Source organism: Phyllobates terribilis, unplaced genomic scaffold, assembly GCF_046119375.1.
Source record: "Phyllobates terribilis strain yellow unplaced genomic scaffold, ASM4611937v1 Scaffold_12__6_contigs__length_324123572, whole genome shotgun sequence".
NCBI lineage: Eukaryota > Metazoa > Chordata > Amphibia > Anura > Dendrobatidae > Phyllobates > Phyllobates terribilis.
The window spans coordinates 34,769,824-34,872,828 of NW_027362772.1; the positions used below are offsets into that span (position 1 = coordinate 34,769,824).

The window sequence follows — 103,005 nt, forward strand, 5'->3', positions numbered from 1 at the left end:
ACATACATTACATTACTGATCCTGAGTTACCTCCTGCATTATACTCCAGAGCTGCACTCACTATTCTGCTGGTGGAGTCACTTTGTACATACATTACATTACTGATCCTGAGTTACATCCTGTATTATACTCCAGATCTGCACTCACTATTCTGCTGGTGCAGTCACTGTGTACATACATTACATTACTGATCCTGAGTTACATCCTGTATTATACTCCAGAGCTGCACTCACTATTCTGCATGTGCAGTCACTGTGTACATACATTACATTACTGATCCTGTACTGATCCTGACTAATATTCTGTATTATACTCCAGAGCTGCACTCACTGTTCTGCTGGTGCAGTCACTGTGTACATACATTACATTACTGATCCTGTACTGATCCTGAGTTACATCCTGTATTATACTCCAGAGCTGCACTCACTATTCTGCTGGTGCAGTCACTGTGTACATACATTACATTACTGATCCTAAGTTACCTCCTGTATTATACTCCAGAGCTGCACTCACTATTCTGCTTGTGCAGTCACTGTTTACATACATTACATTACTTATCATGCACTGATCCTGAGTTACATCCTGTATTATACTCCAGAGCTGCACTCACTATTCTGCTGGTGCAGTCACTGTGTACATACATTACATTACTGATCCTGAGTTACATCCTGTATTATACTCCAGAGCTGCACACACTGCTCTGCTGGTGCAGACACTGTGTACATACATTACATTACTGATCCTGAGCTACATCCTGTATTATACTCCAGAGCTGCGCTCACTATTCTGCCGCTGCAGTCACTGTGTACATACATTACATTACTGATCCTGAGTTACCTCCTGTATTACTCTCCAGAGCTGCACTCACTAATTTGCCGGTGCAGTCACTGTGTACATACATTACATTACTGATCCTGAGTTACATCCTGCATTATACTCCACAGCTGCACTCACTATTCTGCTGGTGCAGTCACTGTGTATATACATTACATTACTGATCCTGAGTTACATCCTGCATTATACTCCAGAGCTGCACTCACTATTCTGCTGGTGCAGTCACTGTGTACATACATTACAATACTGATCCTGCGTTACATCCTGTATTATACTACAGAGCCGCACTCACTATTCTGCTAGTGCAGTCACTGTGTACATACATTACATTACTGATCCTGAGTTACATCCTGCATTATACTCCAGAGCTGCACTCACTATTCTGCTGGTGCAGTCACTGTGTATATACTTTACATTACTGATCCTGAGTTGCATCCTGTATTATACTCCAGAGCTGCACTCACTATTCTGCTGGTGGAGTCACTGTGTACATACATTACATTACTGATCCTGAGTTACATCCTGTCTTATACTCCAGAGCTGCATTCACTGTTCTGCAGGTGCAGTCACTGTGTACATGCATTACATTACTGATCCTGAGTTACATCCAGTATTATACTCCAGAGCTGCACTCACTATTCTGCTGGTGCAGTCACTGTGTACATACATTACATTACTGATCCTGTACTGATCCTGAGTTATATCCTGTATTATACTCCAGAGCTGCACTCACTATTCTGCTGGTGCAGTCACTGTGTACATACATTACATTACTGATCCTGTACTGATCCTGAGTTATATCCTGTATTATACTCCAGAGCTGCACTCACTATTCTGCTGGTGCAGTCACTGTGTACATACATTACATTACTGATCCTGTACTGATCTTGAGTTACATCCTGTATTGTACTCCAGAGCTGCACTCACTATTCTGCTGGTGCAGTCACTGTGTACATACATTGCATTACTGATCCGGTACTGATTCTGAGTTACATCCTGTATTATACTCCAGAGCCGCACTCACTATTCTGCTAGTGCAGTCACCGTGTATATATATTACATTACTGATCCTGAGTTACATCCTGTGTTATATTCCAGAGCAGCACTCACTATTCTGCTGGTGCAGTCACTGTGTACATACATTACATTACTGATCCTGTACTAATCCTGAGTTACATGCTGTATTATACTACACAGCTGCACTCACTATTCTGCTGGTGCAGTCACTGTGTACATACATTACATTACTGATCCTGTACTGATCCTGAGTTAAATCCTGTATTATACTCCAGAGCTGCACTCACTGTTCTGCTGGTGCAGTCACTGTGTACATACATTAGATTACTGATCCTGAGTTACATCCTGTATTATACTCCAGAGCTGCACTCACTATTCTGCTTGTGCAGTCACTGTGTACATACATTACATTACTTATCCTGTACTGATCCTGAGTTACATCCTGTATTATACTCCAGAGCTGCACTCACTATTCTGCTGGTGCAGTCACTGTGTACATACATTAGATTACTGATCCTGAGTTACATCCTGTATTATACTCCAGAGCTGCACACACTGCTCTGCTGGTGCAGACACTGTGTACATATATTACATTACTGATCCTGAGCTACATCCTGTATTATACTCCAGAGCTGCGCTCACTATTCTGCCGGTGCAGTCACTGTGTACATACATTACATTACTGATCCTGAGTTACCTCCTGTATTACTCTCCAGAGCTGCACTCACTATTCTGCCGGTGCAGTCACTGTGCACATACATTACATTACTGATCCTGAGTTACATCCTGCATTATACTCCAGAGCTGCACTCACTATTCTGCTAGTGCAGTCACTGTGTACACACATTACATTACTGATCCTGTACTGATCCTGAGTTACATCCTGTATTATACTCCAGAGCTACACTCACTATTCTGCTGGTGCAGTCACTGTGTATATACTTTACATTACTGATCCTGAGTTGCATCCTGTATTATACTCCAGAGCTGCACTCACTATTCTGCTGGTGGAGTCACTGTGTACATACATTACAATACTGATCCTGAGTTACATCCTGTCTTATACTCCAGAGCTGCATTCATTGTTCTGCAGGTGCAGTCACTGTGTACATGCATTACATCACTGATCCTGAGTTACATCCAGTATTATACTTCAGAGCTGCACTCACTATTCTGCTGGTGCAGTCACTGTGTACATACATTACATTACTGATCCTGTACTGATCCTGAGTTATATCCTGTATTATACTCCAGAGCTGCACTCACTATTCTGCTGGTGCAGTCACTGTGTACATACATTACATTACTGATCCTGTACTGATCCTGAGTTATATCCTGTATTATACTCCAGAGTTGCACTCACTATTCTGCTGGTGCAGTCACTGTGTACATACATTACATTACTGATCCTGTACTGATCTTGAGTTACATCCTGTATTGTACTCCAGAGCTGCACTCACTATTCTGCTGGTGCAGTCACTGTGTACATACATTGCATTACTGATCCAGTACTGATCCTGAGTTACATCCTGTATTATACTCCAGAGCCGCACTCACTATTCTGCTAGTGCAGATGTGACACCCCAGGGGTCTGGTTGCCACAGTGATAGAGATATTACGTCTGAGAGCAGGTGGGAGGTCCTTTGGTCAGGGATCCTGTGCATGCCACACCTCCTGCCCAGTCTTGGGAGGGGAAGGACTTCCCCTATATAAACCCGGGGCTGAGGCAGAGTGAGTGAGAAAGAAGACAGAACAAGAGTAGAGAAGAGAAGCAGCATAGCAAGAAACATCAGGAGCTCTGTGGGGAGCAGTGTTACAACGAGTCAGGGGCTGGCAGCTGCAGAGCTCGCCCTGACTGAGAAGATTTCTAACCGGACCCGGAGTCCGAGGCTGTGGGGACTAACTCCTACCCAGCAGCAGAAACCGTCCGGCAGAGGATTTCAGGTCCTCTGGCCCAGAAGCCCGAAGGCACGGTCACACGCGTGGGACCAGCACCGCCATCGTGGAGCGGAAGCCATTAGAAGGCCCCGAGTCACCGGCCATACGGGTGAGCACCACACGGTACACTCAGGGACGTGGGCTACTTATTCCCGCCTCTAGCAAGGTAGCCAGAAGAGTACAGTTAGTTGGGAAGGCCTACAACTCCGCCTGGCCAGGGGAAATCCCATCTGCTCAAGGACTGACCAGGCCCCTATCACTAGCAAGTACTCCGGGAGGGTCTTTCTTTGTCACCAGTAAAGACCCTGAACTACACCGCACCGTCTCTGAGTGGTTCCTGCTACCCCCATCATCCACGTCGGCTGCCCTGAGGCCATACCCCTCCCGTTGGGGGTTATACCATCCACGCTGCACTGTCCTTCCACCGGCCTCAGCGGTCTGCCCTGCAGCGGCAGCTCCATAGCTGCATTCAACGGGTGGCGTAGTCACCAACCATCTACTGCTAGTACATCGCCGCTCAGTTTGACTCCCTGGGCACGGACCGGGTCGCCGCCACGAGACTACAACCCTCAAGAGATCCGGCTCCGGGTAAGCTCCCGCGTGCGCATCGCAGCGCGACACAGGCCCAGGGGCGCGTCAACTTTGGCGTAGTCGGCAGGATCTCGTGCCCGCAACCACCGGGTACTGCGTGCCTGAAAAGCAAAGACTGTTCAAACTTATGAGGACCACCTGAAACACCTGGCGGAGGTGTTCGAAGCTCTGGCAAGTTACGGCCTAAAGGTGAAACCCTCCAAGTGTCACCTCCTGAAACCAAAGGTGCAGTACCTGGGACACGTGGTGAGCGCTGATGGAGTGGCTCCCGACCCCGATAAGATCACCGCAATTAAGGGATGGCCAAGCCCCTCCAGCGTAAAAGAAGTGCGGCAGTTCCTCGGGTTGGTAGGCTACTACCGAAGGTTTATTCCCGGTTTCACCAAAAAGGCAGCGCCTATGCAGGACCTCCTGATAGGCCAGTCCCGGAAGGCCAAGAACCAGAAGCCGCCCTTCAAATGGGAAGAGCTAGAAGAAGAGTCCTTCCGCCAGCTGAAGATGGCCCTCACGGGGGATGAAATCTTGGCGTACCCGGATTATAGCCAGCCCTTCATCCTCTACACCGACGCCAGTAACATCGGGCTAGGAGCCGTACTGTCCCAGATCCAGCAGGGGAAAGAACGAGTAATCGCCTACGCCAGCCGAAAACTGCGACCCACCGAAAGGAACCCCGAGAATTATAGCTCATTTAAGCTAGAGTTCCTGGCCGTGGTATGGGCAGTCACTGAGCGCTTTAAGCATTACCTTGCTTCTTCCCGGTTCACCGTGTACACGGATAATAACCCGTTGACACACCTGGACACGGCAAGACTCGGTGCCCTGGAGCAGAGGTGGATGGCCCGTCTGTGCAACTACGAGTTCATAATCAAATACCGGGCAGGGCGCTCCAATACTAACGCGGACGCCCTGTCCAGGATGCCCAACCTGCCGGACGAAGGAGAAGATCCGGAGGGACTGGAGGAAATTGAACTCCCTGCGTTCCACCGTCATGGGACTATCCAGTATTCCCACCGGGTAAGGAGTAAGCAGGCTGCTACGTTGAACCCCTTACCTCACTACAACTGGGCGGAAACGCAAGACAGCGACCCTGCCGTCCGACTGGTGAAGGAGATGCTGACTCGGCCGGAGGCTCGCCTTGAACCAGACGCTCCGGAGGAAGCCAAACAACTATGGGCAGAGAAGAGTCGACTGTTCCTTTACAAAGGGAAGTTGTGCCGCAGAATGGTTAACTCCCGGACGCATGAATTACTCTGGCAAGTAGTGGTGCCATGAAGAGACGCAGCCATGGTGATGGAGGCATACCACGACGGAGCTGGGCACTTCGGGTGGAAGAAGCTGGAGTTCCTGCTGCGCGAGCGATTCCACTGGGTAGGCATGAGGGGAACCATTGAGAAGTGGTGCAGAGACTGTGGCCCGTGCAACCTGAGAAGGAAGGACCGCGCCAGCCAGAAGACTCCCCTGCAGTCCATCGTCACCCGGCAACCGTTGGAACTGGTAGCCTTGGATCATGTAAAACTGACCCCAAGCAGAAGTGGCTACGTCTACGCGTTAACCATCGTGGATCATTACTCCCGGTTTCTGGTTGTCGTCCCCGTCAAGGACTTAACGGCTCAAACAGCAGCTAGAGCCTTCCAGCAGCACTTTTGCCGTCCACACGGGTACCCGGACCAAGTGCTGACGGACCAGGGACCTGCCTTTGAAGCGGAGGTCTTCCAGGAATTCTGCAATCTGTATGGCTGCCGGAAGATAAGGACGACACCCTACCATCCGCAGACTAATGGACTTTGTGAAAAAATGAACCAGGTGGTAATGGATCTTCTAAAAACGTTGCCCCTGGAAGAACGCAGTCTGTGGCCTGAAAAGTTGCCCGATCTGGTGGACCTATACAACCACATCCCGGTAGGGTCCACCAACTGTACCCCGGCTTACCTAATGAGGGCAAGACCTGGTAAGTTACCTGTTGACCTGGAAATGGGAGTCCTGACACCCGAGGACACTTCACCAGAAACAGACTGGGACACAGAGAGGCAGCAGCAGTACCGGAGAGTACAGGAGAGCGTGGAGCGAAGTCTCTGTCAGGCTAGGGAAAGACAAGAGAAAACTTACAACCAGTATGCTCCCGCTGTTCCCCTGGTACCCGGAGAGCAGGTCTTGAAGAGGAAGAGACGGCTCCACAAGTTGGACGACCAGTGGGAGAAGGACCCGTACACCGTACTGCCCTCAAGCCACGAAAACCCGAAGGTCTGTACCATCAGTAAAGACGGAGGGGAAACCACAGCCATTGTATCCCGGGACCACCTGAAGAAGTGTCCCGAACAACTGAGGAACCCTGAAGAGGAACAAGAAGACCATCGACCCATAGAGGAAAGGGAAGATATGGTTAGTACCGTGCTCGGGGACTTCCCTCGGTCTTGGACTCAAGTCAATGGTGCAGTTGTGGTACCCGTACTCACCTTCCTCCAACCATCATCCCAAGAACCTACGGAGCAACCGGTAGAGCTGGAAGAACAGCCAGTCCAGGAGGCAGAAGACTCTACACAAGCAGACCCGGAAAATCAACCCTCTGCTTATAGTGAGCCTGCCATACCCCTAGTGAGCCAGAGGGCCCATAGACAGCTGCCCAGTTTACCCTTGACAGCTCCTACACCCTGTAGTTCAGGGCCAGACAGTCAGCTCCGTAGGTCCACTAGGGCCACTAGAGGCCAGCTACCCGCACGTTGGAGGATCTAAATGTTTAAGCTATCTTATAATGTTTACTTGTTTATAGTTGCTTGTGTATAATTTTGTGTTTCTAGTTCTTTTTAGGAGTCCTTGGTGGATTTACCGGGAATCCTTGTACATAGTTGGAGCGTAACCCAGGATGGACTAAAGACTGTTAAGGACTCGGGGCAGGACAGGCCCCTACCTGGTTACGTCTCCCTGTTTTGGTGAAATGGACACCTTGCTTTTCAAAACTGCACCCGGTTGCGGACACGCCGTAACCATCTTATGTGTTTTTCTTATTGTATTGTTATTGTTATACCTTGTTATGTTTTTCTAAAAAAAAAAAATATATGTTTAGTCCCGGAGTACTAAATTTCACTAGGGGGGAATGTGACACCCCAGGGGTCTGGTTGCCACAGTGATAGAGATATTACGTCTGAGAGCAGGTGGGAGGTCCTTTGGTCAGGGATCCTGTGCATGCCACACCTCCTGCCCAGTCTTGGGAGGGGAAGGACTTCCCCTATATAAACCCGGGGCTGAGGCAGAGTGAGTGAGAAAGAAGACAGAACAAGAGTAGAGAAGAGAAGCAGCATAGCAAGAAACATCAGGAGCTCTGTGGGGAGCAGTGTTACAACGAGTCAGGGGCTGGCAGCTGCAGAGCTCGCCCTGACTGAGAAGATTTCTAACCGGACCCGGAGTCCGAGGCTGTGGGGACTAACTCCTACCCAGCAGCAGAAACCGTCCGGCAGAGGATTTCAGGTCCTCTGGCCCAGAAGCCCGAAGGCACGGTCACACGCGTGGGACCAGCACCGCCATCGTGGAGCGGAAGCCATTAGAAGGCCCCGAGTCACCGGCCATACGGGTGAGCACCACACGGTACACTCAGGGACGTGGGCTACTTATTCCCGCCTCTAGCAAGGTAGCCAGAAGAGTACAGTTAGTTGGGAAGGCCTACAACTCCGCCTGGCCAGGGGAAATCCCATCTGCTCAAGGACTGACCAGGCCCCTATCACTAGCAAGTACTCCGGGAGGGTCTTTCTTTGTCACCAGTAAAGACCCTGAACTACACCGCACCGTCTCTGAGTGGTTCCTGCTACCCCCATCATCCACGTCGGCTGCCCTGAGGCCATACCCCTCCCGTTGGGGGTTATACCATCCACGCTGCACTGTCCTTCCACCGGCCTCAGCGGTCTGCCCTGCAGCGGCAGCTCCATAGCTGCATTCAACGGGTTGCGTAGTCACCAACCATCTACTGCTAGTACATCGCCGCTCAGTTTGACTCCCTGGGCACGGACCGGGTCGCCGCCACGAGACTACAACCCTCAAGAGATCCGGCTCCGGGTAAGCTCCCGCGTGCGCATCGCAGCGCGACACAGGCCCAGGGGCGCGTCACAGACACCGTATATATATATTACATTACTGATCCTGAGTTACATCCTGTGTTATATTCCAGAGCAGCACTCACTATTCTGCTGGTGCAGTCACTGTGTACATACATTACATTACTGATCCTGTACTAATCCTGAGTTACATGCTGTATTATACTACACAGCTGCACTCACTATTCTGCTGGTGCAGTCACTGTGTACGTACATTAGATTACTGATCCTGAGTTACATCCTGTATTATACTCCAGAGCTGCACTCACTGTTCTGCTGGTGCAGTCACTGTGTACATACATTACATTACTGATCCTGAGTTACATCCTGTATTATACTCCAGAGCTGCACTCAATATTCTGCTGGTGCAGTCACTGTGTACATACATTACATTACTTATCCTGTACTGATCCTGAGTTACATCCTGTATTATACTCCAGAGCTGCACACACTGTTCTGCTGGTGCAGTCACTGTGTACATACATTATATTACTGATCCTGAGTTACATCCTGTATTATACTCCAGAGCTGCACTCACTATTCTGCTGGTGCAGTCACTGTGTACATACATTAGATTACTGATCCTGAGTTACATCCTGTATTATACTGCAGAGCTGCACACACTGTTCTGCTGGTGCAGTCACTGTGTACATACATTACATTACTGATCCTGAGTTACATCCTGTATTATACTCCAGAGCTGCACTCACTATTCTGCTAGTGCAGTCACTGTGTACATACATTACATTTCTTATCCTGTACTGATCCTGAGTTACATTTTGTATTATACTCCAGAGCTGCACTCACTATTCTGCTGCTGCAGTCACTGTGTACATACATTACATTACTGATCCTGAGTTACATCCTGTATTATACTCCAGAGCTGCACTCACTGTTCTGCTGGTGCAGTCACTGTGTACATACATTACATTACTGATCCTGAGTTACATCCTGTGTTATACTCCTGAGCTGCACTCACTATTCTGCGGGTGCAGTCACTCTGTACATACATTACATTACTTATCCTCTACTTATCCTGAGTTACATCCTGTATTATACTCCAGATCTGCACTCACTATTCTGCTGGTGCAGTCACTGTGTACATACATTACATTACTGATCCTGAGTTACATCCTGTATTATACTCCAGAGCTGCACTCACTATTCTGCTGGTGCAGTCACTGCGCACATACATTACATTACTGATCCTGAGTTACATCCTGTATTATACTCCAGATCTGCACTCACTATTCTGCTGGCGCAGTCACTGTGTACATACATTACATTACTGATCCTGAGTTACATCCTGTATTATACTCCAGAGCTGCACTCACTATTCTGCATGTGCAGTCACTGTGTACATACATTACATTACTGATCCTGAGTTACATCCTGTATTATACTCCAGAGCTGCACTCACTATTCTGCATGTGCAGTCACTGTGTACATACATTACATTACTGATCCTGTACTGATCCTGAGTAACATCCTGTATTATACTCCAGAGCTGCACTCACTATTCTGCTGGTGCAGTCACTGTGTACATACATTACATTACTGATCCTAAGTTACCTCCTGTATTATACTCCAGAGCTGCACTCACTATTCTGCTGGTGCAGTCACTGTGTACATACATTAGATTACTGATCCTGAGTTACATCCTGTATTATACTCCAGAGCTGCACACACTGCTCTGCTGGTGCAGACACTGTGTACATACATTACATTACTGATCCTGAGCTACATCCTGTATTATACTCCAGAGCTGCGCTCACTATTCTGCCGCTGCAGTCACTGTGTACATACATTACATTACTGATCCTGAGTTACCTCCTGTATTACTCTCCAGAGCTGCACTCACTATTCTGCCGGTGCAGTCACTGTGTACATACATTACATTACTGATCCTGAGTTACATCCTGCATTATACTCCAGAGCTGCACTCACTATTCTGCTGGTGCAGTCACTGTGTACATACATTACATTACTGATCCTGAGTTACATCCTGCATTATACTCCAGAGCTGCACTCACTATTCTGCTGGTGGAGTCACTGTGTACATACATTACAATACTGATCCTGAGTTACATCCTGTCTTATACTCCAGAGCTGCATTCATTGTTCTGCAGGTGCAGTCACTGTGTACATGCATTACATTACTGATCCTGAGTTACATCCAGTATTATACTCCAGAGCTGCACTCACTCTTCTGCTGGTGCAGTCACTGTGTACATACATTACATTACTGATCCTGTACTGATCCTGAGTTATATCCTGTATTATACTCCAGAGCTGCACTCACTATTCTGCTGGTGCAGTCACTGTGTACATACATTACATTACTGATCCTGTACTGATCCTGAGTTATATCCTGTATTATACTCCAGAGTTGCACTCACTGATCCTGTACTGTTCCTGAGTTGCATCCTGTATTATACTCCAGAGCAGCACTCACTATTCTGCTGGTGCAGTCACTGTGTACATACATTACATTACTGATCCTGTACTGATCTTGAGTTACATCCTGTATTGTACTCCAGAGCTGCACTCACTATTCTGCTGGTGCAGTCACTGTGTACATACATTGCATTACTGATCCAGTACTGATCCTGAGTTACATCCTGTATTATACTCCAGAGCCGCACTCACTATTCTGCTAGTGCAGTCACCGTGTATATATATTACATTACTGATCCTGAGTTACATCCTGTGTTATATTCCAGAGCAGCACTCACTATTCTGCTGGTGCAGTCACTGTGTACATACATTACATTACTGATCCTGTACTAATCCTGAGTTACATGCTGTATTATACTACACAGCTGCACTCACTATTCTGCTGGTGCAGTCACTGTGTACGTACATTAGATTACTGATCCTGAGTTACATCCTGTATTATACTCCAGAGCTGCACTCACTGTTCTGCTGGTGCAGTCACTGTGTACATACATTACATTACTGATCCTGAGTTACATCCTGTATTATACTCCAGAGCTGCACTCACTATTCTGCTGGTGCAGTCACTGTGTACATACATTACATTACTTATCCTGTACTGATCCTGAGTTACATCCTGTATTATACTCCAGAGCTGCACTCACTATTCTGGTGGTGCAGTCACTGTGTACATACATTACATTACTTATCCTGTACTGATCCTGAGTTACATCCTGTATTATACTCCAGAGCTGCACACACTGTTCTGCTGGTGCAGTCACTGTGTACATACATTATATTACTGATCCTGAGTTACATCCTGTATTATACTCCAGAGCTGCATTCACTATTCTGCTGGTGCAGTCACTGTGTACATACATTATATTACTGATCCTGAGTTACATCCTGTATTATACTCCAGAGCTGCACTCACTATTCTGCTGGTGCAGTCACTGTGTACATACATTAGATTACTGATCCTGAGTTACATCCTGTATTATACTGCAGAGCTGCACTCACTGTTCTGCTGGTGCAGTCACTGTGTACATACATTATATTACTGATCCTGAGTTACATCCTGTATTATACTCCAGAGCTGCACACACTGTTCTGCTGGTGCAGTCACTGTGTACATACATTATATTACTGATCCTGAGTTACATCCTGTATTATACTCCAGAGCTGCACTCACTATTCTGCTGGTGCAGTCACTGTGTACATACATTAGATTACTGATCCTGAGTTACATCCTGTATTATACTCCAGAGCTGCACTCACTATTCTGCTGGTACAGTCACTGTGTACATACATTACATTACTGATCCTGAGTTACATCCTGTGTTATATTCCTGAGCTGCACTCACTATTCTGCGGGTGCAGTCACTCTGTACATACATTACATTACTTATCCTCTACTGATCCTGAGTTACATCCTGTATTATACCCAAGAGCTGCACTCACTATTCTGCTGGTGCAGTCACTGTGTACATACATTAGATTACTGATCCTGAGTTACATCCTGTATTATACTCCAGAGTTGCACTCACTATTTTGCTGGTGCAGTCACTGTGTACATACATTACATTACTGATCCTGTACTGATCCTGAGTTACCTCCTGTGTTATACTCCAGAGCTGTACTCACTATTCTACTGGTGCAATCACTGTGTACATACATTGCATTACTTATCCTGTACTGATCCTGAGTTACACCCTGTATTATACTCCAGAGCTGCACTCACTATTCTGCTGGTGCAGTCACTGTGTAAATACATTACATTACTGATCCTGTACTGAACCTGAGTTACATCCTCTATTATACTCCAGAGCTGCACTCACTGTTCTGCTGGTGCAGTCACTGTGTACATACATTACATTACTGATCCTGAGTTACATCCTGTATTATACTCCAGAGCTGCACTCACTATTCTGCTGGTGCAGTCACTGCGCACATACATTACATTACTGATCCTGAGTTACCTCCTGTATTACATTCCAGAGCTGCACTCACTACTCTGCTGGTGCAGTCACTGTGTACATACATTATACACTCTGGATGACACTATTTATGATGGGCACTCTGGGTGACACTATTTATGGTGGGCACTCTGGGTGGCACTATTTATGGTGGCACTCTGGCTGATACTATTTATGGTGGGCACTCTGAATGACACAATTTATAGAGGGCACTCTGGATGACGCTCTTTATGGTGGGCACTCTGGATGACACTATATATGGTGGGCACTCTGGATGGCACTATTTATGGTGAGCACTCTGGATGACACTGTGGTGGGCACTCTGTATGACACTATAAATGGTGGGCACTCTGGATGACACTATTTATGGTGGGCACTCTGGATGACACTATTTATGGTGGGCACTCTGGATGACACTATTTATGGTAGGCACTCTGGATGACACTATTTATGGTAGGCACTCTGGATGACACTATTTATGGTGGGCACTCTGGATGATACTATATATGGTGGGCACTCTGGATGACACTATTTATAGTGGGCACTCTGGATGACACTATTTATGGTGGGCACTCTGGATGACACTATATATGGTAGGCACTCTGGATGACCCTATTTATGGTGAGCACTCTGGATGACCCTATTTATGGTGAGCACTCTGGATGACACTATTTATGGAAGGCACTCTGGATGACACTATGGTGAGCTCTCTGGTTGACACTATTTATGGTGGGCACTCTGGATGACACTATTTATGGTGGGCACTCTGGATGACCCTATTTATGGTGAGCACTCTGGATGACACTATTTATGGAAGACACTCTGGATGACACTATTTATGGTGAGCACTCTGAATGACACTATGGTGGCTCTCTGGATGACGCTGTTTATGGTGGGCACTCTGGATGACACTATGGTGAGCTCTCTGGATGACACTATTTATGGTGGGCACTCTGGATGACACTATTTATAGTGGGCACTCTGGATGACACTATTTATGATGGGCACTCTGGATGACACTATTTATGATGGGCACTCTGGATGACAGTATTTATGGTGGGCACTTATGATAACACTATTTATGGTGGGCACTCTGGATGATGCTATTTATGGTAGGCACTCTGGATGACACTTTATGGTGGACACTCTGGATGACACTATAGTGGGCACTCTGGATGACACAATTTATGGTGGGCACTCTGGATGATACTATTTATGGTGGACACTTTGGATAACACTATTTATGGTGGGCACTTTGGATAACACTATTTATGGTGAGCACTCTGTATGACACTATTTATGGTGGGCACTCTGGATGACACTATTTATGATGGGCACTCTGGATGACACTATTTATGATGGGCACTCTGGATGACGCTATTTATGATGGGCACTCTGGATGACACTATTTATGGTGAGCACTCTGGATGACACTATTTATTGTGGACACTTTGGATGACACTATTTAAGGTGGGTACTCTGGATGATACTATTTAAGGTGGGCACTCTGGATGACACTATTTATGGTGGGCACTCTGGATGACACTATTTATGGTGGGCACTCTGGATGACACTATTTATGGTGGGCACTCTGGATGATACTATTTAAGGTGGGCATTCTGGATGACACTGTTTATGGTGGGCACTATGGATGACACTATTTATGGTGAGCACTCTGGATGATACTATTTATGGTGGGCACTCTGGATGATACTATTTAAGGTGGGCACTCTGAATGACGCTATTTATGGTGGGCACTATGGATGACACTATTTATGGTGGGCACTATGGATGACACTATTTATGGTGGGCACTATGGATGACACTATTTATGGTGAGCACTCTGGATGATACTATTTATGGTGGGCACTCTGGATGACACTATTTATGGTGGGCACTATGGATGACACTATTTATGGTGAGCACTCTGGATGATACTATTTCTGGTGGGCACTCTGGATGACACTATTTATGGTGGGCACTATGGATGACACTATTTATGGTGAGCACTCTGGATGATACTATTTATGGTGGGCACTCTGGATGACACTATTTATGGTGGGCACTATGGATGACACTATTTATGGTGAGCACTCTGGATGATACTATTTATGGTGGGCACTCTGGATGATACTATTTAAGGTGGGCACTCTGAATGACGCTATTTATGGTGGGCACTCTGGATGACACTATTTATGGTGGGCACTCTGGATGATACTATTTATGGTGGGCACTCTGGATGACACTATTTATGGTGGGCACTCTGGATGACACTATTTATGGTGGGCACTCTGGATGACATTATTTATGATGGGCACTCTGGATGACACTATTTATGGTGGGCACTCTGGATGACACTATTTATGGTGGGCACTCTGGATGATACTATTTAAGGTGGGCACTCTGGATGACACTGTTTATGGTGGGCACTCTGGATGACACTATTTATGGTGAGCACTCTGGATGACACTATGGTGGGCACTCTGGATGATACTATTTAAGGTGGGCACTCTGGATGATGCTATTTATGGTAGGTACTCTGGATGACACTTTATGGTGGACACTCTGGATGACACTCTTTATGGTGGGCACTCTGGATGACACTATTTATGGTGGGCACTCTGAATGACACTATTTATGGTGGGCACTCTGGATGATACTATTTAAGGTGGGCACTCTGGATGACACTGTTTACGGTGGGCACTCTGGATGACACTATTTATGGTGAGCACTCTGGATGACACTATGGTGGGCACTCTGGATGATACTATTTAAGATGGGCTCTCTGGATGACGGTATTTATGATGGGCACTCTGAATGACAGTTTATGGTGGGCACTCTGAATGACACTATTTATGGTGGGCACTCTGGATGACACTATTTATGGTGGGCACTCTGGATGACACTATTTATGGTGGGCACTCTGGATGACATTATTTATGATGGGCACTCTGGATGACACTATTTATGGTGGGCACCCTGGATGACACTATTTATGGTGGGCACTCTGGATGATACTATTTAAGGTGGGCACTCTGGATGACACTGTTTATGGTGGGCACTCTGGATGACACTATTTATGGTGAGCACTCTGGATGACACTATGGTGGGCACTCTGGATTATACTATTTAAGGTGGGCACTCTGGATGATTCTATTTATGGTAGGTACTCTGGATGACACTTTATGGTGGACACTCTGGATGACACTCTTTATGGTGGGCACTCTGGATGACACTATTTATGGTGGGCACTCTGAATGACACTATTTACGGTGGGCACTCTGGATGATACTATTTAAGGTGGGCACTCTGGATGACACTGTTTACGGTGGGCACTCTGGATGACACTATTTATGGTGAGCACTCTGGATGACACTATGGTGGGCACTCTGGATGATACTATTTAAGATGGGCTCTCTGGATGACGGTATTTATGATGGGCACTCTGAATGACACTTTATGGTGGGCACTCTGAATGACACTATTTATGGTGGGCACTCTGGATGACGCTATTTATGATGGGCACTCTGGATGACACTATTTATGGTGGGCACTCTGGATGACACTATTTATGGTGGGCACTCTGGATGACGCTATTTATGATGGGCACTCTGGATGACACTATTTATGGTGGGCACTCTGGATGACACTATTTATGGTGGGCACTCTGGATGATACTATTTAAGGTGGGCACTCTGGATGACACTGTTTATGGTGTGCACTCTGGATGACACTATTTATGGTGAGCACTCTGGATGACACTATGGTGGACACTGTGGATGATACTATTTAAGGTGGGCACTCTGGATGACGCTATTTATGATGGGCACTCTGAATGACACTTTATAGTATGCACTCTGGATGACACTATTTATGGTGAGCACTCTGAATGACACTATTTATGGTGGCTCTCTGGATGACGCTGTTTATGGTTGGCACTCTGGATGACACTATGGTGGGCACTCTGGATGACACTATTTATGGTGGGCACTCTGGATGACACTGTTTATGGTGGGCACTCTGGATGACACTATTTATGGTGGGCACTCTGGATGACACTATTTATGGTGGGCACTCTGGATGACACTGTTTATGGTGGGCACTCTGGATGACACTAATTATGGTGGTCACTCTGAATGACACTATTTATGGTGGGCACTCTGGATTACACTATTTATGATGGGCACTCTGGATGACACTATTTATGGTGGGCACTCTGGATGACACTATTTATGGAGGGCACTCTGGATGACACTATTTATGGTGGGCACTCTGGATGACACTATTTATGGTGGGCACTCTGTATGACACTATTGATGGTGGGCACTCTGAATGACACTATTTATGGTGGGCACTCTGTATGGCACTATTTATGGTGGGCACTCTGGATGACTGTTTATGGTGGGCACTCTGGATGACACTATTTATGGTGAGCACTCTCTCTGACACGATTAATGGTGGGCACTCTGGATGACACTATGGTGGGCACTCTGGATGATCCTATTTAAGGTGGGCACTCTGGATGACACTGTTTATGGTGGGCACTCTGGATGACGCTATTTATGATAGGCACTCTGGATGACACTATTTATGGTGGGCACTTTGGATGACACTATTTATGGTGAGCAGTCTGGATGACACTATTTATGGTGGGCACTCTGGATGACGCTATTTATGGTAGGCACTCTGGATGACACTATTTATGGTGGGCACTTTGGATGACACTATTTATGGTGGGCACTCTGTATGACACTATTTATGGTGAGCACTCTGGATGACACTTTATGGTGAGCACTCTGGATGACACTATTTATGGTGGGCACTTTGGATGACACTATTTATGGTGGGCACTCTGGATGACACTATTTATGGTGGGCACTCTGGATGACACTGTTTATGGTGGGCACTCTGGATGACACTATTTATGGTGGGCACTCTGGATGACACTATTTATGGTGGGCACTCTGGATGACACTGTTTATGGTGTGCACTTTGGATGACACTATTTATGGTGGGCACTTTGGATGACACTATTTATGGTGGGCACTCTGGATGACACTGTTTATGGTGGGCACTCTGGATGACACTATTTATGGTGGGCACTCTGGATGACACTATTTATCGTGGGCACTCTGGATGACACTGTTTATGGTGGGCACTCTGGATGACACTATTTATGGTGGGCACTCTGGATGACACTATTTATGGTGGGCTCTCTGGATGACACTATTTATGGTGAGCACTCTGGATGACACTATTTATGGTGGGCACTCTGGATGACACTATTTATGGTGGGCACTCTGGATGACTCTGTTTATGGTGGGCACTCTGGATGACACTATTTATGGTGGGCACTCTGGATGACACTGTTTTTGGTGGGCACTCTGTATGACACTATTGATGGTGGGCACTCTGGATGACACTGTTTTTGGTGGGCACTCTGTATGACACTATTGATGGTGGGCACTCTGGATGACACTGTTTATGGTGGGCACTCTGGATGACACTATTTAAGGTGGGCACTCTGGATGACACTATTTATGGTGGGCTCTCTGGATGACACTATTTATGGTGGGCACTCTGGATGACACTGTTTATGGTGGGCACTCTGGATGACACTATTTATGGTGGGCACTCTGGATGACACTGTTTATGGTGGGCACTCTGGATGACACTATTTATGTTGGGCACTCTGGATGACACTATTTATGGTGGGCACTCTGGATGACACTATTTATGGTGGGCTCTCTGGATGACACTATTTATGGTGGGCACTCTGGATGACACTATTTATGAGGTGACCAGTGGGGCCCCGTGGCTACATATAATCCCCCTGGTGGGTCATATCTCATTAGATGTAACAAGCCTATCATTTTCACGATTGGCTGCGTTGCGGGCTGTAAATATGACGGTGATGAACATCATTAATTACGGCAGAGATTATGTCAGATTCATTCCCAAAACGATTTTGGACTTTTTTTGTTTGATGGATGATATTACAAAGAGGAAATTGGCCGCCATCCACTCGTTCGCGGTATCAGTGCGAGATAAGCTGAAAGTGAGATGTGACCTGATTTCAGGTCTGCATCTCACAGCGAGCCTGTCGCCTTCGATGTATTTCCCCTTTAATCATTTGAAGAGAACTTCACCTTTAAATGCAAAAACTGAACAGAAAAGAATATTTGTGTCAGTGTACACTGTCATTCTAGTATACTATTCGTGAACAGTGCTCTGACTGCTGCCCGTATTTGTTCTCCGTGATTGTTTCCCAAAAAGTTCTAAATGGGAAATCTGAACTGGTATAAAACAGGAGGGAGTAGTAGAGGATGATGAGAGTTGTAGTTCGGTAGCATTGGACCAGTGAGTAGTTTTGGGTTTACAATCCATTTTGCAAAAGGTTAATGATAAGGGCTTGAGAACAGACAGAACTCAAGAGGCCCTGCTCCCCTCCCCCTCCATCTCCACAGTGCTGGGGTGATGATGATGATGAGGGCAGTTCTCTCTCACCAGCACACGACTGGCTGCGCTGTTACATCTGTATCCACCAGCGGAGCCTCATCAGCTGCTCAGACATAGCAGAAGGCACAGCGGATCAGACAGCTCCTACAAGTAAGTGTCTTTTATACAGATGTAGCAGAGCTGAGTTTGTCAGGTGTAGCAGAGCTGAGTTTGTCAGGTGTAGCAGAACTAAATTTGTCAGATGTATCAGATGTAGCAGAGCTGAGTTTGTCAGGTGTAGCAGAGCAAAATTTGTCAGATGTATCAGATGTAGCAGAGCTGAGTTTGTCAGATGTATCAGACGTAGCAGAGCTGAGTTTGTCAGGTGTAGCAGAACTAAATTTGTCAGATGTATCAGATGTAGCAGAGCTGAGTTTGTCAGGTGTAGCAGAGCTAAATTTGTCAGATGTATCAGATGAAGCAGAGCTGAGTTTGTCAGGTGTAGCAGAGCGAAATTTATCAGATGTAGCAGAGCTGAGTTTGTCAGATGTATCAGATGTAGCAGAGCTGAGTTTGTCAGGTGTAGCAGAACTAAATTTCTCAGATGTAGCAAATGTAGCAGAGCTGAGTTTGCCAGGTGTAGCAGAGCTAAATTAGTCAGATGTATCAGATGAAGCAGAGCTGAGTTTGTCAGATGTATCAGATGTAGCAGAGCTGAGTTTGTCAGGTGTAGCAGAACTAAATTTCTCAGATGTAGCAAATGTAGCAGAGCTGAGTTTGCCAGGTGTAGCAGAGCTAAATTTGTCAGATGTATCAGATGAAGCAGAGCTGAGTTTGTCAGATGTATCAGATGTAGCAGAGCTGAGTTTGCCAGGTGTATCAGATGTAGCAGAGCTGAGTTTGCCAGGTGTAGCATAGCTACATTTGTCAGATGTATCAGATGTAGCAGAGCTAAGTTTGCTGAGTTTGTCAGATGTATCAGATGTAGCAGAGCAGAGTTTGACAAGTGTAGCAGAGCTGAGTTTGTCAAGTGTATCAGATGTAGCAGAGCTGAGTTTGCCCGGTGTAGCAGAGCTAAATTTGTCAGATGCATCAGATGTAGCAGAGCTAAGTTTGCTAAGTTTGTCAGATGTATCAGATGTAGCAGAGCTGAGTTTGACAAGTGTAGCAGAGCTGAGTTTGTCAAGTGTATCAGATGTAGCAGAGCTGAGTTTTCCGGGTATAGTAGAGCAGTAATTGTCAGGTGTATCAGATGTAGCAGAGCTCAGTTCATCAGATGTAGCAGAGTTGAGTTTCTGGGTGTTGCAGAGCTGTGTTTGTCACATGCATCAGATGTAGCAGAGCTGACTTTGCCAGGTGTTGCAGAGCTGAATCTGTCAGATGTAGCAGAGCTGAGTTTGCCGTGTGTAGCAGAGCAGTAATTATTAGATGTATCAGATGTAGCAGAGCTGAGTTTGCCAGGTGTAGCAGAGCTAAATTTGTCAGATGTATCAGATGTAGCAGAGCTAAGTTTGCTGAGTTTGTCAGATGTATCAGATGTAGAAGAGCTTGGTGGGTGTAGCAGAGCTTAGTTTGTGAGATGTAGCAGAGCTGAGTTTGCCAGGTGTTGCATAGCTGAATCTTTCACATGTAACAGAGTCATTTTGTACTCGCCATGGCGATATCCTAATGTGTTATTGTGCTTTTACATAGGACTGCACATGTATTGATAGTAGACACAAAATATTCAGTCACAAAAAAAAGTATAAAATAAAAAAGAAAATCTCAGCTCAACTGAATCTCTACATCCATCTATGAATCTATTACAAAGCTGATGCTGCAGAGCTGAGTTTGTCATTTGACTCAAATTATCATCACATCTCAATGTGCCAACTGCATCTTTACATAGGACTGCAGGGAAATCTGAAATCAAAGCATTAGGGCTTATACTCATATGTGAGAAAAAAAAAAACGTTCCGATATCGGGACCGAGAAAACAGTGTCATGCCATCTTCTTACCTAGCATCTGATTTACATCCAACTGCAATGCGATTTTATTATGGGCTTTTACATAGGGGAAGTGTCGAGGTCACTTACACATAGATTTCTATGGAAATATTCTTCACTACATATATAAATATGTATATACAGTGAAGGAAATAAGTATTTGATCCCTTGCTGTTTTTGTAAGTTTGCCCACTGATAAAGACATGAACAGTCTATAATTTTAAGGGTAGGTTCATTTTAACATTGAGAGTAAGAATATCCAAAAAAAAATCAAGAAAATCACATTGTATAAATTAAATAAATTTATTTGCATTTTGTATTGAGAAATAAGTATTTGATCCCTCTGGCAAACAACACTTAATACTTGGTGGCAAAACCCTTGTTGGCAAGCACAGCAGTCAGACGTTGTTTGTAGTTGATGATGAGGGTTGCGCACATGTCAGGAGGAGTTTTGGTCCACTCCTATTTGCAGATCATCTATAAATCATTAAGATTTTGAGGCTGCTGCTTGGCAACTCGGGGCTTCAACTCCCTCCATAAGTTTTCTATGGGATTAAGGTCTGGAGACTGGCTAGGCAACTCCATGACCTTACTGTGCTTCTTTTTGAGACACTCCTTTGTTGCTTTGGCTGTATGTTTTGGGTCATTGTCTTGCTGGAAGACCCAGCCACAACCCATCTTCAATGCTCTTACAGAGGTAAGGAGGCTGTTGGTCAAAATCTCACGATACATGACCACAACCATCTTCCCTTCAGTACGGTGCAGTCGTCATGTCCCCTTTGCAGAAAAGCATCACCAAAGTATAATGTGTCCCCCACCATGCTTCATGGTTGGGACAATGTTCTTGGGGTTGTACTCATCCTTCTTCTTCCAAACACGGCGAGTTGAGTTAATGCCGAAGAGCTCAATTTTTGTCTCATCTGACCACAGCACCTTCTCCCAATAACTCACAGAATCATCCAGGTGTTCATTGGCAAACTTTAGACGGCCTGCACATGTGCTTTCTTGAGCAGGGGGACCTTGCGGGCACTGCAGGATTTTAAACCTTTAAGGCGCAATGTGTTACCAATGGTTTTCTTGGTGACTGTGGTCCCAGCTGCCTTGAGATCATTAACAAGTTCCCCCAGTGTAGTTTTCGGCTGATCTCTCACCTTCCTCATGATCAAGGATATCCCACGAGGTGAGATTTTGCATGGTGCCCCAGATCGATGTCGATTGATAGTCATTTTGTATTTCTTTCATTTTCTAACTATTGCACAAACAGTTGTCTCCTTCTCATCCAGCGTCTTACTTATGGTTTTGTAGCCCATTCCAGCTTTGTGCAGGTCTGTGATCTTGCCCCTGACATCCTTAGAAAGCTCTTTGGTCTTGCCCATGTTGTAGAGGTTAGAGTCTGACTGATTAATTGAGTCTGTGGACAGGAGTCTTTTATACAGGTGACTATGTACAACAGCTGTCTTTAATGCAGGTAACGAGTTGATTAGGAGCGTATATATATATATATATATATATATATATGTGTATATGTCAGGGAAATATTGAAAATATCCTTACTCCCTCTGAAGCCCCTCTCACCCCTCCCTTATCCACCCTTTGTCACAAGAGGAGAACTGAGAGCTCTGTCTCTATGCAAATTAACACACACCTTAGAAGGGCCTTGGAAGCAAATGCTGGCACATTAGCTGCTACAGACCCATTTAGCAGGCGAGTGTGTTTGACGCTGACACAGAGAAGAGGACATAGCTCATTAAGCTCAAACACACTCAAATAGTCAGAACAATTCCCAGCCACGAGGTCCCAGGACATCTGGCACGATACAAAATATAGAATAGCTCAAATTCCATAATTCTGATAATGATAGGACCCATATTTTTAGTAGCAGGATCAGCCGAGGAACAAGATGCTTATTTTTTCATAGCCGTAAGCCCCTTTGGGGGGCTGTGGCGCAAAAGTAACAAAATAGCAAATCACAACTATGCCATGTGTGGTTTCTAAATGAAGGTAAGATCATAATAGAAAATATGGTATCACTTTTGGACTTCTGGGATCAAACAGCGATAACTTATCCCAAAAACCAGGTATCTTAAATAAATTGTGCAGGCTGGAGACCAGCCCCCGTGATGTCAGCACAGGGGGAGTGTGCACAGACCTCCCCTTAGGCATAAAAGAGACAACTGAAGATTGATCCATATTCTTTGCCGGGGGGTATAGATACTATAAGCAACGGATCGCGTTCGATAACGCTCAAATCGGGGAGCCCCTCCTCCACCTATGCTGATTTGTCCCTTCGAACTGTATAGAGTAAGTTTCTTCTTTAATCCTTATTATTTTGTTTAACTGCCTATGTATTGTATCGTCCCCTTTTGTAAAATTCTTGTATATTTTTCATAACACTGTCTCCCTTTTGAATTAAATATAACATTTAATAGTTCTGTTTCTTTTGCTCTGTAATCGTTCCCTCCCCCGAAGCCACATACGCTACCAGAATGCAGGCATCCGACCAGGCCTGTATTATATTTCAAATCTGGACTGTGGTGGCAGAGAATAATAATAATTAGGCTATCGTGAAGCTGACAGTGACCGTATGGGAGCGCATACACATATTCCATGCGTTGGAACCCGGAGATGTGACGCCATACGCTCACTGGTCTCTTGCCGATACCTAGGTAGTGAGTAGTTGGGGTCGTGTGCTCGCGAATCCCTGTCAAAATCCTGACAGAGTGACGGCAACGGCGAGATATTGCGTGATCTCCCCGGTGTCGTCTCTGTGGAATACCTGACAATATTTATATATATATAGATAGATTGATAGATACATACACAAATTCCGAAATATATATACATAGATATAAATATGTGAGTGAGATATATATTCAGTGTTTTGAATGTGTTGCTTACTGTACACGTAATTTATTGTTAAATTAAAGAATGTAAAAAAAAAATGGCGTGAGGTCCCCCATAATTTTATTAACCAGCAGAGGGAAAGCGGACAGCTGGGACAGATGTTTTTAGCCTGGGAAGGGGGCAATACCCATTGAGCTTCCCAGGCTATTAATATCAGCCCCCAGCTGTACACATGGCCTTTACTGTCTACTAAAATGGGGTACCCACAAAAAAAATTGACGTGGGGTCCCCCTATTTTAACAGCCAAAAAAGGCTAGGCAGACAGCTGTGGGCTGATATTAGTAGCCTAGAAAGAGGCCATGAATATTGGCCCCCTCCCAGATTACAAACACCAGCCCTATGTTTGTAGTCTGGGAGGGGGCTAATATTCATGGCCCCTTCCCAGGCTATTAATATCAGCCCCCAGCTGTCTGCCTAGCCTTTGCTGGCTGCTAAAATAGGGGGATCCCACGCCATTTTTTTTTATTTAGTAATAAATGACATGTACAGTAAGCAACACAGTCACTGTACTAATTCTATATGTCACTGACATCTTTCTATCTAACTCTTCTATGTATGTATAGCTATTCTCTCTATTCTATATTGTCGAGTACCGCTATGATTTTACAATATGTGGATGATGAATTGTCGGGTTTCAAGGAGACGGGTGCGTGAAAATTGGACGACACTCGCATGGTCTGAGTGCCGTGTGATTTTTTTTCTCACGCACCCATTGACTTGCATTGGCGAATCTTGTCCGAGATACGCGGCAATACGCAGCAGGCTGCAATTTTTTTCTCAGTCCGATTTCACCTGAGAAAAAAATTTGAGCACAGGAACTCCCTGAGATTACATTTGGTTTTGCACAGGACTGCAGGAAAACAAGTTAGAACAGGGCAGAAAATACGCAGTTAGAAGATGATTAACTCGGCTCTGCTACATCATATTTCTCTCTTGCTATCTCTTCCACTTTTCTCACTTTTGATAGTCTCTAACTTCTTGCAATCAACTTTTTGAGCACTTTTTGAATCTGGTGCACTCTGCATTAGGCGAGACATTGGGTTACCCTTAATATAGTGCTCCTAGGACTAATAAAGACCCCCATTTAGTGAAGAATCTCCCATCTGCAGAGGTATAAAAACATAGTACGCAGGATTGAAGCATCCCCTGCTTGATTTGACATTGATAGTGCAGCTACCTGCAGTGACCACTAGGGGGAGATCACAGCATAGAGATTCAATTTAACACTGGCTGTATAATTCCATGGAGTTAGCTCCCCCTAGTGGCGGCATCAGGCAGACAGAATGCTGATGTGTTTAACTTGCAGAGGATTATCTTGTAGAAAATAAAGGATCTGAAAAGATTTATAGGCTTTGCTGTAATCGATGATTCTCCCATTCACTGACATTTTGGTGAAAATTGAAACAAAAAGTGTATTGAAAAGTTTCTGAACTTTGTATCTTTATATATTGAAATAAAGCAGCAAATAACTGAGCTGCAATACCAGATGCAGCCACCATGAAAAGGATGGCGCTGTCCGATAAGCATCTAGTGCCATAACCTCTTCGATCAGCTGATCATTAACGATTTTTTTACTAATCTGAGACTGATAGTCGGGAAACATCCCTTAAGGAAATAAAGTAACTGACGTTGGGTGGAGTGACCCTTTAAGTCCACATCTGCAGTTTTCCTGAAGACGTGGATCTGCCGCATGTGATAAGAGACCAGGACGTGTCTCTATACAGATGGCAGCAGCGATGCCAAGGGGAAGATTTACACAGCGCCAGTAATTGCTTCTCACCGAGAAGTTTGTGTGCAAATGGTCCGAGCCAAAAACAGGTCACCGGAAACACTCTGCCCGGAGTCTGCAGATGAGCGAGCGGAGCGCAGAGCGTGCCAACAGCCGCGCGGAGAAATCACACTACTGTGTGCTGCAAGGGCGGGGCAATGTGGGCGGCATCATCATGGCACCAGCTTATAGCAACCGGTGACACACTGACAGAGGGGGTACAGGGTAATGACACTGACAGTGGGGGTACAGGGTAATGACACTGACAGTGGGGGTACAGGATAATGACACTGACAGTGGGGGTACAGGATAATGACACTGACACTCGGGGTACAGGATAATGGCGCTGACACTCGGGGTACAGGATAATGACACTGACAGAGGGGGTACAGGGTAATGACACTGACAGTGGGGGTACAGGATAATGACACTGACAGAGGGGGTACAGGGTAATGACACTGACAGAGGGGGTACAGGGTAATGACACTGACAGAGGGGGTACAGGGTAATGACACTGACAGTGGCGGTACAGGGTAATGACACTGACAGTGGGGGTACAGGATAATGACACTGACACTCGGGGTACAGGATAATGACACTGACAGAGGGGGTACAGGATAATGACACTGACACTCGGGGTACAGGATAATGGCGCTGACACTCGGGCTACAGGATAATGACACTGACAGAGGGGGTACAGGGTAATGACACTGACAGTGGGGGTACAGGATAATGACACTGACAGTGGGGGTACAGGGTAATGACACTGACAGTGGGGGTACAGGGTAATGACACTGACAGTGGGGGTACAGGATAATGACACTGACAGTGGGGGTACAGGATAATGACACTGACACTCGGGGTACAGGATAATGGCGCTGATACTCGGGGTACAGGATAATGACACTGACAGAGGGGGTACAGGGTAATGACACTGACAGTGGGGGTACAGGATAATGACACTGACAGAGGGGGTACAGGGTAATGACACTGACAGTGGGGGTACAGGGTAATGACACTGACAGTGGGGGTACAGGATAATGACACTGACAGTGGGGGTACAGGATAATGACACTGACACTCGGGGTACAGGATAATGGCGCTGACACTCGGGGTACAGGATAATGACACTGACAGAGGGGGTACAGGGTAATGACACTGACAGTGGGGGTACAGGATAATGGCGCTGACACTCGGGGTACAGGATAATGGCGCTGACACTCGGGCTACAGGATAATGACACTGACAGAGGGGGTACAGGGTAATGACACTGACAGTGGGGGTACAGGATAATGACACTGACAGTGGGGGTACAGGATAATGACACTGACAGTGGGGGTACAGGATAATGACACTGACACTCGGGGTAGAGGATAATGACACTGACAGAGGGGGTACAGGATAATGACACTGACAGTGGGGGTACAGGATAATGACACTGACAGTGGGGGTACAGGATAATGACACTGACAGTGGGGGTACAGGATAATGACACTGACAGAGGGGGTACAGGGTAATGACACTGACAGTGGGGGTACAGGGTAATGACACTGACAGTGAGGGTACAGGATAATGACACTGACAGTGGGGGTACAGGATAATGACACTGACACTCGGGGTACAGGATAATGGCGCTGACACTCGGGGTACAGGATAATGACACTGACACTGGGGGTACAGGATAATGACACTCGGAGTACAGGATAATGACACTCGGGGTACAGGATAATGACACTCGGGGTACAGGATAATGACACTGACAGTAGGGGTACAGGATAATGACACTGACACTCCGGGTACAGGATACTGACACTCGGAGTACAGGATAATGACACTGACACTCGGGGTGCAGGATAATGACACTCGGAGTACAGGATAATGACACTCGGGGTACAGGATAATGACACTCGGAGTACAGGATAATGACACTCGGGGTACAGGATAATGACACTGACAGTAGGGGTACAGGATAATGACACTCGGGGTACAGGATAATGACACTGACACTCGGGGTACAGGATAATGACACTCGGAGTACAGGATAATGACACTCGGGGTACAGGATAATGACACTGACAGTAGGGGTACAGGATAATGACACTGACACTCGGGGTACAGGATAATGACACTCGGGGTACAGGATAATGACACTGACAGTAGGGGTACAGGATAATGACACTCGGAGTACAGGATAATGACACTCGGGGTACAGGATAATGACACTGACAGTAGGGGTACAGGATAATGACACTCGGGGTACAGGATAATGACACTCGGAGTACAGGATAATGACACTCGGGGTACAGGATAATGGCGCTGACACTCGGGGTACAGGATGATGACACTGACACTCGGGGTACAGGATACTGACACTCGGGGTACAGGATAATGGCGCTGACACTCGAGGTACAGGATAATGGCGCTGACACTCGGGGTACAGGATAATCACACTCGGGTTACAGGATAAGGGTGCTGACACTCGGGGTACAGGATAATGACATTCGGGGTACAGGATAAGGGCGCTGACACTGGGGTACAAGATATTGACGATAATGACACTGGGGGTACAGGATAATGACACTGACACACGGGGTACAGGATAATGACACTGACACTGGGGTACAAGATATTGACGATAATGACACTGGGGGTACAGGATAATGACACTGACACACGGGGTACAGGATAATGACACTGACACTCGGGGTACAGGATGATGACGCTGACACTGGGGGTACAGGATAATGACACTCGGAGTACAGGATAATGACACTCGGGGTACAGGATAATGACACTCGGGGTACAGGATAATGACACTGACAGTAGGGGTACAGGATAATGACACTGACACTCCGGGTACAGGATACTGACACTCGGAGTACAGGATAATGACACTGACACTCGGGGTACAGGATAATGACACTCGGAGTACAGGATAATAACACTCGGGGTACAGGATAATGACACTGACAGTAGGGGTACAGGATAATGACACTCGGGGTACAGGATAATGACACTCGGGGTACAGGATAATGACACTGACAGTAGGGGTACAGGATAATGACACTGACACTCGGGGTACAGGATAATGACACTCGGGGTACAGGATAATGACACTGACAGTAGGGGTACAGGATAATGACACTCGGAGTACAGGATAATGACACTCGGGGTACAGGATAATGACACTGACAGTAGGGGTACAGGATAATGACACTCGGGGTACAGGATAATGACACTGACAGTAGGGGTACAGGATAATGACACTCGGAGTACAGGATAATGACACTCGGGGTACAGGATAATGGCGCTGACACTCGGGGTACAGGATGATGACACTGACACTCGGGGTACAGGATACTGACACTCGGGGTACAGGATAATGGCGCTGACACTCGAGGTACAGGATAATGGCGCTGACACTCGGGGTACAGGATAATCACACTCGGGTTACAGGATAAGGGTGCTGACACTCGGGGTACAGGATAATGACATTCGGGGTACAGGATAAGGGCTCTGACACTCGAGGTACAGGATACTGACACTCGGGGTACAGGATAATGGCGCTGACACTCGGTATACCGGATAATGACACTCGGGGTACAGGATAATGACACTGATACTCAGGGAACAAGATAATAACACTCGGGGTACAGGATAAGGGCGCTGACACTCGAGGTACAGGATAATGACACTCGGGGTACAGGATAATGACACTGATACTCAGGGAACAAGATAATAACACTCGGGGTACAGGATAAGGGCGCTGACACTCGAGGTACAGGATAATGACACTGATACTTGGGGTACAGGATAATGACGCTCGGGGTACAGGATAATGACACTCGGGGTACAGGATAATGGCGCTGACACTCGGGGTACAGGATAATGACACTCAGGGTACAGGATAATGACACTCGGGGTACAGGATAATGGCGCTGACACTCAGGGTACTGGATAATGACACTCAGGGTACAGGATACTGACACTGACACTCGGGGTACAGGATAATAACACTGACACTCGGGGTACAGGATAATGACACTGACACTTGGGTACAAGATAATGACACTCGGAGTACAGGATAATGACACTGACACTCGGGGTACAGGATAATGACACTGACACTTGGGGTACCGGATAATGACACTCGGGGTACAGGATAATGACAGTGATACTCGGGGTACAGGATAATGACACTCGGGGTACAGGATAATAACACTCGAGGTACAGGATAATGACACTGACACTCGGGGTACCGGATAATGACACTCGGGGTACAGTATAATGACACTCGGGGTACAGGACAATGACACTGATACTCGGGGTACAGGATAATGACATTCGGGGTACAGGAAAATAACACTTGGGGTACAGGATAATGACACTGACACTCGGGGTACAGGATAATGACACTCGGGGTACAGGATAATGACACTGACACTGGGGGGTACAGGATAATGACACTCGGGGTGCAGGATATAGACACTGACACTCGGGGTACAGGATAATGACACTCGGGGTACAGGATAATGACACTTGGAGTACAGGATAATGACACTGACACTGGGGTACAGGATAATGACGCTCGGGGTACAGGATAATGACACTCGGGGTACAGGATAATGACACTTGGAGTACATGATAATGACACTGACACTGGGGTACAGGATAATGACGCTCGGGGTACAGGATAATGACACTCGGGGTACAGGATAATGGCGCTGACACTCGGGGTACAGGATAATGACACTCAGGGTACAGGATAATGACACTCGGGGTACAGGATAATGGCGCTGACACTCAGGGTACTGGATAATGACACTCGGGGTACAGGATAATGACACTGACACTCGGGGTACAGGATAATGACACTGACACTTGGGTACAAGATAATGACACTCGGAGTACAGGATAATGACACTGACACTCGGGGTACAGGATAATGACACTGACACTGGGGGGTACAGGATAATGACACTCGGGGTGCAGGATATAGACACTGACACTCGGGGTACAGGATAATGACACTCGGGGTACAGGATAATGACACTTGGAGTACAGGATAATGACACTGACACTGGGGTACAAGATATTGACGATAATGACACTGGGGGTACAGGATAAAGATACTGACACTTGGGGTACAGGATAATAACACTGACACTGGGGTACAGGATAATAACACTGACACTGGGGTACAAGATAATGACGATAATGATACTGGGGGTACAGGATAAAGACACTGACACTTGGGGTACAGGATAATAACACATGGGGTACAGGATAATGACACTCGGGGTACAGGATAATGACACTTGGAGTACAGGATAATGACACTGACACTGGGGTACAAGATATTGACGATAATGACACTGGGGGTACAGGATAAAGATACTGACACTTGGGGTACAGGATAATAACACTGACACTGGGGTACAGGATAATAACACTCGAGGTACAGGATAATGACACTGACACTGGGGTACAAGATAATGACGATAATGATACTGGGGGTACAGGATAAAGACACTGACACTTGGGGTACAGGATAATAACACTTGGGGTACAGGATAATGACACTGACACTGGGGGTACAGGATAATGACACTGACACACGGGGTACAGGATAATGACGCTGACACTTGGGGTACAGGATAATGACACTGACACATGGGGTACAGGATAATGACGCTGACATTTTTTGGTACAGGTTAATGATACTGACAGTTGGGGTACAGGATAATGACATTCGGGGTACAGGAAAATAACACTCGGGGTACAGGATAATAACACTTGAGGTACAGGATAATGACACTGACACTCGGGATACAGGATAATGACACTCGGGGTACAGGATAATGACACTTGGAGTACAGGATAATGACACTGACACTGGGGTACAGGATAATAACACTCAGGGTACAGGATAATGACACTGACACTGGGGTACAAGATATTGACGATAATGACACTGGGGGTACAGGATAAAGACACTGACACTTGGGGTACAGGATAATAACACTGACACTGGGGGTACAGGATAATGGCGCTGACACTGGGGGTACAGGATAATGACACTGACACTCGGGGTACAGGATAATAACTCTCGAGGTACAGGATAATGACACTGACACTGGGGTACAGGATAATAACACTCGGGGTACAGGATAATGACACTGACACTGGGGTACAAGATAATGACGATAATGATACTGGGGGTACAGGATAAAGACACTGACACTTGGGGTACAGGATAATAACACTTGGGGTACAGGATAATGACACTGACACTGTGGGTACAGGATAATGACACTGACACTGGGGGTACAGGATAATGACACTGACACATGGGCTACAGGATAATAACGCTGACACTTGGGGTACAGGATAATGACACTGACACTGGGGATACAGGATAATGACACTGACACTGGGGGTACAGGATAATGACGCTGACACTGGGGGTACAGGATAATGACACTGACATTTTTTGGTACAGGTTAATGATACTGACAGTTGGGGTACAGTCTACACTTGATGTTGGGGGCCTCCTCGCTGGTCTCTAGATAATCAGATCTATTTTTGTTTGTTTTCCTGTTTCCATGGAGATAGAATCTTCGCTCAGTTTCGGAACCTTCCGCTTTTCTTAGACGGCTCAGTTTTCATTCTTTGTCTCGTCCTCGTGTATGAATGTAAATCTGTAATTACTGGGAGATTTTGTTTTTCCTTTTCCTTCATTAGAAAGAGAATAATTTAGTGCGTCGTGAAGCTGAGCGGAGACGGCGGACAGCGCTGGTCATAGAGTGAGATCGCCCTAATGGCCACTGCTCAGTCTTCATTTCTGTTTAGTTGAAAAAAGTAAAAGCGTCACTGTCCAACAGATGTAGCTGAGCTTTACTGGTGAGCGGCGCGTCTACTGTTCACTTCATTCTTGTAACATAACATTTATTTGTGATAACGCAAATTTGAGCAAAAGTGCAATCTCTCCCCAATTCTGTGGATTTGGTGAAATATCACATGTAAGGTCTGGTGGATTGTGCCAGCGCTGCCAGATTTTTTGGCTTTGAGGTCATTCTTTATTTCTGTTCCACCTAGGAAGATTTGCTGATTGACTTTAGTGAGTGCAGCTCTGGAGTATAATACAGGATATAACTCAGGGTCAGTAATGTAATGTATGTACACGGTGACTGCACCAGCAGAATAGTGAGTGCAGCTCTGGAGTATAATACAGGATGTAACTCAGGGTCAGTAATGTAATGTATGTACACAGTGACTGCACCAGCAGAATAGTGAGTGCAGCTCTGGAGTATAATACAGGATATAACTCAGGATCAGTAATGTAATGTATGTGCACAGTGACTGCACCAGCAGAATAGTGAGTGCAGCTCTGGAGTATAATACAGGATGTAACTCAGGATCAGTAATGTAATGTATGTACACAGTGACTGCACCAGCAGAATAGTGAGTGCAGCTCTGGAGTATAATACAGGATATAACTCAGGATCAGTATTGTAATGTATGTATACAGTGACTGCACCAGCAGAATAGTGAGTGCAGCTCTGGAGTATAATACAGGATGTAACTCAGGATCAGTAATGTAATGTATGTACACAGTGACTGCACCAGCAGAATAGTGAGTGCAGCTCTGGAGTATAATACAGGATATAACTCAGGGTCAGTAATGTAATGTATGTACACAGTGACTGCACCAGCAGAATAGTGAGTGCAGATCTGGAGTATAATACAGGAGGTAACTCAGGATCAGTAATGTAATGTATGTATACAGTGACTGCACCAGCAGAATAGTGAGTGCAGCTCTGGAGTATAATACAGGATGTAACTCAGGATCAGTAATGTAATGTATGTACACAGTGACTACACCAGCAGAATAGTGAGTGCAGCTCTGGAGTATAATACAGGATGTAACTCAGGATCAGTAATGTAATGTATGTACACAGTGACTACACCAGCAGAATTTTGAGTGCAGCTCTGGAGTATAATACAGGAGGTAACTCAGGATCAGTAATGTAATGTATGTATACAGTGACTGCACCAGCAGAATAGTGAGCGCAGCTCTGGAGTATAATACAGGATGTAACTCAGGATCAGTAATGTAATGTATGTACACAGTGACTCCACCAGCAGAATAGTGAGTGCAGATCTGGAGTATAATACAGGAGGTAACTCAGGATCAGTAATGTAATGTATGTACACACTGACTGCACCAGCAGAATAGTGAGTGCAGCTCTGGAGTATAATACAGGATATAACTCAGGATCAGTATTGTAATGTATGTATACAGTGACTGCACCAGCAGAATAGTGAGTGCAGCTCTGGAGTATAATACAGGATGTAACTCAGGATCAGTAATGTAATGTATGTACACAGTGACTGCACCAGCAGAATAGTGAGTGCAGCTCTGGAGTATAATACAGGATATAACTCAGGGTCAGTAATGTAATGTATGTACACAGTGACTGCACCAGCAGAATAGTGAGTGCAGATCTGGAGTATAATACAGGAGGTAACTCAGGATCAGTAATGTAATGTATGTATACAGTGACTGCACCAGCAGAATAGTGAGTGCAGCTCTGGAGTATAATACAGGATGTAACTCAGGATCAGTAATGTAATGTATGTACACAGTGACTACACCAGCAGAATAGTGAGTGCAGCTCTGGAGTATAATACAGGATGTAACTCAGGATCAGTAATGTAATGTATGTACACAGTGACTGCACCAGCAGAATTTTGAGTGCAGCTCTGGAGTATAATACAGGAGGTAACTCAGGATCAGTAATGTAATGTATGTATACAGTGACTGCACCAGCAGAATAGTGAGCGCAGCTCTGGAGTATAATAGAGGATGTAACTCAGGATCAGTAATGTAATGTATGTACACAGTGACTGCACCAGCAGAATAGTGAGTGCAGCTCTGGAGTATAATACAGGATGTAACTCAGGATCAGTAATGTAATGTATGTACACAGTGATTCCACCAGCAGAATAGTGAGCGCAGCTCTGGAGTATAATATAGGATGTAACTCAGGATCAGTACAGGATCAGTAATGTAATGTATGTACACAGTGACTGCACCAGCAGAATAGTGAGTGCAGCTCTGGAGTATAATACAGGATGTAACTCAGGATCAGCAATGTAATGTATGTACACAGTGACTGCACCAGCAGAATAATGAGTGCAGCTCTGGAGTATAATACAGGATATAACTCAGGGTCAGTACAGGATCAGTAATGTAATGTATGTACACAGTGACTGCACCAGCAGAATAGTGAGTGCAGCTCTGGAGTATAATACAGGATATAACTCAGGATCAGTAATGTAATGTATGTGCACAGTGACTGCACCAGCAGAATAGTGAGTGGAGCTCTGGAGTATAATACAGGATGTAACTCAGGATCAGTACAGGATCAGTAATGTAATGTATGTACACAGTGACTGTACCAGCAGAATAGCGAGTGCAGCTCTGGAGTATAATACTGGATGTAACTCAGGATCAGTAATGTAATGTATGTACACAGTGACTGCACCAGCAGAATAGTGAGTGCAGCTCTGGAGTATAATACAGGATGTAACTCAGGATCAGTAATGTAATGTATGTACACAGTGACTGCACCAGCAGAATAGTGAGTGCAGCTCTGGAGTATAATACAGGATGTAACTCAGGATCAGTAATGTAATGTATGTACAGAGTGACTGCACCCGCAGAATAGTGAGTGCAGCTCAGGAGTATAACACAGGATGTATCTCAGGATCAGTAATGTAATGTATGTACACAGTGACTGCACCAGCAGAATAGTGAGTGCAGCTCTGGAGTATAATACAGGATGTAACTCAGGATCAGCAATGTAATGTATGTACACAGTGACTGCACCAGCAGAATAGTGAGTGCAGCTCTGGAATATAATACAGGATATAACTCAGGGTCAGTACAGGATCAGTAATGTAATGTATGTACACAGTGACTGCACCAGCAGAATAGTGAGTGCAGCTCTGGAGTATAATACAGGATATAACTCAGGATCAGTACAGGATCAGTAATGTAATGTATGTACACAGTGACTGCACCAGCAGAATAGTGAGCGCAGCTCTGGAGTATAATACAGTATGTAACTCAGGATCAGTAATGTAATGTATGTGCACAGTGACTGCACCAGCAGAATAGTGAGTGGAGCTCTGGAGTATAATACAGGATGTAACTCAGGATCAGTACAGGATCAGTAATGTAATGTATGTACACAGTGACTGTACCAGCAGAATAGCGAGTGCAGCTCTGGAGTATAATACTGGATGTAACTCAGGATCAGTAATGTAATGTATGTACACAGTGACTGCACCAGCAGAATAGTGAGTGCAGCTCTGGAGTATAATACAGGATGTAACTCAGGATCAGTAATGTAATGTATGTACACAGTGACTGCACCAGCAGAATAGTGAGTGCAGCTCTGGAGTATAATACAGGATGTAACTCAGGATCAGTAATGTAATGTATGTACACAGTGACTGCACCAGCAGAATAGTGAGTGCAGCTCTGGAGTATAATACTGGATGTAACTCAGGATCAGTAATGTAATGTATGTACACAGTGACTGCACCAGCAGAATAGTGAGTGCAGCTCTGGAGTATAATACAGGATGTAACTCAGGATCAGTAATGTAATGTATGTACACAGTGACTGCACCAGCAGAATAGTGAGTGCAGCTCTGGAGTATAATACAGGATGTAACTCAGGATCAGTAATGTAATGTATGTACACAGTGACTGCACCAGCAGAATAGTGAGTGCAGCTCTGTAGTATAATACAGGATGTAACTCAGGATCAGTAATGTAATGTATGTACACAGTGACTGGACCAGCAGAATAGTGAGTGCAGCTCTGGAGAGTAATACAGGATGTAACTCAGGATCAGTAATGTAATGTATGTACACAGTGACTGCGCCAGCAGAATAGTGAGTGCAGCTCTGGAGTATAATACAGGATGTAACTTAGTGACTGCATTACTTCTGTAGATCATATCAGAGCTTGTACTGACTCATCTTTTCTCCCCTCACTTACAATAACCATCACTCATTATTTCCTTAGAATATATAATATTAAACAATTATGGATCTAATAAAGATGTGGATGATTATGGTAATACCGGCGGTCAGCTGCTTGTGATCGTCACGTTTTTCCCCATAACTCGTCCTATGACACGTCGCTGCAGGGTGAGATCCGCACATGGACGTCCGATCGTCAGTGATCTAATTATCACAATTGTTTCCTGGCAGTGATGTGATTAATGAAGGTAAAGTGCAATTATCAGCGGCTCCTTCCTTCTCCTTTCTATAAGGATCACTTTGCATTAGGTCACAGATCAGATTGTCGCGGTGAACGCCGGAAAGCCTCGATGACGGTGAAATATTCTTTTCTGGCATTTCCATCTATGTGTTACAAGTTACTCCTCTAAAGATGTAAAAGTTTTGCAACTTTGTTTTCTTTTTTTTCTAATTCATCGGAATAAAAATAAACAATTTTGTAGATCGTCTTGATCTCTGTGATACTCCTTAAACTCCATGAACTTGTTATCAGGGTCATTACCGTCATCATACGGACAGATTTAATACAATGGGGACTGAGTCACTGTCACCAATGACCCAGGTCGTCCTCAATCAATGAGGATTGTAGCAAAGTAATGATAATTATTGACAGTAATCCTAACGAAGGAGACTACTAATGAGGGACCCGCCATAAATCTTGTAATCTTATAGATCGTCTTCTTCTGATTTATGTCACTCATTGAACCCAAGTGTTCACATTCAGTTACAGTGATCAGCAAGAGATGGCGTCATTACTTTTATAAGTTATTTAAAGGGACACTCCAGACACAGTCTGGAATCTCAGAAGCAGCAGGATCGATGAATTGGAACCCAGCAGGGATGGAGGCAAGTAAAGCACAGAAGGTGAAGCACACCAAACATGGACGCCTAGGGTCAAAATCCCAAGACACAGGTGTATATCAATGGGCGTTAGATAGGTTTAGGGAGATGACGTGATTGATCCACGCCGGGGAACCTGCAAAACCCGACGTGGAGCACAACAGAGGGCAGCGGAATCAGAAGAAGGAAGCGGAGCCTGGGATACCCAGGACAGGAGTGTTACAGGTTACACCCTGAGTAATAACTTCTATTAAAACTCATCCTCTCTTAAAATGCACCATAAAGTGTCCAAATAATACAATCATATAATGCAATCATACAGTGAACAAATAATACGATCAAATAATATAATAATGCAGCGCCCAAATAGAACAGCCATACTGTGTTCACATGTAACTGTCATACATTGGAAAAATAATACTGTCACAGGGAAATAAATAAAAATAAAAAAATACCGCGATAGAGAGGGGCTTGAAGATCGCGGCGTCTGTTTACATGAACTCCTGCACTTATTAGAACTTCTTCACCATCCTATTAAACAGTGCAGATTTTCCTTGCTCTGTCATGGCAAGGGTTAATCAGTTCAGTTGATCTCCTGGAGCTCTTTGTTCTGGATCATCTCAGCTGTTCTGTGTTGACCACTCCCCTCTGGTATATATATGCTCACCACTGACACTTGGGAGTTGCCAGTGATAGTTTTACTGCCTGGTTTGGTGATGAAGGAGAAAGTTCAGTGTTTGGAGTTGACGGTTGGGGAGTTTTTCTGAAGATTGCTGCATAGAGTTGGTTTACATGTTTTTCCATATCCTCTCACATTTGGTTTTCCTCCTCTGTTTCCCACTCTATTGTTTTGTGAGTGTATTTGTATGATTGTAAGTTTCTTTTATCCCCGTCTGTTAACCTTGTCTGTCTGGTTAGTGTTTTCCTATACACTTTGGCCCCTCACCTCCATGGGTGAGGGAGGGATCAGATAAGGGTTAAGTTAGAAGCATAGAAAGGTACGAGACCTCGGCATCTCCACCATCTGGGGTAATCCGGGGGACAGGGATAGACTAGGGCGCCCCTAGTTCGAGGGTTCAGGTAAGGGCCCACAGTCCCTTGTCACTACGTGACAAATACCATCATACAGTGCACAAACACTACAAATATTCTCCAAAAAATACAATCAAATAATGCCCGAATAATACCATCATACAATGTCTGCATAAAACAATTATACAAATCACTAAGTGCCCGAATAATAAGGTTATAAAGTTCCTTAATGATACAGACATACGGTGCCCAAACAACCTTGACATCCTGCCGTATCCTGGGTTTGATTTTCTATAGATTGTGCAGATCCAGCTAAATTATTAATATTTCCAGCAGTCAGAGATGGTTATGTCCCATAGACATAATGATCAGAGTAATATTCGGCACTAGTTAATCATTGATGCTAATTTACGGACGGCCTAAATAGTTCTGTATTATTTTTGTATGTATTAGATGGCGCTGTGTGTCCGCTCCACCGGCTGTCAGGGAGCTATTATTGACCACAGGACGCCGGTGACTTCCCCTCCCGCATCCAATCCTGTCCACTTTTCACATACGATAATGACGCAAAACTCGTTCCACTAATGAAAAACACCTTCTGTTCCCAATTACCGGGCTCTGGGCCAGAGATCATCCATTAACCACTTCCTTCCCAATTACCAGGGTCCTTGGCCGAGCTTCATGAGCCATCTGATTGGGTATCGATCCAGGTGCCGCACACCTGCCCTGCTCCTCCGCCACCTCCGGACGTCACTGTTGGAAATTTACACATATTCTTCTTATGTATTTATTCTTTTACGACGTTCTGTACATTTGTGATTTGTGCCCATCAGACACAGGGACGTTTACAACAGAGACTGGGATAAGAGGAAGAAACGAGGGGGAAATGGAATAATGGGCAACATAGAGAGCAGGATTATACTACAGACTGGCAGATAGATGGATGCAGGGGTGGACAGTACAGGGGCCCGGGAGCTAAGGGGCCACATCCACCCCCAAAGCAGCTTCTGTCACTGACACAGTATTGGACTGCAAAGAGCCCAAACAGAGGCCTTCTTCTATATGTGAATCTACCCCCGGATGATACATAGATAGGTAGTTCTTGACCAAGGTCAAGGAATCTCAGCCCGGGAGATCGCACGGATCGACCCGCTGTTATATTTTCGTCAAGAACAGCTCTCTGCTGCCCCCTCTCGTCCGGACTATTAAGTGATTGACCGACGATTAAAGGAAGAGAGCACAGGCTGTTTCAACTAATAGGCCGGTTATCGGGAAACTAACAGTGAGCGTATGGTATATACACGTCTGATTCCCACACATGGAATATATATATACCCCCGGTACGGTCACTGCTAACTCCACGATAATCCAAGAGCTGCTCACTGCCACCACCAGTCGTTTATACAGGCTGAATGGAGGCCTGGTTTCTGGTAGTGTATGGCTTCGGGGTGCTGTTTACAGAACAAAAGGAACAGAACTATTAAATGTTATATTTAATCCAGAACGATAGGCCGTGTTTGTAAAAAATATAGAAAAGATTTTACAAAGGGGACAAAACAATACAACATATACAATTACATTTAAAGGAAAAATTAAATAAACTCAATACGCTGATCACAGAGATGAGTCAGCTTAGCGAAGGAGAGCACTTTGATTTAAAATGTCCAGTGAACGGGAATCATGCACACACCGATGTGTGTCTCTCACAGGAACACAGATCATAAATCGCCTTGACCTTTTATCAGCACCTAAGTTACACCCACACACCTCCCTTTGATAACCTTACATGAGCCGGGTTGTGGGATGTTCTTAGCCCTTCAGGATGCTATGAAATTCCCCACATTAACAAGATCTTCCCTCCCAAAGATCGCAGAAGTTTGAGATCGCCGGCATATATTTTCTCGGGATTTTAAAGTTACCCTGAGACAAAACATTACATGGCTGTTGTCAGTTATCTTTCCACTATCAATTTGGGGACAGGTGTTACAGTTATGAGAAAAGATGCTTATTCTTACCCAATTGGCCCTGAAGCTGAAATGTAGCTGGGCTGGCTATTGTATATATAACATTTTCCCTGAGGGAACAAAAGCTTTTCACCTAAGGATGGATTTCCTGGGTACAAAGGAGATTTCTCCAGTTTTCTATCCATGGGTACACACCAAACGTCTTCACAATAGGTATCCTGTCCTAATTATCTGTCCCCACCAGGAAGTGTTGGCTTCTAAAGGAATTTTAATTTGTTTTGCCACTTCTCTTTCTCTCCAATCTATAAATCTCAGTCTTCCTCACTTCCCTAATGTTTATTTGGTCTTGTCAATAAAGCTTCTTTGAATTGAATAGATAGATAGATAGATAGATAGATTAGGGCTCTTCATAGCAGTTTGTGCAATCTTACCTGTTTAATATTTATACTGGGAGGAAACCAGCAATCAGGTCTAAATATGGCAGTAACCGACCTTAAAAAATAGTCTAAGGCTGTGTGCCCACAATGCGGTTTTTAAGCGTTTCCGCAGCGGAAACGCTTAAAAACCCTTGCTGCAAGGTCTGTAATGTTCCGCAATGATAATCCGCTTGTGCTTTGCACATGTTGCAGAAATTTCTGCTGCGGATTATCATTGCGAAAAAATCCACAGCACTACCATTAACTTTACGGAATCGCGGCGAAATCGCCGCTATTGACTTGCATTGAATCGCTTAATATCCGCATGACTACATGTGTACACACGGATATTAAGCGGTTCAATGCACGGATGGTACCTGGGTCTGGAGAAGAGGAGACTCTCCTCCAGACCCGGGTACCATAGTACCTGTAGTTAGAAAAGAATTTAAAAAAAAAAAAAACCTTATACTCACCTTTCTGGCGCCCCCCGGTCTCCTCTCAGTGGCGCTGCTGTCTCCTTGGCTTCTGGCGGTGGTCTGCAAGGACCTTCCGTGACGTCATTTAGTCATGTGACGGTCACACGACCGCTGACGTTGGCGGTCGCGTGACCATCACATGACTAAATGACGTCATGGAAGGTCCTTTTTAAGAGCATCGCAAGCCGCCGAAGACACCGGACGCACCTCAGAGGAGACCGGGGGCCATCTGAAGGTGAGTATAATGTTTTTTGCTTTGTTTTTTTAACATTTTTATTCTTTTTTTTTTTACTATTGATGCTGCATTTGCAGCATCGTAACTTGGTCACACAACATAAATCCATGCCGGCTGCATGGATTTATATAGTGTGACCAAGTTGTCAAGCACTTTCCAAGTGATGCTAAAATCGCTTGTCAACCCGTATGCAGAAATCACATGTTCAAAATGCTTCACAAACGCTTCTACCTGGCAGGAAAAACGCATGTACAATCCGCATGTACAGTACAATCCGCATGCATTTTTTTTCTGCCAGGGAGATGCAGAAACGCTCAGGAAAAAATCCAGAGCATCTCTACATCGTGGGCACATAGCCTTAGAGTCCATGTTATTATTTGGTGTTATAAGATATCAGCATCATAAACAACATTTTAGATTATACTGTATATATGTAACAGTAATCTACATATAATATTTACTCACTGTGTACATACATTAAATTACTTATCCTGTACTGATCCCGAGATGTGCAGAACAGTATCATAGTAGTTATATTCCTGTACATAGGGGCAGTATTATAATAGTTGTGTTCTTGTACATAGGAGCAGTATTATAGTAGTTATATTCTTGTACATAGGGGGCAGTATTATAGTAGTTATATTCTTGTACATAGGGGCAGTATTATAGTAGTTATATTCTTGTACATAGTGGCAGTATTATAATAGTTGTGTTCTTGTACATAGGAGCAGTATTATAGTAGTTATATTCTTGTACATAGGGGCAGTATTATAGTAGTTATATTCTTGTACATAGGAGCAGTATTATAGTAGTTATATTCTTGTACATAGGAGCAGTATTATAGTAGATATATTCTTGTACATAGGGAGCAGTATTATAGTAGTTATATTCTTGTATATAGGGGCAGTATTATAGTAGTTATATTCTTGTACATAGGGGCAGTATTATAGTAGTTATATTCTTGTATATAGGGGCAGTATTATAGTAGTTATATTCTTGTACATAGGGGCAGTATTATAGTAGTTATATTCTTGTATATAGGGGCAGTATTATAGTAGTTATATTCTTGTACATAGGGGCAGTATTATAGTAGTTATATTCTTGTATATAGGGGCAGTATTATATTAGTTATATTCTTGTACATAGAGAGCAGTATTATAGTAGTTATATTCTTGTATATAGGGGCAGTATTATATTAGTTATATTCTTGTACATAGGGGCAGTATTATATTAGTTATATTCTTGTACATAGGGGGCAGTATTATAGTAGTAATATTATTGTACATAGGGGCAGTATTATAGGAGTTATATTCTTGTACATAGAGAGCAGTATTATAGTAGTTATATTCTTGTACATAGGGAGCAGTATTATAGTAGTTATATGTTGGCACATAGTGGCAATTATATATTTTGTGGCAGATGTGAATAGTTTCATGTTTCCTAAGGATTTTTTCTTCTGATAATACTAGTACAGATGGATCGGAGGTATAATAAATAATGTAACATTATATCAGTACAGGTAGAAAGGTCCACAATGATCCACACTAGGAGTCTGATTTCCAGTCCCCTCGTTTTCCACAATCTTATAATGAATATGTCCCTTTAATTCCCTATAACGCAGTTTCTGACCAGTGTGACAGCGGCTTCCTGGAATGCTGGCAGGGATCCTCATTTCTTAAAGATTGTTCTTTTATTTCTCATCAAGTTGAAGTTCTCAGGCTCATTTATTCCGAGGTTATGGAGATAAGAAATCTTTATCTCAGGATGAGGCTTGTTCATTAATATTAAAACCATTTGCCTCTAGACGTTTGCTATGAATCTGCATATACAGTATAAGCTGAGACACAACAAATAGATAACATTTTTAAAAAATGATGCAAAATGCAAATTAAAACCTGCAAATCCTGATAAAAGGCCGATGATTATAATAAACCACAGCATAAAATACAATGTAGAACAATTCACTATTATAGAAGCATTAATCTGGGCCATTCTGAGGCTGCGTGGCCACGAAAACGCTTAAAAAACGCTTGGTAATACGTGCCCCATGGTCCCCAATGATAATCCGCATGTGTTGTGCACATGCTGCAGAAATTTCCGCTGCGGATTATCATTGCGGAAAAATACGCAGCATGTCCATTAATTTTGCGGACACGCAGCGTAATTGCCGCTATTGACTTGCATTGAAACGCATAATATCCGTGTCAGTACATTTGCACACACGGATATTATGCGATTCTATGTGCGGATGGTACCAGGGTCTGAAGAAGAGGAGACTCTCATCCAGACCCAGGTCCCATAGAACCTGTTAAAATAAAAAATAAAGATTATACTTACCTTCCGATGTCCCCCGGTCTCCTCAGCGATGCGTCCGGTCTGTTGTATGGGTCGCGGTGGTGTGAAGGGACCTGCCATGATGTCATTGAGTCATGTGACAGGTCACGCAACCGCTGACATCGCAGGTCCTTTCACACCACCGCAACCCATACAACAGACCAGACGGAGCGGAGAAAATACCGGGGGACATCGGAAGGTAAGTATAATCTTTATTTTTTATTTTTTACCATTCTTATTCTCTTTTTTAAACTATTACTTGGTCACACTATATAAATCCATGCCGGTTGCATGGATTTATATAGTGTGACCAAGTTGTCAAGCACTTTCCAAGTGATGCTAAAATCGCTTGGAAAAGTGCTTGATAACCCGCATGCAAAAACGCTTGACAAACGCTTCTACCTGGCAGGAAAAACGCAGTAAAATCCGCATGCGTTTTTCCTGCCAGGGAGATGCGGAAAAAATATGCAGCATTTCTACATCGTGGGCACTTAGCCTGATACTATGTAACGTCTAGTGCAGGGCTTCAGCATTAGATGACTGTACTAACATTGATGTGCTGTGATTCCCTGTACCATGTTCACTCCGCTCCATGGCAGTCCCTGACACTGCAGCAGCTGACCTCAAGGGTCAGGATCGCAGACACGGACTCGGAGTCACTGGCAGGACAGGATTCTGATAACTATTAGAACAGATATTGGAGCGGATACAGACAATATGGATTCTGGAATACCAGATAGGATGGACACTGGTACTGGTTCAGACAGTGGAGATTCTGGAATACCAGATAGGATGGACACTGGTACTGGTTCAGACAGTGGAGATTCTGGATTACCAGATAGGATGGACACTGGTACTGGTTCAGACAGTGATGATTCTGGATTACCAGATAGGATGGATACTGGTACTGGTTGAGACAGTGCGGATTCTGTATTACCAGATAGGATGGACACTGGTACAGGTTCAGACAGTGTGGATTCTGGATTACCAGACAAGATAGGCACTAGTACTGGTTCAGTCAGAGTAGGTTGTGGATTACCAGTCAGGATGGACACTAGTACAGGTTCAGACACTGTGGATTCTGGATTACCAGATAGGATGGACACTGGTAGAGGTTCAGACAGTGCAGATTCTGGATTACCAGACATAATGGACACTGGTACTGGTTCAGACAGTGTGGATTCTGGATTACTAAATAGGATGGACACTGGTACTGGTTCAGACAGTGCAGGTTCTGGATTACCAGATAGGATGGACACTGGTACTGGTTCAGACAGTGCGGATTCTGGATTACCAGATAGGATGGACACTGGTACTGGTTCAGACAGTGCAGATTATGGATTACCAGATAGGATGGACACTGGTACAGGTTCAGACAGTGCAGATTCTGGATTACCAGACATGATGGACACTGGTACTGGTTCAGAAAGTGCAGCTTCTAGATCACCAGACAGGATGGACACTGGTACTGGTTCAGACAGTGTGGAATTTGGATTACCAGACAGGATGCACGCTGGTACTGGTTCAGACAGTGCAGGTTCTGGATTACCAGACAGGATGCACACTGGTACTGGTTCAGACAGTGCAGGTTCGGGAACAGGTTCAGACAAGACAGGTTTCAGTAACAGGTTCAGGTTCACACAAGACAGGTTTCAGGGACCTGACAACAGACTAGTTGCACACACACCTACTAGAAAACTAAAGGGGTTTCTCAGGCACTTCCCTACAGGGGTGGGTGCCTTAAATACTTGATGCCTCACAGCAATAGGCTGAGGGCAATTCCAGAATGTGCGCTGCATTTTTAAGAAGTGGGGAGCATGCGAGCCCTAAGCGCACCACCGAAAGACCTGTGCAAGGTGCTCAGGCCCTGGGAGCAGGAAGCTACGGCAGGGAAAGGAGATGCCACAGGACCACCGGGGCGGTGAGTATGTCGATGTCCCTGCTGGGAGGAGGGAGAGGGACAATGCAGGGATGGCATTACAGCATTGGCGTTACACACTGTATGTTTCTATTTGCCTTTGTATTGTATTTGCAGGTCTCAGTGGTGCTAGAGGCAGATGATGACCTTTGAGATTTCTGTTTCCAGCCTTCACATGGACTTATGCTCAGTGCACTTGTCTAATGTTTAATCCATATCTAGCCACTTTCTACCAATGCATTCTGGGAATGCTGCACCATACAAATTTTGCAGCAATTTAGGAGTTAATGTAATTTCTCCAGGAGACTGAGAGAAGTTGAGCAGTGAATGTGAATGACAGACAGAGATTATTTAGGGGCTGGTTTCCCTTTATCCAGTGTCAGTTGTAGAGATTCTGTGTCAGTTGCAGAGGGCCTGTGTCAATTGCAGAGGGCCTGTGTCAGTTGAGAGGGTCTGTGTCAGTTAGAAAAGGTCTGTATCAGTTGCAGTTGGTCTGTGTCAGAGGCAGAGGGTCTGTGTCAGAGGCAGAGGGTCTGTGTCAGTTGCAGAGGGTCTCTGTCAGTTGCAGAGGGTCCGTGTCAGTTGCAGAGGGTCTGTGTCAGTTGCAGATGGCTTGTGTCAGTTGAAGAGGGCCTGTGTCAGTTCTAGAGGGCTTGTGTCAGTTGTAGATGGTCTGTGTCAGTTTCAGTGTTCCTGAGTCAGTTGCAGAGGGCCTGTGTCAGTTGCAGAGGGCCAGTGTCAGTTCCAGAGGGTTTGTGTCAGTTGCAGAGGACCTGTGTCAGTTGCAGAGGACCTGTGTCAGTTGCGGAGTTTCTGTGTCAGTTGCAGAGGGCCTGTGTCAGTTGGAAAGGGTCTGTGTCAGTTGCAGAGGGTCTGTGTCAGTTGCAGAGGGTCTGTGTCAGTTGCAGAGGGTCTGGGTCAGTTGCAGGGGGCCTGTGTCAGTTGCAGAGGTCCTGTGTCAGTTGCAGAGGGTCTGGGTCAGTTGCAGAGGGTCTGGGTCAGTTGGAGAGGGTCTGTGTCAGTTGCAGAGTGTCTGTGTCAGTTGCAGAGGACCTGTATCAGAGACGGAAGAGACCAACCTGACAGACAGTGTAGCCCTTAGAAGAGAGAAGAGACAGGGAAGGAGCTGTAACAGCCAAGGACAAGTGGGAAAGACCGTAGCCCAGGAGACGATTGTGCTGTGAGTGAGGAGAAAGCCACGGCAGGGGCGAAGGGCTCAGTTGAGGTTAGAATTTGGGAGCAGACTATCTGACCGTGCAAGCGGGCACAGTGAGGATGATGGCCTGGAGCGCAGAGGCAGAGAGAGAGAGCAACTCATGTAGACAGCAGTCACAAATACTTTTATGATTTTTGGGACTTATTTTTTTAATGATAGGTTCACTTTAATTTGGAATTAGAAATTCCGGACACATGCAGCATATGGCTGCAACAGTCACTTGAGTAGACATCAGGAAAGTCCAGAGACCGTCAAGAACCTTGAGGAGGGTTCATATACTTTTAGCCAAGTCCTATTTATTACTATTCCTTCCATATTATGGCCGGGAAGACTCGACTTCTTGGACACTTAAGTTTTTTTTTTCCCTCTCTCTATATAAATTACTTCAGAAGTGGATTTACTGATCTCAAGTGTCCACAGAAATGTCAACATAGATCATCTCCCGTCGGAGCGATAGAAGCTCAACGGCCTCATTTCCTCTTTTTAATGGGACGCACTTGTCAATTTCGGGTCATCTGTTTCCTCCTTGCCATTTCTTCTTCTTCCATGATCCCATCATTTAAAGCACATTGATATTCCTTATGCTTTGTATCATACAGATGTAGCAGAGCTGCGTTGCTGCTTTATGATTACTGAGAAATAGTGCAGACTTGATACTTCTCACAGCTGAGGGTTTGTTACACTTGTATCCAGTCTCTTCCAGGTATCTACATCAGTAGAAATAATATTTCTCTAGTTTGCAGAATTTGCAACAATGTACAGTCATATGAAAAAGTTTGGGCACCCCTATTAATCTTAAGCTTAATGTTTTATAAAAATTGGTGTTTTTGCAACAGCTATTTCAGTTTGATATATGTAATAACTGTTGGACACAGTAATGTTTCTGCCTTGAAATGAGGTTTATTGTACTAACAGAAAATGTGCAATCTGCATTCAAACAAAATTTGACAGGTGCATAAGTATGGGCACCTCACCAGAAAAGTGACATTAATATTTAGTAGATCCTCCTTTTGCAAAAATAACAGCCTCTAGTCGCTTCCTGTAGCTTTTAATGAGTTCCTGGATCCTGGATGAAGGTATTTTTGACCATTCCTCTTTATAAAACAATTCCAGTTCAGTTAAGTTTGATGGTCGCCGAGCATGGACAGTGTTAGAACTCTCCTGTTAGGTTTTTTTTAGTTTGCTGGTCACATGACCATTTTTGCCTATTTAATCCAGCTCCGCCCTCCTGGCCTTGCTGGACTTCATTGTATTTACTACTCTTGAGCTAGCTTGGTGCTCTGTTGCCGTTCTCTGTTAGTTTTTCTAGGTCTTCTGACCTCTATGCTTTTTGTTGTGTGTTTGTCTTTGACTGCTACTATTTCTGCTAGGAGGTGTCCAACTTATCCCAGTCCCTAGTTCTTGTAGGGATGCCTCCCTCACATCTATAGGTCTTCGTACAGACTAGCCGAGGACTTTAGCGGGTCTGATCGCAGGATCAGGTTCCCCGTTACATCGTAGGGATCTAGTTTAGTTCTATTGTAGGGACAGATCTCCTGTCTTTCCTTAGTCCCTGTAGCAGATTATAACAGTAAGTCCAGCCCTAAAAGAAAAAAAAAAAAAAATTTTCTCTAAGGAAAGACCTCCAGTTTTCCATCATGGTCTCGGTTCAAGATTTGGCTCAACGCTTGCAGGGACTCTCTCTGGAGGTGGCCAAGCTCCAACAACACGTGAGTAGCTGTTCTGGAGCACATTTTGTGGAACCAAAGGTACGTCTGCCTGATTTATTTTTTGGCGAACAACAAGATTTTTTTTCTTTTAAAAATGCTTGTTTATTGTATTTTCGTTTGAGACCCGGATCCTCTGGTGATGAATCACAGCGCATAGGGTTCATAATGTCACTTTTGCGCAAAGATCCTCAGGGATGGGCCTTCTCTTTCCAACCTAGTGATCCGTGCTTTAGATCAGTGGATAGTTTTTTTTCTGCTTTGGGTTTGTTGTACGATGATCCTGATCGTGTCTCATCTGCTGAGTCTGAATTGAGACGTTTGAGGCAAGGATCAGGTAATGTGGAAAAATATTGTTCTCACTTCCGTCGGTGGTCTGCCCAGGTGGGGTGGAACGATTCAGCTTTGAAAAGCTTGTTTCTTGCAGGGCTAGGTGAAAGGGTTAAGGATTTACTGATTGCTTATCCCACACCTGGAAACTTGCAGGAGGCAATGCAATTAGCTATACGGGTGGACAGGAGACTGCGTGCAAGGGTTAATGAGAGCAAATCCTCTGCTATGTCAGCTCCGAGTCCTGAGAGGGTCTGTGCTGACAATGGAGAGCCGATGGAGATTGGGGCGATGACACCCCGCTCTCAGGAAAAAGACCGCAGGCTTTCTGAAGGCTTGTGCTTCTATTGCGGAAATTCTGGTCATTTTATTAAGAACTGTGTGCTTCGTATGAAGAAAGAAAAAAAAATGGTCAGTTATGCCCATATTGCCTGTTTAAATTCTAAGGGAGTATTCCTATCTGCCACTACTGCTGCTCAGGATGAATTAATTAAATTTCGGGTATTTGTGGATTGTGGTTCTACTCTGAATGTGATTGATGGGGGATTCTTGGAAAAACTTAGATTAGAACCTAAAACTTTGTCATCCCCTATTGCTGTGGTTTCTGTTGATGGCTCTCCCTTGAAGAGTGTTACTCACAAGGTCTGTGAATTTCCCCTCACTATTAATGGTATTCACCAAGAAAATTTGGATTTGGTGGTATTGGATAATTTGCCTTCTCCAGTAATATTGGGGTTACCCTGGTTAAAATTGCACAATCCTGTACTGGATTGGTCTACCAATGAAATTAAGTCCTGGAGCCCTAAGTGTTATGACAAGTGTTGTAACGGGCGCATTGCTGCTGTGGATAGAGGGGAATTGCCTGTACCTATTCAGGATTTTTGGAGAGTTTTTTCTGAGGAGGAGTCACAAATTTTGCCTCCCCATAGAGACTATGATTGTACCATTGAATTTGTCCCTGGAGCGACTCTTCCTAAAAGTCGTTTATTTAATCTTACTATTCCTGAGAGAAAGGCTTTGGAGGAATACATACAGACAAGCTTGGCCGCCGGTCACATTAGGCCTTCCAAGTCTCCTGTGGCTGTTGGATTTTTTTTTGTAAAAAAAAAGATGGCGGTTTACGTCCTTGTCTGGACTTTCGTGAGATTAATAAAATTACTGTACGCAATCCTTACCCACTGCCATTGATTCCTGATTTGTTTAACCAGTTAGTGGGGGCCAAGTGATTCTCTAAAATTGATCTCCGGGGGGCATACAATTTATTGCGCATGAAGGAGGGTGATGAATGGAAGACTGCTTTTAACACTAATGTGGGTCATTTTGAGAATCTGGTTATGCCTTTTGGTCTTACCAATGCTCCAGCATTTTTTCAGAATCTTATTAATGACATCCTGAGACCTTTAATCGGCAAAAATGTGGTTGTGTATTTGGATGACATTTTGATTTATTCGCCGGATCTGGAGTCTCATTGGCGGAGCGTACGTGAGGTATTACAGTTATTAATGGACAATTCGCTTTTTGCTAAGCTGGAGAAATGTGAGTTCGCTGTACAGAGAATTAGTTTTTTGGGCTACATTATCTCCAGCGAGGGCTTTGAGATGGACCCGGTTAAAGTTCAAGCTGTGCAGGAATGGCCTAGGCCTATTGGTTTGAAATCGATACAGAGGTTTTTGGGTTTCGCCAATTATTACAGAAAATTCATAAAAAAATTTTCTATTATTGTCAAACCGCTGACCGATCTCACCAGGAAAGGTGCTAATGCGGTTCAGTGGACTTCTGAGACCATTGAAGCTTTTGTGTTTCTAAAGGAGAGGTTCACCTCTGTTCCCATCCTTATGCAGCCTGATGTGACTAAGCCGTTTTTGGTTGAGGTTGATGCTTCTTCTGTGGGGGTCAGTGCGGTGTTGTCTCAGGAAAACAAGGATGGAGTACATCCCTGTGCCTTTTTTAAAAAAAAAATTTCTGAGACTGAACTTAACCCCTTAAGCCCCGCGGGTGGTTTGCACGTTAATGACCGGGCCAATTTTTACAATTCTGACCACTGTCACTTTATGAGGTAATAACTCTGGAACGCTTCAACGGATCCCCCTGATTCTGAGATTGTTTTTTTCGTGACATATTGTACTTCATGATTGTGGAAAAATTTCTTTGATATCACTTGCGTTTATTTGTGAAAAAAACGGAAATTTGGCGAAAATTTTGAAAATTTTGCGATTTTCAAAATTTGAATTTTTAAGCCCTGAAATCAGAGCGATATGTCACACAAAAGAGTTAATAAATAACACTTCCCACATGTCTACTTTACATCAGCACAATTTTGGAACCAAAATTTTTTTTTGTTAGGGAGCTATAAGGGTTAAAAGTTGACCAGCGATTTCTCATTTTTCCAACAAAATTTATAAAACCATTTTTTTAGGGACCACATCACATTTGAAGTCACTTTGAGGGATCTTTATGACAGAAAATACCCAAAAGTGACACCATTCTAAAAACTGCACCCCTCAAGGTGCTCAAAACCACATTCAAGAACTTTATTAACCCTTCAGGTGCTTCACAGGAATTTTTTGAATGTGGAAGAAAAAAATGAACATTTAACTTTTTTCACAAAAATGTTACTTTAGACCCAATTTTTTTTATTTTCACAGGGGTAACAAGAAAAAATGGACCCCAAAATTTGTTGTGCAATTTCCCCTGGGCACTCAGATACCCAACATTTGGGGAAGAAACACTGTTTGGGCGCACGGCAGGGCTCGGAAGGGAAGGAGCGCCATTTGACTTTTTGATTGTAAAATTTGCTTGAATAATTAGCGGACACCATGTTCTGTTTGGAGAGCCCCTGTGTGCCCAAACTTTGGAGCTCCCCCACATGTGACCCCATTTTGGAAACTAGACCCCCCAAGGCACCTTTCTAGATGCATAGTGAGCACTTGGAACCCCCAGGTGCTTCACAAATTGATTCGTAAAAATGAAAAAGTGAAAACAAAAACACTTTTTCATTTTTACGAATCAATTTGTGAAGCACCTAGGGGTTCCAAGTGCTCACTATGCATCTAGATAGGTGCCTTGGGGGGTCTAGTTTCCAAAATGGGGTCACTTGTGCGGGAGCTCCAATGTTTGGGCACACAGGGACTCTCTAAATGCAACATGGTATCCGCTAACAAATTGAATGGAAAATCGGCTCAAATTGTTAGCGGACACCACATTGCGTTTGGAGAGCCCCTCTGTGCCCAAACTTTGGAGCTCCCCCACAAGTGACCCCATTTTGGAAACTAGACCCCCCAAGGCACCTTTCTAGATGCATAGTGAGCACTTGGAACCCCCAGGTGCTTCACAAATTGATTCGTAAAAATGAAAAAGTGAAAAAAAAAACACTTTTTCATTTTTACGAATCAATTTGTGAAGCACCTAGGGGTTCCAAGTGCTCACTATGCATCTATATAGGTGCCTTGGGGGGTCTAGTTTCCAAAATGGGGTCACTTGTGCGGGAGCTCCAATGTTTGGGCACACAGGGACTCTCTAAATGCAACATGGTATCCGCTAACAAATTGAATGGAAAATCGGCTCAAATTGTTAGCGGACACCACATTGCGTTTGGAGAGCCCCTCTGTGCCCAAACTTTGGAGCTCCCCCACAAGTGACCCCATTTTGGAAACTAGACCCCCCAAGGCACCTTTCTAGATGCATAGTGAGCACTTGGAACCCCCAGGTGCTTCACAAATTGATTCGTAAAAATGAAAAAGTGAAAAAAAAAACACTTTTTCATTTTTACGAATCAATTTGTGAAGCACCTAGGGGTTCCAAGTGCTCACTATGCATCTAGATAGGTGCCTTGGGGGGTCTAGTTTCCAAAATGGGGTCACTTGTGGGGGAGCTCCAATGTTTGGGCACACAGGGACTCTCTAAATGCAACATGGTATCCGCTAACAAATTGAATGGAAAATCGGCTCAAATTGTTAGCGGACACCACATTGCGTTTGGAGAGCCCCTCTGTGCCCAAACTTTGGAGCTCCCCCACAAGTGACCCCATTTTGGAAACTAGACCCCCCAAGGCACCTTTCTAGATGCATAGTGAGCACTTGGAACCCCCAGGTGCTTCACAAATTGATTCGTAATAATGAAAAAGTGAAAAAAAAAACACTTTTTCATTTTATGAATCAATTTGTGAAGCACCTGGGGTTCCAAGTGCTCACTATACATATAGATAGGTGCCTTGGGGGGTCTAGTTTCCAAAATGGGGTCACTTGTGGGGGAGCTCCAATGTTTGGGCACACAGGGACTCTCCAAATGCAACATGATATCCGCTAACAATTTGAGCCGACAATTTGTTAGCGGATATCATGTTGCATTTGGAGAGTCCCTGTGTGCCCAAACATTGGAGCTCCCCCACAAGTGACCCCATTTTGGAAACTAGACCCCCCAAGGCACCTTTCTAGATGCATAGTGAGCACTTGGAACCCCAGGTGCTTCACAAATTGATTCATAAAAATGAAAAAGTGTTTTTTTTTTCACTTTTTCATTTTTACGAATCAATTTGTGAAGCACCTGGGGGTTCCAAGTGCTTACTATGCATCTAGATAGGTGCCTTGGGGGGTCTAGTTTCCAAAATGGGGTCACTTGTGGGGGAGCTCCAATGTTTGGGCACACAGGGGCTCTCCAAACGCAACATGGCGTCCGCTAACAATTTGAGCCGATTTTCCATTCAATTTGTTAGCGGACACCATGTCGCGTTTGGAGAGCCCGTGATGTGCCTAAACAGTGGAGCTCCACCACAAGTGTCCCCATTTTGGAAACTATACCCCTCAAGGATTTTATTAAGGTGTATAGTGAACATTTTGAACCCAGAGGTACGGCACAGAATTTGTTTACATTAGGTCATCATATTGAATAAGTTGTCATTATTCTTGAGCGCAAGTGCTCGCTACTTGAGTTTGCATCGGGTACTCAGGTATGCACCATGTACAGCGTGTGCTTGAGTGACATGCTCGAGTCCCTGCTCCGCATGTTTCACGGTTATTAGGCACCCAAAAAAAAACATGCGGGGATCGCTCGTGCATGGCAGGCAATCCCCGTAAAGTTTTTTGGCCGCGAAGCATATGGGGCAGAGACTCGAGCATGTCACTCAAATACCCACGATACTCAATGCATACCAGAGCACCCGATGCAAACTCAAGTAGCGAGCACTTGCTCTCAACACTAGTCACCATATCGTCATCTTTTTTTCTTACTTTTGAAAAAAATCCCAACCCCAGCCCTAGCCCTAGCACAACCCTAGCCCTAGCACAACCCTAGCCCTAGCACAACCCTAGCCCCAGCACAACCCTAGCCCCAGCACAACCCTAGCCCCAGCACAACCCTAGCCCCAAACCCAGCCCTAACCCTAGCCCAATCCTAACCCAAGAGTTTATTTTTGACGCCGTTCCTTGTGCGGTATAAGTGATTAGACGACTTTATTCTTCGGGTCGGTGTGATTACAGCAATGCCAGAATCATATGGGGTTTTTATGACTGACAGCTGTCACACACTAAAAGACGCATTTTTTGTAAAATCTAGTTTTTGCATCGCCATATTTTGAGAGCTATAATTTTTCCAGATTTTGGCAGACAGTCATGTGACGGCTCGTTTTTTGCGGGATGACTTGACGTTGTTATTGGTGCCATTTTCAGGCACGTGACATTTTTTGATCACTTTCTATTCTGATTTTTGGGAGGCAGAATAAACAAAAACCAACAATTCAGGAATTGTTTTTTTTTTTTTTTTTTATTCTGTTCCGCGTGTGGTAAAATTGATGAGGTAGCTTTATTCTTCGGGTCAGTATGTTTACAGCGGTACCACATTTGTATCATTTTTCTATGTTTTGGCGCTTATACACAATAAAAGCTATTTTATAGAAAAAAATATTTTTTAGCATCGCTTTATTCTGAGAGCTGAAACTTTTTTATTTTTCGGCTGATGGAGCTGTATGGCGGCTTGTTTTTTGTGGGACGAGATGACGTTTTCAGCGGTATCATTTTTATTTATATGCGTCTTTTTGATCGCGTGTTATTCCACTTTTTGTTTGGCGGTATGGTGATAAAGCATTGTTTTTTGCTGCGTTTTTTTTTTTTTTTTTTTACCGTGTTCACTGAAGGGGTTAACTAGTGGGACAGTTTTATAGGTCAGGCTGTTCCGGACGCGGCGATACCAAATATGTGTACTTTTATTGTTTTTTTTTTATTTTTTTTATAATAATATTTATTGATGGGTACATTATATTTTTATTTTTGGTGTATTATTTTTTTTTATTTTTTTATAATATTTTTGCACATTTTTTTTTTTTTTCCACTTTCAGACAGTTTGTACACCTTATTACTTTGTCCCACTCTGTGACTTTCACTTTTTTTTTTCTGATCGCCTGCATGGCATAGGAATGGAGCACCATCCCTATGCCATGCAGGCTGTCAGAAGTGCACAGTGTTAAGATTGCTTGGAGATGCACTGCGCATGTCCAAGCAATCTTCCTGCTCTCTGGTGACCCGGATGTTGTCATGACGACATCGGGTCGTCATGGCAACACCCGGGAAGCCGCTGCAGTCTGCGCTGGAAGCCGGAAGAGGAGGTGAGTATCGCCGATCACCTCCCCTTGCCCCCGCAATGCCGCGATCGATTTCGATCGACTTCGATCGCAGCATAACGGGGGTTAATGTGCTGGGAGCGGTGCAGGACCGCTCCCTGCACATAGTACCGGGTGTCAGCTGTGACAATCAGCTGACACCCGGCGGCGATCGCGCCCGCACAGCCTGTGTGCGCGCGCGATCGCCATGACGTACTAATACGGGTCTGGCTCTTAAGTCCCAGGGCACAGACGCGTATTAGTACGTCAAATGTTATTAAGGGGTTAATTACGATATTGGTAATCGGGAATTGCTGGCGATTAAACTCGCATTTGAACACTGGCGTCACCTCTTGGAAGGTGCTGAATTTCCCATTCAGGTTTTCACTGATCATAAAAATCTGATCTATCTGGATGCTGCCAAGCGCTTGAATGCCCGTCAGGCTAGGTGGGCACTTTTTTTCTCGCGGTTTAATTTTTCCTTTACTTACATCCCGGGTACCAAGAATGTTAAAGCGGATGCTTTGTCTCGCAGCTTTTCTCCCATGGTCGGTGTTGAGGAGGAAGAGGAGAGCATTTTACAAGAAGGTGTTGTGATTGCTGCTTTGGACTCCGTTTTGGAGGATGAGATTCTTAAAGCTCAGGAGAATGCCCCATTTAACACTCCCCATGGGAGGTTGATTGTGCCTAGGACCTTTAGGAGAGATTTGTTTGTTGAGTGTCATGAGTCTCGGTTGGCAGGTCATCCAGGAATTTCTGAGACCAAGAGACTTGTGGGTCGCAGTTTTTGGTGGCCTGGATGGCAGAAGGAAGTCATTAAGTGGGTGCGCCAATGTACTGTGTGTGCTAGATCCAAGTCTTCGCATGCTCCTGCTGCGGGGTTGCTTTGCCCTCTGGAGGTTCCTAGTGCACCTTGGACACATCTGGCTATGGACTTTATTACTGACCTTCCCCCCTCTGAAGGTTTCACGGTCATCTGGGTGGTCGTGGACCGTTTTAGCAAGATGTGTCACTTGGTTCCCTTCATCAAACTGCCTTGCGCTAAGACACTCGCTAAGGCCTTTGTCAAGGAAATTGTCAGACTACATGGTGTTCCTACTGACATTGTTTCTGATAGGGGACCTCAGTTCGTGGCTCGTTTTTGGCGTGCCTTTTGTGACAGGTTGGGAGTTCATTTGTCGTTTTCATCTGGATATCATCCTGAGTCTAATGGCCAGACAGAAAGGAAGAACCAGGATGTTGAGCAGTTCTTGCGTTGTTTTGTGGCAGACAATCAAGAGGGGTGGTCTGAGTTTCTGCCACTTGCTGAATTTGCTCTTAACAACCATACATCCTCTTCTGCTGGGTGTTCGCCTTTTTTTTGTTGTTCTGGGAGACATCCGTCTTTTGGGTCATTCTCCAAATTGGTTTCGGCTGTGCCTGAGGAGGAGAGTTTTTCCGGTGATTTGGAGAGAGTTTGGACGGATGTGCGTGGTAATCTTCAGGAGGCTAACAAAAAATCTAAGAGGTACTTTGATAGGAAACGGCAAGAGGTTTTGTTTGCTGTTGGTGACATGGTTTGGTTGTCCTCTAAGAATCTGCGATTGAGGATTCCTTCTAAAAATTGGGTCCCAAGTTCGTAGGGCCCTTTAAGGTGCTTCAGATAGTTAACCAATCTGCTGTTAGGTTGGAGGTTCCTACGTCCTGGAAGATTAACCCGGTGTTTCATGTTTCTCTGTTGAAAAAAGCTGATGTGTCGGATGGTGACGCCTCTGCCACTGTTCCTCCGGTGGTGGAGGACGGGGAATATGAAATTTCCCGCATCCTAAATTCTAGACGGTATAGAGGGAGTTTGCAGTATCTCGTCGCTTGGAAGGGTTTCGGACCTGAGGATAACTCATGGGTGAGGGCGGATGATGTTTCTGCTTCCAGACTTGTCAGAGCGTTTCACAGGAGGATTCCTGGTAAGCCTGGGCCTAGGGGATCCGGAGGATCCTCTTAGAAGAGGGGGTACTGTTAGAACTCTCCTGTTAGGTTTTTTTTAGTTTGCTGGTCACATGACCATTTTTGCCTATTTAATCCGGCTCCGCCCTCCTGGCCTTGCTGGACTTCATTGTATTTACTACTCTTGAGCTAGCTTGGTGCTCTGTTGCCGTTCTCTGTTAGTTTTGCTAGGTCTTCTGACCTCTATGCTTTTTGTTGTGTGTTTGTCTTTGACTGCTACTATTTCTGCTAGGAGGTGTCCAACTTATCCCAGTCCCTAGTTCTTGTAGGGATCCCTCCCTCACATCTATAGGTCTTCGTACAGACTAGCCGAGGACTTTAGCGGGTCTGATCGCAGGATCAGGTTCCCCGTTACATCGTAGGGATCTAGTTTAGTTCTATTGTAGGGACAGATCTCCTGTCTTTCCTTAGTCCCTGTAGCAGATCATAACAGACAGCCCTCTTCAAATGATCCCACAGATGTTCAATGATATTCAGGTCTGGGGACTGGGATGGCCATTCCAGAACATTGTAATTGTTCCTCTGCATGAATGCCTGAGTAGATTTGGAGCGGTGTTTTGGATCATTGTCTTGCTGAAAGATCCATCCCCTGCGTAACTTCAACTTTATCACTGATTCTTGAACATTATTGTCAAGAATCTGCTGATACTGAGTGGAATCCATGCGTCCCTCAACTTTAACAAGATTCCCGGTGCCGGCATTGGCCACACAGCCCCAAAGCATGATGGAACCTCCACCAAATTTTACTGTGGGTAGTAAGTGTTTTTCTTGGAATGCTGTGTTTTTTTGCCGCCATGCATAACGCCTTTTTGTATGACCAAACAACTCAATCTTGGTTTCATCAGTCCACAGGACCTTCTTCCAAAAGGAAATTGGCTTCTCCAAATGTGCTTTTGCATACCTCAGCCGACTCTGTTTGTGGCGTGCTTGCAGAAACGGCTTCTTTCGCATCACTCTCCCATACAGCTTCTCTTTGTGCAAAGTGCGTTGTATAGTTGACCGATGCACAGTGACACCATCTGCAGCAAGTTGATTCTGCAGCTCTCTGGAGGTGGTCTGAGGATTGTCCTTGACTGATCTCACCATTCTTCTTCTCTGCCTTTCTGATGTTTTTCTTGGCCTGCCACTTCTGGCCTTAACAAGAACTGTCCCTGTGTTCTTCCATTTCCTTACTATGTTCCTCACAGTGGAAACTGACAGGTTAAATCTCTGAGACTGCTTTTTGTATCCTTCCCCTGAACAACTATGTTGAATAATCTTTGTTTTCAGATCATTTGACAGTTGTTTTGAGGAGCCCATGATGCCACTCTTCAGAGGAGATTCAAACAGGAGAACAACTTGCAAGTGGCCACTTTAAGTAGCTTTTCTCATGATTGCATACACCTGACTATGAAGTTCAAAGCTCAATGAAATTACAAAACCAAAAAAAGTGCTTTAGTAAGTCAGTAAAAAGTAGGTAGGAGTATTTAAAACAAGAAAATGATAAGGGTGCCCATACTTATGCACCTGTCAAATTTTGTTTGAATACAGGTTGCACATTTTCTGTTAGTACAATAAACCTCATTTCAAGGCAGAAACATTACTGTCTCCAACAGTTATTACATATATCAAACTGAAATAGCTGTTGCAAAAACACCAATTTTTATAAAACATTAAGCTTAAGATTAATAGGGGTGCCCAAACTTTTTCATATAACTGTATCAGCTGTTGGTGGGGATCCAAAACTTGCGTGTGTCGACTATCTCATCTTTTGGAGGACGTTTCTGTGCTAATTTATACCCCTTCTGGGGCATAAATTATGAATCTGATGGGTGTGCTTGGTCACGTCCCCCACTCTCACTTTTCAAAAAGTTTGAAGAGTTGGCCAAACTTTTTGCTTAATTATGAGTTTGACTTTTCAACCTGAAAAAATGGTCGATGAATCAGTCCCCAAAGTCCACAAAGTTTCAGAACTTTTTCTTTAACGATAAACTTTATTAGTGTAAAATTGGATTCCCTTCCTCCTCCCCCAAAAAGTAGAAAACTTGGGCGCACCCTAAATACACTAAAGGACCACAATTGAGCTAACGTAGACAGATACACTCCCATCATTTAGTCAAGGGTCCTGAGTACAAAGAACGGAACAGTCTAGAGGAAGAAACGTTTCCACTGAGAGCAGTTATGAGATCTTTCGATGACTCTCCGGAGACTCCATCGTGTTTACACACATCCATTGTGAGGTTCCTGGAAGATTATTATGAGTACAGCTGGGACCTGGATTGGCATGAACGCACAGCAAGAAGGTGGTCTGCCAAATACACTCATACAGGGTCTGTTTCACTGTGCAAACCCATATTAGGTGCCCAAATCTTCACTTTTTAAAAGCAATGATTTTTTTGCTTAAATGCTTGTATTTGGGGCTAAAAAAATTAGCAATTGGGCTTTTATTAAACATTTTGCACCATTTGGCTTTTAGAGGCTTTTTTTTCCTGCAAATTCAACTTTGATGTGGTCTGTGGTCATGAATGAGCTGAGAAGAGCTCAGAAAAAGACAGTTGTGAGGAGCTTAAGACGGCTGGACCAATGGATGTAGAGCAGAATCTACGACTGTAAGGGACGCAGACTTTTCCCAGCATGGAGCACTGGTTGCGTTAAGATTTGCTTGCAGTATGACTTAAGACTACTGGACCAATAGATGTAGAGCAGAATCCACGGCTGTAAGGGACATAGACTTTTCCAGGCATGGAGCACTGGTTACGTTGAGATTTGCTTGCTGTATTTTATTAGAGATTGCTTGCTCGTCAGTTCAGCCTTAGGAATCAATGTTTCCATTCAATGACAATAAGCCGAGGAAGATGTGCAGGCTGGATCTTATGTATTCATAAGGACAGATTGGAGATTGCTAAAGGTAAAGCAATCATTCCATTACTCTCGTTAGTGTCTCAGGGGCCTCAATTAAGCTATTGTTCTCTCAGCCACTAGTCCCATTTTGTGGATGGGGATAGTAGACCCAGTGGAATCATCACCACAGGGAGTCTCACATGCAGTCCCAGGTGATGGGTTAGGACTGAGGAAAATACCTTCACCAATGCACAGTTTGCAACCCTAGCCCCAAACCCAGCCCTAACCCTAGCCCAATCCTAACCCAAGAGTTTATTTTTGACGCTGTTCCTTGTGCGGTATAAGTGATTAGACGACTTTATTCTTCGGGTCGGTGTGATTACAGCAATGCCAGAATCATATGGGGTTTTTATGACTGACAGCTGTCACACACTAAAAGACGCATTTTTTGTAAAATCTAGTTTTTGCATCGCCATATTTTGAGAGCTATAATTTTTCCAGATTTTGGCAGACAGTCATGTGACGGCTCGTTTTTTGCGGGATGACTTGACGTTGTTATTGGTGCCATTTTCAGGCACGTGACATTTTTTGATCACTTTCTATTCTGATTTTTGGGAGGCAGAATAAACAAAAACCAACAATTCAGGAATTGTTTTTTTTTTTTTTTTTTATTCTGTTCCGCGTGTGGTAAAATTGATGAGGTAGCTTTATTCTTCGGGTCAGTATGTTTACAGCGGTACCACATTTGTATCATTTTTCTATGTTTTGGCGCTTATACACAATAAAAGCTATTTTATAGAAAAAAATATTTTTTAGCATCGCTTTATTCTGAGAGCTGAAACTTTTTTATTTTTCGGCTGATGGAGCTGTATGGCGGCTTGTTTTTTGTGGGACGAGATGACGTTTTCAGCGGTATCATTTTTATTTATATGCGTCTTTTTGATCGCGTGTTATTCCACTTTTTGTTTGGCGGTATGGTGATAAAGCATTGTTTTTTGCTGCGTTTTTTTTTTTTTTTTTTTACCGTGTTCACTGAAGGGATTAACTAGTGGGACAGTTTTATAGGTCAGGCTGTTCCGGATGCGGCGATACCAAATATGTGTACTTTTATTGTTTTTTTTTTATTTTTTTTATAATAATATTTATTGATGGGTACATTATATTTTTATTTTTGGTGTATTATTTTTTTTATTTTTTTATAATATTTTTGCACATTTTTTTTTTTTTTTTTCCACTTTCAGACAGTTTGTACACCTTATTACTTTGTCCCACTCTGTGACTTTCACTTTTTTTTTTCTGATCGCCTGCATGGCATAGGAATGGAGCACCATCCCTATGCCATGCAGGCTGTCAGAAGTGCACAGTGTTAAGATTGCTTGGAGATGCACTGCGCATGTCCAAGCAATCTTCCTGCTCTCTGGTGACCCGGATGTTGTCATGACGACATCGGGTCGTCATGGCAACACCCGGGAAGCCGCTGCAGTCTGCGCTGGAAGCCGGAAGAGGAGGTGAGTATCGCCGATCACCTCCCCTTGCCCCCGCAATGCCGCGATCGATTTCGATCGACTTCGATCGCAGCATAACGGGGGTTAATGTGCTGGGAGCGGTGCAGGACCGCTCCCTGCACATAGTACCGGGTGTCAGCTGTGACAATCAGCTGACACCCGGCGGCGATCGCGCCCGCACAGCCTGTGTGCGCGCGCGATCGCCATGACGTACTAATACGGGTCTGGCTCTTAAGTCCCAGGGCACAGACGCGTATTAGTACGTCAAATGTTATTAAGGGGTTAATTACGATATTGGTAATCGGGAATTGCTGGCGATTAAACTCGCATTTGAACACTGGCGTCACCTCTTGGAAGGTGCTGAATTTCCCATTCAGGTTTTCACTGATCATAAAAATCTGATCTATCTGGATGCTGCCAAGCGCTTGAATGCCCGTCAGGCTAGGTGGGCACTTTTTTTCTCGCGGTTTAATTTTTCCTTTACTTACATCCCGGGTACCAAGAATGTTAAAGCGGATGCTTTGTCTCGCAGCTTTTCTCCCATGGTCGGTGTTGAGGAGGAAGAGGAGAGCATTTTACAAGAAGGTGTTGTGATTGCTGCTTTGGACTCCGTTTTGGAGGATGAGATTCTTAAAGCTCAGGAGAATGCCCCATTTAACACTCCCCATGGGAGGTTGATTGTGCCTAGGACCTTTAGGAGAGATTTGTTTGTTGAGTGTCATGAGTCTCGGTTGGCAGGTCATCCAGGAATTTCTGAGACCAAGAGACTTGTGGGTCGCAGTTTTTGGTGGCCTGGATGGCAGAAGGAAGTCATTAAGTGGGTGCGCCAATGTACTGTGTGTGCTAGATCCAAGTCTTCGCATGCTCCTGCTGCGGGGTTGCTTTGCCCTCTGGAGGTTCCTAGTGCACCTTGGACACATCTGGCTATGGACTTTATTACTGACCTTCCCCCCTCTGAAGGTTTCACGGTCATCTGGGTGGTCGTGGACCGTTTTAGCAAGATGTGTCACTTGGTTCCCTTCATCAAACTGCCTTGCGCTAAGACACTCGCTAAGGCCTTTGTCAAGGAAATTGTCAGACTACATGGTGTTCCTACTGACATTGTTTCTGATAGGGGACCTCAGTTCGTGGCTCGTTTTTGGCGTGCCTTTTGTGACAGGTTGGGAGTTCATTTGTCGTTTTCATCTGGATATCATCCTGAGTCTAATGGCCAGACAGAAAGGAAGAACCAGGATGTTGAGCAGTTCTTGCGTTGTTTTGTGGCAGACAATCAAGAGGGGTGGTCTGAGTTTCTGCCACTTGCTGAATTTGCTCTTAACAACCATACATCCTCTTCTGCTGGGTGTTCGCCTTTTTTTTGTTGTTCTGGGAGACATCCGTCTTTTGGGTCATTCTCCAAATTGGTTTCGGCTGTGCCTGAGGAGGAGAGTTTTTCCGGTGATTTGGAGAGAGTTTGGACGGATGTGCGTGGTAATCTTCAGGAGGCTAACAAAAAATCTAAGAGGTACTTTGATAGGAAACGGCAAGAGGTTTTGTTTGCTGTTGGTGACATGGTTTGGTTGTCCTCTAAGAATCTGCGATTGAGGATTCCTTCTAAAAATTGGGTCCCAAGTTCGTAGGGCCCTTTAAGGTGCTTCAGATAGTTAACCAATCTGCTGTTAGGTTGGAGGTTCCTACGTCCTGGAAGATTAACCCGGTGTTTCATGTTTCTCTGTTGAAAAAAGCTGATGTGTCGGATGGTGACGCCTCTGCCACTGTTCCTCCGGTGGTGGAGGACGGGGAATATGAAATTTCCCGCATCCTAAATTCTAGACGGTATAGAGGGAGTTTGCAGTATCTCGTCGCTTGGAAGGGTTTCGGACCTGAGGATAACTCATGGGTGAGGGCGGATGATGTTTCTGCTTCCAGACTTGTCAGAGCGTTTCACAGGAGGATTCCTGGTAAGCCTGGGCCTAGGGGATCCGGAGGATCCTCTTAGAAGAGGGGGTACTGTTAGAACTCTCCTGTTAGGTTTTTTTTAGTTTGCTGGTCACATGACCATTTTTGCCTATTTAATCCGGCTCCGCCCTCCTGGCCTTGCTGGACTTCATTGTATTTACTACTCTTGAGCTAGCTTGGTGCTCTGTTGCCGTTCTCTGTTAGTTTTGCTAGGTCTTCTGACCTCTATGCTTTTTGTTGTGTGTTTGTCTTTGACTGCTACTATTTCTGCTAGGAGGTGTCCAACTTATCCCAGTCCCTAGTTCTTGTAGGGATCCCTCCCTCACATCTATAGGTCTTCGTACAGACTAGCCGAGGACTTTAGCGGGTCTGATCGCAGGATCAGGTTCCCCGTTACATCGTAGGGATCTAGTTTAGTTCTATTGTAGGGACAGATCTCCTGTCTTTCCTTAGTCCCTGTAGCAGATCATAACAGACAGCCCTCTTCAAATGATCCCACAGATGTTCAATGATATTCAGGTCTGGGGACTGGGATGGCCATTCCAGAACATTGTAATTGTTCCTCTGCATGAATGCCTGAGTAGATTTGGAGCGGTGTTTTGGATCATTGTCTTGCTGAAAGATCCATCCCCTGCGTAACTTCAACTTTATCACTGATTCTTGAACATTATTGTCAAGAATCTGCTGATACTGAGTGGAATCCATGCGTCCCTCAACTTTAACAAGATTCCCGGTGCCGGCATTGGCCACACAGCCCCAAAGCATGATGGAACCTCCACCAAATTTTACTGTGGGTAGTAAGTGTTTTTCTTGGAATGCTGTGTTTTTTTGCCGCCATGCATAACGCCTTTTTGTATGACCAAACAACTCAATCTTGGTTTCATCAGTCCACAGGACCTTCTTCCAAAAGGAAATTGGCTTCTCCAAATGTGCTTTTGCATACCTCAGCCGACTCTGTTTGTGGCGTGCTTGCAGAAACGGCTTCTTTCGCATCACTCTCCCATACAGCTTCTCTTTGTGCAAAGTGCGTTGTATAGTTGACCGATGCACAGTGACACCATCTGCAGCAAGTTGATTCTGCAGCTCTCTGGAGGTGGTCTGAGGATTGTCCTTGACTGATCTCACCATTCTTCTTCTCTGCCTTTCTGATGTTTTTCTTGGCCTGCCACTTCTGGCCTTAACAAGAACTGTCCCTGTGTTCTTCCATTTCCTTACTATGTTCCTCACAGTGGAAACTGACAGGTTAAATCTCTGAGACTGCTTTTTGTATCCTTCCCCTGAACAACTATGTTGAATAATCTTTGTTTTCAGATCATTTGACAGTTGTTTTGAGGAGCCCATGATGCCACTCTTCAGAGGAGATTCAAACAGGAGAACAACTTGCAAGTGGCCACTTTAAGTAGCTTTTCTCATGATTGCATACACCTGACTATGAAGTTCAAAGCTCAATGAAATTACAAAACCAAAAAAAGGTGCTTTAGTAAGTCAGTAAAAAGTAGGTAGGAGTATTTAAAACAAGAAAATGATAAGGGTGCCCATACTTATGCACCTGTCAAATTTTGTTTGAATACAGGTTGCACATTTTCTGTTAGTACAATAAACCTCATTTCAAGGCAGAAACATTACTGTCTCCAACAGTTATTACATATATCAAACTGAAATAGCTGTTGCAAAAACACCAATTTTTATAAAACATTAAGCTTAAGATTAATAGGGGTGCCCAAACTTTTTCATATAACTGTATCAGCTGTTGGTGGGGATCCAAAACTTGCGTGTGTCGACTATCTCATCTTTTGGAGGACGTTTCTGTGCTAATTTATACCCCTTCTGGGGCATAAATTATGAATCTGATGGGTGTGCTTGGTCACGTCCCCCACTCTCACTTTTCAAAAAGTTTGAAGAGTTGGCCAAACTTTTTGCTTAATTATGAGTTTGACTTTTCAACCTGAAAAAAATGGTCGATGAATCAGTCCCCAAAGTCCACAAAGTTTCAGAACTTTTTCTTTAACGATAAACTTTATTAGTGTAAAATTGGATTCCCTTCCTCCTCCCCCAAAAAGTAGAAAACTTGGGCGCACCCTAAATACACTAAAGGACCACAATTGAGCTAACGTAGACAGATACACTCCCATCGTTTAGTCAAGGGTCCTGAGTACAAAGAACGGAACAGTCTAGAGGAAGAAACGTTTCCACTGAGAGCAGTTATGAGATCTTTCGATGACTCTCCGGAGACTCCATCGTGTTTACACACATCCATTGTGAGGTTCCTGGAAGATTATTATGAGTACAGCTGGGACCTGGATTGGCATGAACGCACAGCAAGAAGGTGGTCTGCCAAATACACTCATACAGGGTCTGTTTCACTGTGCAAACCCATATTAGGTGCCCAAATCTTCACTTTTTAAAAGCAATGATTTTTTTTGCTTAAATGCTTGTATTTGGGGCTAAAAAATTAGCAATTGGGCTTTTATTAAACATTTTGCACCATTTGGCTTTTAGAGGCTTTTTTTTCCTGCAAATTCAACTTTGATGTGGTCTGTGGTCATGAATGAGCTGAGAAGAGCTCAGAAAAAGACAGTTGTGAGGAGCTTAAGACGGCTGGACCAATGGATGTAGAGCAGAATCTACGACTGTAAGGGACGCAGACTTTTCCCAGCATGGAGCACTGGTTGCGTTAAGATTTGCTTGCAGTATGACTTAAGACTACTGGACCAATAGATGTAGAGCAGAATCCACGGCTGTAAGGGACATAGACTTTTCCAGGCATGGAGCACTGGTTACGTTGAGATTTGCTTGCTGTATTTTATTAGAGATTGCTTGCTCGTCAGTTCAGCCTTAGGAATCAATGTTTCCATTCAATGACAATAAGCCGAGGAAGATGTGCAGGCTGGATCTTATGTATTCATAAGGACAGATTGGAGATTGCTAAAGGTAAAGCAATCATTCCATTACTCTCGTTAGTGTCTCAGGGGCCTCAATTAAGCTATTGTTCTCTCAGCCACTAGTCCCATTTTGTGGATGGGGATAGTAGACCCAGTGGAATCATCACCACAGGGAGTCTCACATGCAGTCCCAGGTGATGGGTTAGGACTGAGGAAAATACCTTCACCAATGCACAGTTTGCTTTGGGAGGGTGTTTCCCGAGAGCCAGGCTCAATTTCGGGGGGGAACCTGGGGTATTTAGGACACTGATGAGGAAATGGAGGGTTGTTGCTGGCTGGAGCTGGATACACGTACTACAGTCATGATATCTGATATCTGTTGTCTGGAGGAACATAGACTGTGACTGCAGTCTATACCGGTGGGAGATACCAAAAGCTGTGGGCCAAGCAAAGTTGGGAGACAGTGGGTATCACCTGCTATAGGAGCAGTGGAACTACTGATCCCGGGTTGGGATCTTGTGGACTAGTGGCATCTGATTGTGGCCATATACCTGGACAGAAGAAATAAAGCGAATTGCATTGTCAACCTGCCGCCTAGGTGATTAATACAACCCACACCCTCAGATCTTCACAACAGATAAAAGAGTTAAAAACCCTCCCATCAGATCTTCACAAAGGGGTGACTGACTGATTCTCAGTTAACTCATCCTGCATCCAGCAATAACCAGAGGTACATAGAGTCTAAAAAAAAAAAAGGCAAAAAAAGGTGCAAAATTTTTAATTGCTAAATTTTTAGACTCCAATTACATGCATAAGTAAGAAAAAAAATCAACTCTTTTAAGTTCAAATCTTCAATATTAATGTGAATCAGTGTATTTATGTATATCCAAATACTAGGAGATGAAACAATGTATCGGAGGCCTGGCAATGACTGAGTTTGGCTCTGATATTCCCCTGGCACCACGACAGCAGGATCATTACCGCACTTAAGCAAATCAAATCAGCGGAACAGTCGGGACGTCGGGTTCTCTTACAAGAGACGGAATGTTTACAGAAGACAATTCGATACTTTGTAACTGTCACTGTTATTATTACTGCTCTCAATAGTCTTGTATGAAGAATCAGAAGTCCCGACCTGATTATATGGTCAGCCATTATATCAGATATTTGATATCACCGCCATGTTTGACGAGTGGGATAATTACTTTTTAAATTTCTGAAATAAACTTCACTTCCATGATGTTATTGTGGTTCCCCTTCCACCACTTCCAACATTGACATAAAGGATATTTATTGATCGAAGTGGATAGTTCCCAAAATGCCTCATTTCTAACCGCTTTTGATCAAACCGGATTTGTCAGTTCTATAAATATGTACTTTTTCATTACCTGGTGTAAATGCCGCTGTTTTCCTGAATCCGGCGATGTTTTTCTTTAGTTCCTGCGCCTCTCCATTCCTGAGATAAGGCCTCTTTTTCCCTGTTTAAAAATCTAGTCTATTCATCCAAGAGGGCGTGGTCATCCATCGTTCCTTGTGGGTGTCTCCTTGAGGACCACGCCTACTTGTTAACAAGACTTGATTTATATACAGGGAAGAAAAGGCAATATCTCAGGAACGGAGAGGCGCAAGAACAAAAGAAAAACATCGCCGGATTCAGGAGAACAGCGGCATTTACACCATTAATAAAAATATTTCATATGTTTGGCAAGTGAGAGGACCTCTTAAATAAGTTCTGAGTGGAGCTATCACATGTCTTTAAGCACCTGACACATAAAGAAATGTAAATAAAATTATGGAGGGATCGTTGCAAAAATTTTCCTGGGATGAGAACATAGGTGTCATAGAAAGGACAGCTGAAAATTGCTAAAATGTAAAAATCTTACAGTAACTGGGAATATAGGGAGAGAAAACATGTCAATGTTCAGGTAGAGATGCTAGGAAAAGCTCATTTTTGGGGCACACAGAGCAGAAACTGAGCAAAAAACTCTTCAAACCTCAAAACTCCTCAAAAACGTCTTTGAGTTTCTTCTCCAAAAATCTCAGCATGTGAAAAAAAAGCCTTGGAGACTATTTGGACAATTTTTGCTTCCTGAAGCTGTTTTGGGAGAATCTTTTTACATGAAGTGTTCTTTGAAGCCTTTTGATTGGTCAGTGCCTATTTTTGAGCTGTTGCCTTCAAGATCCGCTTTAAAGAAGGGACATGCCCCCTCTTTTTCCCGCTAGGTATTTTTCAAAACCTCATCAGGACAAAAATAAATACTCAAAAATTCATCATATGAACAACAAAGTGAATTTCCCATACATGGATTGGAAGAGTTTTCTAAGTGTTTTTTGAGTGATTCTGCTCCAAAAAAAAATCCTCAAAAATCACTTTTAAAGTGATGGAAAGATTATTCCTATTAATTTCTATTGTTATCCATATGTTCAGTCTTTTGAGTGTTTATTTCTGTATGTCACTTCTCTGAAGTGGCTCCTGATGGAATCAGCTCCGAACTATTCACTGTCCACTCAAAAGGCTGTAGAGATGCTTTAGGAAAATAATTTTTCCAAAACTTCTCCAGAAAATGGAAAAGTCCTTCAAAAGATCCCCAAAGAAGGAGTGTTTCCTGAAGCTGTTTCCACTTGAAAAATTGTCATTTTTGTACAGACGCTGTTCACATGTTGTGTTTTTAATGCATAGTTTTCATGCAGTTTTTTGGGCGGAAAACAGCATTTTATAGTATCAGCAAAATGAATTAGATTACCACACATCACCTCTATCCATACATTGTATTGAGCACAGGTCTGTTCTGTAGCCATATTTGTACAAATAAAGGTCTGGATCGGAAGGCTGTACGGGGTAAAGTCAACATGGTCAATGCAACCATCCATGGTCTAAAGTCAATGCAACCATCCATGGTCTAAAGTCAATGCAACCATCCATGGTCTAAACTCAATGCAACCATCCATGGTCTAAAGTCAATGCAACCATCCATAGTCTAAAGTCATTGCAACCATCCATGGTCTAAAGTTCATTATTGGCTATTGGCTAACTACGTCATCCTAGTTTCCTTCCGCACTCGAGTGGTTTCCCTGTGAAGAGGATCTTGTTTAATCCAAGGAAGGAAGCCATAAAACCCTAAAATAGGTTTTGCAGAGGTCTCATTCACATGTTATCACTTTTATATTAAAAAGGAACTTGTGCTTTGAGCAATTATACATTGTGTTCTTCTGGACGAGAACAGTAGGGCAGCCACTTGTTCAACCAATTTGTAGGACAGGTCTGCACAATCCTTGGTCTAGTTTTTTTCTTCACAAATGTAACAGTGCCATACTACTAGTTCTAGCCATTGAAAGTGTCCTGACTTTTCCCTACAGAAGATGTTGGGGAAACAAGTATCAGGCATGTTGGATTCCCCTCTCTCCATCGAGATTACATTAAGCTTGGCCAAACCAAGAAGGCATGTGTATGAGGGGGTGACGAAACAGCTTCTTATCTTAATCAGCGAGATATCTAGATTTGTTAAACCAAGAGAAATACATTATTGTGTTTGTGTTGACTTTTGAATGTACAGTGCTGGCCAAAAGTATTGGCACCCCTGCAATTCTGTCAGATAATACTCAGTTTCTTCCTGAAAATGATTGCAATCACAAATTCTTTGGTATTATTCTCTTCATTTAATTTGTCTTCAATGAAAAAACACAAAAAGAATTGTCCTAAAGCCAAATTGGATATAATTCCACACCAAACCTACAAAAGGGGGTGGACAAAAGTATTGGCACCCTTTGAAAAATCATGTGATGCTTCCCTAATTCGTGTAATTAACAGCACCTGTAACTTACCTGTGGCACCTAACAGGTGTTGGCAATAACTAAATCACACTTGCAGCCAGTTAACATGGATTAAAGTTGACTCAACCTGTGTCCTGTGTCCTTGTGTGTACCACATTGAACATGGAGAAAAGAAAGAAGACCAAAGAACTGTCTGAGGACTTGAGAAACCAAATAGTGAGGAAGCATGAGCAATCTCAAGGCTACAAGTCCATCTCCAAAGACCTGAATGTTCCTGTGTCTTCCGTGCGCAGTGTCATCAAGAAGTTTAAAGCCCATGGCACTGTGGCTAACCTCCCTAGATGTGGACGGAAAAGAAAAATTGACGAGAGATTTCAACGCAAGATTGTGCGGATGGTGGATAAAGAACCTCAACTAACATCCAAACAAGTTCAAGCTGCCCTGCAGTTCGAGGGTACAACAGTGTCAACCCGTACTATCCGTCGGCGTCTGAATGAAAAGGGACTGTATGGTAGGATACCCAGGAAGACCCCACTTCTTACCCCGAGACATAAAAAAGCCAGGCTGGAGTTTGCCAAAACTTACCTGAGAAAGCCTAAAACGTTTTGGAAGAATGTTCTCTGGTCAGATGAGACAAAAGTAGAGCTTTTTAGGAAAAAGCATCAACATAGAGTATACAGGAAAAAAAAAGAGGCATTCAAAGAAAAGAACACGGTCCCTACAGTCAAACATGGCGGAGGTTCTCTGATGCTTTGGGGTTGCTTTGCTGCCTCTGGCACTGGACTGCTTGACCGTGTGCATGGCATTATGAAGTCTGAAGACTACCAACAAATTTTGCAGCATAATGTAGGGCCCAGTGTGAGAAAGCTGGGTCTCCCTCACAGGTCATGGGTCTTCCAGCAGGACAATGACCCAAAACACACTTCAAAAAGCAGTATAAAATGGTTTTAGAGAAAGCACTGGAGACTTCTAAGGTGGCCAGCAATGAGTCCAGACCTAAATCCCATAGAACACCTGTGGAGAGATCTCAAAATGGCAGTTTGGAGAAGGCACCCTTCAAATATCAGGGACCTGGAGCAGTTTGCCAAAGAAGAATGGTCTACAATTCCAGCAGAGCATTGTAAGAAACTCATTGATGGTTACCAGAAGCGGTTGTTCGCAGTTATTTTGGCTAAAGGTTGGGCAACCAAGTATTAGGCTGAGGGTGCCAATACTTTTGTCTGGCCCATTTTTGGAGTTTTGTGTGAAATGATCAATGATTTGATTTTTGCTTCATTCTCTTTTGTGTTTTTTCCTTGCAAGCAAATTAAATGAAGATAATAATACCAAAGAATTTGTGATTGCAATCATTTTCAGGAAGAAACTGAGTATTATCTGACAGAATTGCAGGGGTGCCAATACTTTTGGCCAGCACTGTATGTGTTTTTCTGTGGCTGGTCAAGAAGGACATACTATTATGTGTATACAGCTGAATGTTGACTTCTCTTGGTTTGGAAACAATAATGTTTGTTAATATGCTAATTACATATTGTACTAAAGCCAGCTAGTTGTTGATTTATAGAGCCCCCTGCTATACCAACTATGCAAAGTGATTACATGCAGAAACAATGAGACCTGAGCCCTGTGGAATAATATCATTCCTAATCTTTGACCTGTGGATGTGTACTTGAAAGGACGATTGTAACTATTTAAGGGACATATGCCTCTGACTGATCTTTGATTCTCTCTTTCGATTCTCACTGCTACAGACTCTTTAGGACATCAGCTTGATAGCATGGCTTCATCCAGAGAGACAGAGATTTGGATTCTGCATGATTCCGGCCTAAGAGTACACGGCCCTGACTGGAAGGATACAGATCTGCTCCATTGACTACCAGAGAACCCATGGTTACATTTGGGGAGACCAGGTTGGGACGATGAAGTCACCTGGCCCCATGGATATGTTGTTTGGGGTTGCCAGGTGGGAACCTCCGGTCACCTGGAACCCATGGAGACATTCGGAGAAGCCAGATTGGGACCAACCAGTCACCTGGCTCCATGGAAACTTTCGGAGAGGCCAGGGTGAGACCCTCAAAAGAGGGTTGCCACTTGTTGAGGTAGTTGGTTCTGGAAATCCCAAAGTCGTAGCTATTCTATTCCCAGACGGGCCAGCAAAAGGGTGGGACTGTGTAATTTTGCACCATCTTGGGTATTTGCTGGGACTGTTCTGTGTGTTTATTCTCCATTTGGTGGTTCAATAAAGTATTGCCACACTGTTTTACCCTCACCCTATGTTGTTTGAGTAGTATTACGCCCACGGAAGACCCTTTGTTTTCATAGGGAGATCAAAAGAAATCATATCCAACCCAATGAGTGTTGAGCCAACAAATATCTGAGGTGAAAAGTCAGCTATAAGGTAGGCCACCAATGGATAACCAGTAGGGTCCCTTGGAATCACTGCCAGACATTAGGGGTATAGTCACCTTTAGCTTTGATCTTTGTAATGACTGTTATTGATCCTTGTTGATCTGTTCCATTCTGAAATCGCTCATTAATTCTTTTCTAATTTCACTTCCTAGAGATTATGAAGTCACCATGGCACCGGCAGCAGAAGAAAGATACATGTACTTGGCGATATACATTATAACCATCGTCACGGGATTTCCCGCCAACCTCCTCGCCCTTCACGCATTCATTAGGAAGCTACGCATCAAAGCCACCCCCAACGCCATCCTGCTTTTCAACTTGACTATATCCGACCTATCATTCTTGACTTTCCTCCCGTTCAAAGTTACGGAGGTCTTCCAAGGTCAGTGGTCAATGCCATCCTTCCTCTGTCCCCTCAGTGGTCTCTTCTACTTCAGCACCATCTACTCCAGCACGTTGTTCCTCACTGCGGTCAGCGTGGAGAGATACCTTGGAGTGGCCTTCCCTCTCAAGTACAAACTCTACCGTAAGCCAAGTTATGCCGTGGCCATTAGCGGCTTCCTATGGGTCTGCTCATTTGCCCATTGTAGCATTGTCTATGTGACCGAGTACCACCAAGCTTCCAATGTCAGCAGTGATAGGTTTGTTTGCTATGATAACTTCACCGAGAAGCAGATGGAAGTTCTTCTACCATTTCGTCTAGAGCTGGGTCTCCTTCTGTTCTGCCTCCCCTTCTTTATAACCTGTTTCTGCTATGGAAGCTTCATTAGGATCCTAATATCTTCTCCGCACATCCACAAGGACAAGAAGCAGAGAGCCATTGGCCTGGTACTTACCACTCTCTGTGTTTTTGCAATATGTTTTGCCCCTTACAACGTCTCTCACTTGGTTGGATTTGTAAAGAAGGAGAACTTAAAGTGGAGGGAAAAGGCTTTACTCTTAAGTACGTTCAACGCGAGTTTGGACCCTGTCATCTTCTACTTCTCCTCTACCGCCGTCCAGCACTCTTGCAAAAGCTGCTTGACTAGGGTACACATTTGCCATCCCAGTCCAGCTCTACATAGGATAATGGACAAGCAGAGCATAAAATTGGGTCCTCCACAGGCTTCGGACAGCTTTAAGGACTGACCGTGATGTCTTATTTATTTGACTTGCACATCCCATTATTATTGTGTCGTAGTGTTGACCTTTCGAGACAAATGTTTTGGTAAGGGCATGATGTTTACATTGGGTTTTGCCAAAGGTCTCTATAGAGGAGACAGAATCTGTTAATACCACATGTCTTATCCTGAATCCGGAGGACTTGGCCCGTATTTGCATCTCTCAATTGATCCTCACTTCATGAAGGTAACCAAAAAGGAAGAGAGACATGGTATCAACTTGAGGTGGCCTTCATCGAAGCCACATGAGATGCCTCTATTATGATTATCCTTGGAATTTCCTTCAAACTTTAGGTTAGGGCTACCTAGCGACTTGTAGTCCTGCTTCTACTTTGTAACTACTAAACCTAAATGTGGTCACGTTGCGACCAGCACGTTGCTACTTCTAACACCAAACGTCAAAAATTCTCCAGTTTTCTGTATGACCATATTCACTATTATTAGTTGGCAACTGGCAGCATGACATCTACAATCCTAAAATTGCATGACCACAAGTCACCACGTAGCCCCAGCATTTATCTATCTTACACCATGGCACAGTCTTCTTTTATGTCATTGATGATCTGTTTCAGGGACCGAATAAATGATTATTCGGAGAAGATCAGACTTACAAATTGATTTCTATACATTCCAAAATTCCCAAGGTTTTGGCAATTGTCTAGACCACGGTACCAGAACCCACGATAGGACATATTCCAATACCGTGTCTGGGAGATTTGTTCCACTATGAGATTATATTATGTGTAATAAAGCTGTAAAGAATTGTGTTTCTGTGATTGTCCCCTTGTCCTCCTAAAGCCAAAAGCTTCAACAGCAGTTTCTCTCGCGACAGTTCCCCAAGCGTCTAATTTTTCATGAGATTACTCACAAAAGTGGTCTCGAAGGGATACAGTTTATATACATGGGCCCAAAATCGGAAGTTTTGTAGGCAACAGGTATGAGTTTAAAATGTGCAGTGCCTCTATCATATACAAAGCGAATGTTTATATACTGCCTCCATCCAGCTGTTGTTAGTGGTGTTATCTTGCCTATCTAGTCTCCAGCAGTACAAGAGAATGGACTATCTCTTTACTGTCTCCATTCTGCTTTTGCCAGTGGTATTTTCTTTGCCTATCTTACTATCTAGTCTCCGGCAGTACAAGACAGTGAAATCTCCCTTTTGCTGTTGTTATTGTAGTTATCCTAACTATCTTGTCTCCAGCAGTGCAAGAGAATCGAGTATCTGTTTACTGTATCCATTCTGCTTTGCCAGTGGTATTTTCTTTGCCTATCTAGTCTCCGGCAGTACAAGATAGTGGAGTCTTTGTACACACTCTTCCTTTTGCTGCTATTATTGTAGGTATCCTGACTATCTAGTCTCCAGCAGTATAAGAGAATGGAGTATCTATGTACTGCCTCCTTTCTGCTTTTGCCAGTGGTATTTTCTTTCCCTATCTAGTCTCCGGCAGTAGAAGACAATGAAGTGTTTGCACACAGTCTCCCTTTTGCTGCTGTTTTTGTAGTTATCCTGACTATCTAGTCTCCAGCAGTACAAGAGAATGGAGTATCTCTTTACTGCCTCCATTCTGCTTTTGCCAGTGGTATTTTTTTGACTATCTAGTCTACGACAGTATAAGACAGTGGAGTGTTTGTATACAGTTTCCCTTTTTGCTGATGTTATTGCAGTTATCCTGACTATCTAGTCTCCAGCAATTGAAGGCAGTGAAGTGAGTGTGTGTGTGTGTGTATAGTCTCCTTTCTATTGGTAGTGGTGTGTTATTGGCTCTCTAGTCTGCAGGGGTACAATAGAAAGTAGTGTTTGTATGTTGTCTTTTTATTGTGTGTCATCTTGCCTATCTAGTCTCTAGAAGTAAATAGAGTGGAGTGTTTGTAAGCCGTCTACCTCTTCCATAGTTATTGGTGTTATCGTGTCTATCTAGTCTCCAGTAGTTACAATAAAGTAGAATGTTTATATACAATTTCCCATCTGCTATTGTTAGTGGTGTTATCTCACCTATCCAGTCTCCAGCAGTACAAAAGAATGGAGCAGTCGTATTCTGTCTGTCTACTGCTATACTTAGTGATGTCATCTTGCCTATCTAGTTTTCAAGGGTATAATAGAGTGGAGTGTTTGAAAGCAGTCTTTAATCAATGGATAGTTGTGTTATCTTGCCTATCTAGTCTTTAGCAGTTATTATAAAGTGGAATGTCTGTACTTGAACATCCTTACTGCAATACTTAAGTGGTACTGTCTTGCCAATCTAGTTTCCAGTAGTACAAGAGAGAGGAGTATTTGCACTGTATCTGCCTTCTGAAATTCTTAGTGGTGTTATCTTGCCTATCTAGTCTCCAGCAGTACAAGAGAGTAGAGTATTTGTATTCTGTCCTCCTTCTGCTCTTGTTAGAGGTGTTACCTTGCTTAGCTAGTCTTCAGCTGTACAAAAGACTGGAGCATTTTATAGTCTGTCTACTTTCTGGTATTCTTAGTAGTGTTATCTTGTCTATCAAGTCTCCAGCAGTACTAGAGAGTAGACTATTTGCATTCTGTCTTTAAGCTATCATTAGAGGTGTTATCTTGCCATCTCATCTCAAACAGTAGAAAAGACTGGAGTATTTGGTATTCTGTCTGCCTTCTGGTATTCGTAGTGGCGTTGTCTTGCCTATCTAGTCTCTAGCAGTTACAATAAAGTGGAAAATTTGTACTCAGTATAACTTCTGCAATTCTTAGTGGTGTTATTTTGCCAATCAAGTCTCCATCAATACAAGAGAGTGGAGTATTAGTATTCTGTCTTCCTTTTACTATTTTTAGAGGTGTTATCTTGCCAGTCTAGTCTCCAGCAGCACAGAAGACTGGAGTATTTGGTATTTTGTCTACCATCTGCAATTCTTAGTGATATCATCTTGCCTATCTAGTCTTCAGCAGAAGAGACTGGAGTATTTGTATTCTCACATCTGCTATTATTATTGGTGTTATCTTGCCTATCTAGTCTCTAATACAGCAGACATAGTTATAATCCTACCCGCTAACATTCAGCTGAAAAGTGACGTGTCAACCAGTTAGAGACTATGTATTGTGCGCCCTCTAGTGGTCAGTGTGAAAATTATTTTTATAGTGGATAGTCAGAAAAGTCCTGTATAGCAGACAAATAATACTCCATTTCTGCTGTATTACATGGGGGGCGTTGTGTCAGCAGGATGGCGCTCCAGGTGGTACGGCCGCTCCCATGTACAGCGCTAAGTATCCGACATCTATCTTTTTGATCTTTTGTTCTCCGGCACAACAGGTGAAGCAGAAATGTATTTCATTACTGACCAAATACAGAAACATTGCTTCTTCTCCGGTCTCTTATTGCCTTTTAATGTGACCTTAGCAAGTAATGGAGGAAATTCTCCGGAGTGTCGGCCGCCGAGCTGGATTTGTAACACCAAGAACAGAGACGGCAAATTAGATTTTTCTGTGCACATCAGCAACCAGAGAGCAGCAGCTCCGGTGATTCATGGAAAGCGGAACGATAGGGAACATTTCCCCCGAAAATCAAATGATCGCCCGTTATCACATGTCCTCAGGTCACCTGAGTATGTCACATTAATAGAAAGGTGGAAGTATATGCAGAGCATCGCAGCTATAATAGAAAGTGGTCAGGATAGGCAGAGCATCGCAGCTATGATAGAAAGGTGTCATGACACAGAGCATCACAGCTGTGATAGAAAGGGGTCAGAACACACAGAGCATCGCAGCTATGATAGAAAGGAGTCAGGATAGGCAGAGCATCGCAGCTATGATAGAAAGGGGTCAGGATAGACAGAGCATCGCAGCTATGACAGAAAGGTATGAGGACAGGCACATCATCGCAGCTATGATGATAGAAAGGTATCAGGACACGCAGAGCGTCACAGCTATGATAGAAAGGTGTTAAGAAAGGCAGAGCATCGCAGCTATGATAGAAAGGTGTCAGGATAGGCAGAGCATCGCAGCTATGATAGAAAGGGGTCAGGATAGGCAGAGCATCGCAGCTATGATAGAAAGGGTTTAGGATAGGCAGAGCATCGCAGCTATGATACAGAGTTGTTAGGACAGGCAGAGCATCGCAGCTTTGATAGAAAGGGGTTAGGATAGGAAGAGCATCGTAGCTATGATAGAAAGGTGTCAAGACACGCAGAGCATCGCAGCTATGATAGAAAGGGGTCAGGATAGGCAGTGCATCGCAGCTATGATAGAAAAGTGTCAGGACACGCAGAGCATCACAGCTATGATAGAAAGGTATCAGGACAGGCAGAGCATCGCAGGTATGATAGAAAGGGGTCAGGACAGGCAGAGCATCGTAGGTATGACAGAAAGGGGTCAGGACAGGCAGACCATCGCAGCCATGATAGAAAGGGGTCAGGATAGGCAGAGCATCACAGCTATGATAGAAAGGTATCAGAACAGGCAGAGCATCGCAGCTATGATAGAAAGGAGTCAGGATAGGCAGAGCATCGCAGCTATGATAGAAAGGGGTCAGAATAGGCAGAGAATCGCCGTTATGGTAGAAAGGGGTCAGGACAGGCAGAGTATCGCAGCTATGACAGAAAGGTATCAGGACAGGCACATCATCGCAGCTATGATAGAAAGGTATCAGGACACGCAGAGCGTCAAGCTATGATAGAGAAGTGTCAAGATAGGCAGAGCATCGCAGCTATGATAGAAAGGTGTCAGGATAGGCAGAGCATCGCAGCTATGATAGAAAGGGGTCAGGATAGGCAGAGCATCGCAGCTATGATAGAAAGGGTTTAGGATAGGCAGAGCATCGCAGCTATGATACAGAGTTGTTAGGACAGGCAGAGCATCGCAGCTTTGATAGAAAGGGGTTAGGATAGGAAGAGCATCGTAGCTATGATAGAAAGGTGTCAAGACACGCAGAGCATCGCAGCTATGATAGAAAGGGGTCAGGATAGGCAGTGCATCGGAGCTATGATAGAAAAGTGTCAGGACACGCAGAGCATCACAGCTATGATAGAAAGGTATCAGGACAGGCAGAGCATCGCAGGTATGATAGAAAGGGGTCAGGATAGGCAGTGCATCGCAGCTATGATAGAAAAGTGTCAGGACACGCAGAGCATCACAGCTATGATAGAAAGGTATCAGGACAGGCAGAGCATCGCAGGTATGATAGAAAGGGGTCAGGACAGGCAGAGCATCGTAGGTATGACAGAAAGGGGTCAGGACAGGCAGACCATCGCAGCCATGATAGAAAGGGGTCAGGATAGGCAGAGCATCACAGCTATGATAGAAAGGTATCAGAACAGGCAGAGCATCGCAGCTATGATAGAAAGGAGTCAGGATAGGCAGAGCATCGCAGCTATGATAGAAAGGGGTCAGAATAGGCAGAGAATCGCCGTTATGGTAGAAAGGGGTCAGGACAGGCAGAGTATCGCAGCTATGACAGAAAGGTATCAGGACAGGCACATCATCGCAGCTATGATAGAAAGGTATCAGGACACGCAGAGCGTCAAGCTATGATAGAGAAGTGTCAAGATAGGCAGAGCATCGCAGCTATGATAGAAAGGTGTCAGGATAGGCAGAGCATCGCAGCTATGATAGAAAGGAGTCAGGATAGCCAGAGCATCGCAGCTATGATAGAAAGGGTTTAGGATAGGCAGAGCATCCCAGCTATGATACAGAGTTGTTAGGACAGGCAGAGAATCGCAGCTTTGATAGAAAGGGGTTAGGATAGGAAGAGCATCGTAGCTATGATAGAAAGGTGTCAAGACACGCAGAGCATCACAGCTATGATAGAAAGGGGTCAGGATAGGCAGAGCATCGCAGGTATGATAGAAAGGGGTCAGGACAGGCAGAGCATCATAGGTATGATAGAAAGGGGTCAGGACAGGCAGACCATTGCAGCCATGATAGAAAGGGGTTAGGATAGGCAGAGCATCACAGCAATGATAGAAAGGTATCAGAACAGGCAGAGCATCGCAGCTATGATAGAAAGGTATCAGGACACGTAGAGCATCGCAGCTATGATAGAAAGGAGTTAGGATAGGCAGAGCATCACAGCTATGATAGAAAGGTATTAGGACAGGCAGAGCATCGCAGCTATGATAGAAATGTATCAGGACACGCAGAGCATCGCAGCTATGATAGAAAGGGGTCAGGATAGGCAGAGTATCGCAGCTATTATAGAAAGGGGTCAGGACAGGCAGACCATCGCAGCCATGATAGAAAGGGGTTAGGATAGGCAGAGCATTGCAGCTATGATAGAAATGTATCAGAACAGGCTGAACATCGCAGCTATGATAGAAAGGTATCAGGACAGGCAGAGCATTGCAGCTATGATAGAAAGGTATCAGAACAGGCAGAGCATCGCAGCTATGATAGAAAGGTATCAGGACAGGCAGAGCATTGCAGCTATGATAGAAAGGGGTCAGAATAGAGAGAGCATTGCAGCTATAATAGAAAGGGATGGCATTGAGATGACAGGCTGGATCACAGCTGAGCGCTGCCATCCAGCATGCCATCCTTCAGAGACACTGCAGAGCGCAAGCATGCCAGCGCTCAGCTGTGATCCAGCCTGTCATCTCAATGCCATCCCAGCGTGGGAGAATTCTCCTGCTGAAGCGCTGAGTGCAGGAGAATTTTCCCACGCTGTCAGTGACGTGCATGAGGTGAGCTGAGTTCATTGGACATGACCTCGGCTCATCTTTATGCCGTCACAGCGAGACACTGTGGAGGGCAAGCATGCCTGCGCTTCTCAGTGTGTGCGGCATGGCAAGCTGGATGGCAGCTTTCGGCTGTGATCCAGCCTGTCATGTGAATGTAGCAGAGCTGGAGCCCTCGTGGGAATCATGGAAAGGTAAGGGTGAGGTTGGTTTATTATTTTACTTTTATTGCAGAAGACATTGGCTTCAGCTGGAATGGGTGTGACGGTAAGTATGGTTTAATTTAGAACAATAAAGAATTGTGTCTTTATTTCAATTAAAGGACTTTATTCTGGGTGTTTGTGTTTTTTATAACTTTGACTATGGGGTTAGTAATGGGGGTGTCTTATAGACGCCTCTCCATTACTAACCTGGGCTTGATGTCAGCTGGCATTATAAGCTGACATCAACCCCAGCCCTATTACCCCACTGCCACCGCTACAGGGCAGTGGGAAGAGCGAGGCTAAGTGCCAGAATTGGCGCATCCTATGGATGTGCCATTTCTGGGGCGGCTGACGGCTGGTGTTTCTAGCCTGGGAGGGGGCCAATATTCATGGCACCCTTCCTGGGCTATTAATATCAGCCCCCAGCTGTCTGCCTAGCCTTTGCTAGCTATTAAAATAGGGGGCACCCTACGTCATTTTTTGGGGGGGGTCCCCCATTTTAATAGCTAGTAAAGGCTAGGTATTCAGCTGGGGGCTGATATTAGTAGCCTGGGAAGCTCCATGGGTATTACCCCCTTCCCAGGCTTCAAACATCTGCCCCAGCCGTCTGCTTAACCTCCGCTAGAGACTAAAATTACGGGGAACCCCACGCCAATTTTTTTTTAATAAATCCTTTATTTTAACACTAAATGACAAGTACAGTAATCAACACTGTCACTGTACTTATTATATGTGACTGACATGTTTCTATCTATCTAATCTATGTGTGATTCTCTATTCTTTCTATTCTAAATTGTCGGGTACAGATGCTGAATTGCCGGCCGGCTTTTTTAAAGAGACAGTGCATGAAAACACTATTATTCTTTTTAATAAATCCTTTAACACTAAATGACAAGTACAGTAAGCTGAGCGCTGCCATCCAAGTATCGGAACTCAGTATCGGAACTCCGATACCGCGAATATCGGTCGATACCGGATATTTCAGTATCGGAATGCTCAACACTACCTGTGACCCCTTATAATAGTGACCATGCACCTAGTTATAATAATACAAACAGCCCCTGTGCTTTATTATAATAATAATAATGCCTCCTTGCTTCCCCATAATGACAACGACCCCCCATTGGGCCTCCCAGGGGAGTACATAGAAATAACAGGTCCCATAGAAAAAGTCCTATCACGTCAAAGAATGGCATATCTCCCACCTTTCCTAGAAACGGAGGATATGTATTGCAGCATTTACATTTATTTTCCCTCTAGTAAAGCCCCTTTCGTGACCCTCATAGAGTATTATGCCCCACATGGTATGATGACCCCACAAACCCTATACAAAGTATGATGCAGCACAGCACCCACATATTAAGATGGTCACCACATCCTCCCATACATTATGGTATTCAGCACAGCCCCTAATATACAGTAAGAGGTGAACAACAGACCCCTATATAAAGCATGATGTCCCTCATAACCACCCCATTAAATTTGATGTCCCCTTAATCACCCCATAAAGTATGAAGGTCACCACAGCCCACCACATAGTATAATGTGCCCCATAGACCTTGACAGTATAATGTCCACCACAGCCCCCACATAAGATGAAGATCCCCCACAGACCCCTATATACTATGATGGTCCCCCACAAACAGTCCTCATATAGTATCATGGTCCCCCACAAACAGCCCCCATATAGTATGATGGTCCCCCACAAACAGCCTCCATATAGCAAGATGATCCCCCACAAACAGTCCCCATGTAGTATGATGTCCCCCACAAACAGTCCCCATATAGTATGATGGTCCCCCACAAACAGCCCCCATGTACTATGATGGTCCCTCACAAATAGCCCCCCATATAGCAGGATGATCCCCCACAAACAGCCCCCATGTAGCATGATGGTCCCCCACAAACAGCCCCCATGTAGCATGATGGTCCTCCACAAACAGCCCCCATGTAGCATGATGGTCCCCCACAAACATCCCCTATATAGCAGGATGATCCCCCACAAACAGCTCTCCAAATAGCAGGATGATCCCCCACAAACAGCCCCCATAAAGCATGATGGTCCCCCACAAACAGCCCCCATATAGCAGGATGATCCCCCACAAACAACCCCATGTAGCATGATGGTCCCCCACAAACAGCCCCCATGTAGCATGATGGTCCTCCACAAACAGCCCCCATGTAGCATGATGGTCCCCCACAAACAGCCCCTATATAGCAGGATGATCCCTCACAAACAGCTCCCCATATAGCAGGATGATCCCCCACAAACAGCCCCCATAAAGCATGATGGTCCCCCACAAACAGCCCCCATATAGCAAGATGATCCCCCACAAACAGCCCCATATAGTATGATGGTCCCCCACAAACAGCCCCCATGTACTATGATGGTCCCTCACAAATAGCCCCCCATATAGCAGGATGATCCCCCACAAACAGCCCCCATGTAGCATGATGGTCCCCCACAAACAGCCCCCATGTAGCATGATGGTCCTCCACAAACAGCCCCCATGTAGCATGATGGTCCCCCACAAACATCCCCTATATAGCAGGATGATCCCCCACAAACAGCTCCCCAAATAGCAGGATGATCCCCCACAAACAGCCCCCATAAAGCATGATGGTCCCCCACAAACAGCCCCCATATAGCAGGATGATCCCCCACAAACAACCCCATGTAGCACGATGGTCCCCCACAAACAGCCCCCATGTAGCATGATGGTCCTCCACAAACAGCCCCCATGTAGCATGATGGTCCCCCACAAACAGCCCCTATATAGCAGGATGATCCCTCACAAACAGCTCCCCATATAGCAGGATGATCCCCCACAAACAGCCCCCATAAAGCATGATGGTCCCCCACAAACAGCCCCCATATAGCAAGATGATCCCCCACAAACAGCCCCATATAGTATGATGGTCCCCCACAAACAGCCCCCATATAGCAGGATGGTCCGCCACAAACAGCCCCCATATAGTTTTATGGTCCCCCACAAACAGCCCCCATATAGTATTATTGTCCCTCACAAACAGCCCCTATATAGTATTATGGTCCCCCACAAACAGTCTCCATATAGCAAGATGATCCCCCCACAAACAGCCCCATATAGTATGATGGTCCCCCACAAACAGCCCCCATATAGCAGGATGATCCCCCACAAACAGCCCCATATAGTATTATTGTCCCTCACAAACAGCCCCTATATAGTATTATGGTCCCCCACAAACAGCCTCCATATAGCAAGATGATCCCCCACAAACAGCCCCCATATAGTATTATGGTTCCCCACAGCACCCAAAAATAAATAAAAAATATTTATACTCACCTAATCCTGCCTCCTCATCCTCCTCAGCGTCCATCACCTCTTCTGTCCCGTCTCTCAGTGGACACTGGCGGTGCGATGCAGTGACGTCATCAACTGCCGATGTCACCTGCATGCGACGGCCTCCAGCAAGCCACCGGCTGAAGAGATGCCCGCGGCCCATCTGTGCAAGTAACCTGCGCTGCGTGTGAAGGGATGCCCGCGGCCCGCCTATGCAAGTGACCTGCGCTGCGTGTGAAGGGATGCCCGCGGCCCGCCTGCGCAAGTGACCTGCGCTGCGTGTGAAGGGATGCCCACGGCCCGCCTGCACAAGTGATCTGCGCTGCGTGTGAAGGGATGCCCGTGGCCAGCCTATGCAAGTGACCTGTGCTGCGTGTGAAGGGCTGCCCGCGGCCCGCCTGCGCAAGTGACCTGCGCTGCGTGTGAAGGGATGCCCGCGGCCAGCCTATGCAAGTGACCTGTGCTGCGTGTGAAGGGCTGCCCGCGGCCCGCCTGCGCAAGTGACCTGCGCTGCGTGTGAAGGGATGCCCGCGGCCCGCCTGAGCAAGTGACCTGCGCTGCGTGTGAAGGGATGCCCGCGGCCAGCCTATGCAAGTGACCTGTGCTGCGTGTGAAGGGCTGCCCGCGGCCCGCCTGCGCAAGTGACCTGCGCTGCGTGTGAAGGGATGCCCGTGGCCAGCCTATGCAAGTGACCTGTGCTGCGTGTGAAGGGCTGCCCGCGGCCCGCCTGCGCAAGTGACCTGCGCTGCGTGTGAAGGGATGCCCGCGGCCCGCCTGAGCAAGTGACCTGCGCTGCGTGTGAAGGGATGCCCGCGGCCAGCCTATGCAAGTGACCTGCGCTGCGTGTGAAGAGATGCCCGCAGCCCGCCTGAGCAAGTGACCTGCGCTGCGTGTGAAGGGATGCCCGCGGCCCGCCTGCGCAAGTGACCTGTGCTGCGTGTGAAGGACTGCCCGCGGCCCGCCTGCGCAAGTGACCTGCGCTGCGTGTGAAGGGATGCCTGCGGCCCGCCTGTGCAAGTGAGCTGGGCTGCGTGTGAAGGGATGCCCGCGGCCCGCCTGCGCAAGTGACCTGCGCTGCATGTGAAGGGATGCCCGCGCCCGCCTGTGCAAGTGACCTGTGCTGCGTGTGAAGGGATGCCCGCGGCCTGTGCAAGTGACCTGCGCTGCGTGTGAAGGGATGCCCGCGGCCTGTGCAAGTGACCTGCGCTGCGTGTGAAGGGATGCCCGCGGCCCGCCTGAGTATGTGACGGAGCCTTCGGCTCTGTGCTCCGTCACATTTGCTAATAGCAGTTAATGAGGCCCACTGCCAGAACGGCCCATCTGGCATTTGCCAGAATTGCCAGATGGTCAGTCCGGCCCTGGGGGGCTCCAAGTAGTTATGGGGGAGGAGGACAAAAATAATTTTATTATTTAACTCTTTATGTCAAACATTATATCAGAAAAGCAGTCCGCCTTCTTCCCCTATAGAGAAAAAGCAGGGGAAAAAAGCAGCAACAAACTTAGAACCAGAAATTGACACAGCGCTAAAGGGAGAAATTTAACGATGTAAATGTTCGGATGAATGTTTGATTTGGAGGGTTACACCGTATGAAATATGGCGCAGAACAACCGTCTACAACACTTTTAATAGCACATTGTAATATCATATTAAGCAAAGGCTTCTACAATAACAGGCACAGAAAATATAAATTTAGAGTCCGAGATGCGATCATTTCCGGAGACCGGGAGGCCCGGGAGGCCCGAGTATAGGGGACTGCGAAACTAAAGAGATAGATAAAGAAGAGAATCAAAGAACAAGAAAAATAAAGATACAAAAAAATCTAAAATATAATTTTAAAGGGGAATTCCAACCTCATATCATAAGATTTGATATCACTTTATGATTGGTGGGGACCCTCACGGATCCCCTTGCCATATTTTCCTGCAGAGCGGAGCCCGGCCACTTGTTATGTGAGTGGGACCAGCTGCAGTTCCCTGCACAGCCAGGTGGTGGCACTCTACAGGGAAACCAGTGAGGAAGCCATAGCACTGAATCAACCCTGCGGCCTCTTTATTCTTAGAATCAGCAGGGGCCCCCAAGGTCGGACACCCACCAATCATTAAGTAATGGCATATTCTAGCAAGCTATAACATTACTTTATTAAATGGGAATATCCCTTTAAATTGAATTTCTATTATAAAACACAACTTGTCCATAACTTTATAGAGAATCTGAAATTTTGCTTCCACGTGGATGAATTTACTCACATCAGTAAGGAATGTCTCGGATTTTCACTTTTCTCATTTGATTTTGCATCTCTTAAGCACTAGAAAGTTGGAAAAAAAGTGGAAAAAAACACACAATGCATCTATCAACAGCAAAAAGGCCATGACTCTTAAATTTCCTTCTTGAAACTTTCTCAGAAATATATATAATAAAATGGAAACTTAGCAGAGAAATATGCTACTTCTCCACTTATGAGCCACTTCTTCTCCCGCGACTGAACACTCTGAAAAACACTCTGAAAAACTACTTTCTAGTAAGTGTTTTATCACACCCAGAGCTGGACTCACAGCTACACTGCTCAGTGCTGTTGTATAATGTCCTCCATGCTGCTGTTTTCTAGTATTTTATGACAACCACTGCTGCAATCAAAACTATACTGCTCAGTACTGCTGTATAATGTCCTCCATGCTGCTGCTTTCTAGTAAGTATTTTATCACACCAGAGCTGAATTCATGGCTACACTGCTCAGTTTTGTTGTATAATGTCATCCATGCTGCTGCTTTCAAGTAAGCGTTTTATCACACCCAGAGCTGGATTCACAGCTACACTGCTCAGTACCGTTATATAATGTCCTCCATCCTGCTGTTTTTTAGTAAGCTTTTTATTACACCCAGAGCTGGATTCACAGCTACATTGCTCAGTACTGCGGTATAATGTCATCCATCCTGCTACTTTCTAGTAACTAGTAAGTATTTTATCACACCCAGAGCTGGATTCACAACTACACTGCTCAGTACTGCTGTTTAAGGTTATGTATATTGCTGCTTTCTGGTAAATATTTTATCACATCCAGGGCTGAATTCACAGCTACACTGCTCAGTACTGCTGTATAATGTCTGCCATGTTGCAAATTATGAATTTGTGCTACATAAAGGAAGGAGAGCAGGAATCCCTCATATCTGTGTGTGCTGTGTATGGGAGTCATCATAGCAGAAAGTCTCCACCCAGTAGCACAGAGACAACTGAAAATGAAAGGCAGAGCCTGCAGAGGGGAAAATTGGTAATAAATGCAAGATACAAGTCATAAAATTGCCAGAAAGGGTGTCATTCCTCATGAACCCACCACAGTTTATTCTGAAAAGCTACGAGAAAGGGCAGGTAGGCGTGAAGAAAGCACTAAACACAACTTACCTGTGAGAAGAATACCGATTGTCAGACCAAATATCAGAGCAATTTTAAAAATATTCAGATACTCAACAAGCTGATATTGAGTTACTCCGAACTCCGAAAGATCTATAAAGATTAATGCATAAAAAAAAACAAAAGGAAAAAAGAAAGAAAATTAAAAAATGACGAAATGGTGAGAACGAAAGCTTTAAAAAAATAAAGACTTGAAGAAATGAAAACGAGATACATTGAAAAGAAGATAGAAAAAAAAAAGGAAAAAAGTAAGAATCAAAGAATATAAGCAATAAAAAATAGACTAAAATAAATAAATAAAAATTAGATTCATGAAACAGAAAATAACAAATGTAAAAAATCTAAGAATAAAAGCAATAAAAAAATTAGACTAAATAAATATTAGATAGATTTAAAAATAAAATGAAAAAAATTGTAAAGAATCAAAGAATAAAAGCAATAAAATATAAAGAGTCAAAAATAAAGAAATAAATGAAAATTAGAAAAATGAAACAGAAAATAACAAATGTCAAAAATCAAAAAATAACAGAAATAAAGAATAAAGACAAAAGAAAGAAAAATTAAATACATTAAAAAGAAAATAAAAAATTTGTGAATAATCAAAGAATCCAAGCAATAAAAAATAGACTAAAGAAAATAAATAAAAATAGATAAATGAAACAGTAAATAACAAAAGTCAAGAATCCAAAAATAAAATCAATAAAAAATAGACTAAAATAAATAAAAAATAGATACGTTAAAAAGAAAATAAAAAATGAAAAGAGTCAAAATATCCAAGCAATAAAAATAATGAGACTAAAAAAAGAAAGAAATATTAGACGCAAGAAACAAAAAATAATAAATGTCAAAAATCCAAGAATAAAAGCAAAAAAAAAATTAGACTAAAATAAATAAAAATTAGATACATTGCAAAAAAATATCTGTCGGCAATCCAAAAATAAAAAAAAAATAATGAAATAAAGATCCAAGAATAAAAAATAAAGAGAATAAAAATAATAATAATAAATCAAAACTAGATACAGTAAAGAATAATATAAAAAGTATCAAGAATCAATGAATTAAAGCAATAAAAAATAAAGAAGCTAAAATAAAAAAATAAATAAAAATTAAACACATGAAATAGAAAATAACAAAAGTCAAGAATTCAAAGATAAAATAAAAATAGACTAAAATAAATAAATAAAAATGACATACATACATACAAAAAAAATCTGCCAACAGTCCAAGAATAAAAAAATAAAGAGACTAAAAATAAATACAAACTAGATACATATAAAAAGTATAAAGAATCAAAGAATAAAAGCAATAAAAAATAAACTAAAATAAATATTAGACACATAAATAAGAAAATAAAAAAATGTCAAGAATGCAAGAATTAAAAATAGACAAAAATAAATAAATAAAAATTAAATACATGAAATAGAAAATAACAAAAGTCAAAAATCCAAGAATAAAATAAAAAATAGACTAAAATAAATAAATAAAAATTACATACATATAAAAAAAAATCTGCCAACAGTCCAAGAATAAAAAAAAATAATGAGACTGAAAATAAATAAATACTAGATACAAGCAATACAAAATAGACAAAAATAAATAGAGTACATACATGTAAGAAGGATCTGCTGCCATCTACAGGCAAAACACAGGTATTACATCCAGAAATCAGCTGACTTTGACTCACCGTGAGAGTAGTTGGCATATAATGGTGCCTCAAGAGATATATGGTGGACAATGCAGGAAACTGTCAGCAAGTTGGTTCTAAAGCTTAAGGGTAGGACAAGGTGACGAGTAGCTTGATAGTCGCCACGTTCTGACTTCCATATTTCTACAGGTCCAGGATCAGGAATGTCAGCGTCATTGCGGTGCCAGGTGACAGCAATGCCCGGGGGGTAGTAGCCGGATGTTTGGCAGGTCAGGGCTAGGACTTCTTGTGACTTGGTGGCCACTTTCAGGTAAATCTCTGGGGGTGAAGGACGAGCTGAGAGTGGAAAATGCAATAGATAAGATGATAATGGGGAGAGTGGGAGTAGTAGTGAGGATGAGCAGATAATGACGCACCGTGGACCGTGAGGCTGGTGCCGGACCCCGGCTCCTCCGCCTTCTCCCACATGTGCACCTTGCAGAAGTAGATGCCGGCATCTTCCCCGGTGACATTGCTGATGACCAGCGAGGCGTCTCCATCACTCAGGAAAGTCTTTGGACGGGCGAGAGAGAAGCGGCCCCTCAGGGGCACCACCCAACTGCTGCTCATGTTCCCATCCAGTTCGGCTTTGTGCCAGGACACGGCCCCTTTACCATTAGATTCGAAGGAGAAGAAGCACCCGAGCCTGGCGTGCTGCCCCCGAGAGACCACCAGAGATGGCGGAGACTGGTGCACTCTCAGGTCAGACGTCTCTGCGGTGAGAAATCACCGGTTACCAGATTCACCAAAAAACTTAGTGAGGAACATAAAAGTGCAGAAGAATCATAGCGGAGAAAATATTACTCTCCTGGCTCCAGCGAAGGGAGCTGAGACCACCGTCTGCTGCGACCACCGTCTGCTAAAACCACCACCTGCTACAACCATTGTCTTCTACGACCACCCTCTGCTGCAACCACCGTCTACTGTGACCACCCTCTGCTGCGACCACCATCTGCTACGACCACGGTCTTCTGCGACCACCCTCTGCTGCGACCGTCTGCTGCGTCCACCGTCTGCTACGACGAACGTCTGCTGCGACCTCCGTCTGCTGCGACCACCCTCTGCTACGACCACCACCTGATACGACCACGGTCTTCTGCGACCACCCTCTGCTGCGGCCACCATCTACTGTGACCACCATCTGCTACGACCACGGTCTTCTGCGACCACCCTCTGCTGCGACCACCGCCTACTGCGTCCACCGTCTGCTGCGTCCACTGTCTGCTACAACACAGCTGCGACCACCTCCTGCTGTGACCACCGTTTGCTGCGACCACCCTCTGCTGCGACCACCTTCTGCTACGACCACTGTCTGATGCGACCACCGTCTGCTGCAACCACCGTCTACTGTGACCACCCTCTGCTGCGACCACCATCTGCTACGACCACGGTCTTCTGCGACCACCCTCTGCTGCGACCGTCTGCTGCGTCCACCGTCTGCTACGACGAACGTCTGCTGCGACCACCGTCTGCTGCGACCACCCTCTGCTACGACCACCACCTGATACGACCACGGTCTTCTGCGACCACCCTCTGCTGCGGCCACCATCTACTGTGACCACCATCTGCTACGACCACGGTCTTCTGCGACCACCCTCTGCTGCGACCACCGCCTACTGCGTCCACCGTCTGCTGCGTCCACTGTCTGCTACAACACAGCTGCGACCACCTCCTGCTGTGACCACCGTTTGCTGCGACCACCCTCTGCTGCGACCACCTTCTGCTACGACCACTGTCTGATGCGACCACCGTCTGCTGCGACGATCTGCTGCGGTCACCCTCTGCTGCAACCACCGTTTGCCGTAACCACCGTCTACTGCAACCACCATCTGCTGCGACCACCGCCTACTGCGACCACCCTCTGCTGCGACCACCATCTGCTGCAACCACCGTCTACTGCGACCACCCTTTTCTGCGACCACCCTCTGCTGCGACTGTCTGCTGCGATCATCCTCTGCTATGACCACCCTCTGCTGCGACCACCCTCTGCTGTGACCACCGTCTGCTGCGGCCACTGTCTACTGCGACCACCCTCTTCTGCAACCACTGTCTGCTGCGATCATCCTCTGCTATGACCACCCTCTGCTGCGACCGTCTGCTGCGACCGTCTACTGTGACCACCCTCTTCTACGACCACCCTCTGCATCACTGTGCCAGCTCTGCTATAATAAACTCTGCTACATCACTGAGTCCACTCTACTATGCAGCTGGGTCAGCCCCTGCTTTGAGCCTTTTTCTCCAGTTCCTCAACATAACTGTGTTACTTCGCTGGACCTGCTCTGCTACTGAACCCGCTGCACACTCAGCTCTGCTACTCTGCTCTGCTGCCGCGGCCTCCATTGTTCCAACCAAACCATTGTTCTGCAGAAATATCTGTCTGTGCAAAATAAAGATGGCTCATCCGGACCTGGGGCTTCGAGGATGTCACCCTGGTCACCATCAGACCCCCCGCCGGCACCAGTGCCCCCCGCTGGATAACACCACTCACCTGCCGGCAGCCACGGTACCAGGAGCAGGATCCGGATAGTGATCGGCGTCTGATCCATGATGCTGAATATTTTGTAAATCCTCCATCAGCGAAAAAAAAAATATTGTAGCCCCCAAGTTTGGGGTGCGGGGGAGTTGTGTAATTGGAAATGGGTGGGCTGCCATCGCTGAACACGTCTACTGTGGTCTGCAATCTGCAGCGCAGTTCTGCTGACGCCGCCATTATCAGACCAAAACCCAATTTCTAAGACACCACAGGGGCTAAAGATTTATGTCAAGTTCTTACACAACCGAAAACCTGACGGGAAATGCAGACCTTAAATGGTTAATAGGCTTTCTGCAATTGTGGCTTTGTTACACTGCAGCTCAAGCGAACGAACAACGCTGAGGTGTAAAGTATGGGGGACTGGAAAAGCAGTCAGAACCTGAATGGAGTTGAGGGTTCGTAAGATGCCAATAGACAATGCAACAAAGCTGGTGTCAGTTATGTAGTGTAAAGCATGGTGGATGGGGTGGTTTTCAGGCTTCATAAGATCCCGGCAGACAATGCAACAAAGCTGGTGTCAGTTGTGTAGTATAAACCATGGTGGATGGGGTGGTTTTCAGTCTACATAAGATCCCGATACACAATGTACCAAAGCTGGTATCAGTTATGCAGTGTAAAGCATGGTGGATGGGGTGGTTTTCAGGCTACATAACATCTCAATAGGCAACACAACAAAGCTGGTGTCAGTTATGCAGTGTAAAGCATGGTGGATGGGGTGGTTTTCAGGCTACATAACATCTCAATAGGCAACACAACAAAGCTGGTGTCAGTTGTGCAGTGTAAAGCATGGTGGATGGGGTGGTTTTCAGGCTACATAAGATCTCAATAGGCAACACAACAAAGCTGGTGTCAGTTGTGCAGTGTAAAGCATGGTGGATGGGGTGGTTTTCATGCTTCATAAGATCCCGATAGACAATGCAACAAAGCTGGTATCAGTTATGCAGTGTTAAGCATGGTGGATAAATATGGCAGCGGCTGCTTTCTGATAAAGACAAGAGGCGGATTTCACACTTGACAAGACTCCCAACAATGAAGTTTAGCTAGGAGACTCTGAACACAGGAGCAAGACACAGAAGCGAAACACAGGAGCGAGACACAGGAGCGAAACGCAAGGAACGAAACACAGGAGCGAGACACAGGAGCGAAACGCAAGGAGCGAAACACAGGAGCGAGATACAGGAGCGAAACGCAAGGAGCGAAACACAGGAGAGAGATACAGGAGCGAAACGCAAGGAGAGAAACACAAGAGAGAGACACAGGAGCGAAACGCAAGGAGCGAAACACAGGAGAGAGACACAGGAGCGAAACGTAAGGAGAGAAACACAGGAGCGAGACACAGGAGCGAAACGCAAGGAGCGAAACACAGGAGCGAGACACAGGAGCGAAACGCAAGGAGCGAAACACAGGGGAGAGACACAGGGGAGAGACACAGGAGCTAAACGCAAGGAGCGAAACACAGGAGAGAGACACAGGAGCGAAACGTAAGGAGAGAAACACAGGAGCGAGACACAGGAGCGAAACGCAAGGAGCGAAGCACAGGAGCGAGACACAGGAGCGAAACGCAAGGAGCGAAACACAGGGGAGAGACACAGGAGAGAGACACAGGAGCGAAACGCAAGGAGCGAAACACAGGAGAGAGACACAGGAGCGAAACACAAGGAGCGAGACACAGGAGCGAAACGCAAGGAGCGAAACACAGGAGAGAGACACAGGAGCGAAACGCAAGGAGCGAGACACAGGAGCGAAACGCAAGGAGCGAAACACAGGAGCGAAACACAGGAGAGAGACACAGGAGCGAAACGCAAGGAGCGAAACACAGGAGCGAGATACAGGAGCGAAACGCAAGGAGAGAAACACAAGAGAGAGACACAGGAGCGAAACGTAAGGAGAGAAACACAGGAGCGAGACACAGGAGCGAAACGCAAGGAGCGAAACACAGGAGCGAGACACAGGAGCGAAACGCAAGGAGCGAAACACAGGAGCGAGACACAGGAGCGAAACACAGGAGCGAAACACAGGAGCGAGACACAGGAGCGAAACGCAAGGAGCGAAACACAGGAGCGAGACACAGGAGCGAAACGCAAGGAGCGAAACACAGGAGAGAAACACAGGAGCGAGACACAGGAGCGAGACACAGGAGAGAAACGCAAGGAGCGAAACACAGGAGCGAGACACAGGAGCGAAACGCAAGGAGCAAAACGCAAGGAGCGAAACACAGGAGCGAAACGCAAGGAGCGAAACACAGGAGCGAGACACAGGAGCGAAACGCAAGGAGCGAAACGCAAGGAGCGAAACACAGGAGAGAAACACAGGAGCGAGACACAGGAGCGAAACGCAAGGAGCGAAACGCAAGGAGCGAAACACAGGAGCGAGACACAGGAGCGAAACGCAAGGAGCGAAACACAGGAGAGAGACACAGGAGCGAGACACAGGAGCGAAACGCAAGGAGCGAAACACAGGAGCAAAACGCAGGGAGCGAAACACAGGAGAGAGACACAGGAGCGAAACGCAAGGAGCGAGACACAGGAGCGAAACGCAAGGAGCGAAATGCAAGGAGCGAAACAGAGGAGCGAAACGCAAGGAGCGAAACACAGGAGAGAGACACAGGAGCGAAACGCAAGGAGCGAAACACAGGAGCGAAACGCAAGGAGCGAAACACAGGAGCGAGACACAGGAGCGAAACGCAAAGAGCGAAACACAGGAGCGAGACACAGGGGCGAAAAGCAAGGAGCGAAACACAGGAGCGAGACACAGGAGCGAAACGCAAGGAGCGAAACACAGGAGCAAGACACAGGAGCGAGACACAGGAGAAAAACGCAAGGAGCGAAACACAGGAGCGAGACACAGGAGCGAAATGCAAGGAGCGAAACACAGGAGCGAGACACAGGAGCGAAACGCAAGGAGCGAAACACAGGAGCGAGACACAGGAGCGAAACGCAAGGAGTGAAACACAGGAGGGAGACACAGGAGCGAAACGCAAGGAGCGAAACACAGGAGAGAGACACAGGAGCAAAACACAGGAGAGAGACACAGGAGCGAAACGCAAGGAGCGAAACACAGGAGCGAGACACAGGAGCGAAACGCAAGGAGCGAAACACAGGAGCAAGACACAGGAGCGAAACGCAAGGAGAGAAACACAGGAGCGAAACGCAAGGAGCGAAACACAGGAGAGAAACGCAAGGAGCGAAACACAGGAGAGAGACACAGGAGCGAAACGCAAGGAGCGAGACACAAGAGCGAAGCGCAAGGAGCGAAACACAGGAGCGAGACACAGGAGCGAAACGCAAGGAGAGAAACACAGGAGCGAGACACAGGAGCGAAACGCAAGGAGCGAAACGCAAGGAGCGAAACACAGGAGAGAAACACAGGCGAGACGCAGGAGGGAAACGCAAGGAGTGAAACACAGGAGCGAGACACAGGAGCGAAACACAAGCAGCGAAACACAGGAGCGAGACACAGGAGCGAAACGCAAGGAGCGAAACACAGGAGCGAAACGCAAGGAGAGAAACACAGGAGAGAGACACAGGAGCGAAACACAAGGAGTGAAACACAGGAGTGAGACACAGGAGCGAAACGCAAGGAGCAAAACAGAGGAGCGACACACAGGAGCGAAACGCAAGGGGCGAAATACAGGAGCGAAATGCAAGGAGCGAAACACAGGAGAGAGACACAGGAGCGAAACAGAGGAGAGACACAGGAGCGAAATGCAAGGAGCGAAACACAGGAGCGAAATGCAAGGAGCGAGACACAGGAGACACAGGAGCGAAACGCAAGGAGTGAAACACAGGAGCGAAACGTAAGTAGCGAGACACAGGAGAGAGACTGGAGCAAAACACAAGAGAGAGACACAGGAGAGAAACGCAAGGAGCGAAACACAGGAGAGAGACACAGGACGTAACGCAAAGAGCGAAACACAGGAACGAGACACAGGAGCAAAACGCAAGGAGCAAAACAGGAGAGAGACACAGGAGCAAAACACAGGAGAGAGACACAGGAGCGAAACGCAAGGATCGAAACACAGGAGCGAGATACAGGAGCGAAACGCAAGGAGAGAAACACAAGAGCGAGACACAGGAGCGAAACGCAAGGAGCGAAACACAGGAGAGAGACACAGGAGCGAAACGTAAGGAGAGAAACACAGGAGCGAGACACAGGAGCGAAACGCAAGGAGCGAAACACAGGAGCGAGACACAGGAGCGAAACGCAAGGAGCGAAACACAGGGGAGAGACACAGGAGAGAGACACAGGAGCTAAACGCAAGGAGCGAAACACAGGAGAGAGACACAGGAGCGAAACGTAAGGAGAGAAACACAGGAGCGAGACACAGGAGCGAAATGCAAGGAGCGAAACACAGGAGCGAGACACAGGAGCGAAACGCAAGGAGCGAAACACAGGGGAGAGACACAGGAGAGAGACACAGGAGCGAAACGCAAGGAGCGAAACACAGGAGAGAGACACAGGAGCGAAACACAAGGAGCGAGACACAGGAGCGAAACGCAAGGAGCGAAACACAGGAGAGAGACACAGGAGCGAAACGCAAGGAGCGAGACACAGGAGCGAAACGCAAGGAGCGAAACACAGGAGCGAAACACAGGAGAGAGACACAGGAGCGAAACGCAAAGAGCGAAACACAGGAGCGAGATACAGGAGCGAAACGCAAGGAGAGAAACACAAGAGAGAGACACAGGAGCGAAACGTAAGGAGAGAAACACAGGAGCGAGACACAGGAGCGAAACGCAAGGAGCGAAACACAGGAGCGAGACACAGGAGCGAAACGCAAGGAGCGAAACACAGGAGCGAGACACAGGAGCGAAACACAGGAGCGAAACACAGGAGCGAGACACAGGAGCGAAACGCAAGGAGCGAAACACAGGAGCGAGACACCGGAGCGAAACGCAAGGAGCGAAACACAGGAGAGAAACACAGGAGCGAGACACAGGAGCGAGACACAGGAGAGAAACGCAAGGAGCGAAACACAGGAGCGAGACACAGGAGCGAAACGCAAGGAGCAAAACGCAAGGAGCGAAACACAGGAGCGAAACGCAAGGAGCGAAACACAGGAGCGAGACACAGGAGCGAAACGCAAGGAGCGAAACGCAAGGAGCGAAACACAGGAGAGAAACACAGGAGCGAGACACAGGAGCGAAACGCAAGGAGCGAAACGCAAGGAGCGAAACGCAAGGAGCGAAACACAGGAGCGAGACACAGGAGCGAAACGCAAGGAGCGAAACACAGGAGAGAGACACAGGAGCGAGACACAGGAGCGAAACGCAAGGAGCGAAACACAGGAGCAAAACGCAGGGAGCGAAACACAGGAGAGAGACACAGGAGCGAAACGCAAGGAGCGAGACACAGGAGCGAAACGCAAGGAGCGAAATGCAAGGAGCGAAACACAGGAGCGAAACGCAAGGAGCGAAGCACAGGAGAGAGACACAGGAGCGAAACGCAAGGAGCGAAACACAGGAGCGAAACGCAAGGAGCGAAACACAGGAGCGAGACACAGGAGCGAAACGCAAAGAGCGAAACACAGGAGCGAGACACAGGGGCGAAAAGCAAGGAGCGAAACACAGGAGCGAGACACAGGAGCGAAACGCAAGGAGCGAAACACAGGAGCAAGACACAGGAGCGAGACACAGGAGAAAAACGCAAGGAGCGAAACACAGGAGCGAGACACAGGAGCGAAATGCAAGGAGCGAAACACAGGAGCGAGACACAGGAGCGAAACGCAAGGAGCGAAACACAGGAGCGAGACACAGGAGCGAAACGCAAGGAGAGAAACACAGGAGGGAGACACAGGAGCGAAACGCAAGGAGCGAAACACAGGAGAGAGACACAGGAGCAAAACACAGGAGAGAGACACAGGAGCGAAACGCAAGGAGCGAAACACAGGAGCGAGACACAGGAGCGAAACGCAAGGAGCGAAACACAGGAGCAAGACACAGGAGCGAAACGCAAGGAGAGAAACACAGGAGCGAAACGCAAGGAGCGAAACACAGGAGAGAAACGCAAGGAGCGAAACACAGGAGAGAGACACAGGAGCGAAACGCAAGGAGCGAGACACAGGAGCGAAGCGCAAGGAGCGAAACACAGGAGCGAGACACAGGAGCGAAACGCAAGGAGAGAAACACAGGAGCGAGACACAGGAGCGAAACGCAAGGAGCGAAACGCAAGGAGCGAAACGCAAGGAGCGAAACACAGGCGAGACGCAGGAGGGAAACGCAAGGAGTGAAACACAGGAGCGAGACACAGGAGCGAAACACAAGCAGCGAAACACAGGAGCGAGACACAGGAGCGAAACGCAAGGAGCGAAACACAGGAGCGAAACGCAAGGAGAGAAACACAGGAGAGAGACACAGGAGCGAAACACAAGGAGTGAAACACAGGAGTGAGACACAGGAGCGAAACGCAAGGAGCAAAACAGAGGAGCGACACACAGGAGCGAAACGCAAGGGGCGAAATACAGGAGCGAAATGCAAGGAGCGAAACACAGGAGAGAGACACAGGAGCGAAACACAGGAGAGACACAGGAGCGAAATGCAAGGAGCGAAACACAGGAGCGAAATGCAAGGAGCGAGACACAGGAGACACAGGAGCGAAACGCAAGGAGTGAAACACAGGAGCGAAACGTAAGTAGCGAGACACAGGAGAGAGACTGGAGCAAAACACAAGAGAGAGACACAGGAGAGAAACGCAAGGAGCGAAACACAGGAGAGAGACACAGGACGTAACGCAAAGAGCGAAACACAGGAACGAGACACAGGAGCAAAACGCAAGGAGCAAAACACAGGAGAGAGACACAGGAGCAAAACACAGGAGAGAGACACAGGAGCGAAACGCAAGGATCGAAACACAGGAGACACAGGAGCGAAACACAGGAGACACAGGAGCGAAACACAGGAGAGAAACACAGGAGCAAAACGCAAGGAGCGAAACACAGGAGAGAGACACAGGAGCGAAACGCAAGGAGTGAAACACAGGAACGAAACGCAAGGAGCGAAACACAGGAGAGAGAAACAGGAGCGAAACAAGGAGTGAAACACAGGAGCGAAACGCAAGGAGCGAAACACAGGAGCGAGACACAGGAGCGAAACACAAGGAGCAAAACACAGGAGAGAGACACAGGAGCGAAACACAGGAGATAGACACAGGAGCGAGACGCGAGGAGTGAAACACAGGAGCAAGACACAGGAGCGAAACGCAAGGAGTGAAACGCGAGGAGCGAAACACAGGAGCGAAACGCGAGGAAAGAGACACAGGAGCGAAACGCGAGGAGAGACACAGGAGCAAAATGCAAGGAGCGAAATGCAGGAGCGAAACACAGGAGCGAAACGCGAGGAGAGAGACACAGGAGCGAAACGCGAGGAGAGAGACACAGGAGCAAAATGCAAGGAGCGAAACGCAGGACCGAGACACAGGAGAGAAACGCAGGAGCGTGACACAGGAGCGAAACGCGAGGTACGAGACACAGGAGCGAAATGCGAGGAGCGAGACACAGAAGTGAAACGAAAGACACAGGAGTGAAACATAGGAGCGAAACGCGAGGAGCGAGCCACAGGAGCGAAACACAGGAGCAAAACGCAAAGAGCGAAACGCAGGAGCGAGACACAGGAGCGAAACGCAGGAGCGAGACACAGGAGCAAAACGCAGGAGCGAGACACAGGAGCGAAACACAGGAGAGAAACGTGAGGAGCGCAGCGCGGTGAGAGAGGAAACCTGCTGACTGCGCAGGAAAATGCCGCGAAGCCCGAGCTAATAACACAGATTCTCCCCACATCCCCCGCGCTCACTGACAGTAACATCGAAAGTATGAAAAAAGACAAGTACATTAATCCAAGGGGCGGTCACCAGATACTGATGATGGAGGCAACGGGCGGTCACCAGATACTGATGATGGAGGCAACGGGCGGTCACCAGATACTGATGATGGAGGTGATGGGCGGTCACCAGATACTGATGATGGAGGTGACGGGCCGTCACCAGATACTGATGATAGAGGCGACGTGTGGTCACCAGATACTGATGATGGAGGCGACGGGCGGTCACCAGATACTGATGATGGAGGGGACGGGCGGTCACCAGATACTGATGATGGAGGAGACGGGCAGTCACCAGATACTGATGATGGAGGCAACGGGCGGTCACCAGATACTGATGATGGAGGTGATGGGCGGTCACCAGATACTGATGATGGAGGTGACGGGCGGTCACCAGATACTGATGATGGAGGTGACGGGCCGTCACCAGATACTGATGATAGAGGCGACGTGTGGTCACCAGATACTGATGATGGAGACGACGGGCGGTCACCAGATACTGATGATGGAGGAGACGGGCGGTCACCAGATACTGATGATAGAGGCGACGTGTGGTCACCAGATACTGATGATGGAGGAGACGGGAGGTTACCAGATACTTATGATAGAGGCGACGTGTGGTCACCAGATACTGATGATGGAGGAGACGGGCGGTCACCAGATACTGATGATGGAGGTGACGGGCGGTCACCAGATACTGATGATGGAGGCGACGGGCGGTCACCAGATACTGATGATGGAGGTGATGGGCGGTCACCAGATACTGATGATGGAGGTGATGGGCGGTCACCAGATACTGATGATGGAGGTGATGGGCGGTCACCAGATACTGATGATGGAGGTGACAGGCGGTCACCAGATACTGATGATGGAGGAGACGGGCGATCACCAGAAGCTGATGATGGAGGTGACGGGCGGTCACCAGATACTGATGATGGAGGTGACAGGCGGTCACCAGATACTGATGACAGAGGCGACGTATGGTCAACAGATACTGATGATGGAGGCGACGGGCGGTCACCAGATACTGATGATAGAGGCGACGTGTGGTCACCAGATACTGATGATGGAGGAGACGGACGGTCACCAGATACTGATGATGGAGGTGACGGGCGGTCACCAGATACTGATGACGGAGGTGACGGGCGGTCACCAGATACTGATGATGGAGGTGATGGGCGGTCACCAGATACTGATGATGGAGGTGATGGGCGGTCACCAGATACTGATGATGGAGGTGACAGGCGGTCACCAGATACTGATGATGGAGGAGACGGGTGATCACCAGAAGCTGATGATGGAGGTGACGGGCGGTCACCAGATACTGATGATGGAGGTGACAGGCGGTCACCAGATACTGATGACAGAGGCGACGTATGGTCAACAGATACTGATGATGGAGGCGACGGGCGGTCACCAGATACTGATGATAGAGGCGACGTGTGGTCACCAGATACTGATGATGGAGGAGACGGACGGTCACCAGATACTGATGATGGAGGTGACGGGCGGTCACCAGATACTGATGACGGAGGTGACGGGCGGTCACCAGATACTGATGATGGAGGTGATGGGCGGTCACCAGATACTGCTGATGAAGGTGACACGTTGTTGTCACGGCAGCCTGACACTCAACAGTATATTGGTCGCCATCAGCTTCATTAATATTTATATCTTCAGGTTACTGTCAAGGGGGAGGAGCCTTTTGATCGAACACATGAATAATTAATGAGGTGGGATGTCCCATGGACTAAGCCCCACCCACCTGTAAGGGGTCACGTGACCCATGTCTCAGCTTATTGGCTGAAAACATCTTGATACCAAGGAAACGACAGGGAGGAGCTTGTCTTCTGGCCCCGTCCTTTCCACAGTTGTTTTAGCTGACAGGATCGTTTCCATGGAGACAGGAGGCGGAGTCAGCTTCTTTTGGGGCCCCGGTTGGTATTTTCGGGGTCCCTATAATCGATGTGACTATAACCAGAGGTTTGGACATTATGGAGTTAAAGCTGACCCCAACAAACAAGACCCCGGATCTCAGCTCTCAGGACCCCTGTGAGTACAGCAAGGGGGCGGGGCTGAGAGAAACCACAGCAACTATTGGATAGTGGGATTTTAGGGGCGGGGCTAAAGTAACTGTCAGAAGGCGACCGCTGGGAAATAAAACAAACTATACAAGTTTGGTGTCGCCGTAATCGTACCGCTCTGGAGCATAAGGTTTTCAGGTCATTCTTACTACAGGATGAACGCCATGAAAAAAAACCCGAAAAACTGTGGCGGAATTATGTTTTTTCACCATTTCACAGCACTTTGGATTTTTTTCCCCGTTTTCCGGTACATTATATGGTAAAATAAATGTCGTCACAACTTAAACTATTTTTTTTAATTATTATTATTTAAGAAGGAAAAAACAAACAAAAAAAAAGTCATAATACAGGACAGGCACTAGGACCCAGCAGAGAGCAGCCGCTGCGCCGCTCAGCTCCAGCCATCACGTGGTAATGACATGTCACATGACGCTGAGCTGACAGCTCCCAGACACGCCCCTGCCCATATAAACCTGATCTGGGCGGAGCCAACGTGTTCTTTGTTCAAACTCGAGCGCGCCCCCGCGCCTTTGGCGCTCCTCGTGGACGCGCTTCAGTCGGTTTTCCTTTTTTCACAATGTTGCTCTCTTAGTCTCACATAGATTTTTTTTATTTATTTTTATTTTTTACTAGCCGACCACTTCACTCTCTCTCCCGCTACGCTGAAAACATAAAATTTAAATCCGTCAGTGAAAGTATAGACAACCATGTTAGAACAGTTTTTTCTATTCTTGCATCGTAAAAAAG

At 45.5% G+C, this 103,005-nt stretch overlaps 2 protein-coding genes across 2 annotated transcripts; one reads left to right on the plus strand and one right to left on the minus strand.

Annotated features, from left to right (window-relative positions):
* The first annotated feature begins 19,370 nt into the window (after window positions 1–19,370).
* On the plus strand, window positions 19,371–75,274 carry LOC141173001 (free fatty acid receptor 2-like). Its single transcript, XM_073657618.1, has 2 exons — window positions 19,371–19,483; window positions 73,583–75,274. The coding sequence occupies exon 2, from the start codon at window positions 73,599–73,601 to the stop codon at window positions 74,556–74,558; it is 960 nt and encodes a 319-aa protein (XP_073513719.1). The 5' UTR covers window positions 19,371–19,483; window positions 73,583–73,598; the 3' UTR covers window positions 74,559–75,274.
* An 11,069-nt stretch (window positions 75,275–86,343) lies between these two features.
* LOC141171991 (natural cytotoxicity triggering receptor 3-like) lies at window positions 86,344–92,836 on the minus strand. The gene is made up of 6 exons (XM_073655747.1): window positions 92,316–92,836; window positions 90,205–90,540; window positions 89,828–90,124; window positions 88,135–88,236; window positions 86,985–87,043; window positions 86,344–86,498 (listed from the first exon to the last, which is right to left on the minus strand). Exons 1-5 carry the CDS (start codon window positions 92,371–92,373, stop codon window positions 87,018–87,020), a joined length of 819 nt encoding a protein of 272 aa, XP_073511848.1. The 5' UTR covers window positions 92,374–92,836; the 3' UTR covers window positions 86,344–86,498; window positions 86,985–87,017.
* Between the last annotated feature and the right edge of the window lie 10,169 nt (window positions 92,837–103,005).

What these genes read in the sequence shown, in the direction of transcription:
- LOC141173001 (XM_073657618.1), top strand. Translation starts at nt 73,599, where the DNA reads ATGGCACCGGCAGCAGAAGAAAGATACATGTACTTGGCGATATACATT.
- LOC141171991 (XM_073655747.1), bottom strand. Translation starts at nt 92,373, where the DNA reads ATGGATCAGACGCCGATCACTATCCGGATCCTGCTCCTGGTACCGTGG. An exon ending in GGTACCGTGGCTGCCGGCAG is followed by an intron (nt 90,541 to 92,315) that starts GTGAGTGGTGTT and finishes TTCTCACCGCAG; the next exon opens with AGACGTCTGACCTGAGAGTG. An exon ending in ATATGCCAACTACTCTCACG is followed by an intron (nt 88,237 to 89,827) that starts GTGAGTCAAAGT and finishes TAATCTTTATAG; the next exon opens with ATCTTTCGGAGTTCGGAGTA.